Genomic DNA, 144,179 nt, shown 5'->3' on the forward strand with positions numbered 1-144,179 from the left:
AGCCTGTAGCCAGCTCATGAAGAGTTTGCCTGTCTGGTCAGTCTTTCCCAGAAAAACATCCTCACGAACACAGGATGTCTTGCATTTTACTGCTCTATCACTTTGAACTGGTTTAACGACAATACTTAATATAATAATGTGCAGCACAAAAACACAACAAAGGCCTGTAGCTCCAAATGGAGGACATCTGAGGCAGATAATTACATTAAGGTAAATCTGTGATGACATTTCTTATCTCATGAAGAATATTAAAAAACTTCAGTACATGACCAGATAATCACATAAAGAACGCAATAATACTTCTAAATCAGATGTAACACTGTACATTACCTCAGTTGCAGGACATAATTCCAAGTTTGAGGTACTTGTACATGGTTATTTCCATTTTTCGGGAAAAGTCATACCTTTCTTCCTTTTCAAAGAAATATGATTATTTTTTATTTATTTTTTATTTTTAGTGATTGTTACTAAGTACATGTACTACTAAACTTAAGTGCAACTGTAAGGTACTTGTAGTTCATGTAAGTATAATTAACTTTTCCTTGCAGGGTTGGGACGGTGACTTTAAAAATGTATTCTGATACAGTTACTAATCGCCTGTAAATACGTCAGTAACGTAATCCAAGTATAACAATATCAAAGTAATGTAACTTGATTACTTTCTATTACTTTTGGATTACCTCAATTGTAACAACAATTCAAGAGTCTCACACTCTGGTGATAGTGAATTGTTGTCATGTGTGCACATGTGCATGAGTAGTATATCAGTCTTTATTTTAAAATTGTAATCCCTTTATTAGTCCCCTTTTTTTTATGAATGTATCTGTAATCTAATTACATCCTTTTTTTCCGGTAACTTCACCAGAATACATTTACCTTTTTTTCCCCCCCAAGCTTCTTTAGTTGTACATTTAAGTACATTTATTGCCAGAAAATTACTTTTGATATAAAAGATACTTAAGACTTTTACTCAACTACTATTGGCATTAGTCACTTTTACTTAAGTTATATTTTAACAAGATATTTTTACTTTTAAAGTGTGACTTTTGGTTACTTTATAGACTACTGTTTTTTCTCTGGTGGCTCTAATTATATTTTATTTTCACTCACATCTTCATTCTGTCCTTCATTTCTGCTTTCACTTTCAACTTGGTTCTTTTACCTTTCTTTCTTTCTTTCTTTGTCTTTCTTTCTTTCTTTCTTTCTTTCTTTACTTAGCTAATATTCTCAGTACAATAATATAGTATTACTGACACATTTTATGTGAAACATGACTATTTTTATTTATACTATTTATATCACTTGAGAATGTGAGAACTGATTTCAGCACTGGGTCTTGTTCTGACATGTTGTTGCTTTTCTGAGGGAATGACACAACCAACTGCTTACACTGCTGTCGCTCACACAGACACACGTGTGACCAGAGACCTGACCAACGTCTCTGCCCCGGCAGAAACAAGCCTGTGAAAAAAAAACATCCCAAAACCACAAATCCTGCGGAACCAGTCTTTACTGAAGGGCGTACTGAAGGGTGCAGCAACTTTCATTTTCAAGGTTTTTACAGAACGACATCAAGCGGACAGTCCTGTCTTTGACAAAGGACAATAATCCTATCTTAATCTACTTCTGTCGTGCTTTATTCCCTCGCCTTTGCCAGCCTTTTCCCACCGCACTACAGCGGTTTGATGGGAAGTTATTGTGGCTGGATGTGGAAAGAGAGAGATGTTTGGGCCAGCTCTGTCTCACAGGACCCTGTTATAGGTCGGTCAGTCCCAGCAGAGCCGTCTCTCTGAGGGCGAGAAGGAGAATTTGCCACATGAACCATGACCTAATTAATCACGGGTGCGAATACAGGAAATCAGGCGGCACTTGATTTCTTTGTGTAAACAGTTCGACTAGACAAATTCTTCGAGATAAGAATGAAACGGTGTTACAACACAAACTTCCACTGGAAATTGTTTTCAGCCGTAATAATCAGAGGCTCCAGTTTTTCTGCCTTTGATCAGTTTGACACTGATGTTTGCACATACAAAGTGTTCTGGCTTCTGCCCTTTTTCCAAGGCAGGCAACATTCCTATGAATAATGAAGAAGAAATCTTTCACTAATATTCTGGGCTACATCCAGCAGTGCATTCTCTGATTAATGAACAACCTCCCTTTTTCATTTTTTCCATTCAACCACCTTCTTGAGAAGCTCAGCATGGGTGTAGTGCATGTTAGGGATGGGACGTTATTAACATTTATCGTCACGATTATGCTGGCCAAAATAATTGAAATTCAGAATATTATCCCAACAATCACCCAAATATAAACATTAAATTCACCGTAAAATATACTGAAATCACTTTCCCTTACATTTTGTCAAAAGATCAGGAAACTGTTAGACTGTACAAACAGAAGAGGATGAGGGCCACAGATTTTTTGTTTTTTTCACAATTCCGACTCTGACTATAAACTCTAACTTTAATCTCAGAATTAAAGTCAGAGAAAAAAAGTCAAAATTCTGAGATTAAGGTCAGAATGCTTTTACCGTGGCCCCGAAGCTATTCTATATTTTCATCAGCAAGCTAGACAGTGTTTTAAAAGCCACTCATGTAAAGACATTAACGATTATCCCAATAGTCGAAATTCACCACAACTGACTAATCCTGAGCATTTTTACTGTGATCTGCAATAAAATCTCTTATTGTCCAATCCCTAGTGCAAATCCAAAACCCTGATGATATCCAACTCATCCGTCAACTGTGAGGCAAGAAGATGTGCCCCATGAAAACCCCATGAATATGCCAAATGCACTGTATACATGTCCAAAGAATGCTCCTACAACCTGAATAATATTGACATTATCTCACAATCAAAACATCTGACTGGAGTATGATGTTTACATGACCTGTATCAAATTTGGGATATTGTTATATTTGGAGAAATTGTGGAATATGAGTCTGCACGCAGCGGCGATTCTAAAGTCAGTTTTTATTGTGTTATGAATAATCTGACGCCAACGAACAATGTACAAAATCCAAAATCCAAACCTCATTGACTTTGAGGCAGCAATAGTGAACAATAGAATTACTTTTTTTGGAAGTTCAAGGGGGTTTAAAGTTGTCAATGCAAAATGTGCCAATATGAGAGGCCATCGGGGCCGCTTTTCCCAATATTTTGGGGGGTACCTAAACATTTTTCTGGTATTCAATATCACAGAAACTCTGAAGCTACATAAGGAGCACTGTAAATAGTACCAAGTATACTGTATGTTGGGTGGTAGCAGCAGTCAATAAACCCAAATAATGTTTGACTCTATTTTTGGGGACAGTAGTTCTATCTGACAAGCGTTGTTAGTATTTGTACCAATTACTATGATTGTTCCTCTTGAATGGACTCATAAAGAAGTACTTTAGTAGTATTTTTTATCGTGCACTTGGGTATAATGCACATAAAAAAAACAATAATCGTGCTTTAATGAGAACAATAACCAGGCCGCTGCAATTTTCCTCAGTTAGAATTCCCTGAAGTGCTGCGAGAAAATGAAAAAGACGAGGGAAAAGGCTGAAGAGCGGTGGTGCTGGCACTGGTAAGAAAGCGTCCCTGGTATGATGTTTGGTGTGGGGGGATAGTGTTACATGCCAGCAGCCCGCTGGCTTCTCCTCCTCCTGTACGCTGCGAGTATGGAGGAATGTGCCGCCTGAGAACCGCAGGGAGGAAGAGGGTACTGACAGCAGGCAGTAAACACAGTCCGCCTATCTGTTTGTTTGTTTGTGTGTTACTGCGTAAGAAGGCCAAGGCTCGGCAGCTTCAAACAACATCTGCTCTGTGAGTTTGGAGCAGCGAACGGCCACGCCAGGACACATCATGACTTACAATTGCGGCTCTAAATCAATATTTCCCTCCATCTCGTACTGGATTGTTCCACTGGCAAGAGTTCAAGAATGGACAAGCGCTCATTGAGAAGAGGGAAAAAATGTTGGAGTGGATAGACGGGAGGGACCCATCGCATTTTTCCAATTCACCACAATCAGAAACAGATTTCCAACAATTAGTCGGAGCTAACTCGCAGGTTTAGTGACTGAAAACTCTCAGACCAATGAAAACTATTACTACTGATTATCTTTGCCTGTCAGCATGAAGTTCCTTCAAAGTTGTATTATATGATATGTTCATATTCACGTATCACTGAGAATGCTCGAAATAACTTTAATTTTCTTTGTTGGCAGTCTCTTTTTTTATGCACATATTTTAATTTGAAGCTCTTCTGTTGTCAGCATTCGTCTTAGCGTTAATCTGCTACTTTTTAAGTACTTTAAGTTGACTTTCTTGTAGGAAAAGGGCTTAAATGTTATAATTCAAATAAAGAATAACTCAAGCCCAGCTCCTGAATGCTTTCTTTCTTTTCCAACGTCCAGCATATTTATAATTCTGACAATTTTCCACGAATGTGTTGTATTTCAAAATAAATGCAGTTGTTTTCTCAGAAACTACATCCTCACATGTGCAAACTACGAGCCCAGAACAACCAGCCCTTTGAACGGACCGTTAGCCGTGGAGCCTCTCGTATTAATCTCTCTCACTGTGTAATAAGTGAATTAGTGGGATGTAGAAGATGATGTATGACGAAGGCTGGCACGTCTCGAACCTGCTGTAAATCCACATGCCTCAGCCACTTAATAATGTGGCCAGAGACCTCCTGGCATCATTCTTGGCTGTATCCGTTGACAACCTGAAAATAATAAATCTCTGGCGCTCCCAGTTTGCTGTTAAGTCATTTATTTCATAAAAATATCTGCATTAAATGCTTTGTGAAAGAGCCCCAGCTCATTTCAAAGGGATTTTGAAGACACCGCCAGCAACACATTATATCGAGCGAGACAAAAAAAAATGAAATTTAAAAAGAGATTTTTCAGCCTGAGAAAGTGAGCGGTTTGTCAAAATGCAGCATGTCATTTGCATAGGAGACATTTCCACACATTTAGCAATGTTTTCTACCGTGTGATAATGGTTTGTATAATCGTTCTTCTATAAAAGGTAATTAAGTGCATTCAGTGGGAGCATAACATTAGCATTAGTTAGACTGAGTGCCACTGTGACTTTTGGCATCTCCCTCAGTTTTTCTTTTTTTTTATTTCAGGTTTGGAAAAATCCAGACCGTTCTGTCCCTTTGCTTTTTTCATCACAGAAAATGTTTTGTCTCATTTAATGCGAGAGGATTTTCTTTTATATCCGAGCGAGACGACCGACGCTGCTGTAAATCACGTCCAGGAAGCTGTAAAAATAATCTGAGTTTTCTGACAGATTCGACGAACCCCCAGTGTTATCGCTGTGCTCGTGTGTGCCGCGTCCTTTAACTTTTCCCATACGTCAGATGCCTCCAACCCCCCACCGCAACAGCTGGCGTCTCAGCGAGGGCCCTGACGCTACGCTGCCACCCCTGCCTTTCAGCGTGGATCAAGTCTTGTGGTGTCAGGGGCCCCTAATGGCCCTCGCTGAAAAATGCACAAAGTCGACCAAAATACAAGCACGTCCAGACGATGAGGAATAAAACTCTGTCCGTCAGACACGTGAACATTATAACTCGGAAACGGTATAAATAAACATTTCTATATTTAGGCATTTTATAAGTAGGATGTCAGACATGTGTTGATGAATTGTACATGCGAGTTTTCATTTAAAAACTATTCAAACATAAAAAAGAGTTGTATCATGAGTTCAGTTTGTGGCTTTTATAAGGCATCGCAGCCGCAGTTATATAAGCAAAAATAATTGTTTTCATGCATGAATTAAAGGAGCACTATGTAGATTTGGGGAAGACATTTTCATCAGAATAGAAATATCCTCACTGGCTGATTTTTTTAATGTCTAAACAAACTAAGTAAACAAACTCCCTTCGTTTTCATGACTGAATAAACTGAATAAACACACTGATTAAAGGACGACACAATTTCATACGGTTTTACTTTGTTTATATTTGGCGGACCCTGCCACCTTTCAAGCCTCTAACAGTGTTCTTGGATCTTATTTTCCTCTGACAACAGCTTGTTTATACAGTTGTGGAAAACATAAATATGTCTGAGTTTGTATCATTACCTCGTTAATCTTAAAATTCAGACTTTGAATTTCTTGTCCAAAACTACACAGTGCCCCTTTAATTCTCCTTTCAAAAACTCACTGCCTGAATGATCCGCCTCGTTTTCCCTGTGACAAATAATCAAACAACTGGGCTCCATTTACTTCCAGAACCGGGGTTAAAACACAAGTCCCTCCTGGCCTTTTCACAGTGACAGGATCCGGGTGGCTCTTCCAGTTTCTTGATGAAAAACAACCCTGAAACCAAGAGGATCCTTATTTATGATCCAAAAATCCCAGGCCACGTTTGTCTGTTTGATTGAAAACACCAGGTTGTAATAGTCTCTCCCACAGTGTTGTTTAAAAAAGAAATTCTTGCTGGTTGATTTACAGTCGCTTGTTCTAATCGAGGCCTGTATCGAGCTGCTGAGGTTGTCATTTGGCCAACTGGAGCACAAGTGATACTCTGATGTGATAAAAATGTTCTACATCTACATATTGTATGTGTAGTTATATCAAATAGTTCACATTTGCTGTTCAGAATCAAACCAACTGTAGTTTAAGCCAACTTCCAGTGAGCATAGAGCAGATAAAGACTGTGAGTGAGATGATATTTGGTAAATGTGATCAAATTATTACAGCAGAGATGTATCCAGGAGATTGGATTACCCTTTTCTTCCCAGACAGTTTTATAATATTCCCCCTTTCTCTCAGTGTGCGTGAATCAAACTGCATTTTTTTCTTTTTTTTTTTTTTGGCCAACTGGCTGTGAAATGTGCTGACTAGCTGTCAGTCACGTCCAGAAAGACAGCCCGTGGTAAAGGATCTAAACTGACCTGTGGTGAACTTGCGCGCTGCGTTTTTTGTGTTTTGTGCTGCCTGTCAGACTCTGTAGGACCCAGCGGAAAACTCCCCCCAACCGGAGGGAGCCGGAGCGAGGAGAGAGGGAGAAAGCTGAGTGGAGAGAAGACGCTCTCAGATCAGTCAGTGGCTTCATGGAGTTATGTACCTCTGATCCGCCGCCATGGATTGCAATCCGCGATCGCTCCTTTTCATTTTACCTCTTTTATTGTCCTGCGTTGTCCCCGCGTTCACCATCATCTACCCCCCCAATGAAGGTAAGAGGACTCTCTCTCTCTCTCTCTCTCTGTCTCTGTCTGTCTCTCTGTCTGTCTGCGGACATGTGTGTTTATGTCTGTATGCGTGCGCGCCTGTGTGTGTGTGTCTGTGTGTGCGTGTGAGCGGTGCGCCACGGCACACGTCGCGGACAGTGCCGTGCGCTCACCGCGGACTTGCTTCTGTCCAAAATGTATGAAGAAGACAATTTAAAAGACGATCCGAAGCGCGTGAAGGTGACACTCGGAGCCGGGATATTAATCACCAAGAGACAATAATTACACAATAACTTGAAAGTGGGGACAAACAAGGCAGACGAGGCAGCCTCGTTCTGGGAAAACGTCGCGATCGAGGCGGTTAATAGTTGTTTAAATGACCCTGAACGACGGCGTTTAAAAGCTCCCGCAGCCAAAGTTAACACAAGAGATGCGTGAAAACTCCGATGTCTGCGTTTCATCCAAGAATCCATTTGGGGGGTAGACGCCCCACTTCGGCGCTCCAGCCACGCCGATTTAAAGGCAATAAATAGAAGATGAGCACAATCGCACAGTGCGTAAAAACGCGGATGTCTCTTTTTTTTTTATGGGTCTGACCTGGATACATCCAAAAAAGAGTTGACTTGTGGGCTGCTGAGGGGGAGAGCTCGTAAACTGTCCCGTTTTTTTTTTTCCACGAATGTGTTTCAGATTATGTTTCATTAAAAGAGCGTAAAACGAGGGGAGACTTAACTCTTCTTATTCTCGACGCGAGTCTCGCTCATTTCTGTGGCGATCGCAAGCATGTGGCAATATTTTGAGGAAAAAAGAAAAAAAAAACGCAGACTGATCCACGTTCAGCTCAGTCGCGTCTGCTGCGCCCGGAACAAGTGAACCAGCCTCCTCATGGAGCCGCAGATCAGCTTAACTTTCCTCAAATGCTCAAACAAAGAGTAAAAACAACAACAACACGGTCACCTTTACGTCCACTTGTCATGGTCAAAGTGTCAAAGTAGAAAATGAATGGCACACACGTGCTGAAGGGGCAGCTGAGATCTGTAGAGGTTAAAACCGTCCACAGGGGGGGAGACGTACATGTGGGTCACACTCTGCACCGGGTCACTCTTGTTCCCCTTTAAAAACATGCAACGAACTGATAAAATAGTGACGTAATAGATGTGATTACAAGGAGGCTGAGTGATTTAAACCTTAACACCAATAAAGTAATTAAACGAGCCTTCGGTGTAGGCGTAATCTAGGCTCCTCTGTCAATCCAGTGCAGAGAGACAGACGAGTCAGGTAATGAAATGTTCCTGAGCCCTGTGCCTTATTACATGGAGACAGCAAGGAAGAGTGGGGAGGAAGAACGTAACTCGTCCTGATGATGGAGGATGAGTTTGGAGAGTTTGGGTGTGAAGGCCACATCAGAAGAGCCCCTCAAGATGGTGTTGTTCCTGTTGGGTTTATCCTGCTCTGCACTGCTGGTGTGACCAAGAAGGAGATCACTGGAAGTTATTTGTCAAAAACACTCCTTCAACTAACTTTAACCTGTTTTTATTTTCGCTGTCTTTTTTTGCGCGCCTCGTCCGTGTCAGACAAAGATCGTATCTTGCGTAAATCGTAGGACGGTGGCTTTTATTTATTTTCTTCTACCTGACCCGAAAGCACGAGCGGACGAACAATTTGCAGTTCACCCCCAAAATAATCAGAGTGGCTGTGTTGTCCTGTGAAAACTCTCCTGTGCTCAACACTTTTGTTTTATTCTAACACATTTTCTCTGAATATCAGTCAAGGATGAAGCTTATCGAGATGTAAAGCTGATGGATGTTTGGTATCAGCGGCCTGAGCAAAAGCACAACTAACACACACACACACACACACACACACACACACACACACACCACCCTGACAGGACATATGATAAGTGTGTGTTCGTGTGTGAGAGAGATAGAGAAAAGAGAGAGAGAGATAAATCATGTAACCGGTTTAAAAGTTCGTATGACGCAAAAGCAACAAAGCAAAAAAGTTAAATTATGAAAAAAACAAAAAACAAATCGACCAATTAAATTAAAATCCACCTTCCCAACACATAAATCTGCCAGAGAGTGTCAGTATCGAGCCGCTCCGTCTCCATATCGTATAGATATTCATATAGACAGCTACACCGCAGGTCTGACCCTGTTACACACTTTGAACTGGTACAAAGCTTTTTTTATTTTCTCTGTCTCTGTCCATGCAAATGCTTCTGCTTCTTAAACCTGACTGAGCTTCAGCTTCCACAGACGATCAACAAAAAAAAAAAAAAATAGGAATTAATTGTTGTCTGACGCAGATCAGGCTGGAAACTAACTGAAAGTTACAAAGTCACAGATGAGGAGCAGAGTTTGGTTTTCTGCTTGTGGAATAAAATAAATCAAACGACACTTTAATTGTGATGGGAACCACATGTGTGACTGGTTAACTGACTGGTTAAAAAGTCACTAAACACGTCTCCGTTTTAATTACTTCGAGTTTATAATTAGACACAATAACAAACCTGACCTTTTTATTTAATTTTTTTATTTTTTACCCAACTCAAATGGTTTTACTTGTCCTCTGCTTGCACTGCTTCTCATTTTGATGCCGACAGGCTGCTGGTGATCAGGTCCAGCCTGTGAGCGCGCAGCAGATTAAAAAGAAGCTCGTTTTTGAACTTTCACTTCGATGTTCATAAAACGATCCGCAGTAAATTCGCCGACAGATTTCTCAGGCTCCTAATGAGTAAATTAAGGAATTAATTAAATTCTAACAACTTGTGGACTTTATGGGACTCCAGGCGCACCAACAGCAGAGCAGGAAAAATATATATTTCCAAGGAAAGCAAACCTCAAAAATGGAAAACTTGTGATATTTTATTATTTTCCTGCTCTTTTATACAGAAACCAGACGTTTAGTCATATTTCATGTAATCTTCTCTCCCATCTCGGCCACATTTATTTTTTTTAAAACAGCATTTACTGCGTGTGTAACTTTCATTAGGTCGTAATGAACTCGTGTGAAACTTTGGGGAAAAGTTTAATGAAACACAGGAAACCTCTGAGAAAATCACTGAAGGGGCGCGGAGTCATTTTCACTTTCTTTTAGATGTTGTTTTAAAAAAAATCAAAAACAATTCCATTATTAAATCGAGAGAAAAAGGGGAAACTTTCTCTCGCTGTGGTGCAGTTTGTGCGTGGTGTGATGTTGGCCCGCTGCGGGGCGTCGGGAGGCCTCCGGTATTTTTAGCCGGCGGTGGGGAGGCTTGGCCCGGGGAGCCCGACGCAGCGGTCCCGCTGGGACGGATGGACTCTTGTGAGCGATGGTACCTTTCAGAGGTGCTGGAAATGTGCTTACATACAGCCTTGCCCCTCCTTTAAAAATAAACCCCCTCTCTCTACTTGTACTACAGGCCTGTATTCATATGCGTAAACACTGAGCTGAGCGCTGGGAGTGAGATCTTCAGTTTTACAGCATGTGTTCTGGGAGTCAGACTTGGATAGAAAACATAAGGTTTGTGTTTGAGAGTGGAGAAATATAAGATTATACAACCTGGATCTGCACAGGAGAGCTGTATGTCTTTATGTGAGTTGAAGTCTGTGTGTGTGTGTGTGTGTGTGTGTGTGTGTGTGTGTGTGTGTAAGGGATATAAGGTTTAAGAATAGAAGAGGAACAGAGGAAAGAAAGAAAGAGAAAGAAAGAAAGAAAGAAAGAAAGAAAGAGGAATGGGGGCAGAGGGGTTGGGCAAGCAGCAGCAGCAACATCAGACAGAGCGACTCTGCACTTGAATAATTCATAATGGGAGGTGAACACTTCACCCTTTAACACAGACACAAGTCGCCTTGCTCTGCCTGCACTGCGGCCTGCCAACCTTCACATGCTCAGAGCCAGGCTGCAGAGAGAGACAAAGCCCTCTCCGCCGCGTTCGCCATCAGATCGGAGATATTCGAAGCACATGTGCACACAACTTCCATCCCACCCCGTTCTGCTCTGCCTCGGTCCAGATGGGGGGAGCGTCTCTCTCCCCGCTTCTGCTGATCAACCCATGTGTTGATTCTGGACCCACTGTCCGACTGACAGCTCCTCCATCTCACCCATCCGACGTCCCGACGTTTTAATTGTGTCTGTGTCTCCGCCGGAGGATTGAATTCCTGCGTACATCTGCTGTGAATCGGGTTTCCTTCATCACGTTTTACTGGAAGTGAGGGGGCTTGCTGCCGAACGTCCAACTTAGCTGCTGAATTATGAGAACATAGACATCAAAATAGGCGCCCTGTGGATCTTTGCTCCGATGTTTCGTGTTAATATTTCAACATATGCTTTGCCAGGCGAGTGAAAGTGGTCTCGGGGTTGTGTTTGAAAGGGTGTTCATTGGATTTACTGAGTGATGATACAATAGATCATCCGCCACCAGCAGCAGCAGCAGCACCACCGCCCCCCAAAAAAAATCTACGTGTTCCCTTCAGTTCATCGTGAAACCTCCCACTTCCGCTTCACCGGGGTCAGTGTATGTGTGTGGGCGTTTCACATATCGATTCACCTGTTTCCACCTCTGTGATGTTGTGCTCCCTCCCAGACAGCCTGGCTCAGTTTGCTATTAATACTCCTAGTTCCCGTTTAGAGGCACTCCCTGATGGGGCAGGGGCTATATGCTTGGCTGACGCTAGCTTGCTAACCGACTGTGTGTGTGTGTGTGTGTGTGTGTGTGTGTGAGAGAGAGAGAGGGCGCGAGAGTAAGAAAGACTGTCAGCAAACGTTGCTCTCTTTTTTTATTGCGCCCGCTCGAGTGCGCATGTGCGGGAATATGTGAATGTTTTCATCTGAAGGAGTGCGAACACACACTGTACTGTGTGTGTGTGTGTGTGTGTGTGTGTTTGTAAATGCTTTTCATTCGGTGCGTTCATTTCAGCACAAAGATGTGTGTTTACTCCACTAGTTTTGTTGGCTGTGCATCCTTTTGCTGTGATTCTGTGTTTTTCCTCACCCGCACACACGGTGTTTATGCATGCTTTTGTGTGTGAGTCTGTCTGTGTGTGTGTGCGTGTGTGTGTGTGCGGCTGCTTATTTCCCCCTAGCCAAGTGCAGCTGGAGGGGGCTTTTTTCCTCCTGCGATATGAGAGCCGTCTAATTTTCTGCTCTCAAATTCCCCCGCTCGGCTCAATTGGAGTGGTGGGCTCGGCTCGTTGAGAAATGTAAATTGGAAGCAATGGCCCTGGATGCTGAGCTGCTATTATCTGACATGAACAGATAGCTTCATTAGACTCTAATAGGAATGTGTCTACTGCCACTCAACTGGATGAGTGGCTTAGCATGGCTGCAGCTCAGGTGAGCCTCCATTTAGAGGCTTTTTCAGCCTGGAATGTGATAATAAGTCTCCCTCCGTGTGTGTCTTCCTCCTCTCTCCGCCTGTCGGCTGATAGCTATCAGACTCCGCCTGGAGAAAATGATGATTTCCATCTCAACCTTTATTCCGGTGTGAAACAACAATTAGTTCCCAGAGCGGCGAAATCACTTTCCCCCTGAAAATTTTCGTTCATGCTCCTTGTGAGGGGTAAATTTTGCTTGACTAAAACGGTTTTTCACAGCGCTGACCCACAAACACTCTCTTTGACTGTCTTTGGAGATGTCTACGCTCTCACTGGAGCTTTGAATGGGAGAATACAGGGAGATTGTATTGCTCATATTTTCACAGTGAATAGAGTTACAGCTGCAGGGCCTGACTGCACTGCTGCTTCACTTTGTTGTGTGCGTGCGCTCGCCTCAGTGTGCGCTTGTGTGCGAGTGTGTGCGTCGAGCTGTGGACTGATTCGCTCTCAGCAGGATGGGAAAGAGGCTTCATGTTCAAACTTAAAGGAGGAGACCGTCGGAGCAAAGCAGCTTTATTGTCTAGTTTTTCATGCAGATCACTTTTTTATGATTATTAAGTCAAAATGCGGAAAGGAAATAATATAAATGAATAATTTTAGAATAATTTGAATGATTTGAGCTCCAGAAAGCTTTGAATTCAACCATTTTTGAAAGTGAAGTTTTTTGTAATAATAATAAAAATGCTATAAAATGTGCACAAATAAGAGTCTCCTCACCGTTTGTGCCCACAAGTTTTATCTGTTTGCTTCTTCTTCACGCTGCAGCAGCATCGCGCTACAACAAGACATCGTATCAGTTTGCAGGAATTTCAAATTAAAGGCGATCTGTGGGACTCCTGTGTTGTGCTGGAAGCACGTTCGTTTATGTTAGTGGACTCCATTTCCAAACTATCCTGAGCTAATGTGGTTGCGCTCTGAAGCACTCGAAAATCAGTCCTTCGCAAAGAAATCCACAGTCCAGAAGCATTAAGCAACTTCAACAAATGGTCCACAGGCTTGTAGAGGCAACAGAGAGAGATGGGGAAGGTCTCAAATTGCTACAAATTGTTTCATAGAGCCCCTTTAAAATGAATTGTTACATGAATATTGCTAACTCATTTCCATTGTTTTTAATGTAGCTGTTATTTTATTTGAAGTGGAAGTAAAGGAGTACTCAGAATTGTAATATTTTCAATGTTAAAGAGGTAATGATACATATTTTTTTCCATAATTGAATAAACAAGCTGTTCTCAGAGGAAAATAAGCTCCCCAGAACACTGTTTGAAGCTAGAAAGGTGGCAGGGTCCGCCACATATAAATACTCAGTCTTTCCTACATCTTTTCTTCTGATTAAAATGTCTTCTCCAAACCTACATAGTGCACCTTTAATAGAATCTGGTGCTCGTGACAGTTTGACTTCTGGGGTGGGGCATCCATGGAGTCACTCCCCCCGCCATAAGCTCTGGTCCGCACTGACAATTGCACTCCACCCCTCCATGTGTATACACTAAGAATAGAAAATGCTGCGGTTCATTTTTCTGTGCACGAAGAAGATGTTGTGTTTAAGAGTCAAGTTGGCCGACACAAGTACATAAACGCTCGGAGAATCTGTTCATGCGTGCGCTTGTGTACCTACTGATTTTAGTCCGCGGAGGCCGGCAATTACAAAGAAGTGCAATCACGAGTAAGTCGTGACACCAAAATTGCTCCGTGTTGCACCTTAAAAACTGACACGGCTGCTAGTTTGGCATCATATAAAATGAGCCCCTTTCACCGACCCTTGTACCGTCACGCTAATGAAGCGCTTTGTCTTATTTTTCCTCCCTTATAATCAATTTTTCAGACATGGATTGCATCTTAGTTTCTGTTTGTTCTCAGCAGGACGTTCACATACAATTCCATGTCATTCATTATGAATAGATTTTGTTTTCAGCGTGGCCAATCGGATTGTTTCACTCTCCTCTGAAACTGGTGATTGGATGTGACCTGGTGTACCTGGTGACACCGTTGTGTCGCTTGGCAGAATGAGGGTCAAATGGGTGGATAAACACTTCTTGTTGCGATTTTTGAAATGCTGGCTCCACTTTAGTTCAATATCTCTCCTGGATACCTGTGCTGTAGCCAGTCCACCTTGCCAACCTCTGCTTTGATGCTTTACACAGCAAGACACGAAAGCCAGCTCTCACAGTTGGTAAGCGTAGGATATGGGTAGTGTGTGTGTGTGTGTGTGTGTGTAAGTGTGTGGCAGCTGAGTAAATAGAGTCATGATCAGTACTTGAGGTTGGTGATCCCTCCTTCGGGATTAGATGAAGGCTAATTGGGGCTAACAAGGACTAGACACTCATATGTTCTCTTTGTTTTCTCTCTCTTCCCCACCACAGTCAACCTGTTAGACTCTAAAGCAAGCCAAGGGGAGTTAGGATGGATTTCCTACCCATCGCATGGGGTGAGTAACCTCTATCTCTGTGTTTACCCTCATCATGTCTGAATGTGCTGACATATTGGAGACAGATCCACGAACACAAACTGGATGTGGGATTCAGGCCCACGCCACATGAAATCAGGATTTTCAAACTCCTGCGGTTCTCACTATGTGATGTTGACCCAATGAGCCAAGTGCAGATTAACCCACTTTTCTTTAGACGATTTTTTTTTTTTTTTTTTGTTCATTCTCCGTCTCGCAGGTTAAAGGTTAAGCATTCGGAGCTTGCCATATGGTCAAGATGCTTAAGGGAAAATGTATTGCGTGTATGTCCTGGTGTTTAAAGGAAGATTAAGGCATTAAAGGATTTTAGGTTGTAGGCACAAGGAATGTCGATGGGCTTACCCCTTTGTAGTAAATATCCACATCAATAACAGAGACAGATATTTTGCTGCTGCTGCATGTAAACATTGTAATTCCATTGTTGAAAATTCACTAGTTCATCCATCTGTTCTTGATTGTAAACACGCCCCACCTCATTCTGTCACACATGCTTTAATACTCGTCTCCTAACACACATTTTTCAAGTTGGTGCGTGTTATGCTTGAAAACATTCTGAAAAAAAAAAAAAAAAAATTATGGATTAGACCTCTGTTGTGATATTTACCAACATATCGCAATTAGGGCTGTGCGCGACTAGCGGACTAGTCGATTAAAAGTCGCTACCGTCGCTAGTCAACACCAGTAATACTTGAAAACGCCATTGGGAAAATCCAGCACATTTCCTAAAGATAATTTGTTACGTTAAATATATTTTTTTTTCATTAAATGTTATTTTTTAACTTTTATTTAGTGAGTTCCTGTCACGTTTTAGGATAATGTGCAATGTTCATAATGTGCAGAACAAATCGGCACAACTTTCAGCAGGATGTAAAATATGATTTGTTATTGAAGTATGTGATTAAAGGGGCACTATGTCATTTCAGAGAAGAAATAATAAATACAAATAAAATAAATAGAATTAATTCTAACTCAGAAATATTTATTTTTTCCATAGTTGAATAAACAAGCTGTTCTCAGAGGAAAATAAGGTCCCCAGAACACTGTTTGAAGCTAGAAAGGTGGCAGGATCCGCCACATATAAATAAAGTTAAACAGTACGAGATTGTGTCGTCCTTTATGGTCAGTTTGTTTATTCAGTCATGAAAACAAAGAGAGTATTTTTATTTAGTTTAAAGTTTAATTAAAATTTCCTCCCCAAAACTACATAATGCACCTTTAACGGTACAGAATTGCTCTTACAACATATTTTTCAGAAGGTTAACCTCACAGTTTAAATTTAGCTCGACTTGACTGATTTCTGATTGTTTTCTTACTTTTAGATGCGTCATTCTGTCCAAATGTCCGGAAAATTAGGAACGACCCTGAGGGCAATCATTTGTTTTCAGATTTGTGCCGAAATTTATGGAGCAAACTTTTTCTACCACGATGCAAAATATAAAATACAATAATGTAGCTTTCATTAAAAAAACCCCCACAACAAAATCAACTAGCAACGTTGCAACAACGTAGACCCAACTTTCGGGAAAACGGCGTCTGCAGCCTCATCTATCAACCTCTCTCTCTCTGCTACCAGAGTCCCTCCAGTGGGCTCTCACTCAGTGTTTATTTGTCTAACTAGTTAGACTACTGTGCCTTGGGGGCTGGCTTGCTGACACACACACACACACACACACACACACACACACACACACAGACTGCTAACACACACACACACCACACTTCCTTCTTTTTCCTTTATTAAGTGTTAGAATTACTCCTTGGCAGTGGCTTAAGGTAATCCAGTCATTTGTTCCGTGGAGCTGCCAAACCTTGTTTCCCTCGGCCATATACAGCGCTGGCACTGTCACAACGCTCAAAGTTTCTTCATGAGGTTGAACCACAATGAAAAAAAATGACCCGAAAGGGAAAAAAAAGTGCACGCTGGTTGAGATGCATTTAGTCCAAAGACGATTGCAGACTGCAGAACAATTGCGTGACCATTCCGAGGGAGAGATTGATGTTGTGCTGATAGAAGTTATTCACGTATGAGCGAGTAGGAAAACGCGAAGCGATGGACGTCGGAATGTGCGATAGAAGTTCTGCAGCGAGCTCTGCTTTATTTCAAGTTGTTTGCTTCGAATGAGTTCAGAAGAAAAAACAAGTGGTTGCACAGTTCATAAGAAAATGCTACGGGAAAGGAAGCCAATGTCATTCTTAAACGAGAACGACTCCAGAGAGGAAGGGAGGAGGATCAAAAAGAGGTAGAGAGAGAGAGAGAGAGAGAGAAGGGGAGGAAGAGGGGAAGAAAGAGAGGAGAAGGGGGAAGGACAGGAGAGGATGAGAGAGAGACAGAGAGGGAGAGATACTGCTGATGATCAAGTCCTCAAGGTGAATCATCTGTAATTACTCACGTCATCCACTGACTGCGCTCCGATAAGCAGCCTGCCCTGGGAGACTGCTGCTCACAAATGATTTCTCATAATGTGGCAGTGGCACTGAGCCCTCACACACACACACACACACACACACACACACACACACACACACACACACACACACACACACACACACACACAAACACTCATTCACATTGATGGAGAGGCCGCGGCTATTGGCCTACCGAGACACAACGTGCTCCGGTCACAACAAATTAAGAGCTTAGCCTCCCCTGGATGTTCACTCCGGAGCCACCGACGAGACTGACAAGTGTGTGTGTGTCTGTGTGTGTGCGAGTGCATGTGATCCAGATATACTGTTATCTGTCTGGGAGGCAGGCTGATTGCTGAGCAGTGTCCAGGGGGCTTAGCCCTTCACAAGACTAAAGAGTGTTAAAGATTACATTCTTGCGTGCTTTGAAAGCATTCTTCAGCAACAAACCAACACCCCAGACACTGGCTGTGCATACAAAATAGAATTAATGGGCACATAACGAGTGAAGTCCATTTTTCATCAGGACCAACCGGGGATACAGCTGCATTGATGTTTCTGCCAGGACTGTTTCATATTAACTGGAAAAAAGTAACATTTCTGCTTAGCTAGTTATTTTTGCAATGTGAGGGTTTTTATGTTCATCTGAAATGTGGAGAGAATAAAGTATTTTTGATATTAAAAGTTTATAAAAGGTCATTGAAACACACATTTGCCTCAGTTCAACTCACAGTCACAGCTTTACTTTACTTATTTTGCAGCATTTTCAACAACTGTTTGGATTTTTTCATGCTGGAATAAAACATGTGTGTCAGATGTTACAGTACTCTGGCGTCCTTATAGGAAAATTGGTATTAAAAGAAGTCAGTGCCAAAACTAGAATGAGACTCAATAGGGCGCATACCCCCACCTTTTGTGCTCACTCGTAGGTACCAGCCAACCATGCATTATTCCCTCTGAAATTGACGAAATGTCTGAAAAAATGTGGCAATATTAAAGAAAGTGAGAAAAAAAAAATCCTGGATCCGCTCTAAAAGTTGATGGGCTCTATTCTGGCCCGTCCCGCATCCTCTGTCCAAATTTCGCGGAAATCCATTCAGTAGCTTTTGTGTGAGCCTGTTGACAAACCAACAGATCAGTCAACAAACGGACGCGGGTGAAGCCATGACCTCCTTGTCCCTTAAATTTTACAAGTTGATTTTACTTTGGAAAAGTCAGGATACCAATTACCTCAGAATTACTATTAAAGGACTATTACGTTTAAGTTGAACGAGCGAAAAAGTTTCAACAACTTAAAATTACTAGTCTACTTTTTTTTAGGTTATTGGTTCCGATCACTTTGTCCGATTTTACAGTGTGGCAGAGGCAACTAAGAAGAAGAAAAATAATATACAATATATAATAATATACATTGTGTAGTAAAATATCCTGGCTGTAAGTATTTAGACTTATACTCTCTACAGGACTGTGTAAGTCTTTTGTAAAAAGCTAAGTAACAATGGCACGACTGAACTTTTGTATCCCGATGAAGAAGCTTGACGTCTATAAAAAAACACCCCGGCAGTCACAGTGTGTTAACTCTGCACATACTGTCTGAAATAATGAGAGATATTTAACATACAGACATTCACAGCCCACATTCCATCTCTTAAGTCTAGAGGGAGAGAGGGTGGGTGCTGCGCTGCAAGGCATGGCCTTTTATATTTTGATCAGGGTCTACTACTTCAGCAGGCTTCCTATTTTTTTCCCCCTCTCGGTGTACAGACTGCTGTTTCAACTCCTTTTGTCACCCAAGGGCTCTTAAAGCCCCCCATGCCCTGCTGCCACCCCATCTAGGAAATCAGCCTGACCAGCATAAAACATTCTCCCTGTACCCCCCGAAAGAGAGAGAGTTCGGAGAAAAGCCCATCATAAACGAGGCTTAACAGGGCAGGGCGAGTGACCGGAGAGGAGGAGGAGGGTGTATAAAGTGTGTTATAGTTACATTCGTCCTGGTTAGAAAAGCTGATGTCAACCGTCTGACTGATAACAAGGATACAGCATGACAAAGGTTTAAATACGACATAAAATACGTACGTTAGAACAAGAAATACATCCCAGTCGTATACCAGTATTCCCCAAAACAATACAAAATATTAGCCCTTTGTATAATTAAACAGCCGTGAATAACAGATGTCCTACCAGTGTAACAATAACACCCCACAGTATTATGAATGTCGTGCCGACGCGGATTCTTCGGAATTAATTGAAAACGAATGAATCCTTCAGCGGTCGTTGCTGATGTGTCCTTGAGCAAAGCATTAACAAGGATTAGCTGGGGCAGAGGCTCGGAGCCGTTCGGAAACAGGAGGAAGGACGAAGAAGAGAGGAGTATTAGGGTCTCCCTTTGGTAAGACCGGCTGATGAAATGTCCTCTGACTGATATGCTGCAGTTGTCGTGTCTGTGACCCCGCCGACCTCTGTGGAGCCCAGAATGTAAGCTGGCTCCGCACTTGTTGTGGCCGCTCCGGTCTTTCGATACACTCCTCTCCAGCTGTAGTATAATGGACAGTTGTACATACGCTACATACTGCATGTGCTCTGTTTCTCTCAAGATTTTTATTATAAAGTCCCAGTCAGCAAGTCTATCTCCAAAAAAAAAAAACCCAAATAGTCTATTTAAAATATACAAATGAAGAGTTTGACTTGAAAAATAACAATAACAAACATTTAAATACAGAAAAATCTCCATATGTTTTGAATTTAAAATTTAAAAAATAAAAAAAAATAAATGAAAAATAAAGTAAAACAATTTCATTAATTCTATAATTTTTGGCCAATCAGGATCTTATTAGTATACTAATTATTGTTAAACTGTAGATTTGACCTTTATTCCTATCATTAATAGAGTCACAGAGAAAAAGAAAAAATGTATTAGGTCATAACTGAAACCCCATTAATTTTCATAAAATTGTCAGTCCTCGACAACAGTGTTCCTCCAAAACAAACAAACAAACAAAAAAAACAATCAATAAATAATAAATAAATACATAAATAAATGAATACAAACTGGAAATTGAAAACTGCAAAAATGATGGCATCATTTTGAAACCTTGGAATAAAGCATATGATTCTCAATCTTGTTCCTTTAAACACGACTAGTCTCGGTGTAACTGCATTGTTACCCTACACTGGCCCATCCACTGGTCCATTAACTCCCGCTGACCTGCATCTCTTTGAAGTGGGTGAACTGGTGTGCTGACTCGGTGACTCTGAGACGTGCCTGTTGCCGTAGTTGTAATGTCATGAGCGGATCGAGTTACCGCTCTCCATTTTACTGTCCCTTTGGCTGCTTCACCTACCTACAGCACAGATCAGAGGAACCAGGGGCAAGATCACACCAAACTGTGCCCCAACTGTGACCATCAGGGGTCGGGGTCAGAGGTCACGAGGGCCGGTGTAGGGTCGTAGTGTTGTTATATATCAATTAGAGGGCAGGGAGAGGGGAGTTATGCCTCCCTGGAGAGAAACAAGGAGGTGGCCACTCACTTTGGGCCTTTATTTATCCTGGTCGACATACAAACAGATCCACGCGTTCACTGTGGGAGTTGCCTCTGCTGGTGGCAGAGCTTCCTGCTACGGCAGAGGGCGAAAAGCAGTAGCAGTGAAAATGTTACGCCTGGAGTTAAAGGATAAGTTCACCCGAAAATGAAAATGCAGTCATTTTCTAGTTTACAGAACATTTCTGGGGCTTCACAACTCTCCTAAACAACTGAAGTAGATGGGTACTTGTTTTCAAACATTAAAAATATAAAAATAAAATAAAATGACTTAATACAGCTTGTCTGGTTGATTCAAAAAGACAGTATTTACACCCTTGATGCACAGTCAAGCTCACTGTATTCACTTTAGATGGTGTGGGCACCAACGCTGTTAGCTTTGCGGCTACAGTGAAGATTTTCAGGTTTTAAAGAACTGTGTAAATAACTCAATTTCGAGTCAATTTGGGATCTCAGGTCTTCCGGAGACTTGGATCACACCAGACAAGATGTATGTAGCCATTTAATGTTTTTCTTCTGCTTTTGTCCACATCTGCTACAGTTGTTCTACCACATAATCTTTTGTGGATAAAGAAACGTCACCCAATTTTCCATGAGAGTGAGGAGATAATGATTGATTTTTTAAAAAATTTTTGGGGGGTGTAATTATCCTTTAATTTAGTCACTGAATTTAGCATGAAGTTTTGCAGAATTGTCCAACATTGTCTCTCTCATCTGCACAAGCTCTGAGTCTGTGGCGGTTTACTTCTTCATAGCAGTGGCTGAAGACTCATGGCTGCTGCAATCCCATTTCATCCCATACGAGTAAAACCTGCACTAGACCAAAGAGCGCATCACTCTCTCCCAACGGATGATTCTTTTGGGATCCGGAGCCAGATAATTATCTTGAGACATTCTCTATTTATTTCCTCTCCTTGTCGAGCGAGGGACAATAAAACAAGCCTTACCTAACTAACCCAGGGAAGTGACTCAAGGTTGGAGGAGATCATTCTTATGATGTAATGTTTGGGGATTGGGGGGGTGGGAGAGGAGAGGAGGAGGGGTAGCTCCATGTAATAGATGCTATCCTCCAGAGTGGGATCCTCACATCATAGCAGAGGTCTCATTTACTTTGGCAGAGACTAGCTCAAGTCAAGTCATCGCTGTCCTCTGGGATAGGATATAGCACACCCGGCACACACGTAGCCTACATACAGGCGCATACACACACCTGGGTTTGATTTTAGAGCCCCTTGTGTGTGTGAGTGTGTGTGTGTGTGTGTGTGTGTGTGTTTGTGTGCAAACTTCAGACCCCTCCCAAAGACAGAAACAAAAACAGCTTTAGATTTAGCCCAGTTTGCATCATATCGGTGAACACGAAAGTACACAAAGGGATAAGACATAAAGCCTGCAGCTCACACAGACATCTGCTCACAGAGAATACACACACACACACACACACACACACACACACACACACACATTCACGCAGAAACACAAACACTGTGCCCTCCACCCTCACGGCCACTTGTTCCGTTAGAAACAAATTTTGCCTGAGTAGCTTACTATTCAGGGTCAGGGGAAATCAAACACGGAACAATGAAATGTAAGAATGATTTTCTGAAGAAGCGGAGAAGCTCTTGGAGCGACCAGACAGGGTGGGCACAAGCCAGAGCAGACACTTAAGTCTGCTCCATTTACAATGTGCTCCATCCTCTTTAAATTTCTCATTAGATGGCGGAGAGAGAGAGAGTTAGAGAGGCACAGGGCCGGTGGCAGAATACTGTACGTGCTGTGCTCTTCATGTTTACACGGCCACAGTGCTGTTTGCCACTGTTGTGTTGTAAATGTGAGGTGCACATTTTCTCAGAGAGACACCCTGTCTTCCAGAAATTACATTTATTTCGCCAAATGCATTTTTGATTGAACATAATTGTCACATACAAAGTGTTTTGGCACCAGATACCAGGGTTTGCACCTCCTAAAACACTACAGTTAAGGCCAAGAAAAAAGTTTCTCTGGGGGCAAATTTAGGTCAAAACATTCCCTGCACTGCTACCAGTCAGCATTAAAGAAGCTCTATAAAGTCATTTGTAGCAATTTACGTGTATTAATCACTTTTTTATTGGCTTTAAGTGAGCGGATTGACCACATGATGTGAAAAATGAGGCATCACCGTCTCTCTCAGCCTGCGGGCGATTTGTTTAAGTTGTTTAATGCTGCTGGACTGTGGATTTCTTTCTGAAGGACTCGGGTTGGATTTTCCGCCACAGTCCAAAGGATTTGTTTGACTTTATGCATGTTTTCTCGAGTGCCTCGTCTCTCCGCTCCGCTAACAGAGAACAACAGTAGCTCGCGTTAGTTGAGAAATGGAGCCTGCTAACATAAACGATCGGCTTCTAGCGCAACACAGTTCCACAGAGTTTAAAATGTCTTATATTTACCAATACGCTCCATCCAGAGAGACCTAGATCATTCTGTAATCATAACCAAATGCTTTGAGTGCATAAACACAACCAAGATTAAAAACAAAAAACCTTACTTCACTTAGTGTGTATTTGCAGGGGTAGCCGCCTCACTGGCTTCTAACAGTGTCCTGAGGACCTTATCTCCCTCCGAGGATGGCTTATTTTCTCAGTAATGAAAATAATATAATTGTATTATTACCTTATTGATATTGTAAATATTAACTTTCTGAGTTTAAATAGCTTTTCCAAAACTACACAGTGCCCCTTTAAGTTTCTCTCAAAACTCATTTGCTGCATTAAATCAGTGCTCTGTAAACGTTCAGGGAGACAAAAAATGTACTCCCGTCATGGTTCTATACACATAAGTTTTAAGTATTTAGTATTTTCATGTATTTTTGGAAATAACTTGTCCCTGTATATTTCTGCATTGAGAATTTTTAGCAGGTAAAACTCCCACTGATATTTTTTTAACCGGCGGCAGCAGAGACAGATCGCATCTGCGCAGAAATCGTTAGATCCCCGGCTGTGCTGCTTTCAGTCCTGGCAGAGAGACATTTAACTCTGACAGGAAATAAATATATAAGGCATGCAGCAGATTAGGATGCCTCCCTTTCATTACGTTCAAGTAAGTACATTGTCTTATCAAACCTTATGTCACCAGAATCACTAATCATAGTGGCAGATCGTGCCTTCCCTCTGCGCTCTGTTGTGTCAGGGTCTATCATCAAACCTGTCTGCATGTCACCACGTCATTATTCCTACATATATTCGGAGTCGAGTGATTAAACACACGAGTCGGACGAGGTGAAAATGTTAAGTTTAGCTTCGCCTCTTCATATTTAGCCCCACTCCTGTTCTGTCGGCTTCTCCTTGTTATTGTTGGGCCCGCGGAGAGCCGGGACTGCGCTCTGATGAATGAGGTGACGCCGAGGAAGGCATGACGGGGGAGACTAAACACCAATGGAATCTCTCCCAGCAATTTTCCTCTCGCTTTATCTCTCCCTCCTTCTTCCTATTGCTATTTTTCAGCTCTATCTCTTCTACTTTTTCTCGACTTTTTCTGTCCCTCTCCCTCTCCCTCATTCACTCTCTCAGGGGTGTTTCATTAACTTTACTGTGAGATGAAAAGCAAGTGGCCATCCTTCAGCCTGAGAGCTCCTCGAACGCCAGGCACTCATAGATGTGCTTTACACCCACCCACCCACGCACACACGCACACACACACACACACACACACACACAGGCGCACAAAAAACATGTAACAGAGAACCGAGACTTTCTTAGCTCGTCATTAATTTCTGTGTTGGGGCTGAAAGCACCTGCTGTGTCCGCCTGCTCAGGGACTTTAAACACTTCACATGAGCCTTATGTGAATGTATATGTGTGTGTGGGTTTATGTTTCCATTAATGCTTGTGTGAAAGGAGCGATAATTCAGTTTCCACTTACCCAGAAAGTGTTTTTTTTTTTCCTTTTACCCGTCTCCCTCTCTCTCTCTCTCTGAAGCTCATTCACGCATACATCTATTCTGAATTTCACAGAGAAAAAAGAAAATAGAAAAACGCATCCATTTACACATTTAGGCCCATTCATTCTAATGACTGTCATTTTAATCACAATGAGCCCAGTGTTTCAGGTGTTTGCCCATTCATCATCGCTCTGATTCAGTGTTGATTTGCCTGGACAGCGAAGCCAAAGCGCATGATCAATGAGTCTTCCCGCTGTGTTGAATTCAAAAGGAATGACCCCGCTTTCTTTTCTTCTCCTCTCCTCCTCATTGCTTTCTCCCAGTGGAGGGAAAATGTAAGATAGACACGAACGTTCCTGGTATACACTCACATCTGTCTATACTTCGTAGCTTTCTTTTGTTTCATAGTGGATTCAGCACGTTTCCTTTAGTAGAAGTAGTACTGTGATGCAAATAACCAAGACTGCAGCTTGAAAGTCCTCACTTGTAGAGAAAAAAAAAAAACATGTTAGTATAAAGGGGTGGAAAAAAACACTATAAGATCTTGCTAATATTTAACAGCAATTACGCAGCTTCACACAAATTCAGTGGGATTGAGACGGGAAGCCACACTTTACTCTGAGATATTTTCACAGCGCTCTAATCGCGGAAATTTGGCTGAGGCAGCAGGTTTGCTTTTAATTAATTTGAGTCATTTACAAGAGATCTGGTAGTGTGATTTTTCACCCTTAAGTGTTTATTAGATGCTTAGTATTCAGCAAAGAGTGAATCTGAATCTAAATAATTTATGTGTAAATGCTTACAGGGTGGAGATAACTTTATGTCTCTCTCTGCTATCTTCCCCTCCTTTCCTCTTTCTTCCTCTTTCTCTGACTCTAAATTCCCTCTCCAACTTTACTCCAATATTTTTGCTACTTTATCTTCTCCTTTGACCCCAAACCCTTGCCCCCCCTTGCTGCCCAAATTTTTCCTCGTATCCTGACATCTTTTACCTATCTTTTCTCTGGTCCTTCCTTATAACTCCGCCTGCTCCCCTTCCTTTGCATCCCTCTCTTTTTGCATTTTCCTTCAAATTTGCCCTTTTCCCCTTGCATTTGGTTCTCTATCTCGTCTCCCTCCATTTCTCTCTTCCACCTCTCCCTCTCTCCATCTCTTTCAGTGGGAGGAGATCAGTGGCGTGGATGAGCACTACACCCCCATCAGGACCTTCCAGGTCTGCAACGTGATGGAGTACAGCCAGAACAACTGGCTTCGCACCAACTGGATCCCTCGCCAGTCGGCCCAGAAGATCTACGTGGAGCTGAAGTTCACCCTGAGGGACTGCAACTCCATCCCGCTGGTGTTGGGCACCTGCAAGGAGACCTTCAACCTCCTCTACCTGGAGACGGACGATGACCAGGGCAGCCACTTCAGGGAGCACCAGTTCTCGAAGATCGACACCATCGCCGCCGACGAGAGTTTCACCCAAATGGACCTCGGAGACCGCATCCTCAAGCTCAACACTGAGGTGCGCGAGGTGGGTCCCATGACCAAGAAGGGCTTCTACCTGGCGTTCCAGGACGTGGGCGCCTGCGTAGCTTTAGTGTCAGTGAGGGTTTACTTCAAGAAGTGCCCGTACACTGTGAGGAATCTGGCGACCTTCCCCGATACGGTGCCCATGGACTCCCAGTCGCTGGTGGAGGTCAAAGGCTCATGTGTCAATCACTCCAAAGAGGAGGAGCCTCCGCGAATGTACTGCAGCACAGAGGGGGAGTGGCTCGTGCCTATTGGGAAGTGTCTATGTAACCCGGGGTACGAGGAGAGAAGCAACACCTGCCAAAGTAAGACAGCTCTTCTTTCACTCATGGATTTTTATCTCATACGTTCATACGTTCATACCTCCTACCTTTCTTCTTATCTATTCCCTCATTTCTTCTCTTCATGGAGCCATTTTTGTAGCAAACATGAGTTGTAACTACTGACTTCCAGCTCTCTGGGCAAAAAAAATCAGCTTTTAATATCTGTCTACAGATACACACAGGTTAAGATGAACTTACACAAAGGTCCACCCACAATAATGCCCCTATTCTTCACCTATTCCATCTTGCAACCTGCAATCTAAAATATCCATTCTTTCTTTTTCTGTTCTTGTTCAAAAAACTGTGTGACGCAGAGCAAAGTTTGCCACAGTTGCAAAGTGCGCCAAGTGTTTGATGAAAAGACTGTCACACTTCATTTCTGTCGGCCCAGAACCATTAATATCTGATGCCCAAACGTTGTGTACACGCTTGTGCATGTTTGAATCTGTATGTGCGAGGCCTTCAAAAGAACCCCAGAATCCCAGAGTGTTAGCTGATAGTTGTGTGCGTATATATTTCCATGCGTGTGTGATGTGTTCTCCAGGTCTGTGGGGCGCAGCGTGCAGTAGTTCAATAGTAATCTCCTCTGTGACACATCATTAGCCATGGGAAGATCTTAACCAGAGTAGCGAGGATGGGACTGATAACGCAGAAGAAAGGAGCAGTCCGGGGTGGATGGTGAATAATGGAATAGTTGCGGTGATGGTTGTGGGTGTCGGTGGAGTCATGAGTGGGCAGACATTGGAGTCTGGATTTACTCGATCTCACCCTAAAGTCGCCTTTGGAGGTGGTTGCAAAAGTCAAGAAGTATACGTCTGGCTGCCTGACTTTTCATTTTCAGACTGTCTGCGACTCCATCATCACACATGTATTGCAGAGGGATTGATTTGAGTTGCTGCCAAGTGGTTATTGGAAATAGAAATGTCACAATGACAGAAGTCACTAAAGATTTTTTGGCCCCTGGTGCTGTAGAATTGGACTGACACATTGCTCAGTGGAAAAAGCCCATGCCTTATGGTTGGACGAGCAGATGCAGCAGGTTTTCAGACAGCTTGTATATTGAGTGTTATCATCCTTTGATTGTCCTTGTTGCTCCTCATTTTTTCAATACTTTGCCAAAAACATGAAGTAAATGTAATCCATTTGGGATCAAGCAACCAGTGCAATGTCAAATACAGCAGCCTGGTCAGCTGCCCTAGACTTCTAAGTTTGATGCCATAGTTACCCCACTATTGCACATCTTAAAGTGCCCTACTTTAGTCATATAGTAGCATAAAGAGACAGGCAAGTCAGAGTCGGCGGGTGGTTGGGGAGGTTGGATGGGTCATACATCAGACATTCCCTCCAAAAATGAGAGTTTGCATCAAGTTTGTGACCAAGTGTCAAGACTGACTTGTTTTTAAATTATGTTGTGTAAGTTAACATGCGTGATTAACATCATCTACCTGCATCACTTACATTACTCAAGTTACAAGACTTAACGTAGTTATTTTAACCCAAAGTATGATCTTTTCCTAAACCTAACCAAGTATTACATGTGCCTAAACCTAACCAACTGCTACCATTTGATAACCTTAACAACAGTCCAAAGGTCATAATGAGGGTCGACTGATATGTCTATTTCAGGGCCGATACCTGTACATATTGAAAGAGATCAAGGAGACCGATGAGCAATATTTGTAACCGATTCATTTGCAGTAAAAATACAAATCTTGGCATCAAAATTTAGAACAACCAGTTATGGAGTGAACCTAAGTACAGTTAACTCAAGCTCAAGATTACACAATAAAGATGGTACTAGAGTATTTATTTTTCCTTCTACTTTAAACTTCCTTTGTACAATATTTACTTGATACATTTAGTTACTAGTAACTTTGTTATTTTGTGTTGATAGGCTATTAATTGTTACATGCTATTTTATCAGCAGTCTGACAGAAAAATCACCAAAACTGTTAATCAGAAAAAGGCTGAACACTGGCCCTGATAATTGGCCAGACCTATAATTGGTATATCTCTAGCCATAATATGTCATTAAACATAACTTTTTGTCAGCATGCTTTATTTTGAAAGACTAACCGGGTGTTGCATATTACACATTACTGCTAAACTGAAGTTTGAAGGCCACTGACCGAACTGCTGTATTTGACAAGCTGTAAGTAAGAACATGTTGACCAGGCGGTTCAACGGTTAATTGTCATAATGAGCCTTTCATCTCAGCACTCAGCACACCCGAGCCTGATTAAATACACAGGGTAACGGGTTATAAAGTCCCCAGAATTATACTTATTACTTTTCATTATATTTCCCTGTAAACCTTTTCTTCATAAACAGTTGCATGTGTGCGCGCAGACATGACTAGATAACTCAAAATTAAATTTCCAGCGTGCGGCTTCTGTGGTTAGTGTAACAGCTTTCATCAATTACAGTTTGCATTGCAGCTGCATAATTGTGTCCTGCATTTTTTGTAGAAAGCAGTGCTTAAAATACATCTGTTAAAGCACACAGCATATTTGAATACCAAAGTATATAATGTAAAATAATAAGAGAAGCAGCATATACTTGCTTACTTTATGCTGCACTGATTTATGATTCTGTATATTTTGTTTAATGATGTCAGGGAGAAAACTTCTCACAGTGGCTTTGGCATCAGAGACAGAAGCTCCAGCTGCATGTCTCATGAAACCCCACCTTCTCTTTCTTGTGGGCTTGGTTGGTTTCTGTGGCCCGTGTCGGTCTCGATGTGCTCCTCTTCTCTCAGTCTGAGAGAGCTCCTCGCTCTGCTTAAGAAGCCAGACACAGCATCGTGTATTTGAAAGCAGCCACCTCTGCACTGCGGCTGTTCAGCGACGACTCAAAACTTGAAACAGCGCCGCAGGTTTGAAGAAGAAGCAGCCTGTCTTTATCTCTCTTCGGTCCTAGTTATTGCAGCGGCTCCTAAATGCTCCCATGTTCATCAGCTCCCTTCCCTTCAGAGCCGTGCCCAGTGTTAATTAAAGATCAAAGGCAGTCTCCCAGGTCAAGCCCCTGCTGTCGGGGCAAAGGGAAGCTTCTTTTTCTGGGGCAGCGGACTCCAGACGAGCCCGTCCAGATGCGAGGAGAGACTTTGTCGCAGCTGTCGGATGAAAACCTTATATGTACAAAATGTAAACAGACTGGGGGAGACGTAAGCTCGCGGGCAAAACATGATAACAAATGCAAGGATTCGCATGAGACACTGTAGAATTTGGGCCAGTCTCATTTACTTTTAAACTTTATTTCTGATGAAAAGGGAGTCTGACAACCCTAAAAGCAAGTAGGATAGCTCTTAATTGGAAGTGCCCTGTATCTACATGCCATTCCAGTCTTTATCCAATAAATTAAAGGGAAACTAAAGCTAAATAATTAAATCTTCAATCCACAAATCTCGCCTTTCCCCTCAAATCTTTAAAGGTCAAAAGTTGTGAATTCAAGAGCAGCACATGGCAGACCCCTGTCCCCCTGCCTACCGCCCTCCTTTCACTTCCCGTCCTCTCTGTGAATTGTGTGAATGTTTGGATGTATTTGACAATCTCTTATTGGTTTCAGAGAGGTCTAATGGACTCTAATAAGGTCTTATGTTACCCTGGAGTGGGACAGCTGCACCAACAGGCCCCCACAGCCCCCGCGTGCAGCCGTTGGGGGGCCCCCAGCGCGCAGCCCCGCTCTTCAGGCCCTCCGTGTTAACAGATAGATGAGTGCACGGGGTTAGGTCGTCGTACGGACAGATAGGGACCAAGATGAAAACATATTTACAGTGGCGCAGCGAGATAAAACAGAGACAGATGTCTAAACCGTGGTTTCTCGAGTATATACATGCCGCATACCTCAAAACGGAGTCAAATTCAGCCTCCAAAGCCAAGTTTGCAATTTTTTAATCCCATGACTCCAAGAAAAAATTTCCTTACATTGTTGTTTTGTATTCTCGTTGTCGGGCAGAGGAGGTGGATTTAAAGACAGCGACCCTAAATCTGACTTGAAACATTTAAATGTATAAAAACAACCTTTTATCCTGAGTCACATCTGATAGACTTTCATTGACAACTGGGTCAATTGGTTATCAATGAAGACCGCAACTCCCATGATGCCTTGCTACTTCATGACATAATCAGACTAAGTCTTTTGTTTCCGAGACAGAACGTACAGTACATACTGTGTGTTTAAGACGCACAGTGAGGTGTCTGGATTGAGTGTTGTTGGCATCGTCCGTTAGCTCCGAGTCAGATGCGGACGGAGCACCTTCGCTGAATATTTCATGCTTTGTTTTCTTTGACCGTAAGCTTTTATTGCAGCATCTTTCATTTACATGAGTCTCTGTTCTATGAGTATGTGTGTGTGTGTGTGAGCGAGAGAGGAAGAGAGCGAGTATGAGAGCAGTTGCCTTTGTTTATACAGACTCCAAAGTGTGTTTAAGGGCTTTAACAGAATACACTCCAGTATTAGACTGTCATTATCTTGCTGGGCTGTGTGTGTGTGTGTGTGTGTGTGTAGCCAGAAATGTTTGTGAAAGCGAGGATGTTTTTGCAGTGGCGCCTTCGAACGAACACATGAATTCCGTCTGGCTTCGGCGATGGGACGCCATGTGCGAGCTGGCGTTATGAAAATGTGTGTGCATGCGTGTGTGGCCTATAGCTGCAATGTGTCATTACTTATCTCACAGCCTGCGGTGTATATTCCTGCGAACATATTTTGATATTTCACCGTGTGTATCAGAGCAGGAGATGTTATCGGATCTTTTGTCGGGGAGAGAGGCGAGGTTTTTTTTCCCGACCGTACGAGGTGAATGGACGCGTCAGTCATCGTCTGGATTACTGTATGTTTTGTGAGCGGGCTTCGGCCTTTCCACGGAGAATGCGAGGCCAGATCTAATCTCGCTAAGTCACTCTTTCATCTGTCATTAGAACAGACTGGAGCAGGTGAACTAACTCGTATCTACCATCAGTGTGAAATTCCTGCAACCCTAATTTGATCCTAAAACAGCAAACGGATGTCTGTCTGTCGAGTTTGAGTGTGTGTGTGTGTGTGTGTGTGTGTGTGTGCGTTGCAAATGCAAGCAGCTGTTCCGCTGTACGTCGAGGAGAGATGCAGGTTTACATTCTTACAGGATTTATCAAGACACACAATCCTCAAACTTGCCAGCAACATAATGCTTATTATAATTACACATATACAGTAAATCCGTATACATAGATACAGGGACACATACGCTGAAGCCTACTTAAGCCTGAGTCGCTGTTCTTGCCTGCGTTTCTTACCCTTTATAAGTGGAAAAGCATGTAAAATAACGTTGTCATTTTTGCACTGATGATACATGTTCTGAAATAATTACTCTCTGATGACAGCATTTCCAAATAACAGGCTTTTCTCTCCGTGTTTACGTCCTCTCTCCCTCTCCCCCCTCCGTTCCCCCTCCGCTTCCCCCCCTCTGGCTGACGGTCTTGGCCACCGGTTCAAAGCCCGCCGTCCATCTCCATCTCATGTCGAATGTTTTATATCACTCTCCACTCTCTCGCTTAAGTGATTTAGCTGCTGCCCCTCGCGCGCTGACATGCTCGGCTTTCAGGCAGACACGTTGCACATCTTTCACCGACTTTGTCACGCGAACCTGAGTCAACCTGACCGACGGAGCGCTCGAGCTTGGGCCTCCGAAATGACCCGACGTCCATTTCATGCGTTCTGATTTCGAGCGAATTTGATGTCATCGGGGGGTTGCTAGTGCTGTCAATCTCTATTTGTTCGTATTTTTTTCGACGGTGGTCACTAGTTTTGAGACAGTGACTGTTCAAAACAATCATTTAGCATTTAGCTTGCAAAAAGGAATCTACATGCTTTACTTTTGATTAGACAGTACCAGCAAATATTGAACTTGGGTCCAATGGGAGGCTAGTGATACTGTCTTCCCCTCAGTGATCAAAAATCATTTAATGCAACATAATTTACATCATAAAAGACATGGATGGATTCAAGGTGGCTGTGTGTGCCACATGCAGCGTGTTTATCCATCTCTACTGTAAATATTTATTGATAAAATACCCGTTCAGGCCAATTAGTAAAGACAGAAGAGTCCCACGGTCGTGCCTACATTTTTTTCTCATCGCCCACTTTGTATTTTCTTCTGTTTTCTTGTATATTTTCTTACCAGACTGTTGAGGCTGAGTGCTGTGAATTCATGGAGCTATTGGCTCTCCTCTGGTCCCTTGGAAGGACTCTGTTTGTTTGTGTTGGCCATTATATAACTGCCAGGCTCTCCACAAGAACATGTCAGCGCTACACACACACACACAAACACACACACACTCAACACCAAAGCCTCTAAATTACAATGACAGTATTTCTAATCCAGCAACAGGCTGATATACATCGCAGATTCTGTTCTGCTTTTGTTACCAACTGCGTTTCTGCATGTGCGTTTATTTATCCCGTTCACAGACTCCCCTGAGCCATTGTTCCTTTTTCCGGCTACACCTCATATACTAAAGCTGTACACATACACAATGGAGGCTGCACAGTCAGAGTGTAACAATAACCTGTTACCGTTATGGGCTCTGTTCCTTGTTGAGTCGCACCTGCACAGTCGTGGTCGAGAGCGGGTGTTTCCCATATACTTCCGCCGCACACATTTTCAAAGCCAATCCGGGCGATCACATCACTTCACGACGTCCTGTGTGTGTGTGTGTGTGTGTGTGTGTGTGCGCGCTCTGATTTGTTTGGGTGAATGAAGTGTTATACTGTACTGCTCGAGCACTAGTGTTCCATTGCATCAGTCTCCTCCTCTCCTGTCAGTTTAGCTTAGCGTGGAGGCTTTCTCTGCTGCAGCCCTTTTGGCTGTGCGCTGCCTGGCATCTCGCCTTTTTGGAGCTGGAAATGAGAGGAGAGGCTTGAAGAAAGGACAAGGCCTGGATTGAGTGCTCCGACGAGAGAAGCTCTTGAATCACGGTGTTAACACTGTACATTGCAAAATGTGCTGAATGTAAAATACTCCCCAAATCACAGCCTCCCATCCCGACTAGAGACATACACACAAATCAGAATGAGTTAAAACATAAACTCTCCGACAAAAGAAGAAGTCTGTGAGAAAGCTGGTGGCGGGAGCTTTTCGGGAATTTCTCTGGGACACCGCATGTGTGTCATGTTGCGCTGGATCTCGCTCTGTTTACACTCTTTAATTGGCTTGTAGGAAACTGTGTTACTGTGTTTGGAAGTGCATCCTCGGTTCAAACCCATCGACTTGTGTTCACTATTTATTTTATCCTATTTTTTCATCGCTGACCAAATTTCGAGCCCCTCCGGTACTGTTTGACTTTTTGAGCATCTTCTATAACCTTGATGTGCAAAAAAAAAAGAGAAAAAAAAAATCCCAAGCTAATTAAAGCATGCCGAGGAGCCCACAGCAATCATACTGACTCCCACTCGACAACACAGCAGCCGGGAGGGTAATCTGACTGGAGAGGGGAGGGGGGGGGGCGAGAGAGAGGAAGACAGACAGAGAGAAAGAGAGAAAGAGAGAGAGAGAGAGGAGAGATAATGAACGTAGCGTTAATTAGAGGCACCATTCAGCTTTGAGTGCAAGGCAGGAATGACTCACTAAGCAAGGAAACTCAGCAATAATGTTGTGTATGCTTGTATAAAGTGTGCTGCATACACATCTGTGTGTGTGTGTGTGGTTGAGAGAGAGAGAGAGAGAGAGAGAGAGAGCATTCATATGCTCATCCATTACTGCATATGCTGAACGGCTGCATGAGCGTACGACTGTTCGTCCCTCCAAAATCAATGTTTACTTCTTTATCTCAGCGTGCACTCATATAGTATACTGATGCACTGTCAGTGTGTGTGTGTGTCTGTGTGTGTGTGTGTGTGTGTGTGTGTGTGTGTGTGTGTGTGAGTATGCCCGAGTGAGTTTGCTCCTGGCGTGCAGGGGCCAAGGAGGAGGCTGCAGCCAAAGATGCAGGAAAGGTTTGCTCATTCGGGGTATTATTGCCTGTTTGCTTTTCTCTTTATGGGCCTTCCAGCGCAGGCTGGGGGTGGCGGGTAAGCCCGTCACCCCGGGGCCCTGGTGCTGTTGGGACTTCAAAGCTGTTGGTAACCACAGGCTCAGGAATTCAACTTAACACACACAGACAAACACACCCCAACACACACACACACACACACACAACCAGGCCTAAAACAGAAATGGTGGGATAGATAGATGGGGTGTTTATTTGTTGGGGGGGCCCCTGTCAGTTGACAGGAGCACTTCACAGTGGTCAGTCTTTGTGTGTGTGTGTGTGTGTGTGTGTGTGTGTGTGTGTGCGTGCGTGGGTTGTTGTGTGAACTGTACTGGTCATAGAGACATGGTGTGCATGCAGCATTCATTGGCACACAAAAAAGGAAGAAAAGAACACACATATATAATTTCTGTATGTATACACTGACTACGGATGATCACTGCGAGACTCCTGACATCACTTGTGTGTGTGGACAGGCAAGGACAGAGGGACGGACACTGCAGGGAAGCGTCCTCTTTGACAGACACAGTGGATGTTTGGATACACATGTAATGTAACAGGGGAGGGGAAATGGGGGAGCGGAACAGGGGGAGTCACTCCATCACTCCTGATGGATGAGAGGGAGCAAGCTGGAGAGGGAGATGGAAGAGGGAGGAGATGGGGGGGAGGAGAAGGCAAGACAGAAAGAAAGCAAGCTGTCACCAGGATCCAGACCCCCGCTGAAAAGTCTTTGGCGCAGAAGGGTTGTTTTTTGATTTTGTGACGTTAGCGCTATCAATTCAACCTCCACAGAGGCTGACATGTCTGCTTATGCTTTTGTTATTTTCGCACACTAATGCTTATCTTTTTGCATTCCTCCTAAATGTTCCACTAAGTCGGTCGATGAAAAGATTTTCCACTGCAACTCGACACACAGGTCACATTCACAAGTTCAATAAATATTTAGCCTTTTCTTTGTCACTGTTGAATGCAGTCGTTATCTAAATCAACAAGAGGGCTTGTTGCATTACAGTTTTTTTTATGTAATTTGCATGAAAAGCAGATGAAAATGTGAATAACTGATTACAAAAACACCATGTGTTGGGCAAATATTATGAAGCTTCGTCATGTTTTTTTACTGTTAGTGTTTTTTCTAAACACTTTTAGGGGCGCTGGCCTACGGCAGAGGGTTAGAGCAAAAAATAAAAAATTAGCTCTTTTGCAGAGAAGTCTGAAAAAAAAGTCAGACTTCTGAGGAAAAAAGTCAGAATTGTGAAAAATGAAATTCAGAACTCATCCGTTTTTTAAAATTTCAGAATAAAAGAGAGAAAAAAAGTCTGAAATCTAAGAAGAAAGTCAGAACCTTTTTTGGGTGTCCCTGATCCTCTTCCCTACCTACAGCATAGTCAGCCAAAAATCTGCATCTTACCTTTTTTCTTCTCACTTTCTGTCACTACTATCACCACCTCAGCTCTTCCTCTTAGAGAGGAAGGAGTTTAAATCACTGCACAAAAGGCAAATTAGAGGGTCAAAGAATTCAGTTTAAGCTTTTCTTACATTCTTTATCTAACTGGGGAATAAAATTGGGCCCATTACTGTGAATCTATCATGTCACTGCTGTCCTTGGTGCTGAAGATGCCCCTCAACCTCACACACATCCGGGGGCTTCGGCTGTCGCGTGGCTCACTTATCCAAACACGTCCTGTAGGCATGTATCGTGACACTTAGACTACTTGTCAGAAGCATCATCTCATTGTACAGCGGCGATGCGTTCAGTGGAGAGGAGCCTCTGAGCGTCATTTCGGTTCTTAAAAAAACCCGAAACGTCACCGCATAAATGTCTGTCTTCCGGCAGCTGTCTGATCCCGCCGTGCTGCTACATCGCAGATGTCAGCATAACAACCTTTCCGTCTCAACAAACACCGCTCTCTTTAATGACTGCCAAGCAGAGGCAGCGATGTCTGTTTTAGCACTTTTGAGAGTAAACGCACAGCATGGAAATCTGGTGGTAATTCTGCAGTGAGGTTTTAGCCAGCTACCATAAAGACAGCGAGCTTAGATGTAGTGAAAGGTTCGAGCTGCTGCACTCATCTGTCAAAGAAATGCAGAAATCTCCCAGTCCTTCCAAATGGTTTTTATGTATTTAGTTTCAGCACTGACAGCTTCAGCACTTTTATCTCAGGCTAAATTATGTGACACATATCGATGCATTCAAGTCCAAGCAGTCACCCACAAACTTGTCATCCTGGGATACTGACTTGGTGCCAGAAGGGTAGGCTGGATTCTTGATGCCCTTCAGATGCCTTTTTGTCTTTTATTCTTTTATCTTTTAATGGTCATCCATAGACTGTATAATACATGGACATGGTCTCTGTGATGTCACTGAGAGCTATGACCTCACTCCCGGCTAATTCAAAAATGGAAAAGGAGGTGGAGCTGAGGCGGCCAAATTAAACTTGCTTGCTGACAGCTAGCTATACAGCTAGCAGCTACAGTAACCTTGGCTCAAAGTACTCATGCACTACATTATGTTGCATATACAGATATTAACAATGATCTTGATATTTAAAGCCCCCCACAGTTTCTTAGTGCAACACCACTGTCGTAAATACAAATCCCAGGTCTGTCACAATTTGTCCGACATAACGCTGTGATCCTACCCTCTCACTGAAGTTACATAGTGCAGAAACAAGTCATAGGGGGGCAACATTGTAGGAGGCAGTAATGCACCTTGCACTTATAAGCCTCAAGTGTAAGGCCTCAAGTGGCCACTGAATTGCAGCTTTGGGCACCTCTTTATTGGCTTCATCTTTCAGCCCTGGAGGTTGCCTCTTGCGATCAACGTAATGTTGGTGATACTAAGGCAACTCGGATTGTTATGATCATCCAGCAGCCCACTATTGTAGCCCAGAAATAATGTTGGCTGCAAGGTTTACAGTGTATTTTGTTCTATATTTTACTATACACCAGAGACTATATGTAATTTATCTACTTTATTAATTTATTTATTCCACTCCCATCCATCCTGACCCGTGGATGTTTTGTATGTATATGTAACTCTGGGTATTGTGTGTTTTCAATCAATGTGCAAATCACTATATACAAAATATCAATGTATATATTTATGGTCGTAGGTCTCAGCGGGCCTCAGAAATGAATTAAAAAAGGCGGAGAACTAATCTCAAAGAACTTATCCCTGGTTTACCCGACCACGACTGCTTTGTATTTTTGAATATGTTTATCTCCTCGTACCTGTTGTCTGCGTGTGTTTTTGACCTTGCTATGGCAACCTTGGCGTTTTTATTGTTTGTGCCTTCCATCTTAATCAGGTCTGCAGGAAGTGAGGCTTCAGAGCTCCTCTGGGATCATTGTGTGTGTGTGTGTGTGTGTGTATGTGAAAGAGAGAATAAGTGCACGACATAAGTGTGAGAGACGCGTCTGTCAATATATACAGGTCATTAGTAAACCAGAAGTGAGCAGAGGTGAGGAAAGGAAGACAAAGTGCTTACCACAGCAGGAGCCGCTTCTCACACACACACACACACACACACACACACACACATATTCTGATGCTCACATTAAAATATGCTTTAACTCGTTCTGTGAATTCATTTACGATTGTCAAACCAATCCGTTATCCTCCACTCGCGCATTCCAAAGTCCTGTCTACATGTATCCATTAAGACATCAATTCCCAGAGCTTTCTAAAATGTACGTACATCTTGCTATCCAACAGCCTTGGGATGAATTGGATGCCTGTCAAGGGTGCTCGTCTTTTTGACCCGGAGCTGGCTGGAGTTGATCAAAGGAACCTGGTCAGAAAAGAATTTCAAGGGATGGAATGAAAGACTGTGAAAATGCTGCTCTCGAGTTTTCAGGTCCAGTTACAGGTCCTAAGGTTGTAGAAACTTCGATTGCACTCTTTTCATGCATAAAGTCTGACTGAGATTCTCAAGGAAACACAGGAGGGGGGTACTCTGGCTGTTCCAATCTATTTGGGCTTTATACAGTGAAAGTAGTATGTTGACGCAGATTGTGTTATTCTGACCTCCACCAAGGACGTTATGTTTTCCGCCATGTCTGTTTGTTGGTTGGTTGTTTGGTTGGTTGGTTGGTTGGTTGGTTGGTTGGTTGGCTTGTGAGCATGATTACACAAAAACCACTGAACTGATTTGGGTTGGGACTTGGGTGAAGAATTGGTCTTGGCCCACAATAGATCCTGTTAGCTTTTGGTGCGTATCCAGATGAAGGGTTTTTTTTGTCACAACAGGGCATTTTTAATTTTTTTTTTAAATTTTTCATCCAAATGAAAATCCGGATTGAGCTGATTAAGTTATACTATATTTAATATTGAACTAGGCTTGATTGAATTACCTAAAGGGGACTGTTGGGCCTTGATGAAGGTATGCACTCTTTTGTGTGCCTTACTAGTTTAACATGACACCAGTAGCAAAGATCTGGATGTTGCTGATTAGTTAAGAGTGTCATGAAGGTAAACATCTGCCATGGTTCTCTCCAGGAAAGATGGACTGCGCCTACCTACCTACCTGGGTTTTGGGATAACGTGCGAACCTGTTTGCGTCAATGGCCAATGAGTTCAGCCACCAGTGTAAACTTGAGCTGGTGCCTGGAAAAATGATGCTGAGGAGACAAGCAGCTGGAGCAACCTTTGCTTTTATGGCCGCTGGCGTCACATAGAAGAGAAGTTTGGGGTAAAGATGTCTCACAGGGACTTATGCAGAACTTCTATAGCTGCAAAGAAATCATGCAACCCAAATTAAGTGGACTCCACTCACTCATTGATCAAACACACACACGCACACACACACACACATACAGTGGTGGCATTAGCACACAGAAAATAAAGTAAGCCATCTCAAGAGAACTTATTTCTCAGCTCGTGTCCCTGTGGAGGAGTCGCCGAGGTCCCTGACATCAGCCCTGTCTTCCTGAAATGATTCATAGACTCAGACTACATGCATCCTTGACTCTCCCTACTCCCACATTTGATAGAGATAAAGGAAAAGGTCCCTGCACTCATTTATTGCATACTCTAGCCATCCCTATCCACCCACTAGAAGCAGAGTGGTGACATTTTACCTTCAGCCACGGCGGTTGACTTAGAAATGGTGTTAGATGGAATGACATGCCCTCTGGTTTGTATGTGTGCGAATGTGTGCATCCACGAGAGACAACGGGGTCGTTTGCGTGTGAGTTATGTACTACTGTTGTGTATGCATATGAGTGTGTGTCAGTTTGCGTGCGCTGATTAAAGGCGGTCAGGCCTCGGTGATCACGCCTTTAGCTGTCCCTGCACCCTGAATGCCAAACACAACAGAGCATGTCCAGAGCAGCGAAGCAAGGAGACCAGCCAGACCACACTGGGCAACCTTAAAGGTCCACAGCTGTGTGTACTTGTGTGTCTTCTCTCACTTTTTTGTTTGCCTTTATGTTCTTCACTGACCAAGCAATCTAGATAAGAACCATTCGTACTGAATAAAGTAGTTTTTATCTTCCAATACCAATTTCCAGCATCCAACGAAACACTCTGTGTGTGTGAAAGTTTATGTATTGCTTCAAATGTTTTCTCTGGAGATTGTCATGCAAATTCCCTCAAGCCATTTATGTTCTCAAACAGGCTCTACAAAAAATCAAGTAGAATACAATTTAAATGAGATTTAGACTATTATCATGATGTGGTTGATATCATGTAACCTGGGTTTTGTTCAGAGACAATGTTTTTTGAGTAATTGCCCGGTATGTTAATTTACAGTTCCCCGTTATGTGAATAGAAATGTAAATGTAAAGTGCAAAGAAAGACAGTGTTCTTTGAGTAACTACACTTTGAGAAACATCTTTTGGCAAAATATCATGTTTTCACCTGTGTCTGTTGGTTGGTTGGTTGGTTGGTTGGTTGGTTGGTTGGTAGGCAGGATTACACAGGAACTACTGGTCGGACTACATTAACATTCTACATTTAATCAACATGCATGTTATTGTGCCTGTATTGAAATCTGTTGCTACTTTCGGCCCTGTTTTAAAAATGATCTTGGACCCAGTGTTCCCGCTCAGATTTCCGTCCCACAGCTGAATGCTTAAGTATGTGATTTGTTTTGATTGGAGACTGCTGGGTCTCAACAGCGAAGTTTAAGTTTATAGGTGTGAAATAAAGTTATATTGTCAGTATTATTAAGCTGTGATAATGGTTCATGATATCAATGACTTGTTGCTGGGATAGGGACCAGCCAAGCAGCTCAGTACTTCAAATTAGCCCCACAGCTTAGTCTCCAAGCATTGGCACTAGCAATACCCCCACTGTGTGTCAACAAGTGTTTGCGCTGCCAAAATTGTTTAATGCCCTCAAACTAGAGGCCTCTCTCTCCGTCTTTGTCTAAGTCTCTCCTCTTGAAGAGGCTGGAATAAAGTGTCACTTATACCAGGACAAAGAATCCAACCTTTAAAGGTTGAGGGATACTGCAGAGATGAGCACTGACCTTTCTTAGAAATTGCACACATTCCCACTGGCTCACACACACAATCATACACACACAAATATGCATGGAAGGTTAGCAGCGCTGTAAACGTGAGCAGAGAAAAATGTCAGACAGCAGTGTCCAACAAGATTACTGTACTCATCATCCACAGATTTCCCACCTCCCCCGATTCATTTCCCTTCATCTCTCCCTGTTCAAATGGATGGCACCAGGCATTTGTCAAGGTGAAGGTAGCACGGCCCACGCCTAGCGATACAACCGACCAATTTTTCCATTTCTTCCGCTCTGCTAGTCTTTCGCCATTAAGTGTTCAATTTCAGCACCTGGAGGCGATGCCAAAGTGCAAAGCCTCAAGGAATCTCACTGATTAATGCAAGGCCTCTGCACTGACTCCTGCCTGATTCCCTGCTCCTCTGACTGGCTTTGTATCACTGTAGGTGTTTTATTGATGTGAGTGGGCTGATACTGGCCTTTCAAAACCTGGACATCAGTTTTTGTTCGCCACCTCTGATATGATATTTTTCTTTTATTTAATCACACGAAGGGGTGGGCGAGCTGACCATTTCAGATTGTGATTGATCTCAAAGGCGTCCACAGAGGTTGCGGTATTCAATTTCCCTCACCTTTGTTTCCAAACTTCATCGACTAGCGGACTGTGATACATGAACATACCAATAGAGTGGTGAAGCCAACTAGATGGTGATGCTGATTGGACAAACAACTTCACCTTGCTTTTCCTTGGGTGACATATGGTGCGTTCCATTGTGGGTCGGCTGTCGGAATTTCTGAGTTGGTATTCCCGACCTCCAATTTAAAAGCCCAGTGAATCAACCCAGAATAAAAAAGCATGGATGCTTGCTGCAAACAGGGAAAATTGTTTGTACAACTTCAAAGTTGTATTTACTGCAAGTTTCACAAAACAAACACTATATGAAGTAAAAAGTGATGAGGGCTCTTGCCCCAGCTTCCGACTTGGAATTCCAACATGGATGACCATTACACCAATATTATACAGTAAGTAAGCCAACGTGAGTTATAGCCAGTGTCATGGTAAATACAATTATTATTTTTAATGCAAGATTGTGTTTCAATATTGCAAATGGTGAATTGCGTATAATCTACATGGCCTTTCAAAAATGAGAACAAATATCATTGTTTAGATCCTGGATCGTTGTTGTGATTAAAAAGATCATGATGTAGTTTTTTTGCCAGATTGGGCACTTCCAATTACACAATACATACACAGAAACGCAGTCTGGTTAAATCTGAATTATTTGGAATATGAATATATTTTGATCAGATTCTGCAAACGCCATGAGAATTTAGTGTCCTATGACCTTAATGGTATTGCATAAAGTCTCCAAACCTGCCACTCTCAGCGAAACACAGTCTGCTAACATAACATGAATATCAGCATTCAGGATGAAATAAAAGACTAAAATTTTGCCAGTTGTGAATGTGTTAAATACAGAAAGATTAAATATTAAAAGATTATATTATAAGATATACATTATAGTTGAAAATGAACAATCTGTAGGATAAAATCACTTGATTTAAATGTTCTTGGGGGATTTCAAGCTCCTGATTAAGAGGCCTTATGTACACCACTTGTTCTTGTGTCTGTGTGTGTGTGTGTGTGTGTGTGTGTGTGCGCGTGTGAGAGAGAGAGAGAGAGAGAGAGAGTGTGTGTGAGTGTGTGTGTGTGTGTGTGTGTGTGTGTGTGTGTGTGTGTGCGTGTGTGTGTGTGTGCCAGGGGGATGGGGTTTGGAGCAGACAGCACAGTGCCAGGGGTAATTGAGGTGTATGGTATTGATGAGACCCCAACTCTAATGAGCTTTAGCCAATTAATCCATCGATTTACATGTAAATGGCTCCTGAAAGGTTACTGGCTGTGGCTGCCATCTGCATGCACTTACCATGCTAATGTCGTGCTGAGTGACACATACACCCTCGACACACATGCAGAAATTCAGGGGCTGAGAGACGTAAAAGGTGGGAGAGGCAGACAGTGACTGCTTGATCGCTGATAGATTGCACTGCATCCCATTATCAGCAAAATAAGGTGTTAATTACGGTGCCATACATTTACCGCGGGAGTGCACACCTTTTAATTATGAAGCAAACATCTTTCATCTAACGTGTCAATCTCCTCCCACATCTCCGCACTTCAGGGTATCTGGGTTTTTTCCCCCTCATTTTGAAGATAAATTTCAGCGTCATTCAATTCGGATATTAAGAAAGATAAAACTCTCTTTCATGCTTGTGCATTTTGTCCTTGGCAATAAAACACATGTGTGGGGAACACCAAGTTCTAGAGGACCAAATTGGTAAATTCTTTCCCCCTTTTTCATTACTTTGTGTAGCTGTTTGCCAGCATTGCATCTCAGAGAATAAAAACGCTGGTGAAATTGGTTAAGACCAATAACTACTTTAAAATCAACAGAATAGGAGATGTGATTTAACATAATAAGGAATTGCTTGAAACTCCAAAAAGTCAGTCTACATAAGCTGTCCTGGAACCGATAGAAATGATGGCTTTAAGTCTAACAGAAGGCTGCAGAGTTGTTCGGGGTATTGCGGTCTAGTTTTACAGTAATTAGTCTGCCTCTCCATGTGAATTTTAAGTTCTCCTCCTGGTGTGAGGATGCCGCAGTGAAGAATGGCTCATTGTGGTATGCAGAAAAATGGGCTCTGTAAAGTCTTTCACCTAAAACAATGGACAGTTCTGCTATCAGCCAGCTAACTGAGTGGGGTTCAGTGTTAATTACCAGTGTGTTCAGCTTAACTGAGATACTCAGTAAATTGTCCCCAGGTGGGGAAAGAATAGGCTATCTTCATTTCTCATAGCTGCAGTTGAGCTAATTATGATGGTGTGTGTGTGTATGTGTGTGTGTGTGTCTGTGTCTGTGTATGTGTGTGAATGAGCTGTGCTTAGGGTGGTTTTTTGATGTGTATATATATGTGGTGAGCTCACTGGTCCAGCTTGCATGTAGTATGTTTGTGTGTATGTTCATGCGTATCTGTTTACAGGGTATGCATGTGAATATGGTGCTTCAAAGAGCTTTGTTAGCTTTGTCTACTTTGTGTGTGTCTGTGTATGTGTGTACCTTCACGCAAGGCTAGCCGAGAATTGGCAAACGCTAAAACATGCAACTTCCAAAGCCAACAGTTCTGTTAAGTGAGATGTGCTGCATTATAATGATGCCATCTATCACTCCCTTCATCTCTCCATTCCTTTATCCCCTCCATCACCGTCTCTGTGGCCTCATTAATTTAGCCTGGACTATTTATGGGCCTATAAAAACAATAACGAAAGAGAAGAAGGGTTTTACTGGCACGACAGACGCTTCCAGTGCATGGGAAAGATGAGGAAGCCTGTTGAGTTCGATGGAGCACACCGCCTCACTTTCAGTTAATTGCGCTAGATTCTTAACATATGGTTAACATTGGAAGATGTTTTCATACATGCAGTATGTTTTTTTGACATGTGACAGCTAGTCTGTTCAATATTTAGCAACACAAGTGAAAATTAAGCTGATCTAGACGGACTGCTTGTTAGGAACGAAGAGACAATATTAAACATCCTGTACCAGAAGAGTTTATGCACACTATGGCACAATTTTCTTCTTCAAATCAGTCTGGCAGTTTTCAAATCCTTGAAAATGTTATGACCAAGTTCAAAGTAAGAGTCTAATGATCAAAATTAGTGAACATTTGCAACAATTATGAAGCAGGTGATGTCAGGGGTGGATGGGGTATTTGGGTGGGTCATACACAGGACTTTCCTCCAGGAGAATGGGAGTTGAGTCCTGTGAGTGAACAAGATTTAGGAGTGATTTGTTTTTAAGTCATGTTAGATTATAAATTAGCTAAATTACATAATGTAAATTACGTGACTGAATGTAGTTATTAGAACCCAATGCATGATCTTTTCCTGAACCTAACCAAGTAGTTTTGGCGCCTAAACCTAATGTAACCTCGGCGGTTTCACAATGGTAATAACTGTCCAAAAGTCATATGTCATAATGTGGGAAATATGATTTTTTTTAGTTCTATTCTGAAACTCTTACCGAGTGCTGCATATGTATTATCACAAACTTGACTGCAGAGCCCTTCAAGTGCCCAAGACTGATGGTAGAAGGGTAAGAGCATCATGGGTTGAAGCGCATCAACACAGCCACTTATATACTTAGCACACCAGAATACAAGTGATTGACCACTGATTACTTGTTACCTAGCAATAGCAAGATGCCTCTCAATGGAAAATAACAGTTTGTGTCACTTTTAAAGCTACCACTGTGATTACGGCCATTATGTATGGGATCCATAGTGGTTGGAGCTTGTGCTCTATCATTAAAAAACACATACTTGAATATGCTTATGAAAGTATTATATTTCTGGGGTTTGCCTTGAACGCTAGCTACATTTGATGCATGTAACTGCATGGCCATTGTTGCAGCTATCGGTCCCCATAACCGGTTGCCAATTGGACTGTCCTTGTCCTGTTGAGGTTCAAGGAGTTTAGACTGCAAGACTCTTGTCAGCTGGTGAACTATGGTAACCTGGGGCTGCTGTCAATGAAGAGCATGTAACACACACTATAGACTAGTCTATATGGGGTTCTTACATGCTCCTGTTGGCTCCTTTGTGGCTTAAAACACGGGGCCACATGAGCTTCAATGGGAGGCCCCTCACACATATTGTGGTCAAATGCAATGGATGGCTGGCCCTTATGTGTTTGAGCAGTAGGGCATGAGAAAAAAATGAGATATAGAGGATGAGATAAATAAGTTGGTTTGCACAAGTGTTCAGTAAATGCATCAGGGGGTTTTAGCTGCATGTGTGCAGTTAGATGTGTCACTGTTACAGTTCATAGAGAGCCTCATCGTGACAAAGAAAAGGTTTTTAAACAATGTACATGAATAAGTTAGTCATCTAAAAAGATATGCATGAACATGGTTAATGAGCTCAAAAGAGTCTATAAAGATTATGAACTTATGAACAGCTGTCATAAGTTTGCATACATGTAACTGTGCCACCGCTCTGCATCTGCCTGCAATGAGAACCCTTCACCAGGTTTCTTTTTAATGACGGACTGTTCTGGGCGGCTGTTATTGGGCAGAGCAGGGGTTATCACCCTGCTGTAGAGTGAAATACCATGTGTGCGCCCAGCGGGAGAACATTCCTGCTGGCCCCATGATTTCCTCAGGTCATTCATGCAGTCCTCATCCCCACTGTAATGGCATTGTCCTGGGGCTCAGCCGCCTCGCCAGGCCCCCCACGCTTCAGCCTTTGGCCTCCCTGACAGCACTGCCCTTCAGCTGCCTGTCAACCACGCCAAGCCTCGGGTGGTTGATGGGAGAGTGGGAGGGGTCAAGAAGATGAGGCCCGGGGCTGGGGCTAATGCTACATTTATACAGTAAATATTACCTTCATCAGTGCCTGATGAAATCTGAATTTCTCATCGAGCACTGTATATGAAGTATGCAGTCCGATTCATAAATTGCTTGCTTTATTCTCAACAGATGCTGAAGATGAGATATTTACATACAACCTGGTGGCAGAGAAAAGACACACTCGGTCGCATTCAACCGTGAAATGCTTGAAAATGTCTAACTGTTGTGTTTAACAGCACCTCACTTTTGAGCGTCTGCATGCTTTTCACACCTGCAAAGCTGGGAGCACGTTTTAGTATTCTCATTGCCTGGCACTGAGAGTTGCAGTATATTTCCGTCTCAGCATTGCATGAAATTTCTATGGCGAAGTGGCAGTCGCACAACAAAACAACACCTTCTTTGAGCACTCGCTGAGCTTAAGGAGGACATGTGTGTGTTGTCATTTTATTTTGCTTTACAGTGAGGATACACGGATTGAGGCTGTGCGAGCCAAGCCGATGTACACAGTAGCCTTGTACAAAGTGAATCTGCCGCATTGAGTAAGTGGATGTATGGAATGAAGGCAGAGGAGGAGGGACGGCATCTGCCACTACTTATGAATTCAACAAAGAGTACGCAACTCAAAGCTTCTCCCTCTCTTTTTTTTCTTCTTTCTCTCTGCATTCTGAGTGTGTTAAAAGGGGGCTGTTCATCATTATTCAAGGACGGAGCTGATTAAAGGTGATTAAGCCCTGCCCATCCATCACTCTCGCCTTTCAGCCTGTCACTGGCCCCAGTATTAAGGGGGACACCAGTGCATGTATGTGTGTCTGTGTGTGTCTGTGTGTGTGTGTGGGGGAGTAATGGACTGTCTTTCCAGCTTGTGTTCTTCCAAATATTCGCTATTACACTAATTGCAAATAATTTCCCAATTATAAAAAAAACAATATGCTTTACCTCATATTAATGCTCCCTAATGCTTAAATAATACACAAAAGCATTCAAAACGCGGTTTGAACTTAAATGGGCCGTGGCAGTCCATTCTTCACAGGACTGTTTAGCAACCCTATGATGAATGTCCATGGTCGCCCTTGATGAATGGCTGCAGTGAGAGCCTTTCATGCGCTCGCCATTCCTCATAACATTAACCTACAGTAACACAAGCCAATGATGCTAAATAGAAAGTGTTAATTGAGTTAATTGATTGGTTTCGCTGGTGTCCCATTCTTATTGACAGTTAGACAATAAGCCACATAGACTTTAGCCTTTTGATAAAGTGTATAGACTGTGGGAAAAAAAGAGATAGACTATCTTTGTGATAATAAACAACTAGCTTTGCCAAGGAGGTTGTGTTTTTGCCCATCGTGGTTGATTGTTTGTTGATTAGGAGGTTGGTATGTAGGTTCTTGGTTGGTTAATAGTTTTTTCTGGTTGGTTGGTTGGTTAATAGTTTTTCTGGTTGGTTGGTTGGTTGGTTGGTTGGTTGGTTAATAGTTTTTTTGGTTGGTTGGTTGGTTGGTTGGTTGGTCGGTTGGTTGTTCAGCAAGACTACACAAAAACTACTGAAGGGATTTCCACAAAACTTGGATGGAGTATGGGTCTTGCTCCAGAAAAAGACCCCATACGCTATTGGTTCAGACTCGGATAAAGGGATGGATCCAGGATTTTTTTTTTCCCCTACTTTCTTTAACATTACAAGATAGGGCATTTTTGACATTTTTGTAAATGTTTGTAAACTCAATATCTGTGAGGGTGTACAATTTGATTTTATCCAAATAGAAATCTGGATCTAGCAGATTTTACTGCCATTTGCTTTATGTGATATCAGATTAGGCTTGATAGAATCAAAGGGGACTGTTGGCCCCAAGACAAGGTTTGTGCAAACAGAAGAATGGAAAACAAAAACTCAGTCTTTTTTTACCCAAATTTGTCTCTTCCAAGGATAGGTTAAGCTTCTGAAACAGCATTTGGGCCATAATGGGACCCCATTATTCTCCAGCTTTCTAGGACGGTGTCAGGGAGGTTTCATTGCACATTTTACAGAGTGTTGAGTAAAGTTTCACTAGCTGTGGTCAGGGAGGAAGCTGTGGACGAGACAGCCTGGCCAGTATCTGATTCCCATTAAAAGGCCATTATCTTCTGGACAATGTGAGTCAGCTTTGGGCTCTGCTGCCCAAAGAGGTGCTCCTTTGATTCATGGTCAGATGTGGTTGTGTTCGTGTCTGTATACTGTATGCGTTCTGATGTTGACGTGACAAAGAGGCCTCCTGAAAGCATTTTATTTTCTATTGCTTCCTCAGTCCTCAAGAAACAATTGCTCTATATGGATGACTAACTCTGTACCCACACACATACACACATCCTGCTTTATAAGATTCAAAGAATGGTAATAATAGAACAAGACAATGTGTGAGGTGAACAATTCTCAATATGTGTGCTTGTGCCTGAGCGTATCATTAGGGCGTGTGTGTGTGCATACAGTAGTGTATTTGCACGTTACAGCAACCGCGAAGAGACCTGTAAGCATTGCTTTGGGAGGATGACAACTCCAATCTGGTTGTTTAACTTTTGTTTCCCACAGCGATGAGCAGGGGCTCCGCAGACTCCCACGAACATCAGCTCAGCAGGGTGCAACCCTGGAAATACACTTCTGCTGAACCTGCACTTCCCCAAGTGTCTCAACCCCACCACCAAACACCCACTCTGAGAACCCCTGGGGCTCAAAGTCAGAGAAATGAAAGTTTAGAAAGTCATGACCTAACGTTTCCTGAGCAAAGGTAGTATATAGTTGTGATATTTGAGTTTTACATGTGCTTGTTTCTAGAACTAAAGCAAATCCTTGTACCATACGTTCAAAATGTTATCTCAGCTACTTTCATTTTATACATTGTTACCTGTGTCATTTTATCCTCGTTCCTCCTCACTGTAAGCCAATAAACAGAGTTAGGGAAGCACTTTGAAAGCAGATTTGCAAGCTGCCAATTACTTTACAATTGAAGAAGTTAAACAGCAGCAACACTATGGAGAAATCAAGTTTACTTAGCTGAAGCTACTTAGAAAAAGTCCTTCAAACTACTTTGTAAAAAAAATCGCGGTGGCGGTTAGCATGCTAACTTAAGCGGATATCTCTGGAACTCAATACATAGATACCATAATGTCCAAACTGATATTTAATCATATTATGTTAATAACTTTAATTTTTTAATGTTTCCAACTAGAAATGACAAAATACATTCAAAATGTTTTACAGTTTCAGTAGTGAATGATAGGAAAAATTAGAAAACGGTCATTTAACCACTTGATTGTGCAAAATGGCAATAAAATTGCAATAATAGTTTTATCTATAGAAAACCTCTGACGTTGAAATACAAGACATGTCCAATTCCAATGGTGCTTGGATCTTGCCAATGGTTGCTGCTATATTTCAGCTTTATTTACACTGTAGCCTTTCTTCTATAAAATGCTCAATGGTGTCTCTCATCTGAAATAGTCTTCATATACTGTATTAATAGTCCACATTACAGTCATTTTTCGTATTCTTAACTGGTCTCTAGAGTGTAGTTTCACAGCTCCGATGAATCTCCACAGCATACATGGTACTGTGTGTATGTGTGTGTGTGTGTGTGTGTGTGTGTGTGTGCTAAGATTAGTACAGGAAGTTTGTTTTGAGTGGACCCATGTGAATACTGTCCATGCTTCTGTCATCAGTGGTGACGCAATGTACACACACTGTGTACACAACATGTTGTTTACACTCTGTGTCCATGCATGTACACAGTACTGTATATGATTGTGTGCGTTATATGACACAAAACAACACGCACACAAATGACTTTTGATTTAAAATCATACAAGTAATGAAAAGCGAGTGACACTCATTTACATTTTAATTAATTGTTTGCACTCTTGCATGTAAGTGTAATGGTGTGTCTGTGTGTGTGTGTGTGTGTGTGTGGCGACAGCTGAGGATGATGGGAGAGGAGGAGCCAGGAGAGAGTTGGGGGGTAAGGCGAGAATCTTGATGTGTACTTGGATCGTGCCAGGATGTCTGGCCCTGTCTGTAGTTCACCTGCGCTGGTCCGTCACACGCACAAACACACACACACTAGAAACGGGTGCACACATGCATGCAGTACACACATAAAAGACACACTTCCAAGGGCATTGCATGTATACAAACAGTCTCTCTCTCTTTTCACACACACACACGCATATCTTACACCTAAATCACATGATGCTGATTTATAGAGAGGTTTATCTCTCTCTCTGTGACCCAGTAACCGCTACCCCTGGGTCTCCCCCTCTCTCCCCCTCTCTCTCTCCCAGCAGCAACACATGGCGGGACACCCTGTGGTGAGGTGTGTCAGTTGAGGAGTGATTTAGCGCTGCTCTGCCCCAACCACTGCTGAGACACCTGCCCCAGGAATCCTGCTGCACACACACACGCACATATTTCTACGGATACACACATGCATGCATTTATACATGTGCACATGGTCGACATACATTCACAGAGAAGTTCAGCTGTACCATAACCTCCTAATACACTCCCTGTCCCTCTTGCCTGAGGAGACCCCATTTCGCTGTTTCCGCAAAGCAGCACATACCATCTCTCAGTGGATCATGAACTTAGAGGTTGTGAATTCCTGAATTTTCTCTCGCTACTTAATCCTTTCCAGAGGGTCCTGGGACTGGACACTGTCCCAACGTGCGTTGGGTTCAATGGAGGGAAACACTCCTGAGAGTTCACCGAATGATCACATTCTCACTAGAATCCAACCAAAACAAGGAACTTGTATTATCAGCCATTACAGACTCAATAGGCCTTGCACTGAGGCCAAAGCAAATCCCAGAAGTTTGAGAAACAGATAGATATTCCATACACTACCAATTACAGGAAATTAAGCTTCTCTCAGTCTGTGTGTGGCAGAGAGACTCTGTAAGAGGTCAGACTGAGTTGAGGATGGGTGATTTACTGTGGAGTTGTGGTGGAACTGCTGAGATTGAGCCAGACAACTTCTAAAAGACAGTGAAAATAGAAATAATTTACTATTTGAGGACAACTGCTCAATTTATCTCACTTAATGGACCAGTTAGTAAGATTTATTGGCAGAAATGGAATATAATAATCATAGTTATGAGTAATAATTATCCCCATTATGTTTTAATATGTATATAATTACTTGAAACCAAGGATTGTTGTGTTTTTGTTACCTTAGAATGAGCCTTTAATATCTACAGTACAGAAGAAATAGGAGAGGGTCCTCTTCAATGTTTCTACAGTAGCCCAGAATGGACAAACAAAACTCTGGGGCCCAGTCGCCAGGATATAATGTTAGCAGGTAACGCTTTTGCAAACCACAGATACATCCAAGCTTGACATGTGTAGTAAATGTAGCATATCACGTTCATGATTGTGGTGACCAAAACAGGTATTTTAAGCCAAACCACAACCTTTTCCTCACCTGAACAAGTGTTTTTTTTTTGTGCCCAAACCTAACCGGAGCATAAGCACAGCATTGTGACAAGAGAGAAGAAAGAAAATTCAACCTAAACAAATGTAAAGTTGCAACATAAAGATGTTATCCGTGGTTTTGCAGAAACATACTAACATGTATTCTGCCGATTGGGTTGTGAGACGAGGGGTGCTCAGTTGGCTGCGATCCACAACCACCACTAGCTGCCATTAAATCTTAGACACTGGATAAAAATACACACGATACATGACCCATATAGATAAATAATGCACAATGTGATAGAAAAAGCTTGTTCTGTGTGTTTTCGTTTTGCCGACAAATAAAGTCCATTCCATGTTAACACACCTAAATTGTTTCCATTCAGTAGACGTGATCGTCCTTGACAACAGTAAAAAACATTACTAGCTAATGATGCAAATAACAGTCCAAACAAAGTAACACATAATTAAACCCAAATGTTCATTTCAGTGACATTCAGGCTCTTGGAATTCAGGAATGTTTTTTACAGGTCTGGATTCCAGGTTTAGTCATTATCTGGTTGCTTGGTTTTTTGTTTCCTGTTTAATTAAATTGATAAGAAAACAAAAAGCAAACAAAACTATAAGATCAAATTAAGACATGCCCAGGCCAAGTCACATCTGTGACTTTTCCGTCTTCTCCTCCTTAGTTTACTCTCACAAGGGTGTCAGAGGTTAGGAGCGTACGCTGGGGAGCAGCATAAGAGGACATCAAATGAGACAGAGCTAATTTGAATGCACCCAACTGCAAGAGGAGGGGCTGCAACATCGGCATGGAGCTGTGAATGTGATTATTATTTTGTTATATGAGACCTTGATCAAATTGCCTCTCATTTTATCCCCCGTGGCATGCAGGAGAATCCGATTAGCCACCTCGGGTACGGGCTGCACACAGGAATTCTCAGACCTTAACAAATAGATTCTGACCTTCCCGCTAGTGTCAGAGATTCATAGGGTGATGTTCAATCTCAAGGTGAGGACTAATGAGACGCATGTGAAATACTTGGTTTGGTCTGATGTAATGAGGTGAGGTGTGACTGTGATTTGAAGCAGTCTTGGGTGAATATTTTGAGAAAGGTTACATGGTTTCATTACCTGAAGAATTAGTTTTATTTTCTTTGTAGTGTATGATTCCACCTGTGGCTTTCTGACCACTGCTGCAGACATTATCTATTGAAATTCAAATCCTGTATGCCCAGACAACCTTCTTTTTAATCAAATGACAAGTACAACTTTTGGATTTAAAGAAAAAAGGACTTAGTAGTGTCGGTGCAACAGTTTTAGCTTCAGACAGTGGAAAAGTGGATGAAGTCGTTATGGATCATATCCCTGTTTTTTATGAGTTTATGTGGTTTCCCATAGCAACATATGCAAACCAGATGTCGGAATTTCGGACTGAAGAACACCAGTGTTACCGTTATTTGTTTCAGAATGAAACAAACTAAAATCCGTAACAATAATCAATGAGAAAATCAACAATAAGTTGATCGAAAACAGGGGACAATCTGCATTCTCTCATGTGTTCTGTGATGTGTAATGCAATTTAATCCTGCACTAATCTCCCAATGATGTTGCTAGGCAAGGACAAGAAACCAATGCTCGGGAGTTATCAGTTTGAAGTAAATGCTCCTTTATTTTCTTCAGTTTTCCATTCGTCCTGGACTCCGTCCTCCAGTCCTGGTGTTTAAGATCCCAGTGAGAGTAACACGGTGGGCAATGTGAAAGCCAGAATGTCATGTTGTCTGAAGTGAGAGGAGCCCGGGGGCTCTTTAGCATATGGCAGCAGCCACGTACTGAGGTGTGTGCGTAGGTGTCTGTCAGCGTATGCATATACATATGTGTGTGTGTGTGTGTCCTTCAGTCGTCCTCAGGTGCTCCAGCAGTGAAAGTGGTCTTCCCTAGTGGGCTTTACTACACTTCTCCACCTAGACCTCAGTTGGCAGAGTAGCTACTCCCCAACCGGGGCTCAGTGTCAGCGACCATATGGATGTTTATACATCTGCATTACAATAGACACTAGAGGGACCTCAGACTGGCGTTAGAGCACAGAAGTCATATTTATAAGTTTATACACATAAGATGGAAAATAAAGACTCACTGAGGAGCGTATCTCATGTCTACATGCAATATCTTTAAAATCGAATTGAAAAAATGCAGAAATATATAAATATACTGGTGGAAAAGCTTCTTGAAATGTATTTACATCATCGCTAAAACACATTAAAACCTAAGGTAGAGAACACAGAAGTAATTTGCATTTCAATAAAATGTTGCTTTGTTCAATTTAAAATTTTCTACCACTGTGGTATGTATCTATCTTCTAATATATTCTGTATGTAATAAAGCATATGTAATCATATCTGTCATCTCGGAGGTTTAGAATAGTGTTTACGTCTGTGTGCCGTCTTGCATCGATACAATTATAAAAGTGCCTCACATCAGTTTCTTTGTGTAAGTCTTGCCGACAGAGCACACTGGGTGAAGTGGGTCACCAGCATTGAGTGTGTGTGTGTGTGTGTGTGTGTCCAGCAGGATTGTAGATGGCCTATTTTCTCTTAATGTAGCGAGCGTGTCCTCTCTGGCCCTGGTCAATAAAACTGTCCTGGTTGCTGTTACAGAAAAAGACCTGGCGCCCACACAAACACAGACGACTAGAGACACATTTACTTGATGTTTAAAGATGCATATTGGAACATTTTCCCCCTATTTCTCAATTTTTGTCCCCCTTTACCTCACCCATTAAACTCTTCACTCCAGTTTTCCCATCCATCCATCCATCCATCCATCCATTCATTGTATAGCTTGTATCTATGTCTATTCCTCACTCATATCTGCACTGCTGTCAGTAGTGAGAGATTCCCCCAGTATCAACCCATCAAAAACTGCCCTCAACCTCACCCACAATTTGTGTTCTTGCAACTGGGCAATATTCTGACAAGGTAGAAGCATTTCAGGCGATAAAAACTTTTGTCTTTGAAGTATCCTGCCACTTTATTTTCAAGGATACAGTAGTAAGAGCTTGATTTTCATCAAAAAGATCAATCAAAACAGAGCATACGAAATAACACTCTTTACCCTACCAACTGTCTGATACTGGTGGGAAGAGGACACTAAAGGACAAGAGCTACAGCATGCTCGAACTGCTGCTGTCTGGCAAGCAATACAGAAGTATCCGCTGCTGTACAGTGTTGTAAAAAGTAACCTTTAGTCATACTTGAGTAAAAATAAAGGTATCACGTTGAAATATTACTTTGGTAGAAGGGAAAGCCACCCATACAAATAATACTCAAGTTAAAGTCTTGAAGTATCTCATATCAAATGTATCAAGTGCAAATATCTAACCTACAAGTAAAAGTAAATTATACACAAAGGTACTTGTATGAATATAGTGTGTATACTATGGATACTATTATCAGAATCCATTAATTTTTATCCAATTACGATAAAATGAATCAATTTAAAAATGCGCTGGTTTGGCTGTGATGCATCATGCAATCTGTAACAAGTAACTAACATTTTTTTTTTTTTAGAGTGGAAGTATAAAGTGGCAGAAAATGGAAAATACAAGTACATCAAAAGTGTACTTCAGTGCAGTACTTGGGTAAATGTACTTAATGTACTTAGAAAATGTAAACTACAGAGCAGCTTTTTTCCTCAGGCTGTTATCCTTCACACTCAATAATATATATATATAAAGAATAGTTTTATTTTTATAACTTATTGATAATGGATCCACGTAGGCCTATATAATTACTGTTTCAGTGGTAGCCTAAAGGGAAAATGCAAAATGATAATAAGTGAATCTTGTATCTTGTATAAAATGGGACTCATAACAGAAGTAATAGATTACTTTTATATCATAACAATACTTAAAAATAGCATTTTGGTAACAATACAGTATAGATCTCCAACATGCCAATGGAAAGACAAGGACAAGATGGAAATCTGTCTGAGTTTTCCCATATCAGCATGTAAATGGTGACATGTTTGCACCTGGCTACTATTGTCACACATGCGGATTACGGCACAATGGTCTGTCCGGCTCTAAATCACCAAGATGACGACAGCTAGTGTGTTTGTGCGAATGTGTGTGCGGTGTACATGGCTGCTTATCGGTCGCATTCAAAGCAGCACAATAGTCCTGTAAAGGATGAGTGGAGGCAAATGGGTTTAAGGCCGTTTTAGGTGGTGCAGTGTGTGTGTGTGTGTCTCCAAGGAGTGTAACAGTGGAATGTGCATGTGTGTGTGTGTGAGAGAGAGAGAGTCTGTATTTGGACAAGTGAGAGGGCATTAAGAGGTCATCTTCAAACACAACACAAAGGGATGCACACACACACAAACACACAGGCGTACTAGTGTGTTGTGAAAATGTCACGGTGGTGTGGTGCTGTGTGATGGATCAAGACAAATAGGTGTATTGTTAGTGTGTGCAAATGGTTGGTGTCTATGTGTGGGAATGTGCTAATGTGTTCTCATCTTTTCTGACTGTGATTTCCCACTCGGTCTCCCTGCCCTCAACCTCCTTCCTGTCTCTCCATTTGTCATCTACTACACACACACATGTTGGGGTAGCAAACTGATCAATATGTAACTTGGACGGATGTGAAATCGGAACAGATAAATGTGTTTTATGTGTGTGGGAAAGGCCCGTCTCCCCGCATCCGTTGCGCTGAACCTAACATCACATTAGTGTGTGCGTGGGGGTGTGTGTTTAGAGAATTTGTGCTGGTTGTCCTGGATTTTCTCACCGACCTGGCTAACCTCTGGAGTGTGGAGAGTGTAGGAAACAGTTATTGCATCCTTGATGGATACAGCGGGGAGTTGATCCATGCCTCTGCGTGCGTGGGGTTTGTACAGCACTTGCCCTGTGTTGCCCCAGTTTATTGTCCTTCACATAAGAGCAGTTGTGCACATACACACACACTCACACAAACATGCTATTTTAATGAAACTCCTATTTCTCTCTCATGCTCCATTTATTTAGTTGAAGGAAAGGCACCACATGCTGTATCCTGCCGTATTTTGCAGACACTACTTTGTGAAGTGACTTGCATTAACCATGTTATTGATAATAATGTTGAAATGTGTAATTTTACATTATTATAGAAACTGAATTTTTTAATGGAATCATTAGAGGCACTCAGAAATGTGCAACCCAATCACCAGACTAAATGTCAGCTATGTAAGTTTCTGCAAAACCACAGATTAGTACCGGACGTTACTTTATGTTGATACTTTACGTTAGTTTCCGTCCAATTTTCTATTTCTCTTCTGTCACAACACTGTGCTTATGCTATGCTTAGGTTTAGGCACAAAAAACACTGGGTTAGGGTGAGGAAAACGTCATGGTTTTGCTTAAAATACCTGTCTAGGTCTCCGGAAAAACTCCTGGAGATTGTTCGTCCTCACTTGAAAAACAGTCGGTTCTGGTTGGCAAAAACACCTGGAGATGGTCTGATTTCCCGTGAAAACCACCCAGGTTTGGTCACCACAGAAACACCTGGAGATGGTGTGACTATCCATGAAAAACACCCGGTTATGTCTGTCACAAAACACACGTGGATATGGTCCAAATTCCGGTGAAAAACATCCAGTTTCGGTCACCACAAAAACGCTAGCTGATGATCTGACTTCCTGTGAAAAATAACCGGTTTTGGTCACTGCAAGAACATCTGGAGACGGTCTGCCGTCCCATGAAAAACTTGGTCTTGGTTGCCACAAAAACGCCTGGAGATTTGGCAGCCTTGTAGCTTGTAATAACGGCACCTCGTTTCCCCCCATCTCCTGCCAATAAGCATATAATGTGAATATGATATTCCACTTGTACAAATGTCAGTCTCGGACAACTCTCGTTCCCCATCATTGTTTTTGAAATCTCCATAAATCTGACAACTCAAAGTATCTCATGCCAATGCCCCTCAATTTTTCAATTAGATTTAGAGAATCTCAGGTTGATACCACAGCAGCAGCTCAGCAAACAAGTATATTGTAATAGACATTTGATGTGTTGATTCTTCTAATTTCCCCTTGAACTGTGCAGAGCTTTTATGAATATAAAAGAGAGAGGGAGGGAACAAAGAGAGGAGCTCTGTCCTTTTTTTTTTTCATCATCAAGGTTAGACTGATATATGGAGGCCAGTATTTGCCACTATTAAAATCTAATTCAGTGCTGGCAGCACACTTTGGCTATTCTGCCTAATGATTATGTAACATTAATTACTTGCATACTCTTAATCTACTGGAAATAATTGTGTGTAGGGCCGAACGGTAATTGCGGTAAATCAGGGTGTTTTTCGAGAAACATAGTGGGGAGGATGCGTCACATGAAACACAAACACAGTCTCTGGTCTGTTCGTGTGTGGTGATAACGTGCTTGTGCGGCTTACAGTGTTTCCACTTTCAAACACGTGTTTCCTGCCTCCTGCAATGCATCTAATGTAGACCTTCCTCACCTTGCATTTCCTCCTCCTCCTCCTCTTCCCCCGTCTATTTCACCTCCTCACATCCTCCTCCTCTGCCTCCCTTCATCTTCCTCTGCTTCCTTTCGTCCTCCTCTTATCCTCCTCATCAGGCCGCTTTATTATGCAAATCAGTGTTGGATCAGATCACTTAATTAAGCTTCACTGTGCCAGTTTGTGCGCAGACACACACTCACAAACACACACACACACACACACACACACACACACACGGCAACTTTCTTTCACACAGACATAAAGTGCTGGTGGTTGTGTGGTATAATGATTAGTATTCTGGGCTCTGAATCATACACACACAAACACACACACACACACACACACACACACACACACACAGACACATTGCATCCAGGCAGCAGAAGAGCCTCTTTGAGTGTGTATAGATAAACAGACTTGAATAGCGGGGTCTCTCCAGGCCATTAGCCCGCAGTTAGCATCGCAAACACCAATCTGGCCCTCCACCGCTCAGCTGATGAACCCAACTCACTTCTATGGCTGCTGATAATGCAGCGTATGAGGTCACAGCAAAGATGAAGCTGGACATCAGGGTCAGAAATTGATCTTGTGGCCCGTTTAAAGCGCTCCGTGAAAGCTAGATGAGAACAGTCGCTAGTTTTCCTATTGGAAAGCGAGTTTATTGCTAATTTTAGCGAGAAATTTGAACTAATGCATAATTATAGGGTCAGCAATATATTGTTACATTTTTGTAGATTATAAAGATTTGGCTTTCTTGGATGGAAATGAAAAATCTCAAACCAATTGCCAGTATAAATGTTGGCAATGTAGGTTTCTGCAAACCACAGATATGCTGAAACTTCACACTTCATTAGTCTCAATTCTCAAATCTAGGCTGCGACAATGCTGTTCTTGTGGACTGGTTATATTTAGGCACAAAAACCACTTGGTTGGGGTAAGGAAAAGATGTTGTTTACCTGGTTCCAGCGGTTTCCTGCTTACAATTGTTGAAACCTTGCCTTGAACAGTGGTCTCTGGCTTGGCAGCCCTCTCACCTAGCTGTTAATACGTGTAATGTGAACCACACATTTCTTTTCCTTTAGCATTCATCCTTGATCTTCAGTGTGTGCTCCTTTCCCACCTGGAAGGGATGCCTTTGAGCAGTTACTGGCTATTGTCCAGACATACAGATCTCTAACAGATGACCACAGAGGCCACTAAATGCTGCAGATTTTCCTATGATATCCCACCTGACCCTTCCTCCAAACGTTTGCTGCAGCAGCTCAGGACTAAAACGACCACGATATAAAACCCTCAGCAATTATGACCTTAAGAGCCGGGAGCCCATTAGAGAGCTTTGTTATATTCTGATTAACTTTGGCAGCGCTCATCGCTGTGGCAGAAACTAAATTACTCTAAAGGTTTTAGTTGGGACAGTTAATGTGTTCTCCAGTTGATGGATACAGCCTCTGGAAACTTGCAGATGTACAGAATCACTTCGTCGCTCAGACGCGCAGGCGAAATCACATTGGTCCGCTCTGCCGACGTATGAATAAACTCCGATACGTTCCCGATGTGATTATCATGGCAAATGACACAATAATTGAACATAAGAGAGATGGAATACGTCGCAATTTGCCCCAAGACACAACCTTTCCATTCTGATGATTGCTTTCATTTGTATTTCTGACAGAAAGGAGTTCATTTTATCGCGTTACGGACATATTAGCTTTAACAAATTGATTGTAATACAGCATAATGGATGTCTGTGTCACTTTGTGTGCTGGAGTGATATAGTCATAAACCGGAGGCTTGATAGTATGGATGTGTCTCTCTTTTTCTGGGACATATGTGCTTGTTTCTGTGGATATCTCAGTGTCTTCTGGCTTTTAAAAGGTGATGAAGCTAATCCTAAATCCTTGACAGAGAATTTAAAACGAGAATGGAAGATAATAAGATCACCGTGACTGCATTGTTGAAAATGAAGCTTGGCTCGAATGTTTATGTATTTTCACATCGGTCAACAATGCGCCTGAGTCATGCCACGATGCACCATTTTTAAACAATGACATAATTATTAGGAAGTGAAATTTTCCCTTCAAAGGACTCTGACCTTTTTCCAGATCTCTGTAACTTGTTACTGTTTGGCCCACAGGGGGTTTTCATGGCAGGGGGGCAAGATGTTTACTGTTGCCATGTTTCCAGTAACATTACAAGTGGCTCCGGATAGGACCGCCAGCCAAAAGCCCGAGCTGTCAATGTAAATAACTTTTCCATTTCAAAGAGCGCTATTCCAATTAAGGGCAAGAAGGACGGAGCGGAAGAAAGAGAAGGGAAAAGCCACAGAAAAGAAATGGAGGAGGGCGGGCAGGATGGCGGGGAGGTGCAGGCGGAGGAAGATGGAAGGGGAGGAGAGAGGGAGTGAAAGTCATTGGGATCTTGTCGGATTGAGAAAGGAAAGAGGCGGAGGTGGTATGGAAACAGGAAATCAATTGTTAGGTCGTTGTTTTTTTTCCAGCCGAGACTCAACCTTGAAGTGGGGTGCAAAAGAGAGAGAGAGAGAGATAGAAAGAGCGAGGGATGGAGACTAAAAGTGAAGCTGCTTGCGAGGCTGACGCAAAGATAGAGGTCAAGGCCAGAGGTACTGTCCCGCTTTCCCCTGTGGAGCACCAATCAATTTACAAAGTAACGAGTGAGGTCACGAGGACACGAGTCATGTGAGATGTAACACGCTTGGTGCAATTTAGGGTCAAGTCTTATTTCTATTGATTACACTATCTCATAAGTGTTTATCTATGTTTCTAATGAGACTATAATCGTGCAATGGATTTGGGACTCTCGAGTTGCCGTCATTTCTTAGATGTATAGGGCTGCAGCTAACAATTACTGTTGATTTGTTCTACAAAGTGTCAGAAAATTGTGAAAAATACTGGTCAGTGTTGTGCAAAGTCCCAGATGATGTCCTCAAATGTCTTGTTCTGTCCCCAAAATCAACTTTTTTACAAATAGGAATACAAAATAGGAGCAGTATGTAAGAAATTTGTTTAAAAAATCCAAACATTGACAAGAATTATCAACAGAATGTGAAGAAATAACAGATTTGGTGTTTTTTTGTGGCACCGCTTTTTGCCAGCATTCCCAGCTGGGTCCCCCATTCCAGGCCTGAAAACCTCCTCCTCTCAGTGGTCCGAGGCTCCAGTGCTAGTGTTGTAAACAATACCAACACTCCTCTCGCTGCACCACTAACTGGGCAGATATTAGTAGTAGTTAAGTGGTTACCCTGTTGATATACTGCCCCCTGTTGATATACTGTCCCCTATTAGTTCAACAGGTGACCAATTCTTACATATTGGACCTCGAAAAAAAATGTCTAGCTCTCATGAAACCCATTAGGGCTAGACATTGGTCTAGTATGGTATGCAGTGCTAGACTTTCAAAATGAAAAGGTGTAACTGAGGTTTAGCTACAAATCACAAACAGATCCCTGATTCCATTTTAAAACCATTCACCAGTTCAGACAATGAATTCTCATTGTCGTCTCGAAATCCTTTGAAACCGGTCCTCTTCAAACGATGCACAGTAACAGAATCCGTCCGCACCAGGGTCAGGTCAGGTTTTCAACTAACATGTTGTACAAAGAGGGACTGCATGGGACCGCTCGACCATCCAGCAGTCATGTTAATTATTGATGAGGGTGTCCTATGACCTGGGCTATTGATTGAGCAAATTGCAGCCCCAGTTATTTTACAACCACCATATCATGTGGCCGCTGCAGCTCTATATGTGTGCGCACATGTGTGTAAATGTACGTGTGCGCCTCTCTTTAAAAGTGAGCGAGGAGATTGTGTTTCAGCCTTCATTATGCAGCGAAAGTAGCGAGACATTGTGTCGTACCCCTGTGAGTGTGTGGGTACTTGCAGGACTTTCACATGAAATGCGCGTTTGTGCGTGTGTGAGGATGTGTGTGTATCACAAATGACTACTTTCACGGACAGTGATTCAGTCCCTACATGCTGTTCCTGCAGCTGTTATTGATTTAAAAATAAATAAAAGATGATTCAGGGGGATAAGCTTTATTTTTTTCTCTCCTGCAAATATTTCGTTTTCTCTTTCATTTGTCGAGGTAGTGATGCTCTTTTAAAGTGCGTCTTTCGCTTCTTCTTTTTCACACACGCACGCACACACCAGATATTTTAATTAATCACACATACTCTATCATCTGAAGAGGCAGTGTATTTCCTCTCCTGGGGCACACACACACACACGGTATCATACTATCCGCTCCTTTCCTTGCTCACACTGCTGGTCACACGTCTCAGTTCCCCTCTAGATGAGTAGTTAACCTCCTGTGAGCCGAATCTGATTTTACCATCAGCCTCTGTCACAGCCTGGCACACACACACAGGGAAGAAACGGGACCTTTATTATCCTTTCCCAACTGTTATAAAAATATTTTTAGGGCTGCGGTCGAGAAAATACAACATATCACTACACTGTCATATGAAAACCTCATGCCGTAAGTGCAGCGTCGGTTATTAATTTTTTGCATTGAAAGTTTATGAAATCCTCTCAGTGGCTGATAAGTTTCACGGCTGTGTTACGCACCAAAAAGTCCCCGTTTATCTTTAACTTTCAAGTGGAAATGAGGCTGTTTTTCTTATGTTTGTGGAGTGCTGACTTGCCAGAATTATTCGTCCAAGTCTAGTAAGATGTTAAGTTCCTCCAGCTGCAGAGAGCCATGCTGAGAGTATACATCTGCTGATGTGTTTTTAAATATGTAACACGAGAATCATGCAAGTATTTCTGATGATGTGATCCATTGTTGTCTGAAAAATATTACAAACACATCTGTGCGGCACACAGAGCCGCAGCGTTGCACAAGATGACATGTTCTGTCATTACAGTGAGCGTGCACAATGAAGTCTAACCTTCAAGTGGCAATGAGGCCTATTTTCTTATGTTTGTGTTGACTTGCGAATCATTTGTCCAAGTCTAGCAGGATGTTAATTTTAGTTAATATTCTCCAAGGTAATAATATTGAGTCCTGAGGGGCAAGTGCAGATTTATTTATTTTTTCTGTTTTTCTATTTTCTGAGTTTGATCTAAGTTGTTTTCTGTTCTGTGTTTATGACTTGAGAACTTTGCCATGATAATATGACTTAATTATTTTCTTTTCTGTGGAAACGTGAATTTTTTGGGAAATTGTGTTTTGTTTTGTTCAAGTGTGAAACCGAGTGAAAAAAAGCTTTTCAGGAAAATTGTTTTCATGTGTAAAACAATCAGTTTCACACATTAATTTATTTATTCTATCCTCGAAAAAAAAAATCCCTCAGCTTCACACATGAAAAAAAAAAAAACATATATATATAATTGGTTTTGCACTTTTTTTAAATTTATTCTAAAAAAATCACGTTTTCACAGATGGAGAAAATATTCATGAAGTAATTGATTACTAGCATTATCCTGGCAAAACCTTTCCTCCCCCACCAGTTCTCAAGTCATGAAGAGGAGAGAATACACTTCAGATAAGACTTAGAAAATGGATCATTAGAAAAATATCACTTGTCCCTCGGGGCTTCTGTAAATGGGCCTAGTGCTAATAGCCACAGACACCTTTTGAAGGTCCAGAGATGAATGTGACGTTACAGCGACTGTGTGGACCAGATTGTATACAGCTAACTAAGTTATGCATCATAACCAGAGACCTTGACGCAGTGTGTTTATCTTTTAATTACGGAGGTCGCACCAACAGAAGTTAGACACGATGGGAGTTAATGTATAGCTTTTATTGTAGCAGGACAAGCTCTTCCTGATTTCATTACATTTTCTAATGAAGAGTACTGAGTGTTATTTTTTACTTACCTGTAGTTATTTTGGATGAGATAAAAACTGTTTATCACACAGTATTTTGCCAACTAGCTAAATTCCTGTTGTTCCTGTCCGTGTATGCCTGTAGCTAATGTGTGATACGTTTTTTGGAGCCTTTAGCTTGTTGTTGAATTACAGAGGATGCTTATTTAGTTTGCACCGTGAATCGAATGTATGTTTATTACAATAATTGATATTTAGTGACTAAGATTAAGATTAACTAACAGTTTTTTGTTTGACTTTGTTCTCTGGTAGGAGCCCTGCAGCGGCCAGTACACATTATCCAACTTACTTCATACTGGGTCAAAACCCAACACTGGCAACTGCACATTTTGAGATGAATGCAGTGTCTTTATCTCTCATATCTGTCTTAATGTGTGTTATTCTAACAGCAGAAGAAAAAATCCACACACAGCAATAAGATAAATGTGATTTGGGACATCTGAATATGAAAACCCCCAAAAATATGATATAGCAAATTTCCCTGTGGATATGCATACAGTATCTCCATAATTGATTTGTTTATAATCCGCAGTGAGATTGATGCCAGGAGTTAGTACATACGGTAGCTAAATGAAAACAGGTCCAGATGGTTTCGAGCCCGGTTCTTTAACTGTCCAGTGAATAAAGTGAAGGCTTTCTTGTTTGGTGTTATCCAAGGTTGAACTGTGCTCTGTCAAAGGCTGTTCGTAGATAAAGGGATCAGATGGAGGCTCAGTCTGCCACTGCTATGAGATGAATCCATTCTCTGAACTCACGTCTGTTTATCCAAACTTCTGTTTTACGTTTCTTACGTGTAATTCTGCTGACCCAGCGGTTATCTCGCTTGCGTCTCCTACCTGATTGGCTGTCAGGTCTAATTTCCTGTCTTGTCCTCCAATCAGGGTGGTCTGTTTCGTGTGTGTCGGCGAGTGTTGTGGTTGTCGTTCCATCAGTGGGATCATATTGGGCTGTTTAAATCCGCTTCGCATTGTATTACCCTCACACCCACGTGCACAGTGAGGTAGAGGAGTATTTCAGAGCAGCGTGGGGACCTTGGTGTGCCAGTGTCAGTGATGGATATGGCAGTAGTATCAGCAATGTTGGCTTTTGCAGAAGTGTGTTGTCCACCACTGGGATCTGTCAGACCTGTTCTGCTGAGCCCACACATTCTGCTGGCACGCTGCTGTTGCTGCAAGCCATGTTTTTTAATCTTGTGTGTGTGTGTGTGTGTGTGTGTGTGTGTGTGTGTGTGTGTCTGTGTTACCGTGAGAGCGAGAGAGAAAGAAAGAGGGAGAACATGCTTGTTTGCCTGTGTGCAACAGTATCAGATTACTTTGCAAGCTTCATGTTTTTGCTTTTAAAAAACAGGTCTGATCCAGTCTGTGTTATCCATCTCTTGTTTGATAGATATGATTTCATGTAAGGGTTATTGGTTAATTGATTATTGCATAATTAATCAGCGCTAGCCTGCTTTTTGTGGGAAGCCTTTAATAACCCATGTAATCCAAGTGCAGTTAAAAGAAGAAAAACTGACCGTGCAGTTTACCCAACTGGATTTAACCATGTCCAAAATGTAATTTTATAACTCTCTTTACAACACTTTAAGTGCTGGCTGAGCATAAAGCCACTGAATTTTTTTAAATGATAGTTTGAGCTACAGCACAAGTTTTTCTTAACATCTTTAATTTTTAGCTGTTAGTCACAAGGGATCACAGGAAGCTGTTTTCCCCTGAAACAAATAGCCAAGATAAATAACCCATGTGACTCATAACTACATACACTTCAATAAAGAAGATGCATCAAATGCCTGGTACCACTGAATTCAGAAAATACATTTTCAAAGAAATTCCCCTCGTGATTTTCTTTTTTTAAAAAATGATTTAGGCCGTCACAGCTGTGTTATATAGCAGAAAAGACAGTTTTGAGTTCTCCCGTACTTCCAGCCACAATTATTCTGTTTATAAAGAGGTGCAGGCTGGGCTGGATCTAGGCCTCCATGCCACTAGGGGGAGAGAGTAAAGGAACATCAACTGCCTACATTAATTATTAAATACACACATATATATATATATATATATATATATATATATATATATTGAAATTCCAGCATAAAAATCTGAATTCTTAAACTTAATTTCAGTGTCTATACATTCATTTAAATATTTTTTAAACACTGACTAATATATTTACCTAACTAAAGTAATCAGTATAATAATAGTCATGTGGCACCTCAGTCATTTTTATTTGTTTATCAAGTATGAAACTGTGTAGGGGCTCCAAAAAATATGGTCTGCCTATAACCTTTCCATGTAATCCCATCCTGGGTGCAGGACAGTAAAAACGTGACAGGAGCAAAAGAGAGGGTTCAAATAAAATAAACTTTGTCTACCAATTTAGGCATGATACATGTGTGTAATCAAAACCTCACAGTTGTGTTTTCTTTAATAACAGAAACAAATCTCATTGTGTTTTTTCCTTAACATGCCTTATATGTGTTAGTGAGTGAGTGTGAGTGTGAGTGTGGGTTAGCGATTAAAAGGTTGAATCACAAAACGGTCACATTTGAAAATATTGAATTTCTGTCATATTTGTTTAATGTTATTTGCCAGTTCCTGCATTCTCGCGGTATGTGCTTGGAAGTACAGCACTGCAGATGTTAAACTCTGCTACCTTTTGCCAGTAAAATTGAGTTTGCCATCATTGAAAGAGCCGCTTTGTAAGCTTAAATGCTTCGTTTCCCATCATCAAGCCCAGTTTAGATGACAAGGATTTAACCTGTGATAGAAGAAGAAGAAAAGAGTTGAGAATAAAAGAGCGGGGTGGAAACCAAATAGATGGAGAAAGCAGAGAAAAAACATAAGGAAAAGTTCCCCTTGATCTTCCTCCCTACGCAGACACACAAGCACACACACACACACACACACGCACTTACACATGCAATATACTTTACGCAGGTGGAGTGTCACCCTACTTGCGCAGATTGCAACAGATTTGTGGTGAGTAGGAGTTAAAAGAGCTGCTGAGTGCAGATTTAATACCACAGATATTTAAAGAGAACAGCCCTTTTATCTGAGGGGACAATTTGCATTATTCATGTTGTGCCTTCTGAGAGATGAAGAGAGGGAGCAGCGACAAAGACATTCCAGAGAATTATTGTTTTTTTTGTTTTTTTACCAGCAGTTAAGGGACTCTTGTTACATTAAGAGCAGATTCACATTCAATCCCTGTCCCTCGCTTATGCGTGTGTGTGTGGGTGCAATGAATAATCTCCATCTTTCATTTCTTCTGCTCTTGTTGTTGACGAATGCACCTATTTGATACTGTCGCTACTATATATGTGCTGGTTCAGCATGACACTCATGCGTCCGTCTTGTGTTTCTTTTGTCTTCAGTGTGCAGGGCGGGTTTCTACAAGTCCACGCTCGGGAACATGGAGTGTTCAAAGTGTCCGCCTCACAGCTTCTCCCACCACGAGGGGTCGCTGCACTGTGGCTGCGAGAAAAACTACTTCCGCGCTGAGGGAGACCCCGCCTCCATGGCCTGTACCCGTAAGTGTGCTTTCATATTGCAGTCAGCTCAACATTTAGGGGCTTTTTGATATCAAACAAGCCTTCTGTGGGGTCCTGCCGTGATACCGGTTCCTCCCTGATCATAGCTACTCCTGTTTTCCCATATCTGACCCCCAGTGTGGTGTGGGAGGATTATTCTCATCAGCCCATAAAACATGCAATATAACCTGTCTTAACCTTGCCTAGAAGATATGCTGCAACCCATAAAGTTTGGCTGCCATTGAGTTTTAGTGTCCTATGATGGTCTAAATGCTTTCAGATGCTTTTCACACTGAACCATTTGAAAAACTATCTACGTCCATGCAGAATCTCATACAACCCAACGTCATTCTTGTACACACAAGGGCTTTTCACACTGCATATTCTTAGCCCAGGGCTATCCTTAGCCGCAGGCAGTTGACCCTAGGATAGCTTCACCTCTTCACACACATATTGTTACCCCTTGGCTAACCTAACCCCAGGGCTATACGAGCCACACTGCATTTGTACTAGTTCAAGAGAAGGGCCAGCAAGCCCTAGGCTAAAGTTGAGGATAGCCCACTTTGAATTGTGCCAGGATTGTGCTGTGTGAACGCTTTCTTAGCCTGGGGCTAACCGCTCCCTTGTGCGATACACCTATGTACAACACAAAAAGCTATACACACTGTATTAATGCTGAATTAATCCAGGAGGTTCAGAATTTCTTTTGAAAAAATGCTTTTGCCATGTTGGAATTGTGCTTTTGTGCAAAACATGGATACGTTGAATGTCTCCATTTCATTATGACTATTTGATGACATCTATATGAGCTGACTTTTTAATGTGGATTAGGAGAGGTTGGGTGATATGCAGCATTGTCACAACATAAAATTAAAACTTAGAGTCATAGACGTATTTGTGGCTTGTAGACACATACAATGCCAACATTTATTCTCGCAACTGGATTTGGTTCTCATGTAAACAGCTGATCGGTGGTTACAGTGGATCTCATTTATAGTTTGATTTCTACACATAATACAGTTGAAGATTGCTATGATAGTATGCAATTTCCCACATGTAGTTCACCAGTAACAATAGTGTTCTCTAAGACAAAGAGCGATAAATTATTTATTGATTTAAAGGTCACCAAAGCAAGGGCTGCCCAATAACTCTTTATCACCTTCTCTTCTCCCTACATGATTTTCCTTTGTCTCCCTCTGATGCAAATGGATTGCAGATGCAGATGCCTCCTGTGAGCCTTCCAAAATGCATTCCCCATAAAACTATAAATCACTGCATTCCCTCATGTCAGGTTATGGATACATCCGTTACTAAATGGGCTAGGGAGGAGAAAAAAATTTCTTTCACCATGCGGAGAACAGTAGGAAATACAAATTGGACGCCCACAGCCATTGACAGAATCCTAATTAGAAAGACAGTCATGGCAGGTCCCTGTTGTGATTATCTCAACACCATCTTGTCAACTAGGCAAATTTCACATCATTGGGACAGATTGACTGACGCAAGGGCTGCAAATGAATAGATACGATGTTAGAAGATAATGATCATGATTATCTCCGGAGGGGGCTTTTGCTGTTAGCGGTGTGGTAGAGGTTGTTTAGAGTTGACTCTGAAAATTTGAAAATGTCTGCAGGAACATTTCAGAGGGCAGGATACTGAACTCAAACTTACATTTCAACTGTATGGTATTTCCTGCTCTGTTCAACATGAGACGTTTCTGTAACAGCTGTCTTAACAGTGCAGTTTGTCCACTCCCAAAAATTCAGTTCCACCAATTAAAGATGCATCAATGCATTCCCCCCACGTCCCACAGCACTGCCTCCAAATTAGCGCAAAAATGCAAGCGCTGGTCTTCGCTGCTGATCATCGCCACTGCTGTGAAAAACTTTTTTCTTCTTTATTTAAAATCTTAGCATCTGCTGATGTCTCCAGTGATAAGTAGGAGGCTGGAAAGAGCCCAAAGAGACTCGTCCATACATAAGTCCCTTTGTGAGGGATTGCACATCGCACACACTCACATCCTCAGGTCTTACACAACATAATTCATGTCACATGTTAATCTCGACCTCAATGTATCATTTTGACATATGGAATTAGTGTATGATTGCCTGCATGTGCACATGTGCATGCCTGTGCAGGTAATATCGTAGAGGGATTACAGGTCCGAGAGTTTGACGTGGTCAGCGGTGTTAGCCGTAGGTGAGCCAGAGGACTGTCATAGTCAGATTAGTATCAAAGTTTTTGAAGAATACGTGGACTCGTGGCAATATATAGATGCATTAGAAAAGGAGTAATAGTTTTGACGATAGATATTGGTGCTGATCTAACTGGAGGACCAGTCCTGGACATTGTCCAGAGTTGCCCTTCCACATGTGTTTGAAGTTCACGGTATTTGTCTCTTCTACAAAACAGGCTTGTACAATGATGTTAAAATCATAGTCCTTTTATGTTACACACACACAAAACAAAATGTATGACGAGTTCAAGATTCTCACAGCCTGAGGGTAGAAGCTGCTCCGTGATCTGGTGGTACGGCAACGGATACTCTTGTGTCTTTCGTCAGTTCTGTCAGTTGTTTGGTTCTGACTGGTTGTAATCACCCAGCGCAGAGACTTCCTGTCCTGGGCCTTGCACAAAACATGCCAGTTTGTAATATTTCCAGTCAGAATGTTTTCTATTACTCTTTCGGAATAGTTGAGAAGAAGTTGGCACCAGAATTTGACCTTCTTTGCTAAGAAAGTAGAGCCTTTTCTGTGCTTTCTTTTCTTTTTGCTTTCAAGGGTGGAGATGTGTTAAAACCATGGAATTACTCTGTTTGGTGTAGGCGAGTGGTGGCGCCTGGGTGGATTGTGCTGGAAGAGGAGGAGGAGGAGGAGGAGGAGGAGGACTCATCTGTCACAATGGCTGTTTTTGTGTTGATATCAACACTACATGTATTCGGACGCATCGGCAATATCAATAAAGGGTGGAATCAATATGTAGGGCAAGCAGAAAACAGTACGAGCTACATTCGTGCAATGTTATTAGTGTCAACATGCCCACTGGCCTGCTCTATTCACACATGGGCTCAATCAGACATTACACGGACTTTTCACTAAGGAGCAATAAGCACCGAGTCCACCTATTGACCGAGCCAACTGATTCTGGCATTTGCGTCCACGCATTAAGCTCCTGCGGGCGATGTCTGGAAAACTTCAGGGTAGCAGTGTATGCATGTAAGTTTGATGTTAGTAACAGGACGTCAAATTCTTTGCATTTGGTGATTTCTCTTCAGGCTGAGGTGGAGACTTTGATATGAAATCATGAAAAACCACAAATTATGTCATTGTACCAGAAGTTCTGGCAAATAGTTCTGGCATTTCTAACAGCCTCCAGTAATGACCTCTTACAATGTGTATCCTGATGAATACACATTAAATCTGATTTATCTCACGTCATATACCCTTTCAGTTAGACACTGCGTGAGACAGATTATTTAGTCTAGGAGCTGCAAAACTTCTTTAAAACTTCAGTCACGTCAGATTTATTCCAACATTAAACAGATACCCTGATGCCTTTTTCAGATTTTCTCCTCAGCTCAACATTTGGTGTATTTTTCCTTTTGATTCCCTTCTTTTGAGTCTTTTGATTGCCGAGACAGGAGCTATGCATGGTCTGGGCCTGAAGTAAATTCTTGTCAAGTCTAACAAACCAAACAAAGCATTTTATCTCGAGACACAATCTAAGCCCATTTCATTCTCTTTCCCTCCTCCTCCTCCTCCTCCAGCTCCTCAAGTTCTCTGCGGAGTTATTTGGCAGTTTTGTTTTGTCCTCCATGTAATTACAGTCAGAGCTTTGATATAAAAATCTGGAAATATTCAGAGAGATCTGTTTGTAATAAGACATTTTTACTTTTATATGTCAGTCTAACTTTGACAGACTCACTTTTTTTGTGTGAAAAAGCCTGAGTCGTGCCCTTCTCTTCTCTTAGAGATCCAGAAAGAAAGAGGAAAACAGGCACATACTGTATGACATAAACAGGCTCATATTAATGCAACCCTTTTATTACCCTGTACCATGATTAAACAATGCCAGAGGTACTTCTTTATACGTTGCACAGCATTTCCCTTTTCCATTTCTCCAGTGGGCACTCTCTTGCCTGCTATGTATCCAATGACCTCCTCTTTTAATCTTCATTTCCCCTTTTCTCTGTCTAACAGGTCCTCCTTCAGCTCCTCGAAATGTGATCTCCTCCATCAACGAGACCTCAGTCATCCTGGACTGGAGCTGGCCAGAGGACAGTGGCGGGCGCAAGGACATCACCTTCACCGTCCTCTGCAAACGCTGTCGCGGGGTCACCGCCAACGGCAGCAGCGGTGGGACCCTGAGTTGCGAGCCTTGCAGGAGCAACGTTCGCTTCCTGCCGAGATCCGCGGGCCTCCAGAACACCACGGTGACGGTGGCCGATCTGCTGGCCCACACTAACTACACGTTTGAGATCGAAGCGCAGAACGGCGTGTCGCCGCTGGCGCCCAAGATGAGGCAGTACGCCGCTGTCACCATCACCACCAACCAAGCAGGTAAGACGTCATAGGAGGCGGGTAGAGTAAAGGCAATCACTCAGATAATCAGGAAGACGTACTTTACAGAAATAACTTTGAACACGTCATTAAAGTCCAAGTTTTCATTCCAAAAAAGCACTACATCATCATCATACATCATGCCACAGATTTGCCTGGTCCACAAGTCCTGGTTTAAATAATAGATACTAAAGTTAAAGAGTTTTCAATGCCTGATTGGTCACTGATTGGAGCAGGTTCTGATTGAGCTGCTCGGTTGATTGCCAGCGTATGTGAACCACAAATGTCCGGGCACGTTGTCTGGAATTATGGTGCTCATGCAGAAAGAAGCCTAGTTGAAATCATACTGTGCACAATATGTGTGAATATAAAAATAAAAGTACCTCTCTCTTAACTGCACCCCCTTTCTTCTTCTCCTTCTAAATATCCTTATCATATAATAGTTTATGTGCTCCACACATATGCACTCAAACCATCAGACCTGGACATTTACAAGGCGATCCCAGGCCGCTATTCTCTTGTTTAACGACCGGGATCGAATATCTTCTTCCATTGCAAAAAAAAAAAAAAAAAAATCTCAACCTTTTAACAGACACTCTTGACGTGAAGATGGGCTCCTAGACTTCCCATTGAGACTTTGTGAAAATATCTTTCCACACATCCAGATCTTAGAAGAAAAAGGAAAGTAGTGCTATGAAATTCCAAAGAGTAAAATAAATCCTGCAGCAGCAGAAAGAGCCAAACCTCAGAAATCCCGCACTCTGGCGTGGAATGCTCGAACGTCTTACTTTAATACATCCGTTCATTCTCTTCTTTTTCCCGCTCCCTTCACCGTTACTTTAATTTGTCCTTGTATTTGTTTGTTTTTTCTGTTCTTCTGGACACTTTTTATTTCTATTCCTTTATTCAAACCAAATCCACACCCTGCTCTTATTTATGCATTTCCCAAATTTCTCCGTAGGGCTTTTTTAGTTCCAGACCTTAGAAGGTGATTCAGCTCTTGGTATGTGGTTTTTGAGCAGAGAGAACAGATGGGAGTTTCTCTCATAAGTTGTCATACAGCAAGGTCAGAGTTACACACTCCATCACATTGACGATGATAGGCAGATGGCAAGAGCTGTGAATCTAAACTGAGTACTCGGAGTAGGTGTATCGTGATGGAACTGATCTAGCCTCGAGCTCTTTGTTTGTTTTGGTTCGTGTGCAGACAAGGTACCACCTTGCACCTGCTTTATTTCAGGAGAATAAAAGTCACTTTGATTTAGAGGTTACTGTAAGGATGCATTTGCTATTTTTAGGTAGAATCTCAGGGTTTGTCACATTTTCCTGAAACTAAGGCAAGGCCTTAGTTCTTGGCTCTGTTAACCTGCCAATGTTTGCAGCAGATGTTAGTGATTACAGTCAACTAACCACTGAAACTAGTATCCACCAAAAAAAAGGCAACTTCTTTGACGCCCATGGAGAAAGTCCCCAGACTCCCTTAAAAAATCCCTCAATTTTATGAGTTGTTGAGTCAGGAGAAACTTTCTAGACTTTGTGAAACCTCTCTACAACATATTCTGCACTATTTGGGCTATCTTGCTAATTCAGCCAAGGTAATACATAAAGATATCTCTTTATTTGTGTAAAAATATTGTATATTTTACCATATGACTGGCATAAACTGTCCACTCGTGATCAGATCCCTCAGGACGTATATCGATACCAAATGTAAATGGCCTCTAAGCGTAACTCTTCTCAGTGGTGCAACGATGATAAACTCGCAACAGAAGAAACTTGTCAGTGTGATAAAGATGCAAAATGTTGAAGGTTGTGTGTACACACGATACATATACAGACGGATGTCTTTAAAATGAAGGCAGGATGAGAAGCAAATATAGATTTTGTGCTGTAGTTCATTCACATACAGTGCATGCACGTGTCGAGGCTGAAGATAAGTCAGGTCCCCAGTCATGTGTCGGTAAAGTAGAGAAGGCAATGGGGAGGAAAAGCTACACATATTCAGACAAATGAAAAAGACAACATGGTTTCTTTTGCAAAGCTTTGGCGTCTTCAGTTAGTGTGGCACTGTAATCTGTGTGTGGTTCGTCAGGGGGATTCAATCTGTGATTGGAATATATATTAGATTTGAAGAGGACTTATCAACACTTAGAGAGCTGTGTGTGCTCTGAATATTGAAAACCATCTTTAATGTTTGAGTGATCATCAGAAGAGATGGATCTTGGTCTTTTCATATCATAGATCAAGCACACTCACACATGGTAGCACAAAAACACACACTTTCCCTACCACACACACTCACACACACGTGCACGCACAGTCCTCTCTCTCTGTAACAAATATCTTGGCCTGCAGCTGCACACTCTCCATCAGCCCTGAGAGTTTACAAGGATTAGGTATGTCAGTGCACCAGCCCCACCCGTCTATACACTTTCCCTCACATAAACACACACACGTACAGATGCCAAAGCTGTTAAAAGCCGGATTAAGTGTTTCCCTGGGAAGAGGCAGTGTGTCCTGGCTGTGCTGTCAAGGTGCTGTCAGATAGCGCTCCTCCTTCCTCCTCCTTTGCCCTCCACTCATTGTCATAACGATGCTAACAGCAGAGTAACTCTGATCCACATTAGTCTAATTTCAACTGAAGGAACTGCGGCTAAACCTGAACAGAGTGGGTTTGACAGAAGAAAACAGGCACATACAGTATATACACACGCCTGTGTTTGAATTCCTTCGTCATCTGCTCACGATACCATGATGCAGTTATAGGTGACCACTTTTAAACGTAGAGGCCTTCACCAATTGCGTCAGTTCCATCAATATTTAATGAGAGCATGTACAGTATTCACATATCAAAGATGTGTCCCTGAAGGTGGTGATGATCAGAACCAGAGCAAACTAAGAGAATGTACAAACAAGATGATGTGATTAGACGAATGCAGAACGAGAGAAATGACAAGCAAAGGAAAAACTTGAAGAAAGACAGACTTGACCAATGTGTTTATCCTGAAGAAAAGTATGGATCTGTAATTTAGTCTGCCAATATCAGTTTTAGCATTTCTTGGACAGCAGCCCTTTTCATTGAAGTCCATAGCAGGCTACTGATACCAACTAACTGTGATGGAATGAGTGCATTTACAAACAATTTTGAGATACTTGGCTACTCCAATATTTAACTTTTTACTTCACTATTCAACAGCTTTAGTTACCAGTAGCCTGACAGATTAAGATTTTACATTACAGAACATACCATAAACCTCTAAAATGCAATACTTTGTTATACATTTAGACATTTTCCACTCACAAGTCTAAAAAAATGCACAATGAAATATGTAATTTCTGCTGCAATAACAAAAGATAATAATCACGCTCAGTCGCAAATAAGCAATTCAAATAGTTAGCTAGCCAGTTTCCCGACTTCTTTCCTCACTCTATTGACATATCATCTGTGTTTCCCATTTCTACCTGGAAGTTAAGTCCAGAGCCTAACCTTAAGAAGCATAACTCTCAAATACTTCACTAAAAAAAAAGCCAATATGATGGATGAAGCTTTACCAAATAGTAAAGTCATTTCAGTAGAATGCTGACTATGCATTGATGCATCAGTATTGACAATCTAATGATAAAGTATTTGAAACATAGTCGTCACTGACGCAGTTTCATGCAGAAGGGTTTTTTTCTTTTGATAGCTCAAGCAAAATTATACTTAGGATTTTGAATACTGAATTTATAGTGGAGTACTTTTCCATTGTTGTATTGCAACTTTTACATAGGAAAAAAAAGTCTTTATACTTCTTCTACCACTTCCAAATGAATACTATCATTTTTAATAATACACTGGTGCTGCACGCAGCAAATAGATGTATTCCAACAGCTGCATCATGCCCCTCAAATCACAGGTGAGTGCGGCTGAAGGCCAGTTTTTAAGGCCATCATGGGCCTGGTATGTTGTATCAGTTTTACAGTTATACCACAGACAGAAACAGAGAGTGACAGCAAATTAAGTGCTTGGCCATAGACATGCAGAGAGAGAGAGAGAGAAGCAAGGAGAAGGAAACAGAGGAGGAGAGGAACTTGAAGCTGCCTCCAAGCGGCCCAGACACAGTAAATCATTACCACCATAAACCACAGAACCAATAAAAAGCACAGCCTCACCCCGCTATCAGAACCAGAGGGAGAGGAGGAGAGCAGGAGCAGGGGGTATAGAAACAGATTCTCCCCATCTGGATTCATTACAGGAGAAAAAATAACTTCCCGCGGAAATACACACCAGCATATGCACGGAAAGACACAAACTCACGCACGCACACGTTCACCAACACACTCTGCAGCTATATAATCACAATCAAGAAAGGCTTGAACATTTCAAAGACAAACATGTTTTTTCCTGTGGTCTAATAAAATTAAAAGTCGATGCCTCAGATGCCGGGCTGGCCCCGGAGCTGCCTGGCAATTAGAGAGCAGTAAAAAAGGGAAATGAGAAAGGGAGTGAGGAGAGAGAGACAGAACGAGGGTGGGGGTGCGGGGCTTGATAGAGGGAGGGATGTGCTGAATTACTGGATTGGGACCATGTGAACTCCCCGAGGCAAGGCGATGCATGGGTGAAGGATTGGCGAAGAAGATTGGCGAGGGAGAAAGCGCCACACAGAGAGGGATGGGGACGCTTTACAGGGTTTCTAATTAAAAGTACAACACTTTTCCTCGAAATGCAGAAAACGATTGACGCTACAAAAGGACAAACAGCGGTAGTAGTAGTGTGTTTTTGTGAGTTTGAATCTCTCACCAGCTCCAGAGACAGTTCAACCCAAATGCCAGTTGTATGTGTTGTAACAACGCTGTAAGTCAGATCAAATACATGTAATGTGAATGTGATTTGACATGTATTGTTAAAATTTTGAAATGATGAACATGACACCTAGAAATTTGAATGTACGTGGTCTGCAATAATGCAAATTGCCAACATTTTATTTTGGCACCTGGGCTCGTATCCCCGGCATCGTCTTGATTCCCTTTATTGGGATGGAATTGGGCCGTGATTCCTGCCAGAGATCACATCTCAATTTTGAGCTGGCAGTCTTTTCCGTGTCTTCTGCTTCTAGTTACCACTACTGCGTTTATCCTGGCATCATTATCTTCCTTCCCCAAATTTCGCTCAGGAAAGACTAAGCAGACACATTTTCAGACTCTACATTCCGAAGCTTTTATTCGCTCAGTACTTACTTGAGTTACAACCTGAGTAATCTGCTTAGAAATGTGTTCGTCTGAGAAGAAAATCTTAATACAACAAGTCGAGGTTCTGTAGGATCTGTAACGGTTTGTCAGGAGACAACCATGTGGATCTGTATTGAAGGAAAAGAGTGAAAATACAATTGCAACTACAGTATGAAAACATATAAACCTCCAAAACTATAACACCCCGATCTACTAATTAATTAAAGTTTTAATTAAACAGGTTTGGTTTTGATGAGTTAAGGCTGCATCATCTGATTTAAGCACTATCTGCTGCATTGTTCTCACAGATTTCAAAGCACGTGATTTGAGTACCAGGCCTATATGTGTGTATGTCTTTGCTATTGTCCACCAGCCAGAGGTTGCATTAGTGTACATCGTCCCATTCCACCTAACAACCCTGGGCCACAGCCTTTAATGTGGCCCCACTGGGCAGCAAACTGAATTAGGCTAACAGGAACCAAAGACAATCACCAGGATGCAACACCGGAGACTGAACTTCCACTGAACCTCACCATGAAGGAACTCAGTCTCTCTTTTTCACTCTGTGTCTGTCTGTGTCTCCGTTTCAGCTCCCTCGCCAGTAACAGTGATCAGAAAGGAGAAGACTTCTAGAAACAGCGTCTCGCTGTCCTGGCAGCAGCCAGAGAGACCCAACGGCATCATCCTCGACTACGAGATCAAATACTACGAAAAGGTTGGTGCAGGATGTGTCACTGTTGATGCTTTGGCTCATGTGCCTCTGAGTAAGGCGGTATCGTAAAACAGCACTTCTTGAAGGTACTGTTCGCCAGTTTGTGACACACTCTTCTTCGCATACTTGCAGAGAGTTTGATGAGAAGATTGATATCACTGTCATATCTGTATGGTAAATATTTAAGGCTAAAGCAAGCATAAAACATGTATATTATGTGTTAATGTGTGAACTTTGTTGCTGGTTGCTAGAAAGTAGATGTTACCTTTGGAAAGAGCCAAACCAGCTGTTTCACCATGCAGTGATGCAGCTGATGCATAGGAATGGGATACAAATCATGTGGCTCTTCCAGACCATCCTCATGTTTTTTGATCTAACAGATGAAATCCTGACAATAAACATACTGTAGTTATTTTGCTAGGGTGAAGAAAACACGGCTGGAAAATGTCCCGACCTCTTTGAAATAAAACTGTCTAGTGGTTTAGCGCTAACAAATGTTGAAAAGCAGTCTTGAATAGTTTACCCTTGCCTGGTAGTCGTCTTGCTGCATGCCTCCATCTCCTGGTATTTAAATCAGCTCACATAAATGTAATGTGAACGTAGTACGAAACCATGTTCCCATCCTCATTGTGAATAGGGATGGTAAAAATGCGATTTGGACTAGTGTTTGTTGCATGGTGCTCCAGAAGTGTGTCCTCTGCGCCAAAGTGGCCTCAAAGCCCAGCGCAGTCTTTGTGCTAAGCTAGGCTAACTGGCTGTTACATTTACCAGAAAGATACGAGAATGGTAGCAGTCTTTTCATCTGACTCTAATTTGGCTAGAAAGCAAACGAGCGAATTTCCAAAATGACAAATTATTGCTTTGGCTAAAGTTAATTACAGTTATCTGTAATATTCAATAATCTGGTTACGATAGTCACGAAAGCATCACGCAATAAACTTCGCCTTCCTCCCACAGTCCAAAGACATGTAGGTTCGGTTAACCTGTAGGTGTAGATGATCCTCTGTGTCTATATGGGTCAGCCCTGCGACTGACAGCTGAACTGTCCTGGGTGTACCCCCTATGACCCTTTAGAGGATGAGTCAATTTTGCTAATGGTTGTATGGATTAATATAATTATTACTTCAAATGAGTGTTAGTAATTTCTTTTGTTCTCCTCCTGTGTCCTCCATTCTCTCATTTCCTCTCCCTTTCTCACCACCTCGCCCTTTCTCCTCTGCTTCTTTACCTCCACCCTCTTTGTCTTCTTGTTTGTCTTTCTGTTTTCATTCTTCCGCTCCTTACTCATCGCGTCCCTCCCTTTACTTCTACCTCCCATCTCCTCCTCTCACTTCCCCCTCTATTTCACATCCCGTCCTCCTCTCCTCTCCCCTCCTTAATGGAGACAAGTTTTATGGCAGACAGTAAATGCGTCTGTGGGGTCGCTCATTCCTCTGTGAGGGAAATTAGTGCAGAACGAATTACACTGGCTTTCAGCACCAACGCTGTGCCATGGCTGACATTTGATGGTGAAATTAGCCGTGGATGCAAGTTTAATCACTCTGGCAGATTCAGTGTGTATGTGTGTGTGAGTATGTGTGTGTCCCAGATCACAGTTTGCTTGAATGCCAACAGTGGCCCCTAATCTCTTGATTAGTAGGCCGACAGAAGCTGTTTCCTCTCTAAACCCTGTTCCCTGCTCAGCCATCCTTACCTAAGATGTTAAAGCAAGGCTGGAAAACAGCGAGAGGAAAAGTTAATGGCCGATACTGAGTCAGAGCTCCGTGCAGGTCTCATTCTCAGCTGTGGCTTTTCTGTGCGGGCTCACACATCACGAATGCATATTCATTAAAAGGGGATAGGGACAAGAATGAGAGGGTGGAGTTTGGAGAGGAGTGTGCGACAGACTTGCATAATGAAAAATATCTGAGCTTTTGCACTGATCTCTCTTAATCACGTCGTCTCTCAGGAATCACTGGAGACACTCAGGGACAGACACACAAACACACACCTACGCACAAGCCGAGTTCCCAGAGGATTCTCCACAGCAGCCATACGTACCCAGGGATTTTTTAAACCCCAGACAAAAGGCTCTTCCATGCAGAAGAGCGAACAGGGACAACCGTAGGAGACCCCCACAACAACGCGGGATAGAGGCCTCTCCGTGTGGCAGGCGGAGGGACGCCGAGGGCCTCTAGCATGCCAAGGATCAAGGCCATAGGAGGACAAGGGGTTGGAGCACAAATTCCCCACACCAAGACCACGCCATGACTCACTTATGAGACAGAAAGAGGCTTTTAGAAACACATACACACGCAGGCATAATTGCATACACTCATAAACAGGATGGCGAAACAGAACACAAAAACAGAGATTAAAAGAAAGCTTTTAGCAGGAGGAAGATGTGCAGATCCACAGCATCGGCCAGACTTTTCCGCTTTTATGTGTTTGTGGGTTTTGTCTGTATTTACACGAGTTTAAAACAGGAGTACACAGTGTACAACATCGTGTAATTCAATCGCAATTTAGCGACAGCAAGCATCTCCCGATGTAGAAAAGTGAACATTTTGCCAACGACCACACGACATCACTCAACTACAAATATTTCTGCAGAATAGATTAATTACTCAATGGACCAATAACGGCTGACAAGGAAATTCATACAATTACAGCTCTGTTTTTGTTCTGTGGTTGAACAATCAAACAAGACTGTTTTGTGTTAGAAAGTGGAGATATTTCACTTGTATAGCTCTGGGCTTTTCTAGTGTGAGCTCTATAATACGAGGCAGAACACAAACATTAATCGTCACAAGTCATTTAGCCTCTGTAACTCCTTTTGTGCTGATTGGACTATTTTGTGCCCCGCGTCCTGCCAACTGTTGAAAACACGGCCTCCCGAATCCCCCATGTGCACCCAATAGATCATTTCACTTTAGCATGCTAACACATAAATTACGCCCAGTCATCGGAGGCTCCGTGATAACTCTACGTGAGGCATTAGCAGGTCAGTGGCATAAATAACCGTCAATGTGTATGGCAGCTGTTGTTTCCAAAATCATAAAACTGACAGTAAATTGATGACCTGCAGAGTTTTAAACTTTTTGAAACCTTTTAAAGTTTCCTTAGGAAGTAGGGAGTTGGTTGATTTACTACAGACCTTTAAATAAAGTTACATGAAATATATAGTTCTTTGGAAACAACTGGAACCATCGCAGTCCCCTTGCTGGATTTCTATGTTAAAGGTTCAGTGTAGGTTGTAGAAGAGTTTAGGAGAATTTATCGGGCAGAAATGGATCAAATGTTCTAAATTATGTTTTCAATAGTCTGCAATCAGCTGAAAGTGTAAGAACCAGTGAGTGATCGTAACCTTTAAGATCTACAGAAGGAGCAGGTTCTCTGCCAGAGTCCAGTTTGCTGCACTGCAATTTTTAGCAGCCGTGGTGGGGTGCTGAGATGAGGGATATTTCATTGGTTGCAATCTGCACAACCCTGATCAGCAGAATAAATGTTAGGGTAAGGTAGGGTTTGGAAAAAATCATGACTGTTGCTATATTATACTGATACCAAATGAAAAGATACGATAAACCCACTGTTGAGTGGCTAAAACTAAATATATGTTACTACTATGTTAAACTTTTAACAATCTGAGAAAGTCAAGATATTAACGCAGTGCTGATGACAGAAAAATATTAACTGAGAGTTATTGTGAGTACTAAAGTGACTGAAGACATTTAAGAGAAAGAATGAGAAGAATGTTGAGTTCACTGCAAAGTCTGCAGAAATGTAGTACTCTGGATCTCTAGTCAAGTGTTTTAATGATGAAGTATTTGATAGCATTAGCTCCCACATACTACATTTTTCCTGCAGTCCAGTTGAGTGATGCATTACTACTGCTTTTATAACATACAAATAGTGATAAATAACAAATATAGGCTCATAAACCACTTAAGAAACAGTAATTCCAGATATAGTTCTTATGATTTGTTTGTTTGGCGGTTTCAGCTCTCACATAAAATGATGTTACTTTAAACTGTAAAGAAGTTCAGGATGTAAGTCGCTGACGTGGCTCGTACAGAGAGAACCCTTACAGCTCATCATTTCTAATTAAACCCACCTCGCCAGTCTTTCGCCTCCGTCTTTGGCTGTGCCGCTCTTTCCGCCAACACATTCCACCGTGTCACACGGCTGTGCAACCAGAGGCCCGGGTGCGAGGGCCGCTCTCTGGCTATATGCATCCTATATATGGGAATTCTTCGGGAATGTTTGGTGATGTACTTGGGAATTCCCGAGCAGAAAGCTTCCCAGACGAACTGAGGTGTTTCATCTTTGGACGTCCCGGGTTAACTACATGATCTTCCTGTCGCTTAAACCGGCTAAAGGGCACTCTGCAGCCGATAAGGCATTTCCAAGTGCACTTTGTGAAAATAGGATTTGTGGGAATAAACTTTGCTGATTATTTTTGCATGTTTTATCACAGTGATCTAAAGAGCAACGACAGAGCTTCAGATCCACTTTAATTTGGGCTGTTTATTTAGTCTTAGATGGAAGGAATGCCGACTGAAACACTGTATTTACAAGACTTCTGCTGAACATCTCCTGTTTTTCAGTCTGCATGAGCTAGCAACTGTGTGTTTGTGTGTGTGTGTGTGTGTCTTATACAAGCTATAATTTGCCACAGCTTTGTTTAGATTGTCAAAGCAGAACGCAGCACAGAGGCCGTATTAAATTCAAGCCGTGTTCTGGTGAGACACACACAAGTGGACGGTTCGCGATCACGCAGCATGCTTTCTGTGTCCGTCTGCATCGTCTTTCTCTCAAACACACACGTATACACACACACAAAGGTGCCTGTGCCACACCTGTGTGTGATTTTCAGGGGATCGCATGCTGTCCTGAACGCGGAACGGTGACAAGCTGCGAGTAGATTTATAGTTGTGATGAAGAGTTGTCCCGGTGCAGGTCTGCTGTATCAGTTACCTCCTCACACATAGAGCAGTTTAAAAAGCTTTGTGCACCATAAAAGTCTGATCCGCTCCATTAATGGGCGTGAAGTTTCTTTTAGACGCTGCTCGTGTGTATGTGTGCGAATGTCTATGAGAGTATATGCCCGTACCAATGAGTTTCTCTTTATAACTGGGTCTATAAACCGAGGATTTGAGCATGATTCAGCCTTGAATGATTTTTATGAGCTCAGCTACATTGCAAAACATGTAGCTCATTTTCAGGATTGTTGAAGTCATCCCTAATAGATTGTCATTAAGATTTAGGATCGGCCTTGTCCTATTTTCCCCCTATTTAACAATTTGTTTCATAGCATCGAAACGGGTCAATAACAATGTGATTGCAGGCCTGTCTGACGGAGGGATCGGCTCTGCAATTTTCACTCTGGACAATTCAAACGAGGCGCAGACACAGAAAGACAACATTTGGTGTAAAATGTAATTTTGTTCAGGCAGTAATTGGGCTTCATTAATTCAGCCTAAGTGAAGTGTTTTTTTTATTACTGGTGCTGATGTTATGCTGAGCTGTGCCTTCTGTCCTGTCCTGATAGTGGCAGGCTACTTAGTGTAATGTATAGATCTTCTCTTAAAGGTGCCAGAACGTGGACTAACCTAGGCCTATGTACTGTGTTAAAGAGATATCTACTGAAGTGAGCGTGCTAACCAGCCTGAAAACCCTTTCTCCCAGCAGTCCAAAGCTCCTGTGCTAGCCGTGTAAACACCAATACTCACTGAGTAGTCCGGCTGGTTTCAAGGCTAGCTGAGCTAGCAGGCTAACAGTGGCTACAGCCATGGATGTATAAAAATAATACAGTTATCAGAGTTTAGCTCGCCTATTTGCTGGGAACATGAATTCAAGGTTGCCAAATCTTCCGTATTGCACCTTTAATATTATTGTTCTTTAAGGTGCACTATGTAATTTTTGGGAAGAAATATAAATAATCAAAATATTTCATTGATTGCTCATGGTTAAAAGAAATTGAAAAAAAACCTTAATTTTCATGACTGAATAAACAAATACAACAACACAATTTCTGTGTTTACTGTTTTACCTTGTTAAAATTTGGCGGACCCTGCCACCGCTTTCAAACAGTGTTCTGGGGACCTTTTTTCCTCTAGTTATGGAAATAAAATGAATGATAACATTATTAATAATAATTAATACATATTTCTGAGTTTGTTTATAACCTTATCAATATTATAAATATTATCTCTCTGAGTCTTTTCATTTATTTCCCGAAACTACAAAGTGCACCTTTAATAATCTCACACACAAAGTGCAGTGGTAGATAGAACTACATATGCATTTGTTATGCATTATTTATGAATTATAAAATGTTTGGTAGGAAGTGATGTGTAATTAAGTTGGACGTGTCTGAAACAATTTGCATGTATGAGTATTTTACACAAACACACTGAATATATTTGTCTGGTTTTCTTTTAACACATTTATTTTGGTTTATTCTTTGTTTTCTCTTTCACCATGTCTGTATATCCACATATATCCAACACCCGACAACCGTGGAGCACACATAAACATAAATACATGACAAAAACTTAACAAAAACAGAATATTTGCAGCTTCATTTCAACAACTCTGTTTGATTGTGGAAACATTACCCAGAGCCAAAATCAAGGGTCTACTTTCTAAATGTTCTCCTCTACCTCATCTACTTCATCCTGCCCTCTAATCTTTTCTCCACCGTTTTTCCTCCTTCCACATCTGGAAACAATGTGCCGAATGCAGACTTGGTGTGTAAATCCTCCTGGTGTTTTATCAGTGGAGATCAGTAGGAGAGAAGTCATAAAATATAAAAGGCATAATTCATCGGATTGGGAAGAAAGCTGCAAAGCTGTCTTGAATGTTTGTGAGTGTTTGTGTTTGAGGGGTGTAAATGTGGGATAAAATACATGCAGACGATGCTTACCATGTTGTACATATCGTTTGTGTTTATTGTATTCATTAATAGCTTTAACCCAAACTAAAATGCCAATGGAATCACTCATTATGAATTCCTTCCCTGTCCTTCTGTTGTCTTACAGGAGGAGCAGGAGACCAGTTACACCATCCTCCGTGCCCGGGGTTGTAACGTGACTCTGAATGGGCTGAAGCCCAACACAGCCTACCTGCTGCAGATCAGAGCCCGCACCGCTGCCGGATATGGAGCCAGCAGCCCCAGTTTCCAGTTTGAGACCAGTCCCGACTGTAAGTTTAAGAACAGGAGCGAAAAAAAAAGAAGCCCAGGACAAATACTGTTCATTAATGAAAGAGGAAGGAGTGAGATTCTGGAGCCATTCTCATTAGAATGCATGTTATTTTTCCTCCTGGGTTTCAAAGAGGAGTCATTTTGTCTAACAGCTGTTTCAGAGGCTTCTCTATTGCATTATGGGGGAACATTTTTCCATGAAGCTGGCCAAATTTAAATATCAGGGTAGCCATCTAAATTTAGCAACAATATTGTTCTTGAAAATCAATACCATGTGAATTGTGTTACAAAGGACAGGGAAAGAAATGAAAAGGCTGTTGATGATCGTGTTTTAGTTAAACAGCGACGGGATGTAACAAAGTATATTTACTCAATTATTGTAATAACTTCGTGGTACTTGTACTTTACTTGAATATTTCCTTAAACTTTCACTCCACTACATTTATTTAATAACTTTAGTATATACATACCGTACATGTATGTATCTTTATAAATTACTTTACCTTGTGCTTATGATCCTGAAATACATGCATTGCCAGAAAATGACTTTTAATATTATAGTACATTTATTATCAGATACTTTTACTCAAGTACTATTCATATGGGTGACTTTGACTTCACAAAAGTAATACTTTGAAACAATACCTTTACTTTAATTTCGTAAATACTGCTGCTTTGGAGTTGCAGCGCATCGATATTTGACGAATTGGAAGTGAGACTCAAAAACCAAGTTTCTTGCAAAGTGAACCTAAAGTGCCTTGAAGGACATCTTCAAATTACTTATTGGTTAATAATGTTCAGTTGTGTCTAGTTTTGTGTAGTCATTATTGCAGTGGCAGATAAGGACTGTGGAAGCACATTATTTTCAAATCTCTTTTATTGTCTTAAGTGTCCTCAGAGACACAACATTCATATCCCCTTATGGTAACTGAATTAATTCCAATACTTCAAATGTTTATTTGATATTAATAATATACTGTGTGTATTAGTTATCAAACGAAAAAAACTAACGCCGCTCATTACTCGTCTTTCAGCGGCCTTCTCCATCTCCAGTGAGAGCAGCCAGGTTGTTCTGATCGCCATTTCCTCCGCCGTGGCCATCATCCTGCTCACAGTGCTGCTCTACGTCCTGATTGGCAGGTCTGTCCACCAGCCATCTGACCATTTTCTCTCTTCCTTCACCTGAAAGTTGACCAGCTGACCATACTACATACACTATGATTGTTTTTTTCCCACTATTTCTTCCTGCACGTCCTTTAAATGATGCTGTGACAGCTGTATGTAGGTGTGCATGTGTGTATAGGAGAAGCTAAGAATTCTGTGTGGGTTTGTGTGGCTGTCTCTCTCTGTGAGTGTATGTGTGTTGAAAGTTGGCAGTCAGTACTGTTCAGAGAGAGTATAAATCCATGGCTCATTATAAGACTTACTGATCCTCTCTTGGCTTATAAGAGCTGGGATTACACACACACACACACACACACACATACACATACACCCGCGCACACATACAGAGCGCTGTCTCTAGCCTCCAGGCTGGGCCAATGGGTGAAGTCTTATTGGGAGATGTGGCACTACTTCTGACCTTGCTCTGTTTGGATTGGCAGGTTTTGTTGCCACAGCAAATCCAAACATCCTGATGAGAAAAGACTGCACTTTGGCAACGGCCACTGTAAGTATCGGACTCTATTTTCCTAAGGCCTGCTTCGATCTGTCCTCACTGCATTTTACTGATAGAAATACAACTAGGCAATTACGTTAAAGGTAGCCTGATACTTACAATCGGGATGATGTTTATGTCAGGGCATTTTCACGCGTCTTTAGCAACAGTGGTTGTTTTGGAGCAGCTATTGCCAAGCTTGAAGTGGTTTCCTCTTTAGTCTGGTTCATTTGGTCACATGAGAAGACAGTAATCGGACCAAGACCATGTTGAGAAGGAGGTTTCTCGGTCCATTTGCAACCAATCCTGGAGGCTTGGTATGGAAAGGGGACAAGATCAGACGGCTGTCCCTGCCAGCTGCTGCAAGCACTGAGCATTAGGGTTAAAACAATCTCTAATTGTAGGGTTTACTCCAGAATCAGTCTCAGTCATGTGGCTTTAGGTAAACTTTTTTTTGTTTGAAATTGGACCAGTGTGTAAAATAGTATAACTCGTCCCCTGAGTCGGGCCAACACAAAGGGACAAAGGAGTGTAAAATTAACTCCCATCTTCTTTATATCCCCCTCGCTTCTTCTGCGTTGCTTTGTTCTCCTTTATTCATATACGATGTGTTATTTATTAGGCATACTCCTTCCTTCCTACCTTTAACCTTGACCCAGGTGTCGGCCCCCAAACTCCCCAGGCACTGAGCAGCGGCTGTCCACTGCTTCGTGAATTGCTAGGATGGGTCAGATGCAGAGCATTAACTCCTCCACAGGGACTCATAAAGTACAACTTTATGACTTAGAGGATAGGTTGACTTTCTTAAAACAATACTCACATGCCCATATGTGAATTGAAACAGTTTGTGGTTGCTCGTACTGGCGTTGAAGGGACAAAATCCAAAGTTAAATTCAACCCTTAAATTCAACTATCCTTACGCCTAGAGGAAGGGAAATGTCCAGAGTGCTCGGAAATTCAAACATGATGTGACAAAGGTGCTCTTTGGTAGGAAACACGAAAGGTCAAGGAGGAAAGATCCAAGGCAGTTTTTCGGCCTTTATTCAGAAGGCTATTTAAAGGTGCAAGTGTAAGAATTTGTGTTTAAAACATTTTAAAAGACTACTACAATTTTAAGAGAAAGTGAAGAAAAAACTGTTTTGAAGTTATGTCAAAGACATCTATGTATTGTGTTGCAGAGATTTCTGCTGGTTAGCATGCTAACCAGCTAGCCCTGGCCCGTCCTGTTTTATAATACGGCTCCAAGGACACTTGAGATGGGGACCAATTCTTACATATTCTTCTTAAAAACATAGACAATCCATGCTCGCAGCAGAGTATCAATCCACGTGTAGCGCCACAAACAGCCTTCTTCAGTGGGTCTTTATGCCTGTTTGTTTGCTGGGATTCAGTTTATCAATTTAGAGTAAATCGCAAGTATGTTCAGTCTTCCTTCATTAGTTAATTTGTGTATTTGTCAGCTACACAGTCTTCAGACGGTGTGTGCATCTGCTGATGAATTTCCTGATTGAGATTTACTCAAACACATAAAAACTGTTTTACTTGGAGCCATATTGTTCAACCTAGCAGCATCTGTGAGGCGCTGTTATTCTAACACATGATTTAGTGTATCTACTCGCTCCTGTTAAAAGCTTCTCCTGACCCGAAGGAAATTCTTCACCAACACTAAATTATTGAGACACTGAAGACTATATCATCTACAAGTTGTTTTTGTTCTCACCACTTATCATCGATATATTTTGAGTCCTGTTTTTTTACAGTAGGAACTGAGCACCAGCAAGGTGCTATGTCCTTAAAAAGTTTAAAGTCATTACAATGCTCAGAGGACGTGTGGGTGTCGGGGGGGACACACAGCTTTTAAATGGTCATAAACTGATGCAACCTGTTCTTTTGTTGCCGCAGTGCGTCTTCCGGGTATCAGGACCTACGTAGACCCCCACACGTACGAGGACCCGAGCCAGGCTGTGCACGAGTTTGCCAAGGAGCTGGACGCCTCCTGCATCGCCATCGATAAAGTGGTGGGAGCAGGTGAGAACGGACAAAGGGAAAACATTCTGTGCAGACAGAGACACCACAAGCAAAATGAAACTACGGTAGATAGCTTCGCTGGTCGTGAACTTAATTGTCTAAGGTGCATGTATTATAAGAATCGAGCTCAAATCAGATTACCATTTTGCTTGGGTAGTCAAAGGAAAAGTTTATCAGTGCAGAAAACATTCACTGCAGAGTTATTCCATTTTTTTATTTTTTTTTTTAAATGGAAATCTCTCGGACCTCTTCTTTCCTCCTCTCACCTCACACTACCTTACTTTTTTACTCTTTAACGCTCTAGTCAAATGACAAAGACACACCAAGTGCACACCACATATAGAAAAAATGAAGTGCATGTGGAGCTCCTATAGTGCACAGCTGGGAATGAGAAGCATTTAATGCCCCAGCTTAGGGTCCTTTCTTTCCAGCCCTCCTCGATGATTGGGGGAGAGAAATCAGGAGTTGTCCTTTTTGCCTTCAGTTCGTTCATCTCTACCCTCCCTCTTTCACTTCATTCCCTTCTTTCTTTACATCTCCCATAGGCATTTGCCTGTTGCTCTAATTCTGTCTAATGTCCCATTAAGTCTAATGATCGCCAAAGTAAAACAAGTTTTCTCTCCTCTCGTCACCGCTCTTCCTCTCTGCTCATGCACTCCCTGATAACTTGAGCAGGAGTGCAGACTGGAGGGTAATGCATTGTGATTCATGTCGAGTGCAGGCAGAATAGATGGAGACTGGAGCACACAGCACATAACGGCAGGCCGGTCTCCAGAGTCCCTCCAGCCCTCCACACTGTAAAGCTGTCAGGACGGCCTGAGAGTCTTAATACCCGACTCCACTGGACTGCGCTACACTCCACAATGCATTTTTCATAGTACATAGTAGAGACAAGGCATATTAATCTATATAGGCCTCCAATGATACATGGGTAGATAGTGGCTATATTTTATTAGAAATCAGATACGGGCAAGCCAGTGTTGTCCAATTCTATTATAAAGTATTTGTGTTCAGTTTTTACTCATTGTTGAATCTATCATTGCTACAATGGTTCTCTGTGGGAATCCCTTGTCATGATTTGCCTCTATAGTGACTCAATTAAGCATCGTCCTCTTCAGATCTTGCCAGGAAATGTGCAAAAATGAATTCCTGTTTTATTAAATTTACATTTACTGCGATTTTGCAGGCATATGAAAAAGAATAAAATAACAGTGGTTGGAAAATATGAAGATAAATATTGTATATATATTTAAGTAATACTGCTGTGTGTATCATCCTTCCAAAACCAATATCAGTTGAACCCCAGTACCCTCACACACAGTTGTGTTTACACTGATGAAGCCCACACTACAGTCTACTATACATTTTTAATGTGCACGGTGCACAGCTGAGACAAAGTATATTTATTTTAGTGTGTCTCCGTGCTTGCATGAAGTCCAACATCACATTGTGTAATAAGTCTATTTTTATCTATGCTGGAATGCTTCTGTGAAAATCATGTTGGAGGCTAAACATTATATCTTACTGTAATAAATTATCACCTTTGGTTTCACACTACAACAACAAACTTTAGATGTGAGATGATTGGAGCCACTTGGGATAAACTCTGTTTGGATAGTGCAATGCATCGCTTATACCTGTTTCATTCCAACAAAGACAAAATGGTAATTATTTTGTTAGCATCAGCAACTACAGCTCCTTTGAGGCTTTGACGCTAATTGCTAAGACTTTTGGGAAATACTGTGTTCAGTGCTGATCATAAAATATGAACAGAGCTTCTTGGCCTGAATCCCATGCAGAAATCCTGCATTCATTCTAAGAAGGGAGGGGCTGATTCCACTGGTTTCAAAAAGAAGTTTGATTGTATATAAGCTTATGAGAAAATTACCCTACTTCTTACTTGATTTATTACCTCATTAAACAGTTTCCTAATGGGTTTATGGTCTCAAAGGCTAGTTTCAAGTCTTCTTCAAGACAGCATGATGTTTATTTATGTGGACTTAAGGACTAAATGGATAAATACCATACGGATGAAAACAAGTCATAACTTTATTGTAATGCTGCCTTTAACACCAGGAAAAGAGAACACTTTTTAACCATGTTTAAAATACCAAGATGATCAACTTTTAGTCACCAGTAGAGTATAATAAAGCAACTAATCTTACCATATGAAACATTTAGATTATTTTGGAAAATGCAAGGATATCCATCCTACTGTAGATGCTAGTAGAACAGAGGTTAGCTCGAAAACACCTCCCTCCTCTAAATCTTTTGTAAAACAAGTAAATGTGAAGTGAACACCGGAGGTGAACAGTAAAGCTTAAAGGATAAGTACCGTTTTTTACAACCTGGACCTTATTTCTGGCAAAAGATATGGTCATTTACTCACCCAGATAACTTTGGTGTCATTCGGCGTCGTTCGGACGAAATTAGATCCAGTGTAGCGGCGATATATCCATATAATGGGAGTAACGGGGCATCGACACACAGCCTCTATATAACACATTATCTGCCACGAAACTAGTTCATTTCATCAATATTTTGTTATGAAATGCTAGCGCTATTAGCCTCTGAGTCCGGGCTCGTCTATTGTCAACATCCGGGGTCTGTAGGCTGATCTACTACCTCTGACCTGGAAGATGTCGTCTCTGAGCTGCGCGCGCACCCGCGACAGCGCGCCTTGTTTACCTGTAGCTGCTGCTGCTAGTTTGACCCCGGATGTTGATAACGGACGAGCCCGGACTCAGAGGCTAATAGCGCTAGCATATCGTAACAAAATATTGATGAAATTAACTAGTTTCGTGGCAGATAATGTGTTATATAGAGGCTGTGTGTCGATGCCCCGTCTCTCCCATTATATGGATATATCGCCGCTACACTGGATCTAATTTCGTCCGAACGACGCCGAATGACACCAAAGTTATCTGGGTGAGTAAATGATCATATCTTTTGCCAGAAATAAGGTCCAGGTTGTAAAAAACGGTACTTATCCTTTAAGCCACAAGGTAAACATTTCTGTCCGTCAACTTTAATACAACATACCACCCATCTGTGTGATTTTTAATGAAACCATATAAGCACTCTGAACAATACACAACATACCTCGTCTTTCTCCATCCCTGCCTCAATCCCCATCTGTCTTCATTACAACATCTTAACAAGACTTTGAGCTTCTTGCCAATCGGTGATTGTGTTAAAAGACAGAACGCAGGCTCCACCTTGCTTACATGGGTCAGGCTTCGACATCAAAGTGGGATACCTTGAGCAGGAAAGGAGTGAGCGTCCCTAATCAAGCCTTATTAGACTGAGATCTTCTCCTTCACAGTGACCACATGAAAAGGTGCCTCGTCCTGGCTCGTGTGTCCACTGCTGAGGGCCAGAAGAACAGGCATGCGTTTGGTATTTAGACAGGTTGTAATTATTCTGGTTTAAGTTTTTCCAGACCCACGTTGCTTCAGGTCCAGCGTTTGACCCATGCTCTCTGAATCCAGAGCTGCTGTGGGGGAATGACTGTACTGGACTGAGGGAGAGTTGCACGTCTAAGCCCTGACATCACCTCACATGAGCACACTCACTATGGATATGCATTATGGAGTAAGCCTGCCTACAGAGCTTGCAGTGAAACACACATTCATACACACACACACACACACACAGGCTGAGATAAACACACACATCCCCTCACCAGCGAGGAATGCTAATTGATCTCTCCCAGAGTGGATGTTGAATCACGGCGAGTTTTAATACGACATTGAAAGTTGAAAGGTCACTTTGCTGTCTGTTCAGCGTGGAGTCGTGTGTTATCTGGAAAACGCATTCGGGCGGATCAATTTCAATGTATAATCATCGCACATGGTGTTATTAGTTAGTGGTCTTGACACATAATTATGCAGTGATTTGTCTCCAAAATCAATAAATACATCGTCTGATTAATGGGAGTTAAGTAATGACAGAGTATTCATCAACTTCCTCTTTGATCTGCAGCTTCGTGTTTGGCACTAAGTGGTCAGTGCATCTGTTCAAATTATATGGTGTGACGCCTCAAATATTCTCAGGTTTTTTTATTGGGAACAGTGATATATGTTGTTATTGGGAGATGCTGGCAATCAACCTATCCAGTCGTTTTGAGTATGAGGATGTGCTGCAAATAACAGTTGAACCAGTATTCTGATTCAGTACACAGGAACTGAACATACAGTTCTACCTCATGCTAGGCCTGCTTGCAGTACTTCCAATGGTGACACTGACCTAGCCATCCATGGGCTAAGTGACATCAAACATCCTCTAAAAAGTAGTTCACAGCTTCTCTCTTTGTCTGTCGTAAGTTGGCTCTGTATGAAAGTACAGAAAAATTAGGTTTCCGAACAAGACAGCTAGTTTTGTTACCTAGAAAGTTAGATCCCTGCACAGTTAGCTACACTAGCTAATCCAGGGGGGGCTCATTTTTGTTTGTTAATTTTGGTTGGACTCAAAGTGTTTCAAATAATTTATGTTTTTTGAAAGTTGTAGGAGGCTTGCACTGCTTTACCTGATACACGTGTATGTTTGGTCCTATTTGTTTCCCTTTATCTAAACGGGAGTTCAAAGTTAGCATGACCCGTAGCTTGAATAGACACAATCAGCCGATGAGAATAAGATCTGAATTGAAAAACTTTTTAATGCAATTGCCATTCTACACATCATGTCAGTTCCATAAAAGCCATAAAAAGATAGTTGAAGATGGACATTAATTGGGAGTTAAAACATAAATCTTCATATCTTAGCTTCAGACGACAGCTAACAGTTAAGAAAATGCAAACATATTTCTCCTGGATTTCTAAGTGGACAAACATTTTGACCTTTTCTTAAAGATGTATTGTCATACAAAGTATATCTATATCTAAATTTACAATACAATACAATACGATGCGATGCTATGCGATACGGTACAATACAATGCGATACGATACGATACAACTTTATTGTCAGGTTACACTGAAATTCCTTTAAATCTACACACATAGCATACATCATAAAAGCACATTGAATAGTTATGACTATGAAAAATATCACATAATAACCTTGGATCCAGGTCTTATTTACCAGCATGATGATTTTGGTCGAGCAACAGGATAGACTGATGTACTGTATAAAAGTATTATTCAGGATAGGACAATACACCCAGAATCCTGGCTTGTACATATATCTTAATTTCTTTCATGGTTTTATCTTTAGGTGAGTTTGGTGAGGTGTGCAGTGGTCGCCTGAAGCTGCCCAGCAAGAAGGAGATCTGTGTGGCCATCAAGACCCTGAAAGGAGGTTACACTGACAAACAGAGGCGGGACTTCCTAGCTGAGGCGTCAATCATGGGGCAGTTCGACCACCCCAACATCATCAGGCTGGAGGGCGTGGTCACACGCAGTAAGTACATCCATGGCTCATAACATAAATACTGAATCTGAAACTCACTCTCTGCTGTGCAATTCAGATTATTTAGTGATGCAGTTTTTAAATCATTTCATATTTAAGTCTTTTTCTGTTAAAAATAAAATATTAACTGAGGAAACTGGCAGTAATGCTAATCAATTACAGTTTAAGCACAAGAAGAGAAGAGTGCAATAGAATAAAATAGAATAGGATGAAGTAAGAGGGACCAGAGATATGATTTGCATTCACATTCCACCACAGAACCGGCCTCACCAGAGAGACTTTTTACCGATTCCGGATTTGCAATTGTCTTTGACAAATGGCTCTAAAGTGGCCGACACTTCTGTGAAAGAACGCAGGAGTTTTATTGAGTTGCCGCGGTGTAAATCTCTGCAGATCAATGTGCTCTGATCAAAGCCTGTGTCCAAAGCGGGCATAAATCCATAAATCCATATCTCTGACTCGCTCCCCTCTGGGCCTCTTTATAAGACTATCATTAGCACACAGAAGGCCTCTTTAAAAAGGAATGACTGCAGAAAAAGGGAAATAATGAGTCTGAACTTTGTCGCTGAGAAGCGGGCCTGGCCTCTATCTCTCCCTGCGGCACCAGGGTTGTTAAGTAGTTCTGCCAGTGTGGTTATTCTAAAGAATAGAATAAAATACATGGAGAACTTCCTTCACTTTATTGTCCTCAATTTTTGGTTCCACTTACTTCGTCTCATTTGTTCGTCTTTTCTCCATCTCCATTTTTCCATGGATTCCAAAGTCTTAATTGTTTCATGCCTCTTAAATTTCACTCATTTAAATTCAGTCACTTGATAGCCTGACTTCCTCTAATCGAAATCAGTTCAGCCAAAAAAGGAATCAAACTGTTACTTACAGACAAAACATTGAAACCATATTGTGTTGATTAGTTAACGGCCCTTCTTGTTCTGTTTTTCTGGTTTTTCTGTCGGCAGTTGGCGTTTTTGCAGACACGTCAGTGCTTTAAATAATCCATGCTGGGTTAGCAACTATAAATTTATATTTCAGAGAAACGCACGTGTCATCGTTTGAGTCACCGCTGACAGGAATAAACCTGCAAATTTGTAATTTCTCCTCGGAACAAATATCAAACTTTGCGGTGTGGGATATTTCGGGGGAAAAAGTACATGATCTGGATTTTTTCAAGTTACCTTATACTTTTTTTTGTGGCTCCTTATTCTTGGAATCGAATACAATCGTGGGAACTGAACTTGGCGAAAATTTGGAATAGATTTCCAGCCTTAAACTCAGCACATTCTAAAAATAAAAGAGTTTTTATGAGTTTGATCCTTCATTATTGAGAATGTTTGTCTAAAACATCTTATACCACTCTTCCTATTAGTGTCAAGCCGGTGAGAAATGCTTTAATAACACAAGACTGTGGTTTCATTTGCTGCTTTTAGACTAATAGGGGTTACTCAATTTTGTGTGTGTGTATGTGTGCGTGTGTGTGTGTGTGTGTGTCTACATTAGTTTTGGTGGGATACGTGAACACATGTGCGTGAGCTGCAGCAACATGAGGGCAGGGCATAGTTTTAGGAGGTCCATTTGATATGCTCTCAGACACACCTACACACACACATGCACACACACACACACACACACACACACACACACACACACACACACACACACACACTGCTGCAGGGTGATTTATTAAGCTGCTCCTGTTAATTCTTAATAATCCTGAGACTTTCACACCCCATTTACCTTGCTGCTGCTTTTGGCTGATCCACAGGCTGCATATTTGCAGACACACACACACACACACACACACACACACACACACATACGCATGTACTCTTTTCTCTCACGCCCATACACACAGACACACACTCACACTTGTGTTCATGGAACAAATGGGGCTTGGGGGCCTTTATCTTTGCTGCCAATGTTGAGAATAGAGAGAAAGAGGGAAGGGAAGAGGGCGGAGGACAGGAGGGAGGACCGGGTGCGTGTGTTCCCGTCTGCGACTATAAAAGCCATCCGCTGGTAAACGAAGCGATCCATCACAGCCTTTTAGGGATGGCGGTGGTGGGTGGGTGGAGGGTGTTTAACTGTATCTGTATTTTCTTACTGTAATTGGAAGTGTTGCATCTATATCGAGACATGCTGTTGGGAAAGGTGAATCTCTTTTTGACAGTGGCAAAAAGGCATGTATGGAAGAGGATTAGGGCCGCTGTAAAAAGAAATACTTTTTTTTCACAATTATGGCTTTTTTTTCCCAATATTAATTCTCAGAATTTGGAATTTAAATACTGAATTTAAAGTAAATGTTCTGAGTTTAAACTCAGAATTCTTAGATTACAGTCAGAATTGTGAAAAAAAGAGTCAGCAATTCTTTTTATTCTGTATAACAACAAAAACTCATATACGGAAGAGGATTTGGGCCACTGTAAAAAAGTTAGTTTCCACTTTTTTTTCAGAATTCTGAATTTAAAGTCAAAATTCTTAGATTACCGTCACAATTGTGGAAAAAAAAGTCGGACCCCCCAAAATTTCGTGCAGTAGCCATGATCCTCTTCTGTAGGCATGAAAAGCGTTTTCAGTGAAACGTTTTTAACATCAGAAAGTCTCTTCAGGAGAATACTGAGAAAGAAGAAAAGATGTTTGTTTAAATTGCCATATACTGTATATGCTTCACAAACTTGAAGTCATAGTTTATTTATCCAACATAACTCAAGCTCACCGTAAGTCTTGGCTCATGCGCTTCAAGCTGTTGTGCCAAATGGAACTTTTTTAATGACTGACTCATTGGACATTTTGATTTGTAATTCAATCAGCCCTGCTCAGATCTGCTTTGATTTAATTAAACACATCCAGTCAGCCAACTTCTTCCATCACTATTAGTGGAAAGTTTATTTTTTTCCAATGAGTGTAATGGATTTGTTTCATTTAAAGGCCGATTCCATCACCCTCTCCACTCAGCCCGTGTAATTCCTGAAAGAAAAAAAAAAAAGGTCTGTCTCGCCAGATGTGGGGAGGGTTCACATTAATACATGCAGGAGGGATATAAGGAAAGGGGGAAGGATGGGGCGCTGGAGAAAAAGAGAGAGGCAGGGATGATAGAGAAAAGATAGGTCGGGATTGAAAGAGGGCAGGGGAAGAGGGAGGAGGGCACATTAATCAGAATAAAATGGAGTAGAAGCATGCGACTGGTGGTAAGTCAAGAGTGAAGCAGGGAGAACAAAGCCATCTGGGACACAAACACCGTCTGACACCCATGCTGTTCATTTAATAACGTCTGATTTAAAGGTTTCTTAAAGAGATTTTTTTCCCTTTTTCCCCTCCTGTAATAAACCTTGTGTCAGCCGTACACTCTGATCAGGTACAGATGATAGCGGGCGACATGGATTTATAGCCAGATCTTCCACAGAAATAAAGATGTCACACTTTGACAGCTGACCTGCCGGGACCCTAAAACTATGACTAGGATCGTTTAATTCTGATGAGTGTGTGTGTGCGTATGTGACAGACAAAAGAGAGAGGGAGTTCAACCTGGTCCCTATCTGGGCCCGTTTACGTCTGCTTTAAGTCAAGTTGCAGCCCTCCCTGTTCACTCCCAGAGAGAATAAATCTGAAATCAATAGGATGCTGGACTGTAAGTGTCTGTTGTTTGGCTGGACAGCAAACAGAAGTGATTGTTCTCATATGATGTGACTGTAGACCTAAACCACCTCTTCTGTCACAGGCAAACCCGTCATGATTGTCACAGAATACATGGAGAATGGATCCCTGGACAGTTTCCTGAGAGTGAGTAAAAACACAAACACACACACACACACACACACATACTCATGTTTGGAGTCTAGAATGGCTCATGATGCATCGTAGAGATACTCTGAGGCAGTTGGGGGAACACATGCTTGGCGACTAAGCTGGGGATTATATATCACATCAGAGAACAACTCAATGACGTGAAAAAAGTTTTGTCCACCTGTACAGCAGAGGTGGACAAACATCGAGCATCAGGTCATTCAGTCAAGCAGTACAGTAAATCTTTGCTTTTGCATTTTAAAAATGACACCTGTCTGGAGTTTGAATTTGTCAAATCCTGAACAGTGACATTTGATTCAAACATGTAAAAAACACCCTGAAAAGTCCAACTGTTTAACCTAAAAGTGTAGGATTCAATGAGACATTGACAAAGAGACTAACCCTAGATTTAACAAGCTTAAAAGTTGTCCTTTGCTTCAAAATTTCTTTAAGTATATAAAATCGTACTTTCTGGGTGCTGTCAAATAACAGATATTGCATGAAACATTTATAAATGTAATATATACTGTATATATATGCCAGTTTTTCCACTGGAGAAACTCTTATTCAGTTATTTCTTAATTATAGAATCTAATTTGAATTTCTAAAATGCGATTTCCTATAATAAGGTTACTGAGATATAAAGATGTAGCGGGCAGCAGTAGCTCGGTCTGGACCAGTCAGCAAGGAATATGGACTGGTAGCTGGAAAGAAGCCAGATCATCTCCTGAGCACTGCCAAGATGCCCTTGAGCAAGGCACTGAATCCCTAACTGCTCTTCTTCTTCGTAAGAAACCAGTTGAGTCCACTGGCTAATATCCTGTATTCAGAGAAAATAAAAAGACTCTATAGATTCCTGTAAAAAACGTTCCTGAGGGTTAGGATTAATAGTTGATTTTAGCAGCTGTGACTGTTTGAGCTGAACTCATCACACAGAGCTTATCAAATGACAACGCTTTATGAACTGTAACCCCACTACTCGTCTGGCCAGGGGTGGATTTGATTCTTGCCATGCCCCTGTCTCTAAAAGAGGAATTGACCTGCCTCGCTGAAATTAGCCACGGCCAAGCCACAACACTGGCATGAAAGCGTGTGTACAGATGCCCGTTTTAGCCCTTTTCCACATGTGTCTGCACAGTGTCCAGACACATGCAGGGGGAGAAGCTGTTGTTTCCTGACATTTTCCCAGAGGCCTGCACTTCATCATTGAAAATGTGTCATACGTGCAAACGCACACACGGAAATCCATAGCCATTGTAGCTTTCTGTGTTCTGAATCTACAAAGCCTTGAGGTGGCTAAGCCAGGTGGCTCTGGCCGCAAATTGCTCCAGACGAAATGGGATGTGAAGTGGGCCCAGTTGGATTTCAAAGGGAAACACACTCATCTTTCAGTCATCTCACAAATTAGGCGATCTTTGACTAAAACGGAGCAAACGAGTGCACGTGAAGAACAATGGATGGAAATGCAAGCCGTCACAAACTGTACTCACTCACATGCTAGATAGATAGATCTCTGACAGTGTTGCATCATGTTAAGCATTTGCTGTCTTTGTTGATATTTCTTTCCCAAACAGATATATAGGCTTACTTGTAAACACTCGCAGTGTAAAGCAATACAAACACTCCTGCTTGCCAATGCAAATAGAAAAAAAAAATGTGTTTTGTGTTTATATCTCGTCCAAGGTCTGTTTGAATGCCCTGTCTAACCACTTTGCAAACAATTTGTTGAGCAAAAAATCCAGTTGAGATATCAAGGATTTGCACTACAAACACATGTCCCTGCTTTCCCTTTTTTTCTCCAAATGTCACGGATTAGGTCATTCAGCCCAAGAAAAAGGGCTCTCATTGGTCATCACATCAGCCATTATCTAATAAATATGTAATAAAATAGCGTCATAGTGGAGTGGATAGCAGTAAATGGATTGAACTAGAAAGACCATTTTATTTATATGTTGGTCTGATCCTAATTTCCATACATTACCGCCTCTTTGGTTTTGGTATTTCACAGTTGAGCTGAAGATGAGGTACAGAATGTCAAAGGTGGCTTTCAAAGGTTAATGAAAATGCTGCGGTTACTAATGTAGAGAGCTTTCATTTTATGCAAATATTCAGAAAGGTCAGACCCTTTGTGTTTTATGTAAAATATATTAAGAGTGTAGCATTAACAGTGTATGCCTGGTCTTTTCTTTCTTCCTTCTTTTTTTTCAGAAACATGATGCCCAGTTTACAGGCATCCAGCTGGTTGGCATGCTGCGTGGCATCGCCTCGGGCATGAAGTATCTGTCAGACATGGGCTACGTTCACCGAGACCTGGCAGCTCGAAACATCCTGGTCAACAGCAATCTGGTGTGTAAAGTGTCAGACTTTGGCCTGTCCCGAGTCCTGGAGGACGACCCGGAGGCTGCTTACACCACAAGGGTGAGCTGGAACAAAAACTCAATTAAGGACATAAATGACAGCGTGAATAAATATGTTGGGCACTGTCCCAGGGCAAACCATTTATTTCAGGAATGTGTTAGTCACAGTAAAAGCTCCCTGAATGCAACAAAGGGATATGCAAGACATTAGCCCTTAAACTGATCATCTGCTGTCCCCCTATTAAATCAGAAAGAGTCTGTTTTCTCTGCAGCAAAAATCATCAGAAAATACCAAATAGCAGTCATTAATGTTCTTGTCTTTGTGGCCACTGAGTTCATAATCACATACATTACTATGAAATGAGCTACACATATACACCTCCATCCTCTCTTGCCATCTCTCTCCCACACACATGTTGTATGAGGTAATCTTAGAAAACAGACGCACACTGCACCTGTCTTCCATTCTCCTAGCATGGTAAGGGAGAAGACCACATAAATAAAAGCAAATTTGTGATAAGACTGACATAAATCCACAGAGCTTCACCTCCCTGAATCCCAGTTCAGAAATGGCAAACATTTCACGAACTGGGAGGGTCATGGAGAAGATACATTCCAAGAACGACGTGCCCTGATGGGATACGTTATACCGATAAAAGTCATATGTGTACATGAGAATGGGGAACAGAATTTGGTTCAAGTTCACTGCTTGTGGCATAAATGTCCTATAAAGCATAAGAAAATAAGGGAAAACATGTACCATCATTCAAGGGCAACATATATCATTTTTAGAGGTTTGGGTAACACTTTACAGCAAGGTACAAAAAACTGTGAGTAGTTACTGAGGAGCGAGTAAGGAATGACTCAGGAACTACTTGATAATTAATGAATAATTCCTGAGTAACTGCGATTTGAGGACTATATAGTAGATAATGATGAGTTACTAGAGAACAAACTGGGAGATACTACATTAACGAATCATTAGGTAATGATTAACCATCAGCCACCCGCTGGCACAAACTTGTGATGACTCATTCACTACTAATTACTTAATCATTAGTTACTGTTTTTGTGTCCCTCAAGTGAAGTGCAACATAATACTGAGTAATTACCAAATAGACTCTTTAAATACTAATTACTGAATCATTAGATACTCTTTCTCTGTACTTTCAAGTAAAGTGCAACATAATACTGAGTCTTTTCTTGCTCCTCAGTTATATTTTTGTGTCCCTTATTGCAAAGCGTTACCCCTGCCCTTTGTCTCTGGCTTTTATTGCTGCAACGTAGGTGATATTTGCAGATTTACTTTACGACTTGGCCCCAACTCTCTTAACTTTTTTTTTTTATAAAAACTGAGACCATAAAACCTGAACAACAATGACAGGTTGGATTGATTTGATTTAGAGCCTCCATAGCGACTTCAACTGTGGAAACATTCTTAGTGTTAGACATTCTCTAAAGGATATTTCTTGCAACACCCCGAATAGAAACCTCAAGGATACAAACCCCAAAAGCTAGTCCCTCCAGTATATGAGACAATTCAGTTTTCGAGAAACAAGTATTAACATATCGGAGGCAGGCCAATGTCAGTTTGAGGAGATTTGCACTGGAAATATTTCACCATATTCAACTTCTTTCACTTGTTGAACCATGTGTCACAGAGTTAAACATTATTAACAGAAACGCCACACTTCAGGCATTTATCTGTACTTTTTATGCAGCATGCATGTGTGCGGGTGTGTGTGTGTGAGTGTGTGTGGTCGTCTTCATCGTAGGATCCTGTGGTCTAGACCGTTCGTGCAGCCCCTTTAAACACAGTATAATTTTCTGGCTGAGAATTGCTTGTCAAATAAACAGTCAGCGTGCCGTTTGCCTTTCTCCCAGAAATACATAATCTAAAATAATAAGACAGAATAATAAACTCTGCCATGTTACAGTAACTAACAGCACTCCACACATGCTGGCAGATATCCATCCCTCAATGGAACTTTCTTTTCTTTTAAGGTCTGTAGCCTCCACTTTTCAGGCAAAATGTACGGTTTACTTTGTATATGTGTGTTTTGTGCATGTGAGTCCAGCACGTGTGCGGTGTTCACACATCTCGCACTTTGACCTCTTCGTGGAGCAGGTGTGACGGCAGTGTTTCTTTATGGATCAGGCAGAATAAGAGTAGGCTTCTTAGCAGGCAGTGCGTGTGAATGCACAGCACCAGGCGAGAGCTGAGCGACTTGGCCGATGTCTCTGTTAGCTTTGGCTGCCATAAGCCTCCTTTCCTCAGCCACATTTTCTTCATTTGTCCTGCTTCTCAGTTCGGATGATGAATGTAGCAGACACTACAGTGAGAATTTCAGCAGGAAGCTTTGGATTAAGGTTTTATTAATGTGTCTTTTCCTTCTTTCCTAAAGTTTGATGCCAATACCCTTTGATTAAAACTAAATATGACCTATATTTATATTGTTGTATGAAGGTTTCACTGTCACTTTTTATGACTACACTCAAATCAAAATTTCTTAGAAAAATATTTCAATATCCAATATTTTTGTCAGAGTATTTATACTTGCCTTGTGACAGAGCAAAAATATTCAATCGGACATTGAAATTCTCTTTTGAAGGTTTCTCTGCAGGCCCGCCACACCACATAACAATAATATTTCAGATAACTATTACAGTTTGGATCTGAGGTTGAGATCACCATGCTCAGTCCAAACCACAGAGCCCACTGGGTTAACGGGATACAGAACAGCTTATAAATTGTCTGAATCCTTCAGGATATATATCAGGCTTTTGGATGTGACAGAAACCAGAGTGTATCTGGTATAATATACCCAATATTAAATATATGTATCATGTAGCCTAAGTGGAGGGTAATATGGATTGTGTTAAAAATGTTGAATGATTCATTGACTGACTTACTGACTGACTGATTAATCTTTCTCTCGCTCTCTGTCTCTCAGGGAGGTAAGATTCCTATCCGGTGGACGGCTCCAGAGGCTATTGCCTACAGGAAGTTTACATCAGCCAGCGATGCTTGGAGTTATGGCATTGTGCTCTGGGAAGTGATGTCATATGGGGAACGGCCATACTGGGAGATGTCCAATCAGGATGTGAGTACTGCCATTGTGCCAAGTTAAATTCCCTTAGCAGTGGCGACTGTGTGGCGTGCCCACCGCTGCAGCAGTGCTGCCAGCCTTGATGGGAAGGAAGTTAAGGCACCAGCATCACCCACTGATCAACCCTGTCTCCTAGAAACTGTTTTTGTAGAGTAGTAAATAGTTTTTGTGATTATGTGTGTTGGATAATGTAATCGTACCTGGATTATGCTCAGAGGTTTCTTTCAGTGGATAAAATGTGCTGCGCTGGGGATGCAAGGTGGGGGCCAGGGTGGACGTACAAAGTGGAAGATGTCTGTGGTTAGGTTAAGGCAACAAAAGCCAGTGGTGATGGTTAGCGGCAGATCAGGATTAAGAGTAAATTTTGAGAAAAAATCTTTAGGTCTCAAGTCACTACTATATGAAAAAGAGATCATGATCTTTTCCTAACCTTAACCAAAGGGCTGACAGTGCTCAGAATCATTAAATAGTTGAATAATGCTGTCATCCCTACAAGTGGAACATGTATTGCAAGTATCCCTATTTTGGTGTGAACACTAAATGGCAATTAGCAGCATTTCTCATTATGTTTACAGAAAACATACAATAGTCTGCGTTATGTTTCCCTTTGAACATTTGCTATTGCAAATTTGCTGTATATTTACATATTTTCTAGGGGATAGGGCTCTACTGATTCTGGTGAGATGTTAAAAGTCTATGTACTGATGATTTGGGTTGGTGCCCAGCACGACTGACCAACCCCAAGCCTCAGTATTTGAAGAGTTGGGACTGACACTCAATAATCAACCGATTTAAGAATTGGACCTTTAAGTTCAATATTATAGGATTAAGGGATATAAGAGGGAAATAAGGGAATGGGTTATAAAAAATTCAGCCTAATGATCATATTATTAGGGTGTAGTGCAGTGTGACTTGAATGGTTCTAAAAGGCTTGCCGTATTATATTCATTCAGAAGTGGTTCATTTGCAGCATTATGTCATTTAATTTATTAAGCTCCCCATTCATTGAAGCAGAAACCTTTTTTTTTTTCCCCGCTGGATCCATTTCATGTCGCAACTAGCTCCAAAATACAGTAGCTTAACGGATTAAGTGTTGTATCAAAAAGTTCAGTATGTGTAATCCACCACTTACACTCATAATGGGCACAATGATATATTGAACATCTCTAGAAGGACAGATTATTCTTTCATCAATTATATGTAAAGCCCTGATGACAAAACAGCAGTAACAACTTAAACAGAGCATATTAGCTGTTTTGACACTGAAGATATTCCATCTATCATTTCTCAAATCTTGACTTTCCCTCCTACATCTAGGTAATAAAGGCTGTAGATGAGGGTTACCGCCTCCCCCCGCCCATGGACTGCCCTGCCACCCTCTACCAGCTGATGTTGGACTGCTGGCAGAAAGAGAGGAACAACCGGCCCAAGTTTGAACAGATTGTCAGCATCCTGGATAAACTCATCCGTAACCCTGGTAGCCTCAAAATCACAGCCAACACCACATCCAGGTATCAGAAGCATACTGCATGTTTTACTTCTTCTCATTTTTTAAATGTGTTATGTGTGCAAAGAAAACGGCACACAAAAAGAAAAATTGCCTGCAGGTGATGCAGGGAGGCAGAGGTGGTCGGCTTTCATCTTCTGATCTAGATGAGCAGAACGTTGGGTATTCTGCAGTTTGTTAAATGTGAATCAGTGAGAGAGTTACCATCCGGTTTCAGTAGGTACTCTGAATCTTCAAAGGAATAACAAGTAATCATTTATGTTATCACACAATTAAAGGAATAAGGCTGAACAATGCAGTTACTGTTTTCCTGGTGACGTTTTGCTCCTGCTTTGGTTCCCATGGACCTGACTAACAGACACCTGGCTCCAGGCAGTCCAACACTTCCCATTATGACTTCCATGCACAGCATTATGGGCTATTGCCGGTCAATACGTTGCCTGGTTAGTGATTAGCTAAGAGCTTTGTTTTATTGTCCATGAAGGAAGCACAATTCACGATTATTAAAGTAATAGACGATAAAAAAAGACAAATGGATACAGTTTTTTGGGGGAAAAGGAGGTTATGTATTAGCATTTAATAGCTTTCTCCCTCGGTGCACTTCTGTTTGTTTTTGGAACCAGGCTCTACAGGAGCTCGACATAAATATTGCCTTCCTGCTTCCTGTGTTTGCAGGGTGTTACATGAGAATTAGCACGACTTATCACATCATCCCCCCATATTTACTTAAAACAATTTATTTTCCTCATCTTTCCCTTTCCCATGCAGTCTCATGACATATTCCCCTTTTACTTTTCCCCTTGTTGTTATGTTGCTTTTTTACCTCCTCTTTACCAGCCCTTATACTTTGCTCCTTTGTTGGGACCACCACTCTTTCCCAGGGGGCCGTGGGGAACCAGGGCAGCCCATGTACAGTTGTCAATTCTCAGCCAGGAGGGGGGCAGGCGTTGGGTCTGCAGCAGACGGCCATGGTATTATGGAGACGTCAAAGCTCATAACATTGACTAATGATTTCTTAAGAAAGTGAAAATAGGTCCCTTGGAGTTTGCATGTAATTTCCCTGATTGGCTTTTAACACCGGGCGAGCACAGGCTGGCCGACAGAGGTGGCTGGGGTGATTTATGAGAACTGTGTATGTATGTGTGTGTCTGCCTATGCATGTGTGCGGCGGTGGCAGTTTCACAGCGGGAGCAGCTGCACTCAGCTCCACACACCTCGTTTGTCTCAAGGCTGTCCTTGCTCTCTAATGGAGCACCCCACCTCCTCCACAAAGCCCAGACCAACGCCTGGGACTTGGGTAGAGCATCTGGGCCGGGACCTGGTCACAGTTTACTGTCCCTGCATGAGGATGGAGAGGGACCGGGGTCATTGGGCTAAGGTTGGCAGTCTGGGACTAATTATGGGCCAACGGGAGCCCAGTCAGGGTCAGAAGCCACTGTCTATCAGATTGGCTTTACAGAGCGTATATTACGTCAATGATCACAGTTCGTTCTGTTTTTTAAAACTGAACATTGTGTTTCTTTGTGGTCAGCAAGAAACATGCCAGAATACAACTCCTCCGAAATACATGTCAGTCAATGTTAATGAGCAGCGGTCAGTACAGATGTAGTTGCTTTGGGCTTTCTACGTAATAAACTTTTTCCCCAAGCCATACGAGGCAAAATGAGTAATGACAAGCTTCTGTAAACCTGTAACAATAAATCACATCTATTACATTAGTCCTCTCCTTAACTCAAACAACCTCTGTCTGGAGAATAAGGGTCCGTTAATTTTCAGTAGTTAGGGCCGGGCTGGAAATGGGGTTTGAAACGAAAGCAAACCCGTTCCCTGGTGAAGGGCTTGGAGGGAAGTAACTGGGACTGGGGCTGGGGCCATGGCCCACAGAAGGAGGTCTATGCTGGTGTGGATCTTGGCCTGTAGGGTAAGGTTGGGACTGGGAATGGAAATGGAAATGGAAATGGGAAGAAAGTTTTCAATTAGTGAAAGGAAGCCAGTTTAGGGTACGAAAGCACAGGTACTAATGCACATATGTATGCAAAAATACACAGATATGAAAAGGCAGATAGTAGGACAGCACCTTCTAACCTGATGCGCCAGATAGTTGTTTAGTTACACAAAGCCATCTGCAAAGTCACCCTTGGTAACTATTTAGAAAAGGGCAGGTCCTTTCAAAAAATGCTTGGCAGATGTTTGGACGACCCATTTGTCTTTCTCTTACTAACTTTAACCAATCAGATTAACAGTAGGAGAACACAACCAGAGCCCGTGAGTCGAGATATTTGTGACAAAGGATGTTCAAAATGTCGATAATCACATGATTCACAGAGATAGTTCCAGCAAGTTCTAAGTGGTCAGTTTAAATGCATGAATACAGAGAGACAGAAGTATGATGTTTGGCAGTTCGTAGTTAATACATGATTTATTGATTGATTGATTTTCAGTACTGGGCTGCTAGTATTAGCAACTAACTTCAGGGAAAAACTGCGAGGCACTATGATCTGCCATTGGTTTGAAAAAAAAGGTCCTTTGGAGTAAACAGAGATCACACGACTCTCTCTACTCAAGGGGTCTAAACGCGACCACCAGTTGGGAAAGTTAAAGTCATACTCTTGCCAAAGCCAGGTGGGAAAACAGCAAAAACATCTTGTCTTATTCTATCTTATTTTTCTTTTCTTTCAAGAAGGAAATACTCTTTATAGTTCTCATATAACTGATGGTCTAGCAGCATCTACGATAACCTCTTTTCCAGCCGCCGTTGTTTTTTTCAAACAAACGGTTGCTTCTCTTGCTGGTCGTCACACTGAAAACCTCACCCGCAGCTGCCAGTAGTTCCTCATAGACTGCTAATTGGTACGAACCAATGTGTTTCAGCCGCAAGAACGTAGCATGAAGCCCTGCAAAAATAGACACGATCTTGTAAATCCAGCTGCCATGTAAATAAAAAATGTGTAAGCTAAGTGTAGAAAACTGAATGGGTGATACAAGATTGGTATTTTGTCAATGCTGACACAGTGCATTAAAGTCCAGTACCATTAAATTAACTCACCCAAACGCCAATATTTTGTCTCTTAAAGGCAACTAAAACTCTACACTGAAACGCTGGCAAGTGAGATGAATTAAGAGTTCAGCGTAAGAGCCATGCATGCTTGACTGGAATCCAATCAAAATGTTACACTTGGATTAGTTTAGGTTAATAGCTTCCCTCAGACCACCTGAGTAGTATTGATTTGGCATGCACCATATCCATCACCCAGCAGAGGATACCAAATGGACACATCAACATCTCAACTCAAAGTCCTAATGTTGCTCCTATACAGAATCATCAGTCCAACCTCTCCCAGTGACATCCTGGGAATTGTCCCACTAACACAGTGAGACTTGAATTCCTCCCACTCTGTCCTGCCCACATGTATCTGTTCAAGCTCCTCTCCTCATCCTCCTCGCTCCTCCCCTGAGAGCTCTAAAAACAAGACACTACACAGCCCTGGTTATTTGGAGGTCAAAAGAATGAAAGATTGAGCAGAAAAGGGGAAGGGAAATGAAAAAGAAGGGGGGTAGACTTGATTCTCTCTCCGGTGTATTTATTCTTCCTTCTGTTTGAGCGTCTGTTTTCTGCATTCTTATATGGTGTTAAGTCCACGAGGGGTTTTGAAACCCCCCTCTGCCTTCAGACAGATGCTTTCTTTTGTCTTTATTTTCCTCTCCATCGCTTCCCTCTGTTTCTCGGTTTCCTCTCCAATCATCTTGTCTCTTGAGTTGCCATGAGATGTTGCTGAAGATGTTATAACAAAGGAAACAAAGAAAATGATAAGGGAGGGGAAACAAGGTCATTTGCAGTTTATCTCTCCAAGGAGACAGGAGAGGGGAAAAAGAAAGAGGAGGATAAAGGGGAAGACGAGATCCAAGGAGAAAAAAAGAAGAAGAGGGGTACAGGGGAGGAGAGGATCAATAATCCTGCGAAAAAGCTGAATGTTTTTATCCTGACAGCCCAAAAGTAAGAATCTAAGAAATTGTGGATATAAATATATTTTTGTCCCAATATTCATTTCAGCAAAAGTCAGTCATAACTATTCATTCAAGCCTGTCTTTATGCTGCCTTAAAAAAATAGTCACTTACATTTTTGCGTTTCTTTTCTTCTTGGAAGAAGAACTCCACTGTCCTCGCAGGAAGATTCACACACTAGCTTCTTTTCCCCTCATGCAAACCACCCCACCTCCCTGTCCCCGATTCCCTCTTTTCCTACAAACGAGTCTCTCCAGGGGGTCCTGGGGGGCCCTCAGAATTTTGACAGGCCTCTGATCTGGCAGGAAAAGACTCAATCATTGTAACAACACCCACTCCAATGCCTCAAATGCATCTTTTTCTTCTCCCCTTTTTCCTGCCTCAGCTTGAGATGTCATCTCGCTTTTCTTCTCTCTGTTTACCTCTTTGTTAGCTTCGCATGGTGTTTTTTGGCAACGTTGCATGATGGCAGCTTGATGATTTTCTATTGTAATAATCTATTGATTGTGTTATGATTCTTTAAATCAAAATATACGGCATTAAAATGAAGGGTACAAAGAATATATTGTAGTTTTCCAGTGCTACAAACTACTACTACAAGTCAAAAAGTTACCCATGTGAGTACTTGCAACTCAACTGAGGAACTTTTAATTCTCACTTCTTCAGAATAAGAGCATGCATAGATGTTAAATTTAACAAATGTGTGCCTCTACTCTTTTATCACTTTTCTTCTGAAATACGATGAGGATCAATGAAATATGGAGAAAATCCATATAAATGATATGTAGTGTAGATGAAACATACATGTATCTCGTGTGAAGACACTTAATTTGTGATAGTAGATATTTGATAATGACATTTTTAAAGGGAGATTGCATGTATTTCTCATTGATGCAAGTTTATAATTTCACAAACAATATTTTGAATTTCAATGCACAAAAAACACTATTTTGTAAAAATATTTTAAACATTTTCAGTCAAGTTTTCAACCTTTCAAATTCTTTGCTAATAACCTAATCATAGGTAATATTTCCCAGATTCTCACACATAAAAATGCACACTGGCTCCAAACGTCCCTACCAATCCAAATCTGTTATGCAGAAGTGGACTTCCTGGTATTCTAATGAGTTTATTTACATGGCTATGAATAGTATCCCCAGAGGGAGAACTACCCTTTTCCCTGTTCTGTCCTGCCTTGTTTGCAAGACTCTATTCCCTTGTGTGTATTTGTTTGTGTGTGTGTGTGTGTGTGTGTGTGTGTGTGTGTGTGTGTGTGTGTGTGTGTGTGTGTGTGTGTGTGTGTGTGTGTGTGTGTGTGTGTGTGTGCCAGTCTTGACGTAGGTGCCTTTGTCTGCACTGCAAGACAGGTGCAGCCTTTCTTTAGAACAAAAGGGTGCATTTGCAACCCAGTTTTGAATGCTACCCACAAATTTAGCAATAAACAAACAGAATGCTTTAACCATTATGTTTGATTAGTCATTGTGTCTGCAGACCCAGATTGACCCGAATGTGTTTTATTGGCCTGGTTTCCTCTTTCTTGCCTTGATGTGATCAGGTTTCACAAGAACAAAGTGAGACACATTTGTATACAGCATCCATAGTGACATCAGAGATCAGACACTGATAAATCTCCAGCGTCTTCTCCGCTCTCCTCTGATCCTCTCTGTGTGTCTGTCTCCCTCTCTCGCACTTCCTCTTCCCCCCGTCTTCGGCAACCATCAATCAGAGCGAGTCAGCACAGAGCCCGCAGCCTTTCCTTCACCCTCTACTGTTGACTGAGCACTCTAAAGCCCAACGCAGTGCATTTAATTTGATTTGATCCAATTGAAACCATCAAGTCTAATCACATCTAAAATTGCATTTAGCCGCATGGCACATGTACAGCAGGAAACGCTAATGACATTAGACGGAAACTGATGCTGCTTTTGTTAGTAAAGTTGTCTGTGAATATGTTTAATATATTATGGAAATATTTTCTGTGACGGTTTGATTTCCCCCCTGTATTCAAAGCCCAAAGGCACTTTGTAGGTTTGGTGTATATCAGTATGTGACAGTTTGTGTGGCTCTCTAATGAGCGCCGCCTGGTTTTCGTTTAGTCATGCGTATGTGTGCCGGCACAGAATGCATAGTATGTGTGTAAAAATGTAGGAATGTAAGTATATATAAGTATATGTGTCATATGATTAAAACATTGTATTCACGTATATAATGTTATATAACATGTTTTAAATTTACTTATTTAATCTTCTTTCATGCCACACTTTTATAACCTTCCACCAACATTGTGCAGCTACAGAAATCATACCACTTTTACACCAAAATTAGCATGTATGTGTTTTTTTAAATGCAGGTAAACCCACTAAAAGTTGTTTATTTACCACTTTTGCATTGCCAGGAGACCAGTTTCTGTTTTCTTTTCTTCCTTGTCATCACGAACGCACTGGAAAAACAGGAAACAAAAGAAAGCAGCAGATCATCAGAAAAAAATCCAGACAGCGTTAAAACTTGTTTTAAAAAAAGTCTTAATGACATTATGAATTACACACATTGTTTTTTTTTCCAGAGCTGGTTACAGAATTTGCTGAGGAGTGAGACCTCTCGCTCCTTTCATGCAGCGTACAAGTAAAAAGTCAATGGGAAATTCAGTGAAACATTTAGCATATTTTCGGATAGAACCTTCATAACTAACATGAAACAATCAGTCAGGGAGAGTTCAGAAGCAGTGCTGATGAATATGATTGTGATGTATTCGACCCTGGAGCCCGTCATGACTCTGTGACTTAGTGTCAACAGAACACAAATGATGACAAGTTGGTGATGAAAGATCTGTTCACGCAGCTTTGAATGAAACACTGACTGCTGGCTGTTAACTGCCAATAGTAGAGCAGCAATAATCAATCAGTAACATCAATGGTTTGAACAAGGATTGAAGAAGTAGTGAACTCTCTGCAACACACAGTAAGGCAGTCTATGTGCTGACAGTGCTGCCTGCTCTTCTTCTCCGCTTCTGCCAGAGTATGCTACACTGCTCACTGTAAATATTCCTGCAACAATGTTGCAATCATTGCAGCTACTTATGCTGCTGCTCAGCTAGCATTTCAGGTGCCCTGCCCTCATACTGTCCACCTGCGGGCTTTGATTTCCCTGGGGGAAGTTTCTTACTGTCACTCCCCAATGAAGTGACAAGAACAGTGCAGAACAAGCTCTGTCCATACTTTGTATTGACATTGACATCCATGAATTAGGTGGCTAACAGAAAAAAAGCAGTTTGGAACTGTAATAACATAAGAAATAACATGTATTGAGCAATTTGATGTGTCACCTGATGATCTGAGTCTAATGCCTTTGTGTTCCTGTACATTTTTTAACAATACTCCACCTGTGTCTTCTCAGGCCGGCCAACTTGTTGTTGGACAGGAGCAGTTCAGAAGTTCCCTCCGTGGGGACGATGGCTGACTGGATGGATGGTATGAGGACCTTGCCCTGCAAGGAGGCCTTCTCCGGGGTCAGCTACAGCTCCTGTGACACCCTGGCCAAGACCTCCACAGAGTAAGACAACCACACACACAGACACACACACACACACTGAGCTTCTCTGCCTATTCATGTCAGCAGTGTTTACAGGGCCCCAGTACCCGTGGCAAGACCCAGGAATTTGAAGAGGCTCTTGGTGAAGACTACACACACACACACACACATACTCTTGTTCTCAGTGAGTAAAGAAAGCTATAGAGCCCTTACTAAAGGTGTCCAGATGAGAGTCATGGTAATTCATAATGACAGGCCTTTAGCCACGCTCCCAATGTTGCAAGTATGACCACAGAGGGAGAAGGTGAGAGCATTAAAAGAAAGAGAGATAAAGAGAGAAAGGAAAGGAGTTGTGAGTTCCATATGGGTGAGGGAATGAGAGAGAAACTATTGAGGGAGAGCATGAGAGGGGAGACTTGACAAGATAAAAGAGCAGAGAGAAGGGCCTTTGAAAGAGCAGATAAAGGCATAGCTGTCAAATAGGTATGCATGGCACTCTCTATACTGTGAAGCATTAAAACACAAAGCCAAGACTGTCAGAAAATTATTTGGGAGAAAATCTAGAGAAATCCCATTGAAGGGGAACACGCTGCAGGACGTACAGTATGTTTCCTCTACAGTGAACAGATCTGAAGTTCATTTTGTTGAGCTGAAGATAAAGTTAATCAACATTCCCTCGTAATGTAATGTCTTCATGATATGTAAGCTAACAGAAAGATAAAACTCCAACTACCAATTTATAAGCTGCAGTCTGGCCGGACTACAGAGCAGCTTCTTTCCTCAAGCTGCGAGATATCTCTAATCATTCTCAGCTCTCCGCCATAAAAAGTAGTTTGAAGTTTATGGCTTACCCAAGCCACGAGTCGGGAATCCAACCCAGTGACAGACATTAAGTATAACTATGTAGGAATAACTGATCTTCTTCTAAGGGTCTCATTTGCTTTTATAGGTCATATAAAGGCGTCAGTATTAATTTGAGACCGTTTTATAACCGTTCCATGACAAATGTATTAGCAAATGTGTTTCGTGGCAAATGTGAATCACCCACATGCTTTTCTAATGCGTGAATGTTTATATGGTTATGTTTAGGCACCCCGGATTCCCTTAATGTGGCCACGTGTTGGTTGTTTTTGGTTAAAAATGTATGTCAATTCTGACTTCAAGCACAAAGTAGGACTAATTTGCACATCATGTCAGTGAAAAATGAGGCTCCAGCCAGTAATGTTACTCCAAAACAAGCAAACGATTTGTGCACAGATGTTTTTTGTTGTTCTTGGTTGTGTACAGTTCTGCAGCATGAGGAACTTTTTGGTGTGAAGTTATTTCCGAGCCGAGGTATTTTATTTCAAAGGGAGTTTATAGGGACAGAGACAGAGATTAAATGTCAGATCTTCATGCTGAGTAAAGGGTCTGAGATAGTGGATCAGATTGTGGTCAGTCCTGCACTTAAGACGACTGAAATGAATTATGAATCCCCGGCATAGTGTTAATAAATTCTGAGATTAAACTGATAAACAAGCCTCCCTCAGACTTACAGTTCAGAGTGCAGCTACTTCCCGGTCTTCTTTCCTCTCGTCTCTCCCTCTCTCTGTTGGCCTGCTGCTGGTTTAATTGATGTGGAATGTGACCGGGTAAATAATTGGACGTTTCTAATCATTGTGATCAAAGCAGCCGTTCACTGTGTTGACGGCAGCAGCGGGGCAGTTGGGGAGCGGTGGTCAGTGCTGCAGTCAGCTGTAACTGCTGTCAATAACTTACCAAACTGGCGATCGAAGAAGCAATGTGTGCGTGTGTCTTTTTTTTTCTTGTGGATAAAGAAAAGGGGAGTTTAAGTCGTCCCACATGGGCAGCTGCAGAATGCAATGACTTGTGGCTAAAACATAGAACCTCATATCTTACAGCTTCAATTAAAAAAGTGAACATTCACACTTTATACCAAAGGCGACAAAGGAACAAGAAGCAAAACGCAGCTTTATTTGAGGAGAGTGTTGACTCACTGCTGCGAAAGAGACATTTGTGGATAAATATGAATAACGCTGAGTCTTTTTAATGATGATTTCAGTTTGTTATTCTCGGGAGTACTACACAAACACACATTTTTGCTCTCGACATTTCTCATCCCGTTCATTCAATGAATACATTTTAATTACTGAAAAGTTCTCTTCATTCAACACGTTCCAAAACAAAAAAGCTCACACTGCACTACGTGGAAATACACATTAGGTATCGACAAAACACATGGCAGATAAACTGCACTGGAGTAACCTTGCACTAAAGAAATCATCTTAGTCTATGATGCTCTTCTGTAGCTAGATGCTAAATTGGATCACTGCAGTATTAATCCACTGAAGGCTGAAGCTAAGGCACCCAAGGCTTGCTCAGCTACAAGGCTAACAAACTTGGCTTGAGACTGGGCATTGCTCACTATAGATCGCTCTATTGATTTGTACAGTCTTAATCTAGTCCTTGATATTCAGCACAAGGCTTGGCGATGCTCTGACCTCTGAGGAACAGTAATCATACTTGGCTGCAGTGTGCTGACTCATCTGCTGGAGTAATTTAAGTCCTTTTTTTTCGAGATGGGATGGAATGGATTGACCGAGAAATACTGCATCATTTGGACTATTTTCTTCATCTGGACAGAGTGCATGCAAAGTTCATGTCAGGTATTTGATCGAGGAAGTGATGAACTTGGCCTGAGCCTAGACACATGTGCCCATGTGTGTTAAAAAAATGATGCAGCGGTTAAAGTTGGTGGGTTTCATGAAGAACACGAGAACTCACTTTTAAATATAACACTGTTAAAGTTAACACTGCAACACTCTTTGAGAAGGAACTGTCAGCGGTTCTGATGGTGTGATTGTCAAAGTTTTTCTGTTAGTATGATGTGTAACCATACCTCGTGTTTCATGTAGCAGCAGTTTTTACTTATTCTATCACTGTCTGTTTTTTATATGATTCATGTGGCTCTCCTGATATAAAAGAGACCCATCTTATTAAAAGAAGGGTAAAGTTAATTTACACTCTTTGCAGCTCCTGGAGAGCACCACTTGTTTGACTCTCAGCAGAACAGCATTAAGGCACGACAGTGATGAGTTACTATGTTTTTCTAATGTGTAATGGTGATTTAGTTTCATGGTCCCCACAATGATCAAGAGATTAAAACTTGGCTACATGACATATTGGGATATATGATTTGCATTATAATGAATTAACTCAGGAACAATGTTATTGCAGATGACTCCTAGTTCAACTTCAATTTACAATGTGTTGCAACTTTACACTGTTGTGATGTGAGTTTATGTTGTGATATGTCTTATTGTGTTTGCTTTTCAAATGCCTTTGTACTCTAGTGAGGTCCCCTTTACCCTTCTGCTCCACTCCATAGTTTAAAACAACAGGATTTAAAGGCTTTACATTATTAATGGTTATATCTCAAAATAAGGCTTAGTTATGACCTTTACAGTACATTGCAATTGTTGATTTGGGTTTTTTAGCTTTTTTATTATTGATATTTTTAAGTTTATTTCACATTTAATTTAATAGTTGTTACCTAAGATGTATACTTTTTGTTAAAAATAGTGTAACACTGAATATTGTATTTTCTGTATCTTTTGAGGTCGTATATTTTGCTTACAGTTACTGACCATGATAGTATGTTTAGTAACAGTTAAAAAAACATAATTAACAAATGTTAAATTCATGGTTAATTAAACTCTAGTTAACAGTTATTTCACTGTTAACAAACAATGAAAAGCTTATATAATATGTTGTATATGGTTAATTAATATTGTGTAGTTCATCTACAAACATTATCCAACATTTGGATGGCCATTACAAAGTTGCAACTGATGTTACAATTACTAAATAAATGGTTTGTTTAGCATTTCATTGTTCGATAACAGTTAAATAATTGTTAACTAACTGGCTATTATAAAGTGTTACCATATTTGTCTTTCCTGTCTGTAACATTAATGGGGTTTTTTTTGCATTGGAAAGTCAAATCTACATCATTTAGCCTGTATTATTACATTTAAAATGTGCCTTAACTACCATTCTAGAAGAAGCACATATTGATGACAACCAGTTCAAAGTGTTAATGTTGCTTGGTCATGCTGTTTCTCAGTAGAGTGGTTCTGACGGAGGTCCACGTCACACCGGCCACTTGCCCAGAATGGGAGCCGTCCATGGGAATTACCACTCTCTAACGCCCAGCTCCTCTCCGCCTCCTCAGGCTCTGGATGGTGGGTGGAGGACCAAGAACAACCAGCACTAACCTACCTCCAGAACCACTGACTGGGCTCTCACTTGTCTGACTTTTAAAGGGATAGTTAGTTGATATTAAAGGTGCTATATGTAAGAATGAGCCACCTCCCAAATTCATACTCCAAACAACTCCAAACATAGCTGCTGTTAATTGTAGCTGTGGTTACCTGGTAAGCTCAGTTAACCATGAAGCTAATGAGCTCCCAGATGGGGAGCTTGGGGCAGTGTCAGCATTGTTTACTATCGGACTACCATCCCTTAACTATCCCTTTATATTGTAGCACCAAGTGAAGCAACGCTGTGATTCTTGTCGCTTTTCAGTTTCTTGCTGGTCAAGAAGTTTCTAAATGTCTGCTGTTTTGGCTGCTCTGGAGAACTATATGCTCTGCTTGCATCTGAATAATACAAACTTTACCGGGACACTAAAATGTCTCAACGGCTGAAAGTGTTTGTCGTGGTAATCACCACCACTGCAACACCACTGCTTCTACTAATACAGTGCCATTGTTATCACTACTAGATGGGCAGAAGAGATGAGTCTTAACGTGTGCTGTGACTTCCTGTGTGCTCTAATATGAACGATTGTTTATTTTCAGGTTGCTGTTACTGTATATTTCAAGAAGGACTTGATGTTTTAATGAGCTGACTAACTACTGTGTGTCCTCGATGTGTATGAGTCATAACACAAGTGAAACTGATGCTGTAGCTACACAAATGGTCTTTTCTTACACTTGAATGCATGTAACTAATCTTCTATGGGCTTCTAGGAGTTTTAACAAGTTAATCGATTAATTTGAATGAGACTGTTATATGCTACACATGCACCAGTGCTGCTCCTCTCCACATACTAGTCCCATTTCAATGCAATGCAGAAAACTAGGTCTCAGATGCCACCGTGGCCATGTTTCCTCCACTGACAGGGTCATAAAGCTGTCAGTGGAGCCCCATAGGCCCACCTCCATTTTTGTTAGTGATGGAGAGTGGAGGCAACACCCCTCCCCCTCTTACACCACCTCAAGAGATGTGGCAGCCCAGTGGCCTTCTGGGAAATGCAGTCCTTTGTGAATGACAGATGCAAGGGAGCAGCACTGGGAGCATGTCATTAAATGTCACACGGGTGTCACATCCGCCAACACTAACGCGCATTTTCTTTTTTCTCCCCATCTTTCCCTCCATCACGTGTCTGGTTTTCTCCCCCACTCCTCTCCGCCCTCTCAGGGATCTGAAAAAAGTTGGAGTGACTATCGTTGGACCGCAGAAGAAGATCGTGAGCAGCCTCAAAGCCCTAGATTCCCACACCAAGAACGGCCCGGTACCTGTTTAAAAAAAAATGAACCCCAACGAATGAAAACACCAGAGACCTGTCTGTTGGTGTGGTTGCTAATCACAGTCTAACACGGTGGCTTCATATTTAAACAGGAAACGGATGGAAAAATATGATTCAAACGAGGGCTTCCATTGTTTCGTTGAAAGACGATATCAAGTCCTGACAGAGGAAGAGTTCAGTGCAGAGCTGCAAGCTGACTCTTCAGCCCTCCGTCCCTTCATGCCCAAGTTGAGATGCCTTACAGACAAATAAGAGGGTAGGAAAAGTGAAGCCAAGGAGGTCAGAGAGACCTGGCCGGAGATACAAACTTGGACTGGACTAGGATACAGGGCAAGGACTGGACTAACATAAAGCCGGAGCTCTCCAATATTGGCTAAGCTGGATTGCACAGCCTTCCCTTTATGGTTTTAAAAAAAAAAGGGGACGGGCATGCTCACAGTCTCCTCCCACCACGCCTGTGGAATGAGGCGGTGAAACAGCTGAGATGCCGTGCGTAGAGGAGCATGGCCGACAGCAGCAGCTCACCCGGACGTGGACCCTTCCTGGACTAACGAGGTCTTGAGGCGTGAGCTTTTGTTGTAACTACCTACATTTACCGTCTCTATCCATGGGGAGCTGGTATGGACACACACCTAGACAATAACCGAGCCATTTTACTCCGTAGCTCTAACCTATAGCATTTGCATTCAGTAGACATGTCACATAAAAAAAAGCAATAATTATGATAATCAGTTCAATAGTCTCATCGTATGGAAGCCATGAGTCCGTCACGTGTACAATGTATTGAATGCTGTGCTTCGAAAGGTACTGGGGCCATAATACACTTCACACACAGTTTTCTTTATGGTGACATCTATGTTCTATGTGCTTCTGAGCAGATATTGTACAGTTCTAGTGCTGTTCCCTCAACCCGACGCCCTTTGTGTGAAATCTCAGGATGTACACGTTAATCGTTCTACTTTCTCGAACGAGGGAGAAGTGAAAAGAGAGAAGGCAGCAGAGCCAGAGGAGCAAGAAAAGAGGAAACTGTGAGAAGGGAATTGGGAAGAGGAAAAAAGAACTTAAATAAGATGGAGTGGCGTCATTAAGGCCCCGGCTTCAGACGTTCTTGCTGTGTTGCGGAAGTGTTTTAAACTAGAAGTGAGTTTTTTTTTTTTTTTTACTTGAGTTTCTTTTCTTCAGGTAAGATTTGTCAGCATCATCAACCCTGCACATCAAGTGTCACTACTAAGGAACGGGATCTGTTTTTTCTGTGTATGATAAGTTTAAAAGGTCAAGATCAACAGCCGATCTGAGGGTGTTTCAGTCCGTTTGCTTTTGGACAGAATAACTTATTAACAAAAGCATACATTTGCTGTAAAAAAGGAACTAATCAGCTGTTAATCCATAAATCCTCGTGTGTTTAATGCAAAAAGTAGAGTGCCTCCTCTCGTTGGGTTGGATCGTGGTGGGATCACCGAGCAAAAAGCTCCAGTTTTGATTTATTTTCTAAAATAAAAAACGTCTTTTTTTGGGGTGGGGGGGGTTCAATCACTGCCCGAAACTAACAAGGTGTGAAAATGCCCTGAAAGAGATGCAACACTTCCAGAAAATGATTGCTTTCTGTATCCTAGTACATCATATGTCCAGGGTGGGATTTCCTAAAGGCACCTTAAAAACTGAGATGATCTTTGTACTATGAAGACTTGAAGATGTTTGAAAGTCACCCAGCCGATTCCTTCAGTGAAACATTTACCCAGTATTTCTAAACTGGCACTTTGGTACTTTGTGCTGTTGGATGAGGTAATATCTTGAAGCTTCTTCAGAGCACTTACTGTAGTACAAACTATTTGAGCACTTTGAATGGACGTTTTATTGCCTTGGCTGTAGCTTATCTAATGGACAAAGGTGATTTTCAGGTGCCTTTGGGAACCCCAGCCCTGTCCATTGTGTCAGTCGGTCCTCTGTTACTCGGTCTACCTGTGGATGCTGCTGTTGCTGCTATGTGTTCTAATTAGCATGTACATAATGTAAACCATCGTAATGATAGCAACTAGCGCTACAGATCCCACTATATGTACATGGCCATCCTTCTTTGTACAAATGTTTGTATGTATAAAAGAATAAATAAAAAATTGTGCAACATTTTTAATTAAAAAAGAGACAAAAATCATCTGTATTATATTTTATCTTATTTTGAATTATATGTCTGCTCTGTTTTTTTTTTCTTTTCTACAATAAAAAGGCAATTATGATTACATTATTATTTATTTGTTAACATTATACAGCGCGATGATGATGTTTTTTTTGTAGCATACAGTAAATTATGTGTCAGTGCTATCTGTGTTTTGGTTTTTTGACTTACTTTATAAACCTGGGACATCTGAGAGAGCAATACTGTTATGCACCCTATCCCTCATCTTCTGTCTCAAGACTGACCCGTGTGTCTGTGTGAGAGTTTACGTGTGCAAATGTAGATGGCCTTGTCTACTAATGTAAAATGATTTGTAGTGGAAACATTTATATTTTTATAATAAATATTGGCAAAATATTTTCCAAAAAATGGATGATGATAGAGCTGCTCCTGTGTTTTTATTTCATCCTGTCACTATGTTGCACACCAGCAAATAATTTTTTGGCTTCTCTTCTAACTGTAAGCATATTTCCATATGTGTAAAAGATCAAGTCAACCACTCATAACTCAGATGTCATCTCTTTTTTATTATACATTCCATAGATCAATCTTTTGGCACATCCTGCCTTCTACGGGATAAGAGCCAGCAATCATCCGACTGACATATGTAGTGTACGGCGACAGGTGTTTCAAATCACTGAGTTCACAGGTCAATGAACCTGAACAGAGAAGGAGTCCATAGAGAGGTCATTCATAGCTGCATTTATAGGTCTTCACTGTTAAGTATAAAAAGATGTAAATGCTTGTGTTTGAATTGAACAATAAGTCTACAAAATAATTGCAGTTATCGTTAAATATTCAGTATTTAAAGTCAAATAAAGAGAGATCGAAATACACGCTTAGTTAAAAAAATAAAATAAAATAAGATCAGCAGAAAATAAGCATGTAATATCAAATATCTCATCGAAAAAATTACAAAATAAAAAGTAATATTAAGTAAAAGTCGGTCGAATTCTAATAGACACATATAACTGTACATTAAAGGTGCAATATGTAGGAATTATAGTTCAAAACATTCAAAAATGAACTAAATTTATCTACAGAGTGTGAAGAAACAACAGTATTGGTGTTATGTCAAAGACATCTCTGTATTGTGTTGAAGACATATCCACTGAAGTTAGCAGCTAACCAGCTAACCCTGACCCTGAAAATCTCTTTCTCCCAGTGGTCCACTTTTAATATATTTTAATATTTTAATATTAAGCAAATAGATGCATTTCAGCCCGTTGAATGATTCAACAGTTCATAGTGGTTTTGATGCAGATAAAAGACACAGGAGAGGATCCATCCTGTGTCCTTGGATGAAATCTGGACACAATTAAAAATAATTAAACAGCATTTTCAACACAGAAATAAATAAATAAATAAAATGTTTTCATACATTTTACACACAAAAATTCAAATTTAATAAGATCATTTTATTTTAGTTTTGGCAGCTCAGACCTTCCATAGCTGACCCCTTCCTTTCTTTGTTGTCTACCCATGAGCAAGCACTTAAATAAAGATGTGTTTATTACTTCTGTTCCCTGTTTCCTGCTGAACCGAGTTTTTAGATACTTAAACTTTACCATTTACCATCGCCACTCTCTCTATTATATGATACCCATAGTCCCTACATATGTCCACTGTGGAAATGAAGAACTTTTACAGTTTTTAATGTTTAAAACATTATTGTAAGGTTTTGCCCAATTTCCCCAATAACATCTTTCTGTCTAGTTATAGGACAGAAAACTAGATGCATTTAATACCATCCTTCAGTCTTCCTCTCTATAGTGGACCTACTACACTCTGTCCACAAACTCTCCCACATCTGTTAACCAGCTTCCAATTTATCCACCTCTGTTTCTAATCCTCAGCCTCCAGCTGCCTCCTCCTCTCCTCTCATCTCCCCCCGCCACATCTAATAAAGCATTTTGTTTCCGATCATCCATAGTTAAAGTCAATTTGTTGTCTGATTTCAATGTGGAATATTAGTGTCTTTTTTTTTTTTTTTTTCTTTCTCGCTGGCTGGGAGGAGATGAGATGTGTCAGACGGGAGAGAGTGATGGTCGCTCTGCTCGATGTTGAAAGGCTGACACTGTCCAGATGTTCCCAGGCAGATGTGCACGGAGAGAAAACAGGACATTGCCCTCCCCAATTCAGGAAACAATGAACACACTATGCTTGACAACGCCACCAATTCTGTCTTGTTTTCGTCTAAAAAAAACTTCCATGGTACTGAAGCCACCGGGGTGATGGGAAAGACAGAGGGAGGGCGGAAGTGGGGGAGGAAGAGAGGCCACAGAGAGGAGGAGAGAAGTCAGGTGTACTGGCAATGTGATGCATGTGGCAGCTCTGTCCAAGTAGATAAGAACTTTTGGAAAAGTGGCATACAATAATGCAATAACGCCGGAGAAGATTAACCAGCACCATTCATCATCTAGCTTGGCAACGTGCCGCTGAAATGCGCTCCCCTAGCTGCTACTGATACAGAAAGCATGGTTCCACTTGGGGAGTAATGATAATGAGAAAACAAAGTCATGATGTGTAAAATTCATTTCCCGTTTTGAACAGGGGTAATATGCAATCATCCCAAATGCAGCGCCTTTTCCAGACTTTCTGACACTGGAGCTGTTTCTATGTGGGCTCGGATGTCACAGACCATCACTGACAGTTTTCTTACTGTGGTTTCCAGCTTGTATTTTATTTGAGTAAATAACACTTCACGGGCCAAACCGTCTCTTAAAAACTATGCGCGCGCACACACACACCAATGTGAGGGAAGAGAATGAAAACAGACGCTAGTCATTCACTTAATTTGCAAACATGCTGACTTGAAGACAGTTTTTCAGACGCTTTTATTGTTTGAATTACGTGTCGAACATTCCCTCCATCATGACTCATGCGTCCCCAGTGTGAACGATGGGGATGCTGGGAACGTGTCCTCACCGCTTTATTAAATGGACGATTTTGGTCCACATCGCTTTTTAAAGGCATAATTTGCTGAAAATGTTCTGAAAAAGAAGAAGAAAAGTTGATGATGGTTGACAAATGAAAATTACTGACATGCGCTGGTGCTGCCTACAGTATTTTTTATTCCTGTCTGTATTTCTAAAGCATGTTTGTTCACTTAAATACAGCCGATGTAAACCCACCTAATCATTTTATTTATCTATTTATTTACTTTGGAAAACGAGCATGACGGTGGCTCATATCCCATCCTCCCCATGTAGCTGTGTCTCCTCCCTTTGAAGCCTGTTCCGTGGCCTCATCCCTCTATCTTCTCTCTCTCTTCCCTCTCTGTTCCTGGTAAAAACTGGCCTCCAGCTGTGTGCAGCTGTTTCGCAGGGCCTGACTCCATGTTGCAAAACTCACACCGCTCCGCTCGGCTAACCCTGCGGCCCGCTGTGAGAATGTCATCCTCCTAAGCTCACTTCCTGGGTTCAAAGTTCACTGATAAAGGACCGGGATGTCATGTGTTAATTATCTTTGTTGCACAACGTGTTTATCTTTCTGCAGCAGTAGATTTTGGATGAATCGAGGGTTTTTCCCCTCCAGTGTTGTGCAGAACACACACAAAGCGAGGCAGCGCTTGACACAAAGAGGATCTTCTGCGTACACATGTACACAGCGGGGAGCACTAAGCTGTCACAATACTGTCTCCGCCACACACATGTACACGTGCGCACATACACAGATAGATGGATGTTGGTTGCTGGCTTTGTAATGCCTGTGCTCTCTATGGAACCTAAGCATGCGCTGACTCTTCAATCATTTTATTACCAATGTAACATACAGCGTTATCATCACAGCACACACACACACACACACACACAGGTCCCAGGACCGCAGCGCTCCGACCGCTTCTGTCACTTTAACAAATGGTGCCATCGCAAAGGGAAGTGAAGCTATCATCACAGCGGTGGTACGGCGGAGGGACGACATATCTCCACTGTAGACATATGTGTCTATAGTGGAGAGTACAGGTGTATGTTGATCAAGCTAGACCCCAGGTAGATCTGCCGTCAGTTACACGTCTCAAGTGGGATTAAAATCGTGTTCGTGTTTGGGTTTGGTTCATCAGAAGTTTAAAATCACCTGCAGGATTTTTGCATGTCAGCACTGGATTAATGGCGTCTGCGTGTCTTGCTGTTTTCGATTTTTTAATGTCGGATGTCGGGTTGGGTTTTCCCCCAGCGAGATCCATGCGAGCACATGACAACACATAAATCTCAGATGCATGAGGTGCCGTGAAGCTAAACAATCAGGCAAGACGCAGCTTTTCAGCCTCTGTTGTAGCCCGTTGGAACTTCCACAGAGGCGTGTCCAATCACACTAAATAAAGTCAGTATATGTAAAGTACAATATCACACAGTGGTTTCAGTACTGTCATGGGTGGGAAAGTTCATCCTGAGCAGTCCAAAGAAAGCTCATAAATGACTTGACCCTCCCACCTCTTCAACCCACTCTAAGAAGAGGACATTTTGGTCTCTGAAATGACAAGTTAATAGCCTCTGGCTAAACTTGGTCTATTTTTCTGCGAGGAACACAGTGATATGACCAAGATTAAATTCAACTTCAGGAAGCACTATAAATAGGCAGGCAAAGCTGTAGGACCACAGAACTTTTCTTTTCCTGTCTCGAGCTTTGATTCTCAGCCATGCTAACCATGAAGCTTTTAAGACGGCAATGTTGGTTAGTCGGTCTGTTGACGTCTTTCCAGACTGAAATTCCTCTCCGCCATCGCCACATCTTTTTCATAGACTGCAGTAGAATTTGTCGTAACCCCCTGACTTTTCCTAGCGTGACACTGAGGTTTACAATTTTGGTTTTGAGTTAAATTCCTTGACTTTTGAATGGTTTCCTGATGACGTATGCTAATGATCATGACCTTTCCTTCACCACCATTATGTGGAAATGTAAATCTAAATGTATCCAGTACCTTTAATAAATTACAAGCTTATTTAATTACTTTATATTTAATACAACTTAGGTAGATTTTTGCACCTCGGCTTGCTAAACTAGAATAAACCCTATTCATATACGGCCATTTTCCTCTGGTTTCACACTCAGACCGCCGTGTGAATATGGTCTGTAGTTAGCATCTAGTCAGAATGTAGCCTTACAGAGCTGCTCGCAGGGCTAGTTTACTTTAAGTCTAGATTACTTCCAATACAGTCTGTCATTTTTTGAGTGAGCCCACATGGCCACCGAATAGTGTGGCCACGTGCAATTCACAAATCTATTGTGTAGCATGAAACCTTTCATGTCCCTACAACATGACAAATATAAGTTTTTGCTTGAATGTAAAAGACAAATGACACGTGGTTCTGTTCAATATTGATACGTTTGACTAGAATTTGGTGTTTACCCCAGAATTTCCACAAAATGACCTCTAAGAGTTTGTCATTCCTTTATTAGTATTGAGCATCGTTCTCTGGAGCCCAGCCCAGAACCCCATCTGAAGATCAGAGAGACTGTAATAATACCTGAAGAGTGCTCTTACCACTCTGTCTGTTAATGTTAATGGTTGAAGCGAGGCTATAGAGCTGCTGGTCCAGCCCGCTGTTGACACCATCGTCCATGCCGCGGAGAATTGATTTTCCATGAAGGCTGAGTGATGTGGAGGGACTGCTGGCCCTCTGATGTCAGCACTCTGTCATCTCTTTCTTTCTCTCTCTCTCTCTCTGCATCATCTCCGGCACTCTCTATTCTCCTTTCTCTCCAGTCTTTTTCCCTCTTCCCCCTTCTTTTCTTCGTCCTTCCTTTTCAGTTCAGTATCCTTTTCCTCGCTCTTCACCTCTCCGCCCTCCGTCTCCACTTTTCAGCTCCTTCCTCTGCTTCCCTCTCATCCTCTCCTCTGCTCTTCAAGTCTATTCAGCTTCAGTGGAATCACATATTAATATACGTCCTGGTCATTAAGATCAATTTATAGACATTAACGTCATATTAGTATTAATTACACAGAAGTAAATAGGCAGCTCTTGCTCTCCTTCACCCTCTCTCTATCTTTTCTTCTGTGGTGGCAGGCCGGATGATTACAGGATGAGATCACGATGCTCAATAAGAGCCCGATTTCCACTGCTGTCACAGTCTTTGCATCATTCACATGAATGGATTTCACACAGTTGAGTGTGATGGAGTCTTCCTTTCGGAACAAGATTGCCTTTTGTTTACTCAGCATCCAGCTCCTACACATTTTTTTTTTTGCAAATGAGGAGATTTGGAGGTAAATTTGGAAGAAGAGCAAGAAACCCTGCAGGCCCGCTCCTGTTTTCATCTCTCGCTTTCCTCAACGTAGACAGAAAAAGGCCTCATTTACTGATGCCAAAGCTTTAGCTGTCAGATTTAATGTCAACCTTTGGGATTTTGAAACCATTTAAGATCTCTCGATACGCAGATGGTCAAAAATTAGCGCTAATGCTGATATTTGCTTGATATAATTTAAAGTGGCGCTGTGTAGCTTTAAAGAAGAAATTAAAACTCAGAAAATAGTTACAATATTCATGAGGTAATCGTATGGACTATAAACTATATAACTATACATAACTGAATGAACAAGCTGTTCTCAGATGGAAGTAAGGCCCACTGTTTGAAGCTAAAAAGGTGGCAGGGTCCGCCACAAACATTAAGGCCTCCTCGTGCTTTTGCTACCTTATTTTTTTAATTTATTCTTTTTTGCTTCCACAAACTGAAAATGTCCTGTGCTCCAGCTCCACATCTTATCCAGCACACCGCCCCTCATCACCTCAACCCACTAATTCTGCTTTGCCCTTACAATAAACACTATTCAGCTCATCACAAGCATCTCCTCTGCTTCTGGGTCCTGACACCATTGCACAAAATACTTTATAAATATTTATAACCCCAAGCTCCACACAAAGTTTTCTGTACTCCATTAGAATGACAATTTTAATATACTGATAGGTAAAACATGCCCTCTACTTGCTGATCATCACAAGACCCTCTGAGATCTATTGCTGTATGTCAACATCAAAAACACACAAACACATTTCCTGAGAGGAATCTTTTGAGTCTTAATTTATCTTGCTCAAATTGCTGAAAACATTTTCTCCAAGTCTACATAATCTAGAGCTGCCAAACTGCTATCGACATCACCAGACTTATCTGCACAATGTGTATTAGTCTGGAACGTCTCCGAGGTTGACTGAAATGTCTGTGAATGCAATTGGATGGACCTATAACCAATCAGAGCTGTGAAACGTGTGACGCTCCTTTGTCAGCCATCATATCAAACCCACCCGGTATTAAATAAATGGCTGTGATTGGCCCATTACAAACCGACTCGCAGGGAAATCTGTCTGATGTCAGTCATACGTGCCAGAGCAAATGAAACATGAGCTTGCATATTTTTCGGGTTCCCAGGCTCGAGTCGAACTGCAGTTGAGTTTTGTTTTTGCTACATTTACATTTGGAGAGACTACAGTGAATCTGTGAGGGACGAGACTGATGATTTGATTTACAATGAAACATTATGACATAACTGTTAAGGTAACGTTTATATGCAGTCTTTATTTATTTCTTCTCTTTCTTTCTGTGTCTTTGCCTGCCTCGCATCCTCTTCACTGCCCCGTCTTTCCATCCACATATTAAAGCCATATATCACCAGGATCAAACCCAGTGTGTCAGCCAGCGACGGGCTGATTTACTGGTGGGTTTCCTCTGTGTCTGTGACTTTTATGATTGGGGTCGAGGGCCAGGGACGCAGGGATACGTTTCTGACAAGGTCTCTCTTTGACTACTGGTTTTTCTAGCACTTTTCTTGCTTCTCGCTCAGCTTGACCTCCGTGAATTGCAAGGCCACATGTTAATGCCACTTTTGACTTAAACAGCTGAGTTCCAGGAGATATCACAGCCAGCGCTGACCAGCTGCTGCAGTGGTTAAGGAGTGACTATTTATTGTCGGGTGGGGGGGCGATGTTGTTGAAAAAACGTCAGAACTACTGTTTGGTTAGTGACTTGGGGTGGCCAGATCCCATTAAATGTCAAGCTACTTTGACATACTGTTAGTGAATGGTTGATATAAAGAGGGTCCGATATCAAGATGTAGTTTTTACCGCAACGTCCATGAAAGAAAAGGATTAAGGTGGTTGCTTCTTATAAATCTGCTTGGAAAGAGATGATTTCAAAACCTGCTGTTGCCTCAAGTTGAACTTCTCTGGAGTTTAAGATTATTATAGTGTTCGAAATAAAACATCTAAATGATCCCTTTGATACTATTTTTTTAGGAAAAAGAAAAAAAAGCAGAAACTTAAATAAAATAACAACAATTGCTTCTCTTTGTAAACAAACCAGTAAACGCATACAGGGTATAAAGCTTAACAGGAGAAGTTAAGGATTCTTTTGAAATCCAGTAATGTTCATGGAAAAATATTGAAAGTCATAGGACATTTAAAATCCTAACATCACTGGTAACATTAAAGAGAAACACAAGTATGTCGTGGCTCCAGCAGGAGCTGCACGAAGTCCGATAACTGCCTCAAGTGACATCATTTGAGTCGGTGTCGCTCGGAGCTGAGGACAAGTTTGAAAATGAAATAAAGTCTGGGGTGTGGAGTTGGAAAGAAGCAATGTTACCAGACCTCTGCAGCCAGCTCATCATGTCTGCTTGAGGGTAGCAGCTGGAGGCAACATTAACTTCTCCTACTATAACACGGCCAAATTTCAAACCAAACTGTCACTGGCTAGGTTGCATTGTGGGTAATGGTGGCCACAGGTTTTAAAAATGAGGAGGACCGATGGAATAAAAAAGACAACGGATCTGCTGCATCAATTTTGTCGCTATTTTTAACAAAACTTTCCATCATGACTCTGCTTATTTTTTGTTCCTTTATCAGCGTGTCCTGCTGCGGTGACCTCTTTATCCCGCTGACTTTGAGACAATCACTGCTGACGGCATCTGCTGACCATCGGACCTGATCAGCAGGACGGCTCCGATGAGGAAGAGGGTCGAGATAAGAGTCATGCTGATGCAGCTTTGATTTAAGGCTGCTCCTGGCTAATGTCCAGTAGCACGAAAAACAAATAGACAAATGGGACTCAGAGAGCTGGAGACTGTTTACAGAGACCTGTCTCCACATTGACATCTTGGATCAAGCTGTTGCACTTGGATCTTGTTCCGAGCCAACAGTGCGCAGGAGTATAAGGGGAAAAGAGGGGGTGGACTCTGTGTTTACCTCATTGATGCATGGTGCTCACACACAGTCAAAGTGTATGGACAGCGTTTCCCAGATGTCGAGCTTTTAATGTGAGGATGCCGACCATGTTATCATCACCATCTTGTGGCTGCAGCTGTTTTAAATGCATCCCGGGCAAATTCAAAGAACGCGCTGCACAACAAATGCATATATAAACATAAAATGTTTATAAATGTAGATAAATAACAGTTTATGTGTTCTATGTTTGTGTAGCATGAAGGAGTTTACCAACTTTCATTTCATTATGTAACCATCTTAAATCTTGATTTTGTTTTTTTCCAACTAAAGACCCTCCTCTCTGAACGTTGCACATGGAGCTGCTGTGTGGCTAACTCTTCCCAGAACAATAATAAACTAATCCAAACCCGGTCTAGAAGGACTTCAGGCCAGGAGCCATGACCTAACCAGTGAACACTACACCAGATCCGCGCCTGCACACATAAATACAGAGCACCGGGCAACTGGGACATAACACAGTGAAAACAACAAATGACACAAGCAGACGCACTGCTGAGACCATAAGGCATACATGCATGAATGCTTCCACACAGCGCATAAAGCAAGACTGCTATCCTTCTCGCATTCTCAGTCACAGTCTCTCTTTCTTTTTTTTTCTCATTCCCCTTTCTTCCTCTCCCCTCTTGTGTGTTTCCATGTCAGCTCAGGAGACATGACAAGTTCTTTCCGGCCTTTCCCCAAAGTAAGCCAGTTCAGATTTGACCACAGTCCGTCTGTCAGCCAGCCAACCAGTCAGTCAGTCACACCGCACTCGTCCTGCAGGAATGTGGAAGAAGAGTCCAGCCCCGGGTTAGCCCTTTCATCATCAGTCATTTCATTTTGCAATGTGATCATAGTGAGGTAGAGAGAATGGAAAAAACACACACGAGTGCAATGGCATGGTAAATGTGTTGTGTTGAAAAGCCATAAATGTTACATGGTTCACATAGTGTAATCTGTTTATACAGTCAGAATGTATAATTTGATGCTTTTGAGTGTGGATCAGGTTTCTTTTAAGATTAAAATTAGACAGGAGACACGCTGTGAAGCTCGGGTGATGACTGACTTGTGCGTCTCAAAGTTGGACTGCAGAGTGTCTCTCTTTCTTCCCCTCATATGCACACACAAGGAGAGTAAGGCTATTTATTTTTGTGTTAATTCTGCCTGACATTTACAATTACTGCTGTGTTTGGTTGCAGTGGGGCCTGCTTTAATAGGGCTGTTGACTGTCAAACTTGGTTAGGTGGCCTTAGATCTCAGTCCTCCTTTCATGGGGGACCTCATTGTTTGTGCATGTGTGGAGGAGGGTGGAAATGCTCGCTAACACACATGTACGGTTCTAAATTAACTTCGCCGTGTGCGATGTTGAGCGTGCATAAGCTGGGCTGGCGAACACTGGGACATTTGTGTGGGGCTTTTTTCATGTGCACCTGTACATATGTAGACGGACTTTTGCAGGCCCGGAGAGAGCCCTCAGGAACCGGATGGAGCTGATTGCTACAACGAGAAATGATAAAACCGTTCCTCTTCCGATGATTGTCATAAGAGGGAAAACGACATTAACGAGCCAGGCCGCGCCGGCAGGGTTTTTCATGCTCTGATTCTGACTTCCTCTCCAGTTACAGCCGTCCAAACAGTTCAGGGAAGTGGCTGCTTTAATGCACTAATGACATGAGCAGTTAGCAGGGGACAGATAGACAGACAGAGAGACTCGTGGGGACTGTCAGATATGTCGGTATTGATTTGGTAAGATGACACTTTGTCCTAATGGAGGCATTATGTTGCTAATACAGCATTACAGTGGGCTACTAGAGGAACAGGCCTAACATTTAGGGGTAAGAGCCTTTTTGCTTTATTGATTACATGTCTCACTACATGTATACTTACATGCAAGTGTATGGAGAGTTCTGCGCTAAGTTTTGTTTAGTATCACTGAAGGCAAACTTTAGAATTGACAATAGAGGAAAAAATATGAAGGAAATTTTCACAAAATGTTTCAAATTGTGGTTTGAAATCGATGACACTACAACAAATAACATCTAAAATGGAATCCAGCACAGTGTTTTCATAGTGCGATAAATCAAACTCGGCTGTACTTCACATTTATACGTGGTCAAGAGGAGCTCCCCTGGGTTTGTTTGAGAATACATATTTGCAATAAGGGCTTTTAAACCACAGTGCTTGAGAATCACACCATGAAAAGGGTTTAAATTCGCAACCCTCTGTCAGCCCACTTTAACTCTGCATCTATTACCACCTCTGCTTTAGTACAGTACAGAGGGGCACGTCCCTCCCGTGTGCATGGTGCTCAGTGGCAAGAGACAAATGATTTTTTAATATAGTTTGAATTGTGCAATTAGTTACACATATGATGTTTATGAATCTAAAAGATAATTCTGGAAGTCACAGCTCGTGCTAAATATACAAGTGTGGTAGTTTGGTGTAAAACCACCAAGTGAACTACATCGCTTAGCATAATAAACATCATCAATTCCAACATGGCCGTCACCTCGGTACAGAAAAAGTATAATAAAAAGTGAAAATAATACGACATAGTGACAGCTGCAGTTATGCGTAAGGAGAGTTGGTCAGTTTTGCAAGCAAGCTAAGATGCAGAACCGGCTCTTTAAGGCTCGGTTATGGGTTTTGGTGAGTGTTTATCAGGAAAACGTCACTTACACCTTTTCTGAGTTTACATGGTGGTCCACCGGAAGGGGCAGGACTCTGCACCAACTGTAACATCAGAAGATCACATTAAAACCCATAAGATAAGATAAGATATTTCTTTATAAGTCCCACGGTGACTAAATTTGCGTTATTACAGCAGCGAAGGGGATAGCAAATGTAGACACCATCAATTAAAATAAAATAAGCAAACAAAATAAAAGTAAAAAAGCAGCGAGGACAATATAAACAATATAAATAAGACCCAAAACGCCAAAAATATTTACACCATTGCACACTGAGATGCTGAAATTGCCCATCGGGATATTGAGATTCCAATATCCTCTCATATGTAATATTCTCTCCTCACCTCATTCATTCCTGAGGGAGTAGTAAAAAATAATATAATAAGTAAAGGTAAAAGATAAAAAACACATGTGTAAGCAGACCAAACTTTGAGCACACAAACGTAATGAGTTCAGGAAAATTAGTTAAAACACAACCTCATGCTTAATGATTGAACATGTTCCTGTTCAACATTTTTACTGCACCAAAATATTTTGAGAGTTTTGTTAATCACATTTATTCAAAGCTAGTTTACTTTTTCTGCAGTATTTTTCAGTATTTCATTTTTTTTTTTTTTTTTTTTTTTTTTATGCTAACACATTTGTTTTACAGATACAAGTGTGTAAAGATCCTTTATGAAAGTAATTTAATATATTTTCACAATGCTACATTGTCCTTTTTTTTCTCTTTTATTCATTCATTGCTTGTACTGTTGTTGTGTTTTCTATGTATACTTGTATATTTGTAACTTTTCACTTTGGCAAAGTTGTTTTTAGAAATTGTAAAAATTGATCATCTCTAACTGCATCGCTCCTTTTGGGAGATGTGGGAAATTTCTTTGGAACACAACAGTGTCAGGGTGCAGTCTGTGACAAAAGTGGATGAAATAAGAGTAACAGCTTGTGAATTTACAGAATAACAACACAGGAAACAAACAATTTGTTTTGGATTATTTCGAGGAGGCAGTGAGCAAGAACCTTAAAAACAGATTAAAAGAGCGAAATAGGGCGAGGAAAGAATAAACTTCAGACAAATGTTATTCTACGACAAAAATCTTATATTTCAGTTTGGAGAGCACCTTGGCAAACTGAACTGGGCCAAACTGGCAGATGAGACAGTCTCACACACACACACACACACACACACACACACACACACACACACACACAGGGCACCTTGCCTACTTTCCCTTATAACAGAGGTATGACTATCAAAGCCCTTGTAATGATGTGATGGTCCACTAGCGCCTCAGCCTCTTTGGATGGAAAATGTGAGGAGAGATCCTAGTAAAGGTCCAGTCTGATCAAATACAATCCACACTAACTCAGCCCAAATCCCCCCTCCTCCTACTGTCTCCCTTTTGAAAAGCAAGGTGGAGAGATCGGGAGGAATATTTTCATTGTATTAAGCGGCTTGGTTTGGATAAACCCTGGTCCTCGTCAAGCTTGTAGGCTCTGGGAGGAGGGATGATCACTTCATCCCACGCGGAAAGTCCTTCTTCCTCCCTCATCTGGGTCCAGAGTCTATGCACTTTTTTAAAAACTGACATCATGAGATGGAAGAATAGAGTCAGTGTGTGAGGAATGTAAAGGAAAGTGGACAGTGTGAGTAAAGGTCAAGATCATTTGGTTTTTATTAAGGCCGGGCCCTGCACTCTGTGACAGCGTACAGTAGTTGCAAGGAAGATGCATGGCTTGTGCTATATCTTATAAAAAGGACGAGTCTTCTGTTGTGAGTTATATTGGTATAGTATAAACCAATAACATATTAAGAATCCTCAGATTGTGGTTATGAAGCTGGTTAATAAGGTGACTAAGTGATTGGGATATTGGTTTTTGAAGTGAAATGGTTAAATGCCTCATTAACACAGTACAATAAGTTTGTGACCTCTGACAACAAGATTCTTTGGTAATTTCAGAAATAACGACGCAGACGCGGTATAAAACTCGCTATAACTAAGCCACAGTTCTTAACTGAACAGTTATAATTTTGTAAACCTCTGATGTGCAGTCACAGCTTTGTTTACGCAACACATCATTTCATTAATTGTATGCTTTTAAATCTGCATTTACTGAATACACCTCAGTCTAATAACTCTGAGCAATGTTACAAAAGTAATGTTAGTAAAATATAGTAAATTGGATGATTTACATAAACTTCACTACTAGCTAGCTAGCAATATGGCAAATGTAAGCTAGCATTAACATTAGACAAACTACTTAAAATAAAATAGACTAAATTATTTCTGGGAGCATGTTTTGTCTTCATTGGATAGTTACAGGTGAAGAGGCTGACAGCAAATATTGGAAGCAAGAGGAGTGTAAAATGTTCAATTGATGGTCAAAGTTAGTCCACAGTTAGTAATTGTTAGTAATTAACGTAAGAATTGGCCAAATGTCGAATTCATACTCAAAACAAAAAGCGGGCACCATATAACTAGAGTAACTGCTAACTGCTTCTATTTTTGCTGCAGTTAACTGATTAGCTCAGTTAGCCGTGCAGCTAGCGGTCCGGACTTGGAGCTCAGAGCACTGTTGATGTTTACACAGGAGCACAGGAGTTCTGGGCAAGGACAGACTAGGGCTAGCTGGTTAGCATGCTAACTTCAGTAGATACCTCTGCAACACAATATACAGTATAGATGTCATGATATCAAAACTGTTATTTCTTCACATGTTGGTATGATTTAATATTTGATTGTCTGGTCTTACATGTTGCACCTTTTAAAGTACAGTACATGACGGACAATGTGTAATTGTGTATATTTTCTGTAAGAATGAGTTCCTTACTGAACCTCTGTATAAGAAGAAGAATCAAGAAGTAGATGTATTAGTTTTGGACTGTTCTTTGAAAAATGTTCACCTCAAAAAAAGAGCTGCCGCCGAACCAAAGGAGCTTCTAAGACTCTTCTTTTCTTTTCTTTTTTTTTCAAGGTGGATATCTTTATGTCAACATACATCGAAGATAGTAACGCTACACACACACAAAACCAAGGGTTCCTACGTTAAGACTTGTCACTCCTCACACAGTTCGATTGTGATTATCTAAATAGAACTTCAGCAAGGAAACCGGACCCGGGCCTTTGTTTACACTCCACATATTTCATACGATTTCAGTCGTCTCACCTCTGTGGAGCTTGGAAATCTCATCTGACAGCCTGAATCCCTATCTGGGTGAGATCAGAAACTAGTCATCAGCGGCGAGACCATCTGTTTACACCGAGACAAGCCGCAGAGCTCTGACTCAGGGTTACCCAACACCGCCAGACGACGCAGCTGACTCCCACTGAAAAAGCAGACGTTGTTGGGTGGCAGCAGCGGCTCTTTATAAGCATTCTGATCGGAGATTGTCCAAACAATAGAAATGAAGTGGAGAGCTTTGGAAGTGATGATTAATAATAAGGTTAGTATGATACATTGTGCTGTCAAAATCATACGCAGCCAGCATTTTCCATGTTTTGTATGGTTGATACAGTGCAATTTGATTGAATATGTACTGCAGATTTTAGTAATTTTACATCTCCTTTATTTTCTTCTTCCTCTTTTTCTTCTTCTTCTTCTTCTTCTTCTTCTTCTTCTTCTTCTTCTTCTTCACCACTTTATTATCATTCTTTAGTAGTTCTTGAAAAAAAACATTCACTTGCACAAAAAACAGTTTTTCCTCAATTGTTATTTGTGTCACTTCTCTGGTTATTTGATTAATTACCACTTCTGCTTCTGGTGTTTTTGTTCATTTTGCTTTTGTATTGATGACAGATGTACAAGGACAGAGAGATGACAGATTGTTTAACTTGGATTATACTGAATCTGTTGCTGTTTTTAGGGTAGCAGCAGTAAAACATCATACATTACTAATAAAACATCAGCAGCTTCATTTAAAAATATGAATTTCTTTAAAACAATGTGATTTATTCGTTGTTCATTTTCAACAGTACAAGGGCAGACAAAAGAGAAAAACAGTTTGGCGAGGGGTTTGGATTACACTCAGTTATTTTTCGTGTGCATGTGTGTATCTTAGTATTGTAGTAGGGTGTGTAGAACACCCACTGAGAAAGCTCTTACAGCAACGATATCGTCAACTGGCTTCACCTCAGCTGGAAATATCGTCTCAGTCAAACATTTATGTCTGGTAGAAAGAGTTATTGTTCTCTTTGTTGTTGGGCCTCACCCAAAGGTGCTTCAGGAAATTCTGGGAATCAAGTTAAGTCACAGAGAAAGATTTTCCTGAAGGGTATTGTTCAAAATAGAGGCTTTATTTTCTCTCTATTTTTAAAACCCTCCAGGTACTACCCGATAACAGAGCCGGGCTTTCTTTTTATTTTTTTATAGCATGTTTCTCTGTTGACTTGTTCTGTCTCACTTTAAAGATTTGAAGCAGCTCATCAATGCTGGCACCAATGGATTGGTCTTCATTTCTGCCAATCTCTGATCAGATTTCATTGTCATGAATATATATTTTTTCCCCTGTGGCTACAGATGTTACAATGTATATTTTTTTTTTATTTCACGTACACAGAATTGAATTTGAAATGCAAAAAAATCCCCAAAAAGTGGTTTATAAACTGTTAAAATCAAATCAAATTAAAACAACAAACTTAAAGAGACGGTGCATTCATGCTCAGCTCAGCTGCTACTTTAAGTGCTTTAAAGGAAACTATAAAATTCCACTATAGACATTAATGGGTTAATTAGAAAATACACGTGCTGTTTTAAGTCGTTGAAATCTGGATTTTTGCATACATTTCCTCCAAAACGAAAGAGAGCAACTGAAAGTGATAAATTTGACAACATTTTTTTCCCGTGCACTGAAATCAACAGCAGAAGCCGAGTTGTCACACATTTCACTAACTGCTGTATCTTCCAAGTTCTTGTGGCTGAGTCAAATAAACAACAAGCTTCGACACAACTCCTCACAACAGTTGTACCATCTGTGTGAGTTCTCACCTCATTTCGATTATCTCTTTGGAGAGAGAGACAATGTGTGGAAAATTGTAGATCTCAGTGTTAAGTCGCCGTCGTGTTACTTTCACATTTATTTGCAGATTATGAACAATGAACTTTTTAAATAAATCTGTGCTGCGCACTTCTGTCGTCTCTCAAACTGCACACTATCGTTGCCGTCCAAAAAACTCTTAAAACCTTGCATGTTATTAATTGAATAAAATAAACATAACCTCTTTTCATGAATATCCATCATATCATTTACTGCAGACGCAGCCTGTCTGCTTATAAAAACTTAGAATAAATAAATTTCCAGTGGCTCCGCCAACAAAAACAGACATTAGCAAGCAATTGTCTCATTCCCCAGCTACATTATTCCCATACACTCGGTAATTCCCCCTTTGGCGTAATTGCATGTAAAAGCCATTATCATCTGGGTCCATGCTAATCATATTTTGAGGCTGGGCTCTGGGGTAATTGTTGAACTTTCTGTCAATGTGTGGAGATAGAAATGCAATCCTGGCACTGGCATAGCTGCAGCTGCTTCCCTTCTTTGGTCTGGACCCCTAAACCGCTACAGATTGGTTTTCACCCTGCCCTATAGTGGACTACGGAGCAGAGTTCTTTTAGATGACTCTCCGTTTTATTCTTGTTACCGTACCTTGAGAGCTGGCACTTCACTCCTCGGGATGAAAGATTGACTCTGGCACCGCTCGGCCACAGTGGAAAGACGGAGAGAGAGAGAGAGAGAGAGAGAGAGAGGGACGGAGAGAAGAGAGAAAGAACAAAGGGAAGGGAGAGAGAGCGGGATGGAGAGTTTCATGTTAACACCGTATGTAGAGACAGCTGTCACAGAGCGGCTCGCTCTTTGGAAAGTCTTTCGGACTCATCAGTCACAAGAGCTACACCTGCAATGTACATATGTAAGAATATGTGTGTGTGTGTGTGTGTGTGTGTGTGTATGTGTGTTTGGGCACATTCCTGTATGAGAAACACCGAGTGGTCCGTATTTACATTTCTTTTTGCTCGGTTTACATCTGTTGCGTGAGGATTATTATACTTTAAATTTCCTCCAATTGGCCCAAACACGCTATTTCCAAAATCCTTTCACTGATCCAGAGCCTGATAGACCGATATATTGAAGGCCCATACAAACAGTGGAATATTTGGAGCCATGCTGCCAATAGCTGACGACGTGTGCCAATATTATTAAGACCGCAAATTCACTGTTTTTCTCCAGAACTTCATTCTTGAATGATTAAAAAGGCCAGCAACAGCAATGATGATTAATAGAAAACATGTTATTTGAAAAAAATACTATAATTTCATCCGTGCATCCAAGCTACAGCCGCAACCAACAACTGGATGGCAACTGGAATTTAAATGTTCTCAAACAACCTCTCCGTGGAACTTTCCATAATTTTAATATGTACATACAAAATGCGAACAAATATATTCATAACCACTAAGTCTCATGAAACATTCATCACGGCGATAGGCGGTAATGATTCTGGCGTCACATTGCACTGGAAAATATATGGCTCCTAATTACTATGCCATCAAGCATATTTGGCCTGCTCGTATATCATACATAATGTGGGCTTGAATCACAATCACAGGCAGGTTTGTGCTACGTCACTCCCTCTCCTGCTGCCTGATAGACGTTTGTTTAAACCAGACACGTCGAAGGAAAAATTCATCCTTGGATATTCTTAGATTTACAGTTCATTACTTGAGAAATGTTTGGTTTTATTGTCAGACCGTTTCATGATGAATTCTCTCTTGATTTTGTGCTAAACAAATTCATTTCGACATTTCATTTCATTTGGCTGTTTGTTATTGGTGTCCACTTACTTGCCAAAATATTAAAGTTTAAATAAGTCATGTAAGGTTCAGATAAGCACATGGAGTTATGTATTATTTTATTTGTTGGTGTGGTTAGAGGTGAAACTTTTTTGCCAAATGTCTCAACCTCCTTCACAGACATAAACAAGAACATTGTATGTTCTTCTCAACTACCTCAAGAAAAAGGTCAATATGCTGCTATTCAGGTGGTATTATCATAATCAGAAAATAATTATTCATTAACTAGTAACAGATTTTGACTGTGATCTTGTGATCCTCTAGATAAACACCTGACAGTGGTGTCACCTCTGCAAATTGCTGCCTCAGTCAGGTTGATTAACAGGAGTGAAGATAAATCCACTTTTTAATCTGATACGGTTCTGTATTGGAGCACAATTCGATGTGACTGCGGGTGTTTATTCCTCCTTCAGGTCTGGCTCTGCACCTGACGCTGTCCTCCAGAATTGGCTGGTTGATGAGCTGAACAGCAGCTGTGCTGCTCTGCTATGCCTGGCTCTCCACACACAACACTAGGCAAATTTCTTCTGTTTTGATTTCATAGAGAGACCCCTAGTGGCAGAAATGATTGTGCATTTAATAGCATTTAGGGTTTTTCCATATTTTCTTATATATTTCTTGTGTGAGACACTGCTTCATTTTGTTATTAACTGCATCAACTCTTATTAGTTAACACACTCGTCAGTTTCTCTTCAACCATGGTTGATTTCATTTCCCTAATCCTGTTTGCGAATGCGGTGTACCGTGTCTTTTCCGTTCTCAACTATTTCACAGGCAACTCTGCGGACATCTTGTCCTCTCTTCATATTCTCCAACTGGAACCCTAAGAACTGCTAACCAGCTGCAGTAGCATGTCTGGTTCCCTTCAGAGTGGCGGCCTCAAGTTTGACACTAGCCTGAGGGAGTAACAGTGTAAATACTTGCAGTGGTGTTGTTATACACAAGCGTTAAATTGAAAGCATGAAGTGGAATTTTAATAGAATTCAGATTACAAGAGATACATATTGCAGTACTGAATAGGATACTGTTTTACAGCTTAAATGCCCTCCTACACATTCAAACAAACTGCTACCAAAGACATTAAAGAAGAGAGCAGAGAGGGAGGGAGGGAAAGAAATGCAAGTCCTCAAGGTTAAGTGTTTCCTAAAGCAACCAATGCAATCATTTCAAGTGCATGTCATACTTAAAGTGAGGCACAGTTAAGACAACTTTAAGTACTTGGTTAAAGTTAGGGTGTGTCGTGGGGTTAGGAAAACATCACCATCATGGCTAAAAGAAACCAATGTTGGACGTAAACCACTGCTTTCAGCGACAAAGACAACGACTTGAAGGCCAATCTAAAATATAATGTGACATTTAACGTCAATGTAAAACAACTTCCCTGTACTTGTAAGCACTGCCGGCTCACAGGAATCCTCAACACTTCAATTTAGGGTCAGAAAAACTGAGATTTTTCTGTGGCTATGGTAGCAGTCTAACAACATCCTGTACTTCTTTATACCAAGTCATACAAAAGCCAAATTGGAAGCGTTTAAAAGAAAGTGTGCATCACATGAACTCTGCAATCTGCTCCTGATAAAGCAGATTATCCGGCTTTCAATTAATACCAGAGTTCAACTGCAAACCACTAAGCAGTGCAGCCTAATTCCTTCCTTTAAACAGGACCAGGCTTGGGATGTGTGTGTTTGTTGCAGTGTGTGTGCTTCTAGGGAAAGGTTCACTGAAAGTCTTCCGTTTTATTTTGCCCTGCCAAGTTGGGATTCCTGTCACCAGTGTAGAAGTGTTGTATAAAAGTCATATCCTCAGTGTGGACCACCACACTCAGCAACACACACAAAGGACAGGCTGATCATCACACATCAGCAGGAAGCTTCCTCAGCAGAGGCTACATAGCAATCATTGTCTGCTGAAAAGAGACGGGAAGTGTGGTTAACTGATGAATACCATGATCTCAGTAGCATTCAGCAGCGCGAGCTGTGTCACATACAGGACCTCGCCAACCACTCATTTTCAAATACACCACTGAAAGACACTGAATTCAAGTGGAAATTATGTGATTCATGCCTTTGAAAAGAAAAGGTTATCGTATACACCCATTCTATAGACTGGATCCCCCTGAAATAGATGAAATGTATTGACTATTTGAATGGAGACTGTAAATGACGGATAAACTAATTGAGGTACAGTATAGTACCAGCCCAGTCACCAAGATATAACATTAGTAGTTAAAGTTTCTGCAAACCACAAATACGTTCACATTTTTACCAAACATAGTATATCACACTCACTTTATATGCTTGGCTGACTTTCTCATCCAAAGGTGGGGGGGGGAAGTGGTGGCATTGTTACAAGCCACAAGGCTGCCAGTAGGGCAACCGCAGTCCGAGTCTGTGGGGACATTTCCAGCCGTTTTTGTGGTGATCAAAACTGGCTATTCTTCACTCAAAGTTGGACCGTCTCCAGCCATTTTTGTGGCGGCAAAAGAGGTATTTTATGTCAAACCATCATGTTCTCCTAACCCAAACCAAATGGTGAGGAGAACATCAGGGTGATGAAAATAGATAATTGAACCTAAACAAACTGCAAGTTGCAAGTTAAAGAAACGTTAAGTTTGTGGTTTTGCAGGAACCATTGGGTTGGTACAGTGCTTACTGTTTGTTTGTCATAGGCCACCTTTCTCCTTCAGGAAGTTTCCTGAAGGATTCACCCATTCACACACACATCCATACACTGGTGGCAGAGGCTACCACGCAAGTCGCCAACTGCTCATTGGGAGCGATAACCATTCATATGCACTCACACATTGAAGAGCCATCGGGAGCAAGTTGAGGTTCAGCTGGTTGCCCAAAGATATGTTTATCCTACTTCACATCAACATGGAGTTACGGAAGAAGCATACGATAGATGGACCAAAGACAAAGTCCAAGAATTATGGAGCATTTCATGCGTGCAAAAATGACGTCTAAAAACAGCTGTGGCTTTTTAATATGTCAGTGGATTTCCCAAATCTTTGCAGGCCCTTAAACAGCAGTGGAAACAAAGACAACAACATGCTGAAGGAACCTTTACTTGAAAAGTAGTTCCTGGGACTAAATGTTCTGGATACTTAGGGTGAAAAATGCAGCCACAGTATAAACTTTATTTTGGTCTAACCTTTAGATTTAAGCTTTTCCAAGACGTCAGTGATGGTGGAAAAGTGTCAAATCATCCACAAAAATCTACTCCTGCTGTATGAGCCACTACTCCATATGCCGATCCATACGCTCAGCACACAAAATATGACAATATTTGCTTCTTAGGAGCTTCAGAGCACAACAGCCAATCAGCATCCTCACTGTTACACTTTCACCTTCCCCATTCATAGGAAATGTAGGTAGGCTATTTGTGGGTCCCTGTGCAGACAGAAAATGTTCAAAGTGACCAGATGCACTTGTTTTTTTCATTGAAGTGGAACATTCTGTGGCCGATGCACAGAAGAAATCAAGATGTCTGTTGCTTTACTCTCTTTCTGGGCTGTATGATTTGGCCTCTCGGCTCACATGAAGGAATACAGTGCTGGATTACAGGCCTGTATAGAGCCAGTGTTAATGTTTAATGCGTGCCTTAGGGCTGAGTATGCTTATTACAGATTGGTCCAAGCAACTGTTGCATTTCAGAAGGTCTGGTGCACGGACGGGGCTGTTTATACTGTACTTCTTAATGTAAGCTGTATAACTATTACAGACCGTGGTGGCTGATGCGGCTGGCATGATGTCGGCTGCTCTAATGTGTGAAGAGCTGGCCTGCTGGAGTTTCTTGGGGATTTGCTGATCCGTTATTGATGTTTAAGGCGGAAGTTGTGTGCGTGCAGTTGTTGCGTATGTGTGGAAACAGGGAGGTGAGCCTGGAAAGGGTGCGATTGTAAAGTAAGTACATGTCAGTGAATGAGAACATACAGACACAGAGATTGAGAATAAGAAATAGTATCGTTAATCAATGCCTTGATCTTCACTCTCCTCCTTAACTGTCTCTTCCCCACCACTATGGGTGGGAATGGCAGTTTTCACACACTGTGATATGATTGTAACCTTGTCATCAGCATTGACTACATGATGGAGTGTGATACAAAACTATCCCATTGCCAGTCACATGAGCTAAAATGAAAACATCTGCTCCGGGCTGCCAACAGCTCCACTGGCATGCAAGGGTGTAATTTCCACTGGGGATGGGGGAGGGGCCACGGACACATACTAGTTTCGGCTAGTATTAAAATGTCTCTAAATGTTGTCATTTTACTGTCCACCCTCCATTAAATGTGAACCCCTGAAGATCTGAGTTGATAGAAATGTTAATGTGCTCATCTTCAAATTCTACCTTGCTCTCAGAGCAGAAGTCTTAACGAGCAACAGTGAGCAGTGTTAAAATAGACTTTTTTGCCCTGAGTTGTGCCTTTCAGGTTACATACAGACTGCCCTACACAGGGAACCTAACAAAGAAGGACGGGTCATTAATGCCTCCAGAAAAAACTGGACAGGTCTGAGCAAATATCGCTATCGAGGCTGCAATTACACTGCGAACGGGAGCAAATCGGCCTACTCTCTGACGTGTGGTCTTTCATTCATTGCAGGCATTTCTTTATTTGATGTCCTACAACACAGATAGCTGTATTGAAGTCTACGAGAGATGCATGGACAAACACATTAAAAACAAACCTGTCATTACAGTCTGGCACCAAAGCGAATTCCTGTTATATAATGATCCTACCTTCTTTTTCAGTTTCCTTACTGCCGAGGTCGTTGGG

The 144,179-nt window shown here is 41.6% G+C and overlaps 1 protein-coding gene across 2 annotated transcripts; it reads left to right on the forward strand.

Annotated features, from left to right (window-relative positions):
• The first annotated feature begins 7,027 nt into the window (after positions 1-7,027).
• epha3 (eph receptor A3) lies at positions 7,028-121,055 on the forward strand. 2 transcript variants are annotated; one of them, XM_084362428.1, is made up of 18 exons: positions 7,028-7,175; positions 14,890-14,954; positions 26,011-26,671; positions 67,710-67,865; positions 72,065-72,424; positions 78,223-78,347; positions 85,367-85,529; positions 86,565-86,670; positions 87,135-87,199; positions 89,090-89,215; positions 94,430-94,615; positions 98,337-98,398; positions 100,610-100,819; positions 103,713-103,862; positions 105,186-105,379; positions 112,772-112,927; positions 117,033-117,150; positions 118,391-121,055. In XM_084362428.1, exons 1-17 carry the CDS (start codon positions 7,082-7,084, stop codon positions 117,112-117,114), a joined length of 2,961 nt encoding a protein of 986 aa, XP_084218554.1. In that variant the 5' UTR covers positions 7,028-7,081; the 3' UTR covers positions 117,115-117,150; positions 118,391-121,055. The 2 variants fall into 2 exon arrangements, with proteins under 2 accessions (XP_084218554.1, XP_084218553.1); XM_084362427.1 differs by lacking the exon at positions 117,033-117,150.
• The last annotated feature ends 23,124 nt before the right edge of the window (positions 121,056-144,179 follow it).

The sequence above is a fragment of the Pagrus pagrus genome, assembly GCF_965226575.1.
Source record: "Pagrus pagrus genome assembly, chromosome: 9".
NCBI classification, from domain to species: Eukaryota; Metazoa; Chordata; class Actinopteri; order Spariformes; family Sparidae; genus Pagrus; species Pagrus pagrus.

Coding starts and splice junctions, on each gene's coding strand:
- epha3 (XM_084362427.1), top strand. CDS start 7,082: ATGGATTGCAATCCGCGATCGCTCCTTTTCATTTTACCTCTTTTATTG. Junction 67,866..72,064: donor CGCCTCCATGGCCTGTACCC/GTAAGTGTGCTT, acceptor TCTGTCTAACAG/GTCCTCCTTCAGCTCCTCGA. Junction 78,348..85,366: donor AGATCAAATACTACGAAAAG/GTTGGTGCAGGA, acceptor GTTGTCTTACAG/GAGGAGCAGGAGACCAGTTA.